Genomic DNA, 144,179 nt, shown 5'->3' with positions numbered 1-144,179 from the left:
TGCCGTTCTTTATATATTCTGATTATTAAATAATAATTCCTTTATTGAATATGTAATTTGAAAATAATGCTCCCGTTATTCAGCTTGTCTTTTTATCTTCTATACAGATTCTTTCACAGAGGAAAATTAATTAATCTTGATGAGTTCCAAGCTATCATTTTTTTCCCTTTTAAAGGCCATATTTTTGCTGTCTAATCTAAGAAGTCTTAACAAAGCTCTAGTTCCCTGAGGTATTTCTCCTATGCTTTTTACTAAAAGTATTTTTATTTCAGCCAATGGATGACCATAATCATTTTGCTAAAAAGGTCATCCTTTATTCACTTAATGCATTTTTCCTTTATTTACAAAATTGGTTGGACATATTTTTGTGGGTAAATTTCTGATTTTTATTGTTTCATTTATTTATGTTTTATTCCTCTATGATATACCACACTGTTTTAATTTCTGTAGGTATACAGTAAGCCTTAATATTGGGGAGAGTTATTCCTCTCATATAATTCTTTATCAAGATTATTTTAGTTATTCTAGCTTTCTATAAAATTTTAGATTAGTTTGTCTATATCTACAAAGGCCCTGCTAAATTTTGATAGTTGCCTAATTAAATGTACTGATTTATTTGGTGTGAATTCACATGTTCCAATCCAATAATGTGGTATGTTAGTCATATTATTTTAGTATTCTTTGGTTTCTTTATTGTGTGTTTAGTGGCTCAGTTGTGTCCAACTCTGCAGCCCCATTGGCTGTAGCCCACCAGGCTCATCTGTCCATGGGATTTCCCAGGCAACAATAATGGAGAGGGTTGCTATTTCCTGTTCCACGGGATCTCCCTAACCCAGGGACAGAAACTGTGTCTCTTGCATCCCCTGCATTGGCAGGCAGATTCTTTACCACTAGTGCCACATAGGAAGGCCAGTTTTTTATTATCAGTTTACAATTTTTAGCATGTATATTCTTTGCATGTTTTGCATTGTTTAAAGCTATTAAATTGCTTCTGGAAATTATAAATAGTATAATATTTTAATTTCTTATTTTTATATGCCCAACTGGATACATGGAAGTGCAATTGATTTTTGCTTGTTGATCTTGTATCTTGTTACATTGTTGTATTCACTTATTAGTTCTAAGAACTTTTCATAATTTATTTGAGATTTTCTACATAGATAATCATGTCAAATACAAACATAATAGTTTTGTTTCTTCGCAATCTGTGTGCCTTTCATTTATTTTTCTTACTGTATTGCTGTGGCTAGATAAAAGTGGTAAAAGGGTGTGATTGGCAGTGGTGGCACAGCTATTTCTTCCATACATACATCAAGTGCTGAGATAATAAGAACATTAAGAATTCTATTTAAACCTGTAGTTGCTGCTAAGAAAATAAAGATGCAGACTCAAAATCAGTGGTTTATACATTCTTCATGCAATAGGAATGCATTGGAGGGGAATCTCAAGGTGTGTTAATCAGTGACTTTGGTAAAGACTAAGGCTGCAACAAATTTGCAGGTGATACACAACTGCTTAGATTAGACAATGTGATGAAAATACATCATTTATAGGTTGAAAAGCCTAAAATAAATAATAGAAACATTGATAGTTAGTATGCTTCACCAGAATACCAACTAGCAACCAAAAAGTTATGTATAGAATGAAATGCCTCAAAATCATAAAGGCCCTATATGACAAGGCAACAGCTAACATCATACTCAGTGCTCCTCTGTCATGGGATTCTCCAGGCAATAATACTGGATAGGTAGCCATTCCCTTCTACAGCAGCACTTCCCAACCCAGGCATCGAACCTGAGTCTCCCACATTGCAGGCAGATTCTTTACCATCTGAGCTACTAGAGAAGCCCCAAAATATTGAAATCTTTCCCTCAAAGATCAGAAATAAGATGAGTGCCCACTCTTACTACTTCTATTTAACACAGTACTGAAATTCCTACCCAGGGTAATGAGACAAGAAAAAGAAATATAAGGCATCTAAATTGAAAAGTTAGAAGTAAAATTGCCTCTATTTGTAGATGATGTGATACTATATTGAGAAAATTCTAAAGATACCACCAAAACAATTTAAGCAAATTCAATAAAATCCCATGATACAAAATTAATATACAAAAATCAATTTCATTTCTATATGGTAATGACAGACTATCTGAAAAAGAAAAAAAAAATCCCTTCAAAGGTGAAGAAACAATTTGGAATAAAATTAACCAAGCAGGTGAAAGATTTATACACTGAGAACAAAAGACTTTTATAAAAGAAGCTGAAGACACAAATAAGTGGAAAATTATTATGTGTTCATGGATCACAAAAATTTGTATTAATAAAATATCCTTTAAACTCAAACCATGTGTATGTTCAATGAAACCTCTATCAAAATTTCTATGGTTGAATAAATACCATGTGATCATGGTATATATTTCTTTTCTCCATTGAGGAATTCAATTAACTGATTTTTTTGAACATTTTTGGAATAAAGGGTGTAAGAGATATTGATTTGTATTTTTATATTTTTGTATTGTTTGTGTCATTTTGCTATTGGAGTAATACTGGTTTCATAAAATGAGCCAGAAAGTGTCCTCTTCTATACTCTGGGATATATTATGTAAAATTGGTGCTAATTTTTCCTTCAGATGTTTAGCAGAATTCTCTATAGAAACTGTCTGAGTCTCTAGATTTCATTTATATGAGATACTTAGTTTTAACTCAAAATTATAAATGATAATCGGACTGCTCATATTATAAAATTCATCTTGGTTGTATTTTGACAGTTTGATATGTTGGGATAATTGGTTTATTTCTTCTAAGTTGCTGAATTTATGAACACATTGCTGTTCACAATATTCACTTATACTTTTAATGAATAAAATCTATCATGATATCTTTTATTTGATTCTTGATATTGATGTTTTTGGTCTTTTTGTGAATTTTTTTTCAGTTTTGCTGCAGGTTTATTCATTGTATTAATTTTTACAACTTACATTTTATTTTATTGATTTCCCCTATTATTTTCCTAATTTGAATATCATTGATTTTTACTCTAATCTTTATTTCCTCCCTTTTGATTGTATTGGGTTAATGTTCCCTTTATTCTAGTGTTTGGAGGAAAATTACTGATTTGAAGACCTTCCCCTTTTAATATAAGCATTTAATGCTAAAAAGAATTCCCTGTTACCATTGCTTTAGCTGTACCCCACATATTTTAATATTTTATATTTTCATATGCATTTAATTCTGTGTATTTATTTTAATTTCATTTGATACTTGCTCCTTGACCCATAAATAATTTTAAAATGTTAATTTCCAAGTGCTTCATAATTTTCCAGTGCTCTTCTGCTATTGATTTCCTATTGGATTTTTTATGCCAGAGAACATTTTGTATAATTTAAATACACACACACACAGAGACACAGTATGCTTTATATTTGTGAATGTTCCATGGGCACTTAAAAAGTTTATCTGTTCTTGTTGGGTAGAGTGCTCTATATTTCAATTATATCATGTTGGTTGATGCCATTTTTCATATCTTCTATAACTTTGTGTTGTAAGTTAGAGAATTTCAGAGTAGATCAGGATGGAGATACAACCATGAGCAGCAATGGCACACAGGAAGATTTATTAGGCAATACTTGGACAAGGTTCAACAAGAAACTACTTAAACAGTGGTGCAAGGCCACCATACTGAAGGTGGGTGGGACAAAGGATTTCTCAGGAGAGAACAAAAGATTGGAGAGGGGACTTTTGCTAGTTGATGTCACTCAACTGTAGATAGAACATCTCTGGGCTAGAGACCTACAAAAGGCAACAATAGTTTGGATTTTTTTTTAACAGATATAATGTTTTTCTTATCTATATATTTTCTTATCTATATATTTTCTTATCTATATATACAGATGTTAGCAGATGTTTTGTGTAATCCACAAGGATTATAAAGTAGGTAAGCTCTAAAAGGGGCTTCCTTGGTGGCTCAGTGGTAAAAAGAATCTGCCTGCCAGTGCATGAGATGAGGGCTTGATCTCAAAGGTCTGGAAGATCCCATGGAGAAGGAAATTGACAACCCACACCAATATTCTTGCCAGGGAAATCTCATGGATAGAGGAGCCTGGCGGGCTGCAGTCCATGGGGTCACAAACGAGTTGGACATGACTTGACAATTAAAACAACAACAGCAAGCTCTAAGTGACTAAAAGTATGTTTATTAGTTATATTTAAAGCAATTGGATATGTACAAATTTGAGTCTGGTATTGGTGGACTTTGTGCTATCTTATATAGAGGTAAGCAGCATAGTGGCCATTTTGAGGCAATACACAGAAGACAATTCTTGCCCATTGATTTAACACTTTGCTGATTATCTAACTAGTAGTTTTTTCACTTTCTTTGAGTGTATTTTGAAGTTCCCAACTTCAATTGTATATTTCTCTATTGCTTCTTTCAACTCTAACAGATTTTGTTTCATTTATTTTGAGGTTCTTTGGTGCATACACAGCACGATAATCGTAGCTTCCTGGTGGATCCAAACCTTCATCTTTATGTAATGTCTCTATCTCTAATAAATTCATTTGTATTGTGTTCTAGAGTTTTCAACTGTTATATTAGGGGGCTTTCTGTGGCTCAGTGGTAAAGAATCTGCCTGAAATTCAGGAGCCACAGGAGATACAGGTTCAATCCCTGGATCAGGAAGATCCCCTGGAGCAGTTCCTGGAAACCAACTCCAGCATTCTTACTTCAAGAATCCCATGGACAGAGGAGCCTGATAGGCTATATTCCATAGGGTTGCAAAGAGTCAGACACGATTGAAGCAACTTAGCACACATGCACTGGGTCATATTTGAATCTTTGTTTTAGCAAGCAGTTTAGGTTTAGAACATGGGTTATTATTTATTTGGTGGGCTGTGGTTCTAGTGAAAATTAATCTTTTTGTTGTTAGTCACTAAGTGGTGTCTGACTCTTCTGTGACCCCAATGGATTGTAGCCTGCCAGGCTCCTCTGTCCATGGGATTTCCCAGGCAAGAATACTGGAATGGGTTGCCATTTCCCTCTCCAGGGGATCTTCCTTGCCCAGAAATTGAACTCACATCTCCTGTATTGGCAGGTGGATTCTTAACCACTGAGCCACCAGGGAAGCCTACTACTCATTGTTACAGGGATTCAATTATTTGCAATCTCTATTTGCTTATTATAGTTACATCACTTTCTTTCTACTCCAGTTCCTTAAGTGTGATTATATAATTTATAAATAATCATTTATTTTAATTTGTGGGTGTTTAAACTCTATTTGAATACCTCCTCATAATCCTGGTTGGTTTTAATATTTTTCATATGTTTAGCATAGGAAGTGTATTTGAAGCATTAATATTGTTGCAAGATTCAGACTTTCTAAAAAGTGCCATTTCTCCTAATATCTGCTACACAATTTCAATCCCTTCTTGCCACTTATTTCCCATCTTCCATGTGTAGGTAACCAATTTATTTAGTTTCTAGTATCTTTCTTAAACAAATGAGCAGATATGTTCATTTTTATATCCCCTATTATTTTACACAGAGGAAGATCCTTTTTGAGCTTGGATATTTTCATGTTATGTTCTGGAAATCACTCCATATTAGTTTACAGGTTTTTTTCATAGTTAGAAAAACTTTACTGCATATAACTTAAAGGATAGCTCACTCGTGTTTTTTAGCAGCATTTTTTTTTACACTTAGATTTCTACTACACTTGGAATTTATACTTGTACATATTGTAAGATATGATGTCACTTGTCTCTGCACTATTTATTTAAAAGCCTGTCTGCAGTAATTTGAGATATGGTAGCTCATTTTGAAGAGCCGTTAAGTAGCTTGTGACTTGAAAACCAATGAACCATATTATCCCAAAATGATGCAGAGTGCACACACACACACACACACACACACACACACACACACACAGAACTCTAACCTATGTGACCACAGGAGGGAGTAGGAAGTCAGAGTTATAAGTTGTGATCTGGTTAAGTCTAAAATTTGAAGTCTGAGACATGGACCTAAGACGATTTGGTTTGAGGAAGTGACATAGGCAACAGATTGAAGGAAATGGCTCTAGGAATGATTTCATTAATAGCAATATTTTAAAGCCTCCATGAAATTAAAAAGATATATATAGTTGTATGAACATTTTTGTGCATTTGGACATCATTGTTGTAAGTTTTCTGAAGTAGAGAACATGAAGAAGAGAGGAAGATATATGATGTAATTTTGCTTTATAAGCTCTGAATTTGTGATTTTATTTCATGAACTTCCATTACATGACACTTTATGATCATAATAATCATGTAGCTAATGTTCTATAATTCAATTATTGCACTGTTGTGAACATTAACAATCATGTAGTAGACCTGAAGAGCAGTGGTACAGGCAATATTCATATTTCAGTTAGTTACAGCCTATTGCATAATTACTTAAGTTGCCATTTGCACAACATATAACATTGGCGTTGAAATGCAACAATTAATTATTTGACTAGTGCATAGTCTTGGAGATTGTAGGAGGCACTAATGGGAATTTATGGAACATACGAAGATATATATCTTGCAAGCAATCATCAGAAAACAAAAAAAATAGTGTTTGCAAAATTTTAAGGTAAAATTATTTTTGTTTCTTGACTATATTTACAATTCTGCTGCAATGTGTATATTAACTCTGTATTTCAGGGATGGTTTGTTGTAATCTAGAGTAAAATATCATCCACTCTGACATATAGTTATCATGATAGACCTAGAGGATACTCTTCTTACTTATTTCATATATTTAGCTGGAGAAAGCTATGTTTACTTTAAATGAGCTTTTGAAGTAAGCATTAGTTGTTAAAGAAATCTGTTTTTTCCACTAAAATCTTTTAAAAATGTAAATTAAGATCTTTTAGAAAACATTAAGATTTAATTGTATTGTGTTGAGAAATGATGTATAGTAAATTTCTGAAATAAACATGAATATATTAACTATATAATCTACAAAGTTTGTATTTCATTAATGCACCTTTTGCTGTACTGTTAGGTGTGTATATTTCATTTCAGAAAAAGATAACTTTATTGTCTAGATATTTATTCAGTCCAGTTCAGTTCAGTCGCTCAGTCATGTCCGACTCTTTGTGACTCCGTGAACCGCAGCACGCCAGGCCTCCCTGTCCACCACCAACTCCCGGAGTCCACCCAAACCCATGTCCATTGAGTTGGTGATGCCATCCAACCATCTCATCCTCTGTCGTCCCCTTCTCCTCCTGCCCTCAATCTTTTCCAGCATCAGGGTCTTTTCAAATGAGTCAGCTCTTCTCACTAGGTGGTCAAAGTATTGGAGTTTCAGCTTCAACATCAGTCCTTCCAATGAACACCCAGGACTGATCTCGTTTAGGATGGACTGGTTGGATCTCCTTGCAGTCCAAGGGACTCTCAAGAGTCTTTTCCAATGCCACAGGTCAAAAGCATCAATTATTCTGTGCTCAGCTTTCTTTATAGTCCAACTCTCACATCCACACATGACCACTGGAAAAATCATAGCCTTGACTAGACGGACCTTAGGAAAATATAATAAGTTGCATTGAACCATTATAACCTCTTATTTTTATATTATATATTTCCAGATACTAAATGTAGGTATATTTGTATAAATGTGTTGAATTATTCTGAAAGTGTAATTATAGTTTTATCCTGAAAAGTGTATAGATAATAAACTTTCATGAAAGATGGTTTTCCTCTTGTTAGTCCAGAATAAAAGTAGTCCTGATTGAGTCATAGTTAAAACAAGTTATAATAGAAAATGGTCTATTGGTCACACAATACCACTTGAATGACTGTCTCCTATTAGTATGGATTTTAGTATTATATTCATATTTTTTCATAACACCCAGAGCACCTAACACAATGCAGGGTACACAGCAGATTCTCATTAAATTCTTATTGATTGATTATGGGATAAATCTGCATTAGATGACTTGAGGTTTTTATAAGGAAGATGAGAAAAGATAAAAGCACTTTGTAAAAGGTCTAAGTGCACCTCAATAAAAAGTATCATTACAATAATAATACTCCTGATAGAATGCTAAAGAAAAGTAAAGGTTATTCTTTATATTTTGTCTTCATGTAATTTGGTGCCTTAATGTTTTTTTAATATTGGTCCAATGATAATTGGAAAGAACCTATGTATCATATTAAAAAATTAAAGCTGCCATAATAATGGCTCCATTAGTGATCTTATCTGACCTCTTCTATTTTAGTTAACCATAAGGTATTGTGAACATTGCTTACAATGTATTTGGAAGAGATCTTATCACACCACTTCAGAGAAAGTTATTTAAATTCATATGTAACCATGGTTCATTACTCATTGAGACATACACCTTCTCACCCATTTGGAATACTCTGGAAATAAGGATAATTGAAAGATTAACATAGCAGGCTGTTTATAAATAAATGTTCATTTAAATTGATATTCATATTTTAAAATAAACCTGGAGAATGTATAGGGGCTTAGGAAGAAACTGCTAAGATAATAAAATTAAAGTTAGATTTATTAGACTAAAATCTGAATATAGATGCTACAGTATGCTAAAGTGTAAACTGAGTAAAATTTGTTTCAGTACTTGCTCTATATTGCTTGTTTTTGTAGGATGAAACGCATAAAAATTTTACAACTAAGGTGGTTGTTCCAAGACAACCTGATTGCTAGTCTTCCTGGAATCATTGGTTAACAGAGCTCACTACTTAATACCTAACTATAAATATTAATTATATCATTAAACTATGCTTTCCATTTTATATTAAGAAACATTTTATGTTTTGAATATCCTAACTCCTAGCCAAAGAGTCAATTCCTGTGACTGAAATCTTAAATAAAGAGAAAGAAAATCACAAAGCTTACCCCCTTTTATTGGGGCTTTAGTATAGAATTAAAAAACATTTATTCAGCAATTGTTTCATAAAAACTTCATATAGTTTGACCCTGAGCTTGTCGCTGAATATACAGAAATAAAAACCACATGCATTTGCCAGGGAAGAGAGATGCTAAAACAGTAAGCAAGGTATGCAATGGAATAAGACAGAGGACCTTGTAATCATTTTGAACTCTCAAATGTCTGCAAAATGTCTTTCTACGAAAAAATTGTTATATTCTGTCAAATTTAGTAATACCTTTCCAAGCACTTGATGTGGTCCTCTTGTTTGGGTACCTACCTTCTCACTAAATCATGCCACTGTTGACTTTGCTGAACTAATGTTTAAATTTATAGATGAGTGTTTTGTTTGACTCCACCTTATCCACCTGTTATGCCCACCATTAAAATCAATAAAGTAACACTTATTGAAGTGAAAGAATGCATAATAGCCTGTAGGAAGTCAGCCCTGATCATATTTACCCAGAAGCTAAGGGAGAAAAAAATCACTAATTAAATGCAAGGTTTTATTAGAAATGAATACCAGCATTTCAATCCCTATTGGAATGTATCCACAGGGTCTAGGCTTGATTAGAGATATAGCACAGGGGGCAGACATATGGGAAAATATTATAGGACACCATACTCAAAGAGACATGTGTACCCCAATGTTCATCACAGCACTGTTTATAATAGCCAGGACATGGAAACAACCTAGATGTCCATCAGCAGATGAATGGATAAGAAAGCTGTGGTACATATACACAAGGGAGTATCACTCAGCCATTAAAATAATACATTTGATTCAGTTCTAATGAGGTGGATGAAACTGGAGCCTATTATACAGAGTGAAGTAAGCCAGAAAGAAAAACACCAATACAGTATACTAACACATATATATGGAATTTAGAAAGATGGTAATGATAACCTTGTGTGTGAGACAGCAAAAGAGACACAGATGTATACAACGGACTTTTGGACTCTGAGGAAGAGGGAGAGGGTGGGATGATTTGGGAGAATGGCATTGAAACATGTATACTATCATGTAAGAAATCAATCGCCAGTCTATGTTCGATACAGGATACAGGATGCTTGGGACTGGTGCATGGGGATGATCCAGAGAGATGATATGGGGTGGGAGGTGGGAGGGGGGTTCAGGATTGGGAACTCATGTACACCCATGGCAGATTCGTGTCAATGCATGGCAAAAATCAATACAGTATTGTAAAGCAAAATAAAGTAAAAATAAAAATAAATAAATAAATAAATAAATAATTTTAAAAAGAAGGAGAAATTTAAACTTGCTACTATCTCTGTGTTAAACACCACACAGGGTATAAGATAAGTTTGGAGACTGTAGGCTTGGAGCAAATATTGCAGTATGAAGCAAAGGAACACCACAATGCTCCGAAACGTAGATAAAGCACTCAAGAGAATAATTCTGTGTCAAATGCCAATTCCTGCCCATATCAAACCCTAAAATCTAGACAACAAGCCTGAGTGGCATTTTAATTAAGAATATGACTGCAACCTTTCAGAGCAGACACCTCAGGGGTGGTTGTTTTCAGTTAATAAGTCATGTCTGACTCTTGGTAACCCCATGGGCTACAGCATGCCAGACTTCCCTGTCCTTTCCCATCTCTTGGAGTTCACTCAAACTCATATCCATTGAGTTGATGATGCCATCCAAACATCTCAGACTCTGTTGCCCCCTTTACCTCCTGCCCTCGATCTTTTCCAGCATTAGAGTCCTTGTTGCTTCTTCTTTCTGATTTACTTTGCTCTGTATAATAGGCTCCAGTTTCATCTACCTCATTAGATTCAAATGCATGCTTTTTAATATCTGAGTAATATTCCATTTTGTATATGTACCACTGCTTTATTATCCATTCATCTCCTGATGGACATCTAGGTTGCTTCCATGTCCTGGCTATTGTAAACAGTGCTGCGATGAACATTGGGCTACATGTGTCTCTTTCAATTCTGGTTTCCTTGGTGTGTATGCCCAGCAGTGGGATTGCTGGGTCATATGGCACTTCTATTTCCAGTTTTTTAAGGAATCTCCACACTGTTCTCCATAATGGCTGTTCTAGCTTCCATTCCCACCAACAATGTAATAGCATTCCTTTTTTTCCTCACCCTCTTCAGCATTTATTGTTTGTAGACTTTTTGATATCTGCCATTCTGACTAGCATGAGATAGTACCTCATTGGGGTTTTGATTTGCATTTCTCTGATAATGAGTGATGTTGACCATCTTTTCATATGTTTGTTAGCCATCTGTATGTCTTCTTTGGAGAAATGTCCGTTTAGTTCTTTGGCCCATTTTTTGATTGGGTCATTTATTTTTCTGGAATTGAGCTGCAGGAGCTGCTTGTATATTTTTGAGATGAATTCTTTGTCAGTTGCTTTGTTTGCTATTATTTCCTCCCATTCTGAAGGCTGTCTTTTCACCTTGTTTATAGTTTCCTTCATTGTGCAAAATCTTTTAAGTTTGATTAGGTCCCATTTGTTTATTTTTGCATTTATTTCCATTACTCTTAGAGGTGAGTCATAGAGGATCCTGCTGTGATTTACAGTAGAGAGTGTTTTGCCTATGCTATCCTCTAGGAGTTTTATAGTTTCTGGTCTTACGTTTACATCTTTAATCCATTTTGAGTTTATGTTTGTTTATGGTGTTAGAAAGTGTTCTAGTTTCTTTCCTTTACAAGTGATTGACCAGTTTTCCCAGCACCACCTGTTAAAGAGAATGTCTTTTTTCCATTGTATATTCTTGGCTCCTTTGTCAAAGATAAGGTGTCCAGAGGTGTGTGGATTTATCTCTGAGCTTTCTATTTTGTTCCATTGATCTATATTTCTGTCTTTGTGCCAGTATCAAACTGTCTTGATGACTGTAGCATTGTAGTAGAGCCTGAAGTCAGGCAGGTTGATTCCTCCAGTTCCATTCTTCTTTCTCAAGATTGCCTTGGCTATTTGAGGATTTTCGTGTTTCCATACAAACTGTGAAATTATTTGCTCTAGTTTTCTGAAAAATACCATTGGTAGCTTGATAGGGATTGCATTGAATCTATAGATTGCTTAAGGTAGTGTACTCATTTTCACTATATTGATTCTTCTGATCCATGAACATGGTATATTTCTCCATCTATTTGTGTCATCTTTGATTTCTTTCACCAGTGTTTTATAGTTTTCTATATATAGGTCTTTTGTTTCTTTAGGTAGATTTATTCCTAAGTATTTTATTTTTTTCAATCACAATTTTGAATGGAATTTTTTTCTTAATTTCTCTGTTTTCTCATTTTTAGTGTATAGGAATGCAAGGGATTTTTGTGTGCTAATTTTATATCTTGCAACTTTGCTTTATTCATTGATTAGCTCTAGTAATTTCCTGGTGGAGTCTTCAGGGTTTTCTATGTAGAGGATAATGTCACCTGCAAACAGTGAGTTTTACTTCTTCTTTTCCAATTTGGATTCCTTTTGTTTCTTTTCCTTCTCTGATTGCTGTGGCTAAAACTTCCAAAACCATGTTGAATAGTAGTGGTGAGAGTGGACACCCTTGTCTTGTTCCTGACTTTAGGGGAAATGCTTTTGATTTTTCACCATTGAGGATAATGTTTGCTGTTGGTTTATCTTATATGGCTTTTGTAATGTTGAATGTGAAAGTGAAGTCGCTCAGTCATGTCTGACTCTTTGCAACCCCTTAGACTTAGCCTACCAGGCTTCTTCATCCATGGGATTTTCCAGGCAAGAATACTGCAATGGGTTGCCATTTCCTTCTCCAGGAGATCTTCCCAACCCAGGGATTGATACCAAGTTTCCCACATTGTAGGTAGATACTTTACCATCTGAGCCACCAGGGAAGTCCAACATTATTATGTTGAGGTATGTTCATTCTATTCCTGCTTTCTGGAGGGTTTTTAAATGTAAATGGATATTGAATTTTGTCAAAGGATTTCTCTGCATCTATGGAGATAATCATTTGATTTTTATCTTTCAATTTGTTAATGTGGTATATCACATTGACTGATTTGCTAATATTGAAGAATCCTTGCATCCCTGGGATAAAGCCCACTTGGTCATGATGTATGATCTTTTTAATATGTTTTTGGATTCTGTTTGCTAGAATTTTGTTAAGAATTTTTGCATCCATGTTCATCAGTGATATTGGCCTGTAGTTTTCTTTTTTTGTGGCATCTGTGTCTGGTTTTGGTATTAGGGTGATGGTGGCCTCATAGAATGAGTTTGGAAGTTTACCTTCCTCTGCAATTTTTTGGAAGAGTTTAAGTAGGATAGGTGTTAGCTCTTCTCTAAATTTTTGGTAGAATTCAGCTGTGAAGCCGTCTGGTTCTGGGCTTTTGTTTGCTGGAAGATTTCTGATTACAGTTTTGATTTCCATGCTTACGATGTGTCTGTTAAGATTTTTTATTTCTTCCTGGTTCAGCATTAGAAAGTTGTACTTTTAAAGAATTTGTCCATTTCTTGCAAGTTGTCCATTTTATTGTCATATAGTTGCTGATAGTAGTCTTTTATGATCCTTTGCATTTCTGTGTTATCTGTTGTGATTTCTCCACTTTCATTTCTAATTTTGTTGATTTGATTCTTCTTCCTTTCTTTCTTGATGAGTCTGGCTAATGTTTTGTCTATTTAATTTATCTTCTCAAAGAACCAGCTTTTATCTTTGTTGATTTTTGCTATGGTCTTCTTTGTTTCTTTTGCATTTATTTCTGCCCTAATTTTTATGATTTTGTTCCTTCTACTAAGCCTGAGATTCTTAATTTCTTCTTTTTATAGTTGCTTGGTGTAGAGTTAGGTTATTTATTTCATTTTTCTCCTGTTTCTTGAGTTAGTCTTGTATTATTATGAATCTTCCCCCTTAACACTGCTTTTACTGAGTCCCATAGGTTTGGGGTTGTTGTGTTTTATTTTCATTCATTTCTATGCATATTTTTATTTCTTATAGGATTTGTTGGTTATTCAGAAGTGTGTTGTTTAGCCTCCATATGTTTGTATTTTCAATAGATTTAGATTTCTTATCCTATAGTTGACATCTAATTTTACTGCATTGTGATCAGAAAAGATGCTTGAGATGATATCATTTTTTTTTTAATTTACCAAGGCTAGATTTATGGCCCAGGATGTGATCTATCCTGGAGAAGGTTCCATGTGAACTTGAGAAAAAGGTGAAATTTATTGTTTTAGGGTAAAATGTCCTATAGATATCAATCAAGTCTAACTGGTCCATTGTATCATTTAAAGTTTGTGTTTCCTTGCTAAAGAGCAAGAATCTTCTAATTTCATAGCTGCAGTCATTCTCCACAGTGATTTTGGAGGTCAAGCAAAGAAAATCTGCCACTATTTCCATTTTTTCCCCATTTGCAATGAATTGATGGGACTAGATTCCATGATCTTAGTTTTTTGAATATTGAATTTTAAGCACCTTTTCCCACTCTCCTCTTTCACCTTCAAGAGACTCTTTAGTTTCTCTTTGTTTTCTACCATTAGGGTTGTATCATCTGTATAACTGAGTTTGTTGATATTCCTCCCAGAAATTTTGATTCCAGCTTGTGCTTCATCCAGCCTGGCATTTTGCATCATGTACTCTGCATATAAGTTAAATAAGCAGGGTGACAATGTACAGCCTTGACGTACTCCTTTCCCAATTTGGAACCAGTCCATTTTTCCATGTCCAGTTCTAACTTTTGCTCCTTGGCTTACATACAAGTACCTCAGGAGACAGGTAAGGTGGTCTAGTATTCCCATCTCTTTGAGAATTTTCCACAGTTTGTTGTGATCCACACAGTCCTTCGCTTTAGTGTAATCAATGAGGCAGAAGTAGATATTTTTCTGGAGCTCTCTTGCTTTTTCTGTGATCCAACACATGTTGGTAGTTGAACCTCTTGTTCCTCTGCCTTTTCTAAGTCCAACTTGTGCATATGAACATTCTCAATTCACGTACTTCTAAAGCTTAGCTTGAAGGATTTTGAGCATTATCTTGCTAGCATGTTAAATGAGTGCAATTGTGAGGTAGTTTCAACCTTCTTTGGGATTGTCTTTCATTGTGATTGAAATGAAAACTTATCTTTTCCAGCCCCGTGGCCATGTCAGTGTTTTCCAATTTTGCTGACATATTGAGTGCAACATTTAACAGCATCATCTTTTAGGTTTTGAAATAGCTCAGCTGGATTTCCATCATCATCACTTGCTTTGTTAGTAGTACTGCTTCCTAAGCCCCATTTGTCTTCACACTCCATGATGTCTGGCTCTAGTTGAGTGATCATACCTTTGTGGATATGAAGATCATTAAAACCTTTTTTGTACAATTATTCTGTGTACTCTCGCCATCTTTTAATAACCTCTTCTGCTTCTCTTAGGTCCTTACCATTTCTGTCCTTTATTGTGCCCATTTTCACATGAAAATTTCCCTCAATTTCTCGGATTTTCTTGAAGAGACCTCTAATCTTTCCCATTCTATTGTTTTCCTCTATTTCTTTGCATTGTTCAAGTAAGAAAGCATTCTTATCCCTCCTTGCTATTCTTTGGAACTCTCCATTTAGTTGGGTACAACTTTCCCTTTCTTCTTTTCTTTTAACTTCTCTTTTTTCTCAGCTATTTTTAAGGCCTCCTTAGACAACCATTTTGCCTTCTTACATTTCCTTTTCTTTGGAATGGTTTTAGTCATCACCTCCTGTACAATGTTGCAAACCTTCGTCCATAGTTCTTCAGGTACCGTGTCTCTATCAGATCTAATCTCTTGAATCTATTTGTCAATTTAACTGAACAATCATTATGGATTTAAGTCATACCAGAATGCATCATGGTTTTCCTTTCTTCAATTTAAGTCTGAATTTTGCCATAAAGAGCTCCTCATCTGAGCCACTGTCTGCTCCAGGTCTTGGTTTTGCTGACTGTATAGAGCTTCTCCTTCTTCAGCTGCAAAGAATATAATCAAAATGATTTTGGTATTGACCATATGGTGATGTCTACATGTAGAGTCATCTCTTGTGTTGTTGGAAGAGAGTGTTTGCTATGACCAGCATGTTTTCTTGACAAAATTGCTAGCCTTTGCCCTGCTTCGTTTTGTACTCCAAAGCCAAACTTGCTTGCTATTCTGGGTATCTCTTGACTTCTTACTTTTACATTCCAATCCCCTATGATGAAAATGGCATCCTTTTTGATGTTAGTTCCAGAAGATCTTGTAGATCTTCATAGAATCATTATTCATAGAAATATTTGTATATATTATCATGTGTGAAAACTATGACTACTTTGCCTCTTCTATTCCAACTCTCTTGCTTTTTCAATATTTTTTTTCTATTGGATATGCTTTCTGGTACAATGTTGAAAAGAAAGTAAAATAATTGGAGACATTTTCTTTTTCTTAAGATTAAGCATTTTAAAATTCTATTCAGTTGGTAGATGTTTTTGGATATCTTTTGCATATATTAATTATAGGAATAAAAAGGCTCTCATTATTTTTCCTTTAAATTAGTTGAGAATTATTCTATTTTCTTGTACATCAGAATATTTTGTGGAAGATTAGAATTGCTGTGTAAATAATTATTATTTAAATGGATGCTTAGAAAGTTGTTCCTTAAGTGTTTACTAGTTTTTTGTTGTTCAGTTGCAAAGTCGTTTCCAACTCTTTGTGAAACCATGGACTGCTGCTCACCAGGTTTCCCTGTCCTTCACTGTCTCCTCAAGTTTGTCCAAATAAATGTCCACTAAGTCAGAGATGCCATCCAACCGTCTCATCCTCTGTTGTCCCCTTCTTCTGCCTTCTATTTTTCCCTGCATCAAGGTCTTTTCCAGTGAGTCAGTACTTCACATCAGGTGGCTGAAGTATTGGAGCTTCAGCTTCAGCATCATTCCTTCCAATGAATATTCAGGACTGATTTCTGTTAGGATTGACTGGTTGGATCTCCTTGCAGTCCATGGGACTCTCAAGTGTCTTCTCCAACACCACAGTTCAAAAGCATCAATTCTTCAGTGCTCAGCTTTCTTTAAGGTCCAACTCTCACAGTCATACATGACTACTGGAAAAACCATAGCTTTGGCTAGACAGATCTTTGTTGATAAAGTAATGTCTCTGCTTTTTAATATGCTGTCTAGGTTGGTCATAGCTTTTCTTCCAAGGAGCAAGTATCTTTTAATTTCATGGCTACAGTTACATTTTCTAATTCACCTTACTGAATTAGTCACCTTTTCTAAAATCACCTTACTACTAATTTTTCTTGCATGTGGTACCTGGTTTATTTAAGATTTTAAACCAGTGATTTAGACTATTTAAAAAGTTTCAAAATTGTGAGATATATTTTATATTAAATGGAGTATGCAAAATATCTATGTATATTTTAAGAATAATTATAAAAGACATGCATACAATCCCCCTCCTAGCTTAATAAATGGAAATTGGTAACAGTACATAAGTATATGAGCTTCTTATATTTTAGCAGATAAGGCATATACTTTTCTCAATGATCATGCTAATTTACTTTTGTACAGCAATATATATGAAATTTTTCATTGTTCTGCATTTCTATCAACTGATGGTAGTGTTAAGTTTTAAAATGTAATCATGATTGGCCTTTTACATTTATATTTTTAATCTACTTTATGTAGATATTTGTATATAGTGTTATATATATATCCAATTTCACTCTTTTGCATCGTACATGAATACATAACTACCATGTGCCATTAATTGAAAAATTCCTCCTTTCACCATTGACTTCAAATACCAGCTCTAATGTTCATCCTGTATGTCTTTGTGTGTGTTCACACATGTGCAAGCATAGGGATTTCCAAATACAATTATTTGGTTAAATGGCTTGCCTGTGATAAAACACCTTTTTCCTAATAATTATCACTTTTAAATTAGTTTGCTATATTTTGGCAATATTAGAACTGTATTAATGGAGAATGTTTTAAATGCTTACTGATGGTATGTTAATATTAATTTCTTTCTTTATTTCTTATTTTTCTTTTTTAAATTTCTTGTATATCTTCTTTTATTTCTCCCTATTTTTAATATTAATTTACTTTTTACTTTACAGTATTGTATTGGTTTTGCCATACATTGACATGAATCCACCATGGGTGTACATGTGTTCCCCATCCTGAACCACCCTCCTACTTCCCTCCCCATCCCATCCGTCTGGGTCATCCCAGTGCACCAGCCCCAAGCACCCTGTATCATGTGTCGAACCTGGACTGGTGATTCATTTCACATATGATAATTTACATGTTTCAATGCCATTCTCCCAAATCATCTCACCCTCGCCCTCTCCCACAGAATCCAAAAGACTGTTCCATACATCTGTGTCTCTTTTGCTGTCTTACAGACAGGGTTATCATTACCATCTTTCTAAACTCATATATATGTGTTGGTATACTGTATTGGTGTTTTACTTTCTGGCTTTCCTCACTCTGTATAATAGGCTCCAGTTTCATCCACCTCATTAGAACTGATTCAAACGTATTCATTTTAATGGCTGAGTAATACTCCCTTGTGTATATGTACCACAGCTTTCTTATCCATTCATCTGCTGATGGACATCTAGGTTGTTTCCATGTCCTGGCTATTATAAACAGTGCTGCGATGAACATTGGGGTATATGTGGCTCTTTCAATTCTGGTTTCTTTGGTGTGTATGCCCAGCAGTGGGATTACTAGGTCATAAGGCAGTTCTATTTCGAGTTTTTTAAGGAATTTCCACACTGTTCTCCATAGTGGCTGTACTATTTTGCATTCCCACCAACAGTGTAAGAGGGCTCACTTTTCTCCACACCCTCTCCAGCATTTATTGCTTGTAGACTTTTGGATAGAAGCCATTCTGACTGGCGTGAAGTGGTACCTCATTGTGGCTTTGATTTGCATTTCTCTGATAATGAGTGATGTTGACCATCTTTTCATGTGTTTGTTAGTGGTGTTTTTCCAGCACCACTTGTTAAAGAGGTTGTGTTTTATCCATTGTGTATTCTTGCCTCCTTTGTCAAAGATAAGGTGTCCAGAGGTACGCAGATTTATCTCTGGGCTTTTTATTTTGTTCCATTGATCTATATTTCTGTCTTTGTGCCAGTACCATACTCTCTTGATGGCTGTGGTTTTGGAGTAGAACCTGAAGTCAGGCAGGTTGATTCCTCCAGTTCCATTCTTCTTTCTCAAGATTGCTTTGGCAATTCGAGTTTTTTTGTATTTCCATAAAAACTGTGAAATTATTTCTTCTAGCTCTGTGAAAAATACCGTTGGTAGCCTCATAGGGATTGCATTGAATCTATAGATTGCTTTGGATATTATACTCATTTGCACTATATTGATTCTTCTGATCCATGAACACGATATTATTTTCCCATCTATTAGTGTCCTTTTTGATTTCTTTCACAAGTGTTTTATAGTTTTCTATACATAGGTCTTTTGCTTCCTTGAAAGTGAAAGTGAAGTCACTCAGTCGTGTCCGACTCTTTGCGACCACAGGCAAGAGTGCTGGAGTGGATTGCCATTTCCTTCTCCAGGGGATCTTCCCAACCCAGGCATCGAACCAGGGTCTCCCGCATTGCAGGCAGACACTTTACCATCTGAGCCACCTTTTTGTTGCAATGGTGAATGGAATTGTTTCCTTAATTTCTCTTTCTGTTTTCTCCTTGTTAGTGTATAGGAATGCAAGGGATTTCTGTGTGCTGATTTTATATCCTGCAACTTTCCTATATTCATGGGTTATCTCTAGTAATTTCCTGGTGGAGTCTTTCGGGTTTTCTATGTAGAGGATCATGTCATCTGCAAACAGTGAGAGTTTTACTTCATCTTTTCCAATTTGGATTCCTTTTATTTCTTTTTCTGCTCTGATTTCTGTGGCAAAAACTTCCAAAACTATGTTGAATAATAGTGAGAAGAGTGGGCACCCTTGTCTTGTTCCTGACTTTAGGGGAAATGCTTTCAATTTTTCACCATTGATGATAATGTTTTTTTGTATCTATTGAGATAATCATATGGCTTTTATTTTTCAATTTGTTAATGTGGTGTATTACATTGATGGATTTGCAGATATTGAAGAATCCTTGCATCCCTGGGATAAAGCCCACTTGGTGATGATTTATGATTTTTTAATGTGTTGTTGGATTCTGATTGCTAGAATTTTGTTAAGGATTTTTGCATCTATGTTCATCAGTGATAATGGCCTCTAGTTTTCTTTTTTTGTGGTATCTTTATCAGGTTTGATATTAGGGTGATGGTGGCCTCATAGAATGGGTTTGAAAGTTTACCTTCCTCTGCAATTTTCTGGACGAGTTTGAGTAGGATAGGTGTTAGCTCTTCTCTAAATTTTTGGTAGAATTCAGCTGTGAAGCTATCCTGGGGTTTTGTTTGCTTGAAGATTTCTGATTACAGTTTCAATTTCCATGCTTGTGATAGGTCTGCTAAGATGTTCTATTTCTTCCTGGTTCAGTTTTGAAAAGTTTTACTTTTTAAGAATTTGTCCATTTCTAACTTGTCCATTTTATTTGCATATAGTTGCTGATAATATTCTCTTATGATCCTTTGTATTTCTGTGTTATCTGTTGTGAACTCTCCATTTTCACTTGTAATTTTGTTGATTTAATTCTTCTCCCTTTCTTTCTTGATGAGTTTGGCTAATGGTTGGTCAATTTTATTTGTCTTTTCAAAGAACCAGGTTTTGGTTTTGTTGATTTTTTCTATGGTCCCTTTTATTTCTTTTGCATTAATCTCTGTGCTACTTTTTAAGATTCCTTTCCTTCTACTAACCTTGGGTTTCTCATTTCTTCCTTTTCTAGTTGCTTTAGGTGTAGAGTTAGGTTATTTATTTGACTTTTTTCTTGTTCCTTGAGGTATGCCTGTATTGCTATGAACCTTCCATTAGCACTGCTTTTACAGTGTCCCACAGATTTTGGGTTGTTGTGTTTTCATTTTCATTCATTTCTATGCATATTTTGATTTCTTTTTTTATTTCTTCTGTGATTTGTTGGTTATTCAGAAGCGTGTTTTTCAGCCTCCATATGTTGGAATTTTTGATAATTTTTCTCCTGTAATTGAGATCTAATCTTACTGCATTGTGTTCAGAAAAGATGCTTGGAAAGATTTCCACTTCTTTGAATTTAGCAATGCTAGATTTATGGCCCAGGATGTGATCTATCCTGGAGAAAGTTCCTTGTGCACTTGAGAAAAAGGTGAAATTCATTGTTTTGGGGTGAAATGTCCTATAGATATCAATTAGGTCTAACTGGTTTAATGTATCATTTAAAGTTTGTGCTTCCTTATTAATTTTCTGTTTAGTTCATCTATCCATAGGTGTGAGTGGGGTATTAAAGTCTTCCACTATTATTGCGTTATTGTTAATTTCCTCTTTCATACTTGTTAGAATTTGTCTTACTTATTGTGGTGCTCCTATGTTGGGTGCATATATAATTCTTATATCTTCTTCTTGGATTGATCCCTTGATCATTATGTAGTGTTCTTCTTTGTCTCTTTTCACAGCCTTTGTTTTAAAGTCTATTTTATCTGATGTGAGTATTGTCCCTCCTGATTTCTTTTGTTCTCTATTTGCATGGAATATATTTTTTCCAGCCTTTCACTTTTAGTCTGTGTGTCCCTTGTTTCAAGGTGGGTCTCTTGTAGACAACATATATAGGGGTCTTATTTTTGTATCCATTCAGCCAATCTTTGTCTCTTGGTTGAGGCATTCAGCCCATTTACGTTTAAGGTAATTATTGATAATATTACCCCATTGCCATTTACTTTGTTGTTTTGGGTTCCAGTTTACACACACTTTTTGTGTTTCCTGTCTAGAGAAGATCCTTTAGCATTTGTTGGAGAGCTGGTTTGGTGGTGCTGAATTCTCTCAGCTTTTGCTTGTCTGTAAAGCTTTTGATTTCTCCTTCATATTTGAATGAGATCCTTGCTGGGTACAGCAATCTGGGCTGTAGGTTATTTTCTTTCATCATCACTATGTCCTGCCATTCCCTCCTGGCCTGAAGAGTTTCTATTAAAAGATCAGCTGTTATCCTTATGGGAATCCTCTTGTGTGTTATTTGTTGGTATTCCCTTGCTGCTTTTAATATTTGTTCTTTGTGTTTGATCTTTGTTAATTTGATTAATATGTATTTTGGGGTATTTTGCCTTGGGTTTATCCTGTTTGGGACTCTTTGGTTTTCTTGGACTTGGGTGATTAGTTCCTTCCCCATTTTAGGGAAGTTTTCAGCTATTATCTCCTTAAGTATTTTCTCATGGTCTTTCTTTATGTCTTCTTCTTCTGGGGCTCCTATGATTCAAATGTTGGGGAGTTTAACATTGTTCCATAGTTCTCTGAGGTTGTTCTCATTTCTTTTAATTCTTTTTTTCATTTTTCCTCTCTGTTTCATTTATTTCTACCATTCTATCTTCTACCTCACTTATCCTATCTTCTGCCTCCATTATTCACTGTTGGTTCCCTCCAGAGTGTTTTTGATCTCATTTATTGGATTATTCATCATTTATTGACTCTTTTTAAATTTCTTCTAGGTCCTTGTTAAACCTTTATTGCATCTTCTTGATCCTTGTCTCCAGGCTATTATCTGTAACTCCATTTTTTTTTCAAGATTTTGGATCATTTTCACTATGATTATTAGGAATTCTTTATCAGGTAGATTTCCTATCGCTTCCTCTTTCGTTTGGTTTGGTGGACATTTATCCTGCTCCTTTACCTGCTGGGTATTCTCTGCCTTTTCATCTTGTTTATACTGCTGTGTTTGGGGTGGCCTTTCTGTATTCTGGCAGTTTGTGGTTCCTCTTTATTATGGAGTTTCCTCGCTGTTGGTAGGGTTGGACTGGTGTCTTGTCAATGTTTCCTGGTTAGGGAAGCCTGTGTCGGTGTTCAGGTAGGTGGAGCTGGATTTCTTCCCTCTGGAGTGCAATGAAGTGTCCAGTAATGTGTTATGAGATGTCAGTGGGTTTGGTGTGACTTTGGGCAGCCTATATATTGAAGCTCAGGGCTATGTTCCTGTGTTGCTGAAGAATTTGCGTGGTATGTCTTGCTCTGGAACTTGTCAGCCCTTGGGTGGTGCTTGGTTTCAGTGTAGGTATGGAGGCGTTTGATGAGCTCCTGTCAATTAATGTTCCCTGGATTCAGGAGTTCTCTGGTGTTCCCAGGATTTGGACTTAAGCCTCCTGTTTCTGGTTTTCAGTCTTATTTTTACAGTAGCCTCAAGTCTTCACCATTTATACAGCACTGATGATTAAACATCTAGGTTAATGATGAAAAGTTTCTCCACAGTGAGGGACACCCAGAGAGGTACACAGAGTTACATGGAGACAAGAAGAGGGAGGAGGGAGATTGGGGTGACCAGGAGGAGAAGAGGGAAAATCAAAAGGGGAGAGAGCAAGCTAGCCAGTAATCATTTCCCTATGTGATCTCCACAGTTTGGATTCCTCACAGATGTTCATGGAGTTACACAGAGATGAGAAGACAGAGGAAGGAGACAGAGGTGGCCAGGAGGACAAAAGGGGGAATCGAAAGGAGAGAGACAGATCCAGCCATTAATCAGTTCCCTAAGTGTTCTCCACAGCCTGGAACACACAAAGAGATTCACAGAGTTGGGTAGAGAAGAACAGGGGGAAGGGGGAGATAGAGGTGACCTGGTAGAGAAAAAGGAAAGTCAAAAGGTGGAGAGAGCAATCCAGTCAGTTATCTTGGTCCCAAGTAAAAATGGGTACTGAAGATTGGGTTCTTAAAGTACAAAGTTGATAACAAATGCCAAAAAGCAAAGATTAAGAATCTAGAGAAGAGGTTAGAGTCTCAAAAATACAAAAAAAAAAAAACCCTCACAAAAATTATAAAATATATATATATATATATATATATATATATATATATATATATAAACTTTGCTTTAAAAATAGGATATTTTATTTGGCAAGGTAATAGTAGGTTATCAAATGAAAATTAAAGGATTAATTGGGGACTTAAAAATTTAAAAAGTAATTTAAAAATTGATAATAATAAAACAATATATATGACTTTCTCTGGAGTGGTTGCGGACAGTTTGGGGCAGTTCATTTTCAGATAGTTCCTTGGTCTAGCTTGTACTTCTCAAGATCATAGGTCCCTTCCTATGTAGTCGGTGCTAACTACAGGGTTTTAATATATTGCACCTGTCACTTCCAAAGAGGCTCCCTCTGTTTATTTAGCTTCTTCTGTTTGCTAATCTCTTCAGTGTCTAATTTCTGCCCTGACACAAGGAGGGGGGCGGTGGTGGTCACTTTTTTAGGCTCACTTGTTAAGTAGTGCTGTGGGGAGGGAGGAACACTGCAAACAAATATCACTGGCATGTGCTCACAATGTTTGAGCTGCACTGGGTTTGCCCTCCCTAATGGCGTGTGTGCTTTCCCAGTCTACACTGCTCAGGATCTAGCTTGTTCTGCCAGAAACTGTCTGATGCGGGCCCTGGTTTGCATGCACTTCCCAGATCTAAGCCACTCAGGTTCTTGGGTACTCCACAAAGGTGCAGACTTTGTTGGGCCTGCATTTTGTGCCCGTCCCAGGTCTGGGCAGCTCAGGTGCCCAGGTGCTTGGTGAGTGCAGTCACCCCCAATTGAAGGCTGTGACTTATCACCTCCCCCATCCCAGCCGCTTGGTTTTCTGGGTATACAATGGGCGCACCTTCTCACGTGTGCTGTGTGTTTCTTCTGGGGAGCTGATCTCTGGCTCTGACCCTCCCAGCGGATGTTGACCATCAGAATCCCAAGAAGTCTTGGTTAGCAACAAAGTCTGCTTGCAGTTTGTTATAGGATGCCTCTCTGGAGCTGCAATTGCCCCCTTCTGGCTCTGGCTGCCCTCGCCTGCCTGTCTCCAACAGGGGATGGGCCAGTCCACAGCCGGCCAGTTCTGCTCAGTCCTTTGTTCCGTGCGCAGGTCTGGCTGTGTCTTAGGTTCAGGCTTTTCACAGGATAGCTGTCACAAAGTCTGGGTTGTTATCTCAAGCTAGTTCCCACAGATTGCCCTTGGGGCATTCAGGCCCAGTCCTTACCCTAAGCAATGCAGCCCAGGCCTCCCTGTCCAGCACCCACTTGCTAGTGGGGGATGTGAGCATCTGGGCTGCTGCTCCACTGGAAGCTGCTGTTAGGTACATAATCTGTCAGTTTTAATTATTTATTTATTTTTCCTCCCGGTTATTTTCCCCTCTGAGATTCCAAAACTCCCCACAGACCCACTGGTAAGAGTGTTTCCTGGTGTTTGGAAACTTCTTTTTAAAGATTCCCTTCCTGGGGCGGATCTCCATCCCTACCTCTTTTGTCTCTCTTTATCTTTTATATTTTGTCCTACCTCCTTTTGAAGACAATGGGCTGCCTTTCTGGGTGCCTGATGTCCTCTGCCAGCATTCAGAAGTTGTTTTATGGAATTTGCTTAGTGTTCAAATGTTCTTTCGATGAATTTGTGGGGGAGAAAGTGATCTCCCTGTCCTATTCCTCTGCCATCTTAGGACCACTTCTTCCTTTCTAATGCTTATACAATTTCTGCTTTAATTGCGTTTGTGCAGTCTCACTATTCAGGACCTCATGTACAGTGTTAAAGACAGTTGGTCACAGCAGATATCCTTGACTTGTTATCCAACTCTAAGTTTGTTTTATAGACATTACTCTTACCATGAAAATTTCAAATATATTCTCATCATTATTCATAATACCCTCATGTGTTTTTTAATGTAATTTATTTTATTATTTTTTTGGCTGTGCTGGGTCTTCATTGCTATACACAGGCTTTCTCTAGTTGCACAGAGTTGGGACTACTCTCTAGTTGAAATGTTTCTCATTGTAGTGGCTTCTCTTGTCGAGCATGGGCTCTAGGGCACTTGGCCTTCAGTAGTTGCAGTGCATGGGCTCAGTAGTTGTGGTGCAAGGGCTCAGTAGTTGTAGCTCATGGGATCTCAAGCATGGGCTCAGTAGTTGTGGCATATGGGCTTCATTGCCCCAAGGCATGTGGTATCTTCCTGGACCAGACATTGAACCGGTGTACCCTGCAGTTCAAGGCAGATTCCACTGGACTACCAGAGAAGTTCTGGGATGTTGTTTTTAAAAATTAAAAATAAAGAATACCAAACTAACACCTATGTTTAAAACAATATGATGGATCCCATACTGCCATTACCCTGTTCTAAGGTTATTAAGATTTTGCCAACTCACTGACCTTATTTTTTTTTCTTTCTTTTCTTTCTTTTCTTTTCATTGATGAAAAATTTAGAAAAAAATTCTGACATCATTTTATCCCTATGTATTTTGCAAACCATCTATAAAAATGTAGAATTTTATTTACATAGCCTTTGTGTGCATTATAACACCTAACAATTTAAACATTTTCCTTGGTTTTATCTAACACCCTCATCATAATCAAATTTCCATAATATTCTCAAATAGTACTTTTGAATTGGTTGTGTTTGAATTCAGATTCAAATTAGCCCCATAATGATATCTTTTATGTCTCACTTAAACTAGAGCAGCCTCCTCTTATTTTTGCTTTAACACTACTGACTAAAGAACAGTAATTCTATAGATTGCTCAGCCATTTTGGATATCTGTTTACATTTTTATTATATTATTTAACTTATGAAACTGTGCCTCATGTTTTCAATAAATTATATATATGTGGTAAGGCTAGATTATATTCAAATAATGTTTGGTATTATCCTGTTTGGTATGACAATACCTTCCATACTTATATTGAATATTACTTGCTCTAAAAGTGAACATAACCATTTTCTAAGAGTCCTTGGTTCTTGTTTATTTGATATGTTTAAAATACATATTTAAATATGTATTTTAAAATTAAAATTATTTGTGAGCCAAGGATGCTCATATTGTATGTATGTATAAGTGTATGTATGTACATGTGTGTGTATATACATACATAATACATTACTATATATGTTATATGTGCACTATAAACATTATAGATATAGTAGTATAGTAATAGAGTAATGGTTAAAATTATAGAGTTATTGTGATAATTTTATGATTATATTTATGTGGTTATCATATTGAGTTGCATTGTTCCAAATATAGCTGGATCATGGAGTTACATTTACAGTAGTATAGTAATACTGATATAGATACAGTATTGGAGTAATAGATATACTATTGTTATAGTGTTTTATTTTAGTTACAGTGTTGCCATTATAGTCATAGTTTTATAGCCGTATGGTTCAAGTTTATTATTTGTAGTTACAGCTTTTAATTATATTGATAATAATTTTAATTTTATAGTTAAAATGTTATAGCACAATTACATCACTAAGATTATTGCACTAAAATTATATTTACAGTGATAAAAATGATTGTAATGTTTTATAGTAATTATCAATTATAATGATAGTGTTATAGATATGCAGCTATAGGTATTAATGATATAGACCTTGTGTCTAGGTTATAGATATAGTATTAGTAAGATGGTTATAGTGTTAGTGTTATAGTTTTCATGGACTTTTTATACTGGTAATGTTACACTTATAAGTATAGTGTTATTTTACTATAGCTATGATCTTATGATCAGAATTAAATTGTTTTAATTATTATTGTATTTATAAGTTTTGTGATGTGGTTATGGAATCTGGTTACATTTATAGTCAAAGTTGGAGTTATAGAGTCACAGATATTGGTAAAAGTTTATAGTTTTAGCATAGTAGTCATTATTTAAGATTTATTATTATAGTTACAAAGTATAATATTCCAGTTAAAAGAATATGCTTATAATCATAGTTATCATTATATAGTTATAAGTATAGTACTAGTGTGGAGAAGGCAATGGCACCCCACTCCAGTACTCTTGCCTGGAAAATCCCTTTGGATGGAGGAGCCTGGTAGGCTGCAGTCCATGGGGTCACGAAGAGTCGGACACGACTAAGCGACTTCCCTTTCACTTTTCACTTGCATGCATTGGAGAAGGAAATGGCAACCCACTCCAGTGTTCTTGCCTGGAGAGCCTCAGGGACGGGGGAGCCTGGTGGGCTGCTGTCTATGGGGTTGCACAGAGTCGGACACGACTGAAGTGACTTAGCTTAGCACATAGTACTAGTGTTATAATGCTATAGATGTAGTTATAGTGTTATTAATATAGTCATAGTGTTAGCAATATAGTAATAGTATTATAGGTAAAGCATTATAGTTGTCATTATAATGGTATAGTTGTGCTGCTATAGTCATAATTATAGTTTTATGGTTATTGTGATATTCAGACTGTTGTAATGATAGTTTGATTATAGTTATAATGTTATGGCTATAGTTATATAGTAATAGTCATTTTGTTTGTTTTGTATACTTTTGCATTGTAGCCATAGGGCTATAGTTATAGTGTCATAATTATAAAATTTAATTATAAAACCATGATTTTATTTGTAATATTTTAGATATAATGGAGCATGATTATAATTATAATGATATGGTTATACTGTTACAGTTATAATTATATGTATGCAGTTATAGTGCTAGTCTTAACATTGTAGTGATTATCTTTTTGTTATATCAATAGTTATGATGTTATGGTTATATTTATATTGTTATGGTTATACAGTAGTGTTATGTTTTAGTATTATAGTATTGGATTGTAGTAAGAATGTTACAAAATTTAGTTATAATTATGACACTGATGTTATTGTGTTATAAAGAATTATAGGGCTATAGTTACATTTAGAGTACTAAATCATAGTTATAGTGATGTTATATAGTTACCATGCTATACTTATTAATATAATGCTGGTATAATTATAATACTGTAACTTTATAATGCTATACATATTATAATAATGATATCATAGTGTTTATAGTACTCTGGTTATTTTTACTATGTTAAATGTATAATTGTTCATGTTATAGGGCCATTCTATATTAATTGATGCAGAGTTGCTATTATGGTTATACTATAGTTACAGTGGTAGTGGTATAGATATGTTAGGTTTAACTAGAGCACTATACTATAAACTTAACACTAAATGTAGAGAACTATGACTCTAGCAATAACCCTGAAATCATGTGTTAATGTTAAAGTCATAGAGTATTGCTGAAATAATGATAGTGTTAGACTTATAGTTTTATATTTTTGCTTAAAGTTATAGTTAAAGGTATAAAGTTTTAGGTGTACTGGTCAGGAAGATCCTGTGGAGAAGGGAATGGCTACTCACTCAAGTATTCTTGCTTGGAGAATTCCATGGACAGAGGAGCCGGTTGGACTACAGTCCATGGGGTTACCAGGAGTTGGACACAACTGAGTGACTAACACTATATTTTATACTGCTGCTACTGATAAGTCAGGTCAGTCATGTCCGACGCTGTGCGACCCCATAGACGGAAGCCCACCAGGCTGCTCTGTCCCTGGGATTCTCCAGGCAAGAACACTGGAGTGGGTTGCCATTTCCTTCTCCAAAGCACGAAAGTGAAAAGTGAAAGTGAAGTTGCTCAGTCGTGTCCGACTCTTAGCGACCCCATGGACTGTAGCCTACGAGGCTCCTCTGTCCATGGGATTTCCCAGGCAATAGTCCTGGAGTGGGGTGCAATTGCCTTCTCCGATACTTTATAGTAGCAGTAATAATTTTATTATGATAGTCATAGTGATAAAGTAGTAATCATAATGCTATAAAAGTGAATATGGTGCTAGTGATATACAATGTTTATGTAATAAATTTCAGTATTATAGTTGTAATTATGGTGTTATAGTCATAAAAATTGTATTATAGTGTATATTATAGTTGTAGTTATAATGGAGCCATACTAGTGAAACAGTTCTTGTCTTATCATTAACAATGTAGTGAGAGTGAGAGGGTTATTACATCAGTGGTACAAATAGAATTATGCTCTACTGATAGAAGTAACAGCATAGCTTTCAAGTTTTGGATATAATACACTTATGACTATCAGTTCAGTTCAGTTCAGTTCAGTCACTCAGTCATGTCTGATTCTTTGTCACCCCATGAACCACAGCACTCCAGGCCTCCCTGTCAATAACCAACTCCCGGAGTTCACCCAAACCCATGTCCATCAAGTCGGTGATGCCCTCCAAACATCTCATCCTATCCCATCTGCTTCTCCTCCTGCTGTCAATCGTTCCCAGCATCAGGGTCTTTTCAAATGAGTCAGCTGTTCATATAAGGTGGCCAAAGTATTGGAGGTTCAGCTTCAATATCAGTCCTTCCAATGAACACCCAAGACTAATCTCCTTTAGGATGGACTGGTTGGATCTCCTTGCAGGCCAAGGGATTCTCTAGCATCTTCTCCAACACCACAGTTCAAAAGCATCAATTGCTTGGCACTCGGCTTTCTTCACAGTCCAACTCTCACGTCCATACATGACCACTGGAAAAACCATAGCCTTGACTAGATGGACCTTTGTCGCTAAACTAATATCTCTGCTTTTTAATATGCTATCTAGGTTGGTCATAACTTTCCTTCCAAGGAGTAAGCGTTCTTTTAACTTCATGGCTGCAATCACCATCTGCAGTGATTTTGGAGCCCCCAAAAATAAAGTCTGACATTGTTTCCTCTGTTTCTTCATCTATTTCCCATGAAGTAATGGAACCGGATGCCATGATCTTCATTTTCTGAATGTTGAGCTTTAAGCCAACTTCTTCACTCTCCTCTTTCACTTTCATCAAGAGGCTTTTTAGTTCCTCTTCACTTTCTGCCATGAGGGTGGTGTCATCTGCATACCTGAGGTTATTGATATTTCTCCCGGAAATCTTGATTCCAGCTTGTGTTTCTTCCAGTCCACCGTTTCTCATGATGTACTGTGCATATAAGTTAAATAAGCAGGGTGACAATATACAGCCTTGATGTATTCCTTTTCCTGTTTGAAATCAGTCTGTTGTTCCATGTCCAGTTCTAACTGTTGCTTCCTGACCTGCATACAGATTTCTCAAGAGGCAGGTCAGGTGGTCTGGTATTCCCATCTCTTTCAGAATTTTCCACAGTTTACTGTGATCCACACAGTCAAAGGCTGTGGCATAGTGAATAAAGCAGAAATAGATGTTTTTCTGGAACTCTCTTGCTTTTTTGATGATCCAGCAGATGTTGGCAATTTGATCTCTGGTTCCTCTGCCTTTTCTAAAACCAATTTGAACATCTGAGAGTTCACAGTTCACATAATGCTGAAGCCTGGCTTGGAGAATTTTGAGCATTACTTTACTAGTGTGTGAGATAAGTGCAATTGTGTGGTAATTTGAACATTCTTTGACATTGCCTTTCTTTGGGATTGGAATGAAAACTGACCTTTTCCAGTCCTGTGGAAACTGCTGAGTTTTCGAAATTTGCTGGCATATTGTAATGCAGTACTTGGATACAATCTCAAAAAGGACAAAATGATCTCTGTTCGTTTCCAAGGCAAAACATTCAATATCACAGTAATCCAAGTCTATGCCCCAGCCAGTGATGCTGAGAACCTGAAGTCGAACGGTTCTATGAAGATCTACAAGACCTTTTAGAACTAACACCCATAAAAGATGTCCTTTTCATTACAGGGGACTGGAATGCAAAAGTAGGAAGTCAAGAAACACCTAGAGTAACATGCAAATTTGGAATGAAGCAGGGCAAAGGCTAATAAAATTTTGCCAAGAGAACACACTGGTCATAGCAAACACCCTCTTCCAACAACACAAGAGAAGACTCTACACATGGACATCACCAGATGGTCGACATCGAAATCAGATTGTTTATATTCTTTGCAGCCAAAGATGGAGAAGCTCTATACAATGAGCAAAAACAAGACTGGGATCTGACTGTGGCTCATATCATGAGCTCCTTATTGCCAAATTCAGACTGAAATTGAAGAAAGTATAGAATTCCATTATACCATTCAGGAATGATGTAAGTCAAATCCCTTATGATTATACAGTGGAAGTGAGAAATAGATTTAAGGGACTAGATCTGATAGACAGAGTGCCTGATGAACTATGGATGGAGGTACATGACATTGTACAGGAGACAGGGATCAAGACCGTCCCCATGGAAAAGAAATGCAAAAAAGCAAAATGGCTTTCTGGGGAGGCCTTACAAATAGCTGTGGAAAGAAGAGAAGCAAAGAGCAAAGGAGAAAAGGAAAGATATACCCAACTGAGTGCAGAGTTCCAAAGAATAGCAATAAGAGATATGAAAGCCTTCCTCACTGATCAGTGCAAAGAAAGAGAGGAAAACAACAGAATGGGAAAGAGTAGAGATCTCTTCAAGAAAATTAGAGATACCAAGGGAACATTTCATGCAAAGATGGGCTCAATAAAGGACAGAAATGGTATAGACCTAACAGAAGCAGAAGATATTAAGAAGAGATGGCAAGAATACACAGAAGAACTGTACAAAAAGGTTTTCATGACCAAGATAATCACGATGGTATGATCACTCACCTAGAGCCAGACATCCTGGAATGTGAAGTCAAGTGACCATAGAAATCATCACTATGCACAAAGCTAGTGGAGGTGATAGAATTCCAGTTGAGTTATTTCAAATCTTGCAAGATGATGCTGTGAAAGTTCTGCACTCAATATGCCAGCAAATTTTGAAAACTCAGCAGTTTCCACAGGACTGGAGAAGGTCAATTTTCATTCCAATCCCAAAGAAAGGTAATGCCAAGGAATGCTCAAACTACCACACAACTGCACTTATCTCACATGCTAGTAAACTAATGCTCAAAATTCTCCAAGCCAGGCTTCAGCAATACATGAACCATGAACTTCCAGATGTTCAAGCTGGTTTGAAAAAAGGCAGAAGAACCAGAGATCAAATTGCCAACATCTGCTGGATCATCAAAAAAAGCAAGAGAGTTCCAGAAAATTATCTATTTCTGCTTTGTTGACTATGCCAAAGCCTTGGACTATGGATCACAATAAACTGTGGAAAATTCTGAAAGAGATGGGAATGCCAGACCACCTGACCTGCCTCTTGAGAAACCTATATGCAGGTCAGGAAGCAACAGTTAGAACTGGGCATGGAACAACAGACTCGTTCCCAATAGGAAAAGGAGTACGTCAAGGCTGTATATTGTCACCCTGCTTATTTAACTTATATGCAGAGTACATCATGAGAAACGCTGGACTGGAAGAAGCACAAGCTGGAATCAAGATTGCTGGGAGAAATACCAGTAACTTCAGATGTGTGCAGATGAAATCACCTTTATGGCAGAAAGTGAGGAGGAACTAAAAAGCTCTTGATGTAAGTGAAAGAGGAGAGTGAAAAAGTTGGCTTAAAGCTCAACATTCAGAAAATGAAGATCATGGCATCTGGTCCCATCACCTCATGGGAAATAGATGGGGAAACAGTGGAAACAGTGTCAGACTTTATTTTGGGGGGCTCCAAAATCACTGCAGATGGTGATTACAGCCAAGACACTTGCTCCTTGGAAGGAAAGTTATGACCAACCTAGATAGCATATTCAAAAGCAGAGACACTACTTTACCAATAAAAGTCCATCTAGTCAAGGCTATGGTATTTCCAGTAGTCATGTATGGATGTGAGAGTTGGACTGTGAAGAAAGCTGAGTGCTGAAGAATTGATGCTTTTGAACTGTGAGGTTGGGGAAGACTCTTAAGAGTCCCTTGGACTGCAAGGAGATCCAACCAGCCCATTCTGAAGGAGATCAGCCCTGGGATTTCTTTAGAAGGAATGATGCTAAAGCTGAAACTCCAGTACTTTGGCCACCTCATGTGAAGAGTTAACTCATTGGAAAGACTCTGACCCTGGGAGGGATTGAGGGCAGGAAGAGAAGGGGACGACAGAGAATGAGACGGCTGGATGGCATCACTGACTCGGTGGATGTGAATCTGAGTGAAACATGTGACTTGGTGGTGGACAGGGAGGCTTGGCATGCTGCGATTCATTGGGTCGCAAAGAGTCAGACACAACTGAGGGACTGAACTGAATGACGGTGAAATAGTCACTTTTTATAGTTTTGGTTGTTGACACTTGAGCAATATGTGTTTAAACCCCATGAGTCCACTTATACATGTTTTTTTTCAATGCATACATACTACATCATACATGATTTCATGATCTGTGGTTGGTTTAATCTGTAGATATGTAACTGTGGACACTGAGGAACAACTGTAAAGTAAAAGGTGAATTTTAGACTGCATGGGTTCAGTAGCCCTAACCTACACATTTGTATATCTATCCCATGTTAACAGTAGTTCTCAAGAGATTATGCATAACCATTAATATAATATTAAAAATATTTTCAATATTATATGTATATATATATGCACAGATATATATACTCTCCACTCTCCACCCACCACACCTGTTGTATTTATATCTATACTAACTGCACATATATTCATTACGTAACAGTGTATCTCTTATAACTCTCATTTAGTCTTAGTGCTATAAGTAATTTATATGATTATTGCTCACCATTTTATCCTATGTATCTCTCAATATTTTGATTATCTAAAGCTTATTCTTAAATTTTTCTTAATGAATTAATATTGCCTTTATTTGGTCCTGTTGAATGTTATTTGTTTCCTTTACACTTGAAAAATAATTTCACCAGGTTTTAAAGCCTTGATTTTCTTCCTTTGATTAGCTTAAACATATCACTCAATTTACAACTGTCATAAAAATTATTCTTGAAATTTCTGAGGACAATCGAATTTTCTTTCATTGTATGTAAGTTTTTCCCCCCTAGGAACTCAGTTTATCTTTCTTTATTTAAAGTCCAGTAATTTCAAGAAAATATGTCATGGTGTTGATCATTATTGATAGGTGTTTTCTCAAGTGCATGTTTTCTAAGATGTTCTATTTCAATATGAATTCCAAATCTGATTTTTTTTAATTAAGGTCTTAGAAATTTTTTCTATTTCCTAATTTTGGTTCATTCTTCATAGAATATTATTATATATGTTGAAACTTCTGTACTTTCATTATTTGTCACTTTCTTTATCTTTTGCTATTTAAAATTTTTTGTTAAAATTCCTCTATTGTCTTTCCATTAAAACATTTAAAATATTTATTCATACTTTTGATTCTTCTTATACAGATTTCACTTCTGAAACAGAGTTTTTCATTTATGTATAATTGTTTTTTTTTTTAGTTTTATAAATCTAGAACTCATGTTTTATAATTCTGTTACATTTTTCTTTCATCTTATAGCATTACCTTAATGACTTTTAGATAATTTTTAAATTGATTGTTAAAATTATTACCTATTCTATGGACATGCCTTTTTAATATGCTGTTACTGCTTGTAAGAATTTTATTCTGTTCCATTTTTTGTTTCTCTGAGCACCCTTTTCTAGTTATTTGATTTTGATAGTTTTAAGACCTCAGGTATTTGTGAAATTTAATGTTTTGAACTTATAGAAGAAGAAAGATCAAAGTTTTGATTTTTGACTTAAGACAGACTTTCCTCCTTTGTTCTTGATAATGCTCAAATAAACTGAAACTGTCTAATTTTATTCATCCAAATCACGTTTATTTGAACTTTCTTCCATTCATCTTATCCCTAGTGTCTTCAATTTTGAATTCATCCCCAGGGATTTTCCCTCAATGTGGAGATCTTTCTAAAAACAGAAACCTAATGATTCCGTTTCAAAAGTTTTATCAACTTGATTATTCAGGCTAAGAAAACTTACCACAAATCCTTTCCCTCATGGCTATCAATATTAGTAGTTACAGTGCCATTCCCTTATTCAAAAACACAATTTTCCCAGCACAGTTTTAATTTCATTACATGTGATTGATTTATTCATATTTTCTATTTCTTCCAGGTTAAGTCTTAGGAGATTGTACCTTTCTAAGAATTTTTCCATTTTTTCCATGTTGTCAAGTTTATTGTCATAGAGTTGTTTGTAGTAATATTTTATGATCCTTTGTTTCTCTGCAGTTTCAGTTGTATCTTCTACATTTTCATTTTTATTTTATTTATTTTGTTTCTCTCCCTTTTTTGTTAATGAGTCTGGCTAATTAGGTCTACATTTAATTTTGCTTACCTTCTCAAAAAAATCAGCTTTTAGTTTCATTGATATTTGGTATTGTTTTATTTGCTTCTACTTCATTTATTTCTGCCACGATCTTTATGATTTCTTTCTTTTTATTAATTTTGGATTTTGGTTGTTCTTCTCTCTCCAGTTGCTTTTGGTGTAAGGTTAGTTTATTTGAGATTTTTCTTGTTTCTTGATATGGGATTGTTTTGCTATAACCTCTTAGGACAGCTTTTGCTGCATCCCATAGATTTTGAGTTGTTATGTTTTCATTGTCATTTGTTTCTAGGTATTTTTTAAAATTTCTACTTTGATTTCTTCAGTAGTCCATTTGTTATTTAGTAGCATATTGTTTAGTGCCCATGTCTTTGTGGTTTTTTACAGCTTTTTTCCTTATAATTGATTTCTAATCTCATAGCATTTTGGTCAGAAAAGATTCTTGATAAGATTTCAATTTTCTTAAATTTACTGATGCTTGATTTGTGACCCCATTGATCCTGGAATATGTTCCATGCACACCTGAGAAGCAAATCCTGCTTTTAGATGAAATGTTCTATAAATATCAAGTATATCTGGTCTAATGTTTCATTTAAAGCTTGTGTTTCCTTATTAATTTTCTGTCTGGAGGATCTGTCCATTGGTGTAGGTGGAGTGTTAAAGTCCTCCACTATCACTGTGTTGTTGTCAATTTCCCTTTTATGGTTATTGGCATTTGCCTTATGTGCTAAGGTACTCGAGTGTTGGGTGCATTAATATTTACAGTTGATTTATATTCTTCTTGCATTGTTCCCTTGATCATTATGTAGTGTCTTTCCTTGTCTCTTTTAAAAGTCTTTAAAGTCTATTTTGTCTGATATGAATATTGATATGCAAGCATTCTTTTGATATCCATTTACATGAAATATATTTTTCCATCTCCTCATTTTCAGTATGTATGTATCCCTAGGTTTGAAGTGGGTCTCATGTAGACAGCATACATATAGGATTTGTTTTTGTATCCATTCAGCCAGTCTGTGTCTTTTGGTTGGGACATTTAATCCATCCATCCAATTTAAGGGTCTGGTTTTGAACATGTTTATTTTCCTTCCTTTCCTCTTTTATTCTCTTCTCATTTTTTTTCCCCTACAGAAGCTCCTTTTCCAATTGTAAAAGTGGATTGGTGGTACTGAATTCTCTCAGTTTTTCTTATCTGTAAGTCTTTTGATTTCTCCATCAAATCTGAATGAGAGCCTAGCTGTATAGAAAATTCTTGGTTGTAGATTTTCCCCTTTAATCACTTTAAATATATCCCATTCTGGCTTGCAGAATTTCTGCTGAAAAATCAGCTGATAACCTTATGAGGATTTCCTTGTATGCTCTCTGTTGTTTTTCCCTTATCTCTTTTTAATATTTTTCTTTGTGTTTAGTATTTGTTAGTTTGATTAATATATGTCTTGGTGTGTTCCTCCTTGGGTTTTTCCTGTATGGGACTCAGTGAGCTTCCTAGACTTGTTTGACTATTTCCTTTTATATGTTAGGAAAGTTTTCAACTATGATTTCTTCAAATATTTTCTCAGGCCCTTTCTCTTTTTCTTCTTTTTCTGGGACCCCTATAATTTGAAAGTTTGTGTATTTACTGTTGTCCCAGAAGTCTCTGAGACTGCTCATTTCTTTTATTTCTTTTATTTTCTTTTTTTCTTTATTCTGTCCCATAACAGAGATTTCCACCATTTTGTGTTCCAGGTCACTTATCTGTTCTTCTGTCTCAGTTATTCTGCTATTTATTCCTTCAAGTGTATTTTTCATTTCAGTTATTGTCTTGTTCATCTCTGTTCTTTACTTCTAGGTCTTTGCTAAACTTTTCTTGTATCTTCTTAATCCATGCTTCTATACTGTTTCTAACATCTTGGATCATCTTTACTATAATTACTCTGAATTCTTTTTCAAATAGATTGCTTATCTCCTTTTCATTTAGTTGTTCTTGTAGGCTTTTGTCATGCTCCTTCATCTGCAGTACATTACTTAGTCATCTCATTTTTTAAAATCAAACTTACTATGTTTGTGGTCTCCTTTCTGCAGGCTGCAGGATCATAGTTCCTCTTGCTTCTGGTGTCTCCCCCCTTGGTGGATGAGTTTAGTCCAGAGGCCTGTGCTTTTACCCCTTTAGGGATTTGATTGGTGTTGCTCAGACCCTGCCCTAAGTATTAAGTGAAGACTCCCCTTTGCTCTGTGGTTGTCATTACCCTCTCAGGGGCAGGGTATGCTCCATAGTTGTTAGAGTAAAGGCCCCCAGATCTGCTTACTAGCTGTTTTTCTGATCTGTGATGTGAGGTAGGCAGATTTGGAGCACTCCTGCTGGGAGAGAAGTTGCTGGGTTTTCCTCCTCTGTATGTATTCAACTGTAAATGTGGTTTGTTATGACACATTTCACCCATTGTGCAAGCTTTCAGATTATGATGTTGGCATTGCTCTCAGCCCTGACTTAACTGTGGATACACTGGTAATTGACCCTGGTGTCTCTCAGACATTGCTTTCACCAGGCTACCAGAGAAGAGTCACTGAAGTCAAGTCTCAGGATTGCAATTATCATGGATCTGGACCTATTGTGGATGTTATAGAGGCAGCTCAGACATCAATCTGGCCCAACCCCCATAGGTATGAGACCACAAAGTCTACAGCTGCTAAAGCGAGGTCTGTCTTGGCTGCAGGAGTACTCATCCATTCAGATGTTTTGTAGGTGCTAAGTCTGCCAAAACTCGTGTTTACCCCAGTGAGGACAGGGCACAGAGGTGGCATAGTTCCTGGGGTCACAGAAGCTCTAGTGGCAACAAGTGTGTGGAGGAGTCAGTTGCCACAAGAGACCCAGCCCTGTTGGTGATGAGGCACACAGGGATGCCAATGGCCATGGGCATGAGAGATTCAGCCCTGATGAGAGCCTTTCCTAGCTCCTGGCCACTGGCACAAGATGCCCAGTCCCAGCAAGGGCCTTTTCTACTGCCTGGCATCAGGTGTATGTGGGCCAGCCCTGGCAAGGGCCTTTCATATCCCCAGTAGCAGGCAAGTACATGAGAATTAGCCTTGCTAAAGGCCTTTCCATGTGTTCGATCACAGGCACATGAGTGCCAGCCCTGGTGGGGGCTTTTTCTGGCCTTTGGCAGTAGGGACGAGAGATCTGGCCCTGGTTGGAGTCTTTACTAGCTCCTGGCCTGTGGTGTGAGATGGCCAGCCCCTTCAGGGACCTTTTCTAGTTCCCAGTGGCAAGGCCAGCCCCGGTTGAGTTTTTTTGTTTTGCATTTGGCTGCAGGAGGGAGTGGGCTAGCCCTGGCAAGCGTCTTTCCTAATGTTCAGCTGTAGATTCAAGAGGGCCAGCCATAGCAGGGGCCTTTTATAATGCTTGGTAGAAGGTAAAAGAGGATCAGCCCTGTCAGGGGCCTTTTCTAGTTCCTAGTGGTCAGTGGCCAGCACATGGGGAGAGAGGGTGCAACGGCAGCTCCCTGCACTGTGCATCACTCAATAATGGCAACTTGCTTCTATGTGTGTGCTTGATCACTCAGTCTTGCCAAACTCTTTGTGACTCCATAGACTATAGCCTGCTAGGCTCCTCTGTTCATGAGAATTCTCCAGACAAGGATGCTGGAGTGGGTTGCCATGCCCTCCTCCAGGGGATCTTCCCAACCTGGGATCGAACCTAGGTCTCCCACATTGCAGGTGAAATCTTTACCATCTGAGCCACGAGAGAATTCCAAGAATACTAGAGTGGGTACCCTATCTGTTCTCCAGGGGATCTTGTTGACCCAGGAATCAAACCAGGGTCTCCTGCAGAAGTGTAGTGAAGTCGCTTAGTCGTATCCAACTCTTTGCGATCCCATGAACTGTAGCCCACCAAGTTCCTCTGTCCATAGGATTAGGCAGATTCTTTACCAGCTGAGCTACCAGGGAATATGGCAGTCCAGATTTCCTCCATAAGTGTGCCCTGTTGTGAATTTCCTCCCTCTCATCCCTTCAGGCTACCCCCTCACATCCAGCAGCAGTCCTCTCCCTGTGTTTACTCTTGAATTTCCACATTCTAGCACCCATCCCTCTGTGTGAATGGGTAGATACACATCCCAGTATGGGGCACACAGAGCTAGGGCAAGGACCATCTGTGTAGGTCTCACTTTGTCCTGTCAGCCACATACAACTGATTTCACTCTCCTCCAACAGCCCCAGATGTTCTCCTGTCCCAAGTGATCTTCCCATTGGTGAGAGGATTTCCCAAGATGTGGGATATATCCTCAATAGCTGGTACATGGTAATAAATGTTATCCAGTAGTGTTGCCCCTTATAACACAGAGTATTGTCATGCTCTTAGTGTACTTTTTCAAATCCTTCCCTAACAACAAGAACAATAAAGCATTTTTAGAAATAGGACAAATATATTCCTAGGTATCTTGTTAAAAACTTTTCCTTTGTATTTATGTTCTTATTTAGTAAATGTAGGTAATTCATGTTGATTAATGCAATAATAATTTATCTTTGTTATTGCAAAATTTCAAGAGTTCCTGAATTCCTAAACCTTTGTAGAAGAAAACACATTCCCAGGGGTGGTCCTAAGATGGTGGAGGAAAAGGATGGGGAGATCACTTTCTCCCCCACAAATTCATCAAAAGAACATTTGAACGTTGAGCTAATTCCACAGAACAACTTCTGAATGCTGGCAGAAAACATCAGGCACCCAGAAAGGCAGCCCATTGTCTTTGATAGGAGTTATGATAAAATATAAAAGATAAAAAGAGAGACAAAAGAGGTAGGGATGGAGATCCATCCCAGAAAGGGAGTCTTAAAAGAGGAGAAGTTTCCAAACACCAGGGAACACTCTTACCAGCGGGTCTGTGGGGAGTTTTGGAATCTCAGAGGGCAACATAACTAGGAGGAAAAATAAATAAATAAAACCCACAGATTATGTGCCTAATGGCAACTCCCAGCACTCACAGCCACCACCAGCAAGTGGGGGCTGAACAGGGAGTCGAGGGCTGCATTACTTAAGGTAAGAACTGGGCCCAAATGCCCTGAGGACAATCTGAAGGAATTAACATGAGATAGCAACCCAAAATGTGAGTTAGCCAGAGACAGAGGAAAATAAAAAAGAGAGATCAAGAGAACTATCCCGCAAAAAGCCCTAAACTAAGGCACTGCCTGGCCCACTCACAGAACAAAGGACTGAGTGAATACCAGAGGAGAGCTAGCCGGCTGCAGACCAGCCCATCCCCCACTGGAGACAGGCAGGACTGGAACAGTCAAAGCCAGAAAGGGGCAAACTCGGCCCCAGAGAGACATCCTCTACCAAACTGCAAGCAGGCTCTGTTGCTAACATAGACTTCTTGGGATTCTGGACTGTTGATATCTGCCTAGGGGCCCAGCCAGAGATCAGCTCCCAGGAAGAGACACATGGCACACTTGAGAGGGGCGTGCCTGCAGACCCCAGAAAAGAGAACGGCTGGGATGGAGGAGGAAATAAGGCACACCCCCTACCTGGGGGAGACTGTGCTCGCCAAGCACCTGGTCGCCTGAGCTGCTTGGACCTGGGAAGGGCACAAAACGCAGGCTCAACCGAGTCTGTGCCTTTGTGGAGTACCTGAGAACCTGAACCTGAGCGGCTTAGACCTGGGAAGTGCACGCAACCCAGGGCCTGCCTCAGACAGTAACCCAGCAGAGCAACCTAGAGCCTGAGAAGTGTAGACCATGAAATCACACACACCGTGAGCGGGGTCAATCTCAATGCGGCCAAGACACTGCAAGCACTCCCCACACATGCCTGTGATATTTGCAGAATGGCAACCCACTCCAGTACTCTTGCCTAGGGAATCCCATGGACAGAGGATCCTGGTAGGCTACAGTCCATGGGGTCGCAAAGAGCCGGACACGACTGAGCAACTTCACTTCCACTTTCCCTTTCCACAACAGGACTGAAAAAGTGAGCCTAAATAAGTAACCACCTTTGTCTCCTTGTGTCAGGGCAGAAATTAGACACTGAAGAGACCAGCAAACAGAAGCTAAAATAAACAGAGGGAACCAATTTGGAAGTGAGAGGTGCAACAGATTAAAACCCTGTAGTTAGCACCAACTACATTGGAAGGGGCCTATAGATCTTGAGAAGTATAAGTTGGATCAAGGAACTAACTGAAACTGAACTGACCCCATACTGTCCACAACAACACCAGAGAAATTCCTAGATATATTTTTACTATTATCATTTTTAATTTTTTTTATTTTTAAGTTCTCTCTTATAACTTTAATTTTGATTTTTATAACCTACCATTACCTTGCAAAAAAAGACCCTATTTTAAAGCAGACTTCATATATATATATTTTATAATATTTGTGACTTTTTTTAAATATTGTATTTTTGAGAGTCTAACCTCTACTCTGAGCTACCAGGGCTTCCCTGGTGGCTCAGAGGTTAAAGCGTCTGCCTCTAATGCGGGAGACCTGGGTTTGATCCTGGGTCAGGAAGATCCCCTGGAGAAGGAAATGGCAACCCACTCCAGTATTCTTGCCTGGAGAATCCCATGGACGGAGGAGCCTGGTGGGCTACAGTCCATGGGGTTGCAAAGAGTCAGACACGACTGAGAGACTTAACCTCTACTCTAGATTTTCAATCTTTGCTTTTTAGTATTTGTTGTCAAACATTGTACTTTTAAGAACCCATCTTCACTACCCATTTTTTTCTTGGGAGTGTCATTGCTGGCTTGATTGCTCTCTACCCCTTTTGACTTCCTTTTTCTCCACCAGGTCGCCTCTATCTCCTCTCTCCCCCTTCTCTTCTCTACCCAACTCTGTGAATCTCTTTGTGTGTTCCGGGCTGTGGAGAACACTTAGGAAACTGATTACTGGCTGGATCTATCTCTCTCCTTTTGATTCCCCCTTTTCTCCACCTGGTCACCTCTGTCTCCTTCCTACCTCTCTCTTCTCTGTGTAATTCCATGAACATCTCTGAGGGGTCCAGACTGTGGAAGGCGCATAGGGAAGTGATTACTGGCTAGCTTGCTCTCTCCCATTTTGATTTCCCCACTTCTCCTCCTGCTGCTGCTACTGCTGCTGCTAAGTCACTTCAGTCGTGTCTGACTGTGTGTGACCCCATAGACGGCAGCCCACCAGGGTCCTCCGTCCCTGAGATTCTCCAGGCAAGAACACTGGAGTGGGTTGTCATTTCCTTCTCCAATGCATGAAAGTGAAAAGTGAAAGTGAAGTTGCTCAGTCGTGTCCGACTCTGTGCGACCCCATAGACAGCAGTCCCCCAGGCTCCTCTGTCCATGGGATTTTCCAGGCAAATGGGGTGCCATTGCCTTCTCTGAAAGACTGGCTGAATGGATAGAAAAACAAGACCCTTATATATACTGTCTACAAGAGACCCATCTCAAAACAAAGGACATATACAGAATGAAAGTGAAGGGCTGGAAAAAGATGTTCCATGCAAATAGAGACCAAAAGAAAGCAAGAGGAGTAATACTCATATCAGATAAAATAGACTGTAAAATAAACGCTGTGAATAGAGACAAAGAAGGACACTACATAATGATCAAACCAAGAAATATAACAATTATAAATATATATGCACCCAACATAGGAGCACCACAATATGTAAGACAAATGCTAACAAATATGAAAGGGGAAATTAACAATAACAGAATAATAGTGGGAGACTTTAATACCCCACTCACACCTATGGATAGATACTAAATAGAAAATTAACAAGGAAACACAAACTGTAAATTATACTATGGACCAGTAAGACCTAATTTATATCTATGGGATATTTCACCCCCAAAAAATGAATTTCACCTTTTTCTCAGGGCACATGGAATGTTCTCCAGGATAGATCACATCCTGGGCCATAAATCTAGCCTTGGTAATTACAAAAACATTGAAATCATTCCAAGCATCTTTTCTGATGATAAGACAATAAGATTAGATGTCAATTACAGGAGAAAAACTATTAAAAATTCCAACATATGTAGGCTGAACAACATGCTGCTGAAAAACCAACAAATCACAGAAGAAATAAAAAAGAACCCAAAATATGCATAGAAATGAATGAAAATGAAAACACCACAAACCTAAAACAATGGGACACTGTAAAATCAGTGCTAAGGGGAAGGTTCATAGCAATACAAGCTTTCATCGAGAAACAAGAAAAAAATCAAGTAAATAAACGAACTCTACACCTAAAGCAAAAGGAAAAGGAAAAAATGAAAAATCCCAGCATTAGTAGAAAGAAAGAAATCTTTAAAATTAGGGCAGAAATAAATGCAAAAGAAACAAAAGACACCATAGCAAAAATCAACAAAGCTGGTTCTTTGAGAAGATAAATAAAATTGACAAACCATTAGCCAGACTCATGAAGAAACAAAGGGAGAAGAATCAAATCAATAAAATTAGAAATGAAAATGGGGAAATCACATTAGACAACACAGAATACAAAGGATCATGAGACTACTATCAGCAATTATATGCCATTAAAATGGACAACTTGCAAGAAATGGACAAATTCTTAGAAAAGTACAACTTCCCAAAACTGAACCAGGAAGAAATAGAAAATCTTAACACCCATCACAAGCATGGCAATTGAAACTGTAATCAGATATCTTCCAGAAAACAAAAGCCCAGAACCAGACGGCTTCACAGCTGAACTCCACCAAAAAATTTAGAGAGGAGCTAACACCTATATTACTCAAACTCTTCCAGAAAGTTGCAGAGGAAAGTAAACTTCCAAACTCATTATATGAGGCCACCATCACCCTAATACCAAAACCAGATAAAGATGCCACACACAAAAAAGAAAATTATAGGCCAATATCACTGATGAACATAAAGGCAAAAATCCTTAACAAAATTCTAGCAAACAAAATTCAACAAAAATTAAAAAGATCATACATCATGACCAAGTGGGCTTTTTCCCAGGGATGCAAGGATTCTTCAATGTTTGCAAATCAATCAATGTGATATACCTTATTAACAAACTGAAAGATAAAATCCATAAGATTATCTCAATGGATGCAGAGAAAGCCTTTGAAAAATTCAACGTCCATTCATGATAAAAAAAAAAAAAACCTCCCAAAAGCAGGAATTAGAAGGAACATACCTCAACATAATAAAAGCTATATATGACAAACACACAGCAAACATCCTCAATGGTAAAAAACTGAAAACATTTCCCTTAAAGTCAGGATCAAGACAAGGGTGCCCACTCTCACCAATACTATTCAACATAGTTTTGGAAGTTTTGGCCACAGTAATCAGAGCAGAAAAAGAAATAAAAGGAATTCAGATTGGTAAAGAAGAAGTAAAACTCTCACTGTTTGCAGATGACATGATCCTCTACATAGAAAACCCTAAAGACTCCACCAGGAAATTACTATAGCTAATCCATGAATATAGGAAAGTTGCAGGAAATAAAATTAACACACAGAAATCCCTTGCATTCCTATACACTAACAATAAGAAAACAGAAAGAGAAATTAAGTAAACAATTGCATTCACCCTTGCAAAGAAAATAATAAAATACTGAGGAATATATCTACCTAAAGAAACAAAAGACCTATATATATATAAAACTATAAAGCAGTGATGAAATAAATCAAAGAGGACCCCAAAAAGATGGCAAAATATACCATGTTCATGGATTGGAAGAAATCAATATAGTGAAAATGCATATACTACCCAAAGCAATCTATAGATTGAATGCAATCCCTATCAAGCTACCAATGGTATTTTTCAGAGAACTAAAACAAGTAATTTCACAATTTTTATGGAAATACAAAAACCCTCGAATCACCAAAGAAATCTTGAGAAAGTAGAATGGAGCTGGAGGAATCAACCTGCCTGACTTCAGGTTCTACTACAAAGCCACAGTCATTAAGACACTATGGTACTGGCACAAAGACAGAAACATAGATCAAGGGAATAAAATAGAAAGCCCAGAGATAAATCCATGCACCTATGGACACCTTATATTTGACAAGGGAGGCAAGAATATACAATGGATAAAAGACAATCTCTTTAACAAGTGGTGCTGGGAAAACTGGTCAACCGCTTGTACAAGAATGAAACTAGAACACTTTCTAACACCATACACAAAAATAAATTCAAAATGTATTAAAGATCTAAACATAAGACCAGAAACTATAAACCTAGAGGAAAACATAGGGAAAACACTCTCTGACATAAATCACAGCAGGATCGTCTATGACCCACTTCCCAGAATATTGGAAATAAAAGCAAAAATAAACAAATGGGATCTATTAAACTTAAAAGCTTTTGCACAATGAACAAACTATAAGCAAGGTGAAAAGACTGCCCCTCAGAGTGGGATAAAATAATAGCAAATGAAGCAATTGACAAAGAATTAATCTCAAAAATATACAAGCAGCTCCTGCAGCTCAATTCCAGAAAAATAAACGACCCAATCAAAAAATGGGCCAAAGAACTAAACAGATATTTCTCCAAAGAAGACATACAGATGGCTAACAAACACAAGGAAAGATGCTCAACATCACTCATTATCAGAGAAATGCAAATAAAAACAACAATGAGGTACCATTTCACACCAGTCAGAATGGCCACTATCCAAAAGTCGACAAACAATAAATACTGGAGAGGGTGCGGAGAAAAGGGGACCCTCTTACACTGTTGGTGGGAATGCAAACTAGTACAGCCACTATGGAGAACAGTGTGGAGATTCCTTAAAAAATGAAGTAGAAGTGCCATATGATCCAGCAATCCCACTTCTGGGCATACACACTGAGGAAACCAGAATTGAAAGAGACATGTGTACCCCAATGTTCATTGCAGTACTGTTTATAATAGCAAGGACATGGAAGCAACCTAGATGTCCATCAGGAGATGAATGGATAAGAAAATTGTGGTATATGTACACAATGGAGTATTACTCAGCCATTAAAAAGAATACATTTGAATCAGTTCTAATGAAGTGGATGAAACTGGAGTCTATTATACAAAGTTAAGTAAATCAGAAAGAAAAACACCAATACAGTATACTAATGCATATATATGGAATTTAGAAAGAGGGTAACAATAACCCTGTATGTGAGACAGGAAAAGAGACACATGTATAGAACAGTCTTTTGGATTCTGTGGGAGAGGGCGAGAGTGGGATGATTTGGGAGAATACCATTGAAAAATGTATATTATATGTGAAACCGATCTCCAGTCCAGGTTTGATGCATGAGACAGGGTGCTCAGGGCTATTGCAGTGGGATGATCCAGATGGATGGGATGGGGAGGGAGGTAGGAGGGGTGCTCAGGATGGGGAATAACTCCAATTAAAAGAAATAATTTTTTTTAAAAGTTATATCTGTTTCAGACCAAAAAAAGAAAGAAAGAAAACACTCCCATTAGATATCCTTATTAGTGATAACTGTCAGTTTATATGGTTTTTTATATCCATTTACCTCTTCAGCCATCAGATTTAATAGATGCCTATGTAGTAACACACACGTGGACACCAACTTTGACACTTGGAGAAGTCTTAGTCTTAGATGCCTCCATGTAATTCTGTTCATGTGGAAGAGAGGACAAAAAATAATTCAGAGTTGGAAACATTACCATTGCCATTTTTTTCCTGGAAGGAGTACTCAGGTGTTTTTCACTTTGGAAATCACTGACTGTTCTCAGTTCCCACTCGATTTTTGACCTGTTGTCTATAGGTCTAATTTATGTGAATTCTTAAAAAATGCTATTTATGGAAATCTTTGTTTACTCATTTTAAACAAAATAAAAAACACTTTATTTATTTACTTAAAAAAAACAATATTTTTATTCTTTTGTACTAAATGACAGAACTATGGAGCAGGCTTTGACTAACTAATTCATTCTGAGCAGAAATGAAACCACAAACTGATAGCACATATACTTGCTATATGCCATTCATTTTTCCCAAAAATATTCCTAATTACTTTTAAATTATTTTTAAGATCTTAATTATTTTTAAGCTATTTTTAGCAAATAGCTCCCTATCAGGCTGTATTTTTTAGAAAATACTGTGTCTAACCAAATCTACAATCATAAATCATACACTTTAAATGGACAAGATAGTTTATGTGTAAGTTCACAGTGGGAGAAAAGACAAGATAAAAGAGAATGAGATTTTGTGATCATAAAGTGATAGAGATGAAAAGATTTATGAAAAATAAGCAAAAATTACACACTACACAAGCTAAACCAAGCTCTAACTACAATTTTTGTCTTTTTTTGCGTGTGTGAAACAATGCCACTTACACCCTTCTTTCCATGCCTGACTTTATCACACATTCTTTGATTTGTTAGGAAATGCATTAGTCTGTCTTGCTGTTTGCTGGTGAAAGTTAGACAACCTGATAACTAATTTTCAGAATCAATAAACTATACATCCTTGGTACAGTTACTATTAGCAGATACTTTCTGGAGGTAGTAGCCAAGTCTGAAAAAAAAATGTAATTCTAATGTTGATATTAGAAATGAAATGAAATGAAATTCTAATTTCATCTTGCAAACTAAACCAGAGAGCATACTTTGGAGCTATTCATTTAGGTGGCTACGTTCTGAATTTAAGCAGAGACCTATGTTGTTCAGTTGCTTGAAAGGTATTTTAAAGACACTTGTTATCTTCAATTATCCATTCTGACTCTAAAAATATGTTCAGTTCAGTTGCTCAGTCATGTCCGACTTTGCAATCCCATGAATCGCAGCACGCCAGGCCTCCCTGTCCATCACCAACTCCCATAATTCACTCAGACTCACGTACATCGAATCAGTGATGCCATCAAGCCATCTCGTCCTCTGTCATCCCCGTCTCCTCCTGTCCCCAACCCCTCCCAGCATCACAATCTTTCCCAATGAGTCAACTCTTCACATGAGGTGGCCAAAGTACTGGAGTTTCAGCTTTAGCATCATTCCTTCCGAAGAAATCCCAGGGCTGATCTCCTTCAGAATGGACTGGTTGGATCTCCTTGCAGTCCAAGGGACTCTCAAGAGTCTTCTCCAACACCACACTTCAAAAGCATCAATTCTTCAGCCCTTCAGCCTTCTTCACAGTCCAACTCTCACATCCGTACATGACCACAGGAAAAACCATAGCCTTGACTAGGCGGACCTTAGTCGGCAAAGTAATGTCTCTGCTTTTGAACATGCTATTAGGTTGGTCATAACTTTTCTTCCAAGGAGTAAGTGTCTTTTAATTTCATGGCTGCAATCACCATCTGCAGTGATTTTGGAGCCCCCCCAAAATAAAGTCTGACACTGTTTCCACTGTTTCCCCATCTATTTCCCATGAAGTGATGGGACCAGATGTCTAGATCTTCATTTTCTGAATGTTGAGCTTTAAGCCTACTTTTTCACTCTCCTCTTTCATTTTCATCAAGAGGCTTTTAGTTCCTCCTCACTTTCTGCCATAATGGTGGTGTCATTTGCATATCAGAGGTTATTGATATTTCTCCCAGCAATCTTGATTCCAGCTTCTGTTTCTTCCAGTCCAGAGTTTCTCATGATGTACTCTGCATATAAATTAAAAAAGCAGGGTGACAATATACAGCCTTGATGTATTCCTTTTCCTATTTGAAACCAGTCTGTTGTTCCATGTCCAGTTCTAACTGTTGCTTCCTGGCCTGCATAGAAGTTTCTCAAGAGGCAGGTCAGGTGGTCTGGTATTCCCATCTCTTTCAGAATTTTCCAGTGTATTGTGATCCACACAGTCAAAGGCTTTGGCATAGTGGATAAAGGAGAAATAGATGTTTTCTGGAACTCTCTTGCTTTTTCCATGATCCAGCGGATGTTGGCAATTTGGTCTCTGGTTCCTCTGCCTTTTCTCAAACCAGCTTGAACCTCTGGAAGTTCACGGTTCACATATTGCTGAAGCCTGGCTTGGAGAATTTTGAGCATTACTTTTCTAGCATGTGAGGTAAGTGCAATTGTGCGGTAGTTTGAGCATTCTTTGGCATTGCCTTTCTTTGGGATTGGAATGAAAACTGACCTTTTCCAGTTCTGTTGCCACTGGTGAGTTTTCCAAATTTGTTGGCATATTGAATGCAGCACTTTCACAGCATCATCTTTCAGGATTTGAAATAGCTCAATTGGAATTCTGTCACTTTCACCAGCTTTGTTTGTAGTGATGCTTTCTTTTTCTTTTTTTTAAAATTGTTATTCTTTTTTTTTAATTTTATTTTTTTACTTCACAATACTGTTTTGATTTTGCCATACATTGACATGAATCCACCACAGGTGTACATGAGTTCGTAATGATGCTTTCTAAGGCCCGCTTGACTTCACATTCCAGGATGTCTGGCTCTAGATGAATGATCACACCATCGTGATTATCTTGGTACTGAAGATATTTTTGTACAGTTCTTCTGTGTATTCTTGCCACCCCTTCTTAATATCTTCTGCTTCTGTTAGGTCCATACCATTTCTGTCCTTTATTGAGCCCATCTTTGTATGAAATGTTCCCTTGGTATCTCTAATTTTCTTGAAGAGATCTCTAATCTTCCCCATTCTGTTCTTTTCCTCTATTTCCTTTGTATCCAGTGGGATGGTGATCCGTGTGTATAGAGAAAAGTGCAGACTTTTTTGTTTAAAAGACACTTTAGCAGCAAGTAAGTAATGGCATTATACTCGTTTAACTTTTTGTGGCAGTAGTCTTCAAATTTATCTTTGGTTTAAACAAATAGTTTTATTAAGATTTTTTGGGTTAGAAACTGCATTGAGCAATATAATATTCTCACCTTCTAGACAGTATTTCTGGATAAATTACAGGTACACATAACTTCAGGAAAAACTAATTGGGTTAATATCCATCAATATTTTGGAAAAATTTTTTATCTATACTAACAAAAACTTGCAAACAGGCAAGCCTATTTGGAGTAAATTCAGAGAACATGGAAGAAATGGATAGAGATTCTAAATATATATTTTGAAAGTTTTGCTGGAAAAAAGAGAATAAAAGGTCTTGCCATAGTGGAAAGGGGAATGAAGAGTCGGTGGTTTTTTTTTTTTTAATATAAATGTATTTATTTTAATTGGAGGCTAATTACTTTACAATATTGTATTGGTTTTGCCATACATCAACATGCATCTGCCATGTGTGTATGCGTGTTCCACATCCTGAACCCACCTCACCCTCCCTTCCCATACCATTCCTCTCGGTCATCACAGTGTACCATCCCCGAGCATCCCGTATCATGCATTGAAACTGGACTGGCCATTCATTTCACATATGATATTACACATGTTTCAATGCCATTCTCCCATATCATCCCACCCTTGCCCTCTCCCACAGAGTCCAAAAGACTGTTCTATACATCTGTGTCTCTTTTGCAGTCCCACATACACGGTTATCTTTTCCCTCTTCCTAAATTCCTTATATATGCATTTGTATACTGTATTGGTGTTTTTCTTTCTGGCTTACTTCACTCTGTATAATAGACTCCAGTTTCATCCACCTCATTAGAACTGATTCAAATGTATTCTTTTTAATGGCTGAGTAATATTCCATTCTGTATATGTAACAGTTTTTTTATCCATTCATCTGCTGATGGACATCTAGGTTGTTTCCATGTCCTGGCTATTATAAACAGTGCTGTGATGAACATTGGGGCACACCTGTCTCTTTCAATTCTGGTTTCCTCAGTGTGTATGCCCAGAAGTGGGATTGCTGGGTCATAAGGCAGTTCTATTTCCATTTTTTAAAGGAATCTCCACACTGTTCTCCATAGTGGCTGTACTAGTTTGTATTCCCACCAACAGTGTAAGAGGGTTCCCTTTTCTCCACACCCTACCCAGCATTTATTGGTTGTAGACATTTGGATAGTGACCATTCTGACTGGCATGCAATTGTACTTCATTGTTGTTTTGATTTGCATTTCTCTGATAATGAGTGATGTTGAGCATATTTTCATGTGTTTGTTAGCCATCTGATGTCTTCTTTGGAGAAATGTCTGTTTAGTTCTTTGGCCCACTTTTTGATTGGGTCGTTAATTTTTCTGGAATTGAGCTATAGGAGTTGATTATGTATTTCGAGATTAATTCTTTGTCAATTTCTTCCTTTGCTATTATTTTGTCCCATTCTGAAGGCTGTCTTTTCACCTTGCTTATAGTTTCCTTTGTTGGGCAGAAGCTTTTAATTTTAATTAGGTCCCATTTGTTTATTTTCGCTTTTTTTCCCAATATTCTGGGAGGTGGGTCATAGAGGATCTTGCCGTGATTTATGTCAGAGGGTGTTTTGCTTATGTTCTCCTCTAGGAGTTGTATAGTTTCTGGTCTTACATTTAGATCTTTAATCCATTTTGAGTTTATTTTTGTGTATGGTGTTAGAAAGTGTTCCAGTTTCATTCATTTACAAGTGGTTGACCAGTTTTCCCAGCACCACTTGTTAAAGAGATCGTCTTTTATCCCTTGTATATTCTTGCCTCCCTTGTCAAAGATAAGGTGTCCATAGGTGTGTGGGTTTATCTCTGGGCTTTCTATTTTGGTCCATTGATCTTTATTTCTGTCTTTGTGCCAGTACCGTACTGTCCTGATGAGTGTGGCTTTGTAGTAGAGCCTGAAGTCAGGCAGGTTGATTCCTCCAGTTCCATTCTTCTTTCTCAAGATTTCTTTGGTGATTCAAGGTTTTTTTGTATTTCCATACAAATTGTGAAATTTTTTGTTCTATCTCTGAAAAATACCTTTGATAGCTTCATAGGGATTGCATTGAATTTGTAGATTGCTTTGGGTAGTATATTCATTTTCACTATATTGATTATTCTGATCCATGAACATAGTATATTTCTCCATCTGTTAGTGTCTTCTTTGATTTCTTTCACCAGTGCTTTATAGTTTTCTATATATAGGTCTTTTGTTTCTTTAGGTAGATACATTCCTAAGTATTTTATTCTTTTTCGTTGCAATGAGGAATGGAATTATTTCCTTAATTTCTCTATCTTCTCATTATTAGTGAATAGGAATGCAAGGGATTTCACTGTGTTGATTTTATATCCTGCAACTTTGCTATATTCATTGATTAGCTTTAGTAATTTCCCTGTGGTGTTTATAGGGTTTTCTATGTAGAGGATCATGTCATCTGCAAACAGTGAGAGTTTTACTTCTTTTCCCATCTGGATTCCTTTTATTTCTTTTTCTGCTCTGATTATGGTGGCCAAAACTTCCAAAACTATGTTGAATAGTAGTGGTGAGAGTGGGCACCCTTGTCTTGTTCCTGACTTTAGGGGATTTGCTTTCAATTTTTCACCCTTGAGAATATTTGCTGTATGTTTGTCATATATAGCTTTTATTACGTTGAAGTATGTTCCTTCTATTCCTGCTTTCCAGAGATTTTTTTTTATCATAAATGGATGTTGAATTTTGTCAATGGCTTTCTCTGCATCTATTGGAATAATTATATGGCTTTTTTATTTTAAATTTGTTAATGTGGTGTATTACATTGATTGATTTGCAGATACTGAAGAATACTTGCATCCCAGGGATAAAGCCCACTTGGTCATGATGTATGATCTTTTTAATGTGTTGTTGGATTCTGACTGCTAGAATTTTGTTAAGGTTTTTTGCATCTTTGTTTGTCAGTGATAATGGCCTGTAGTTTTCTTTTTTTGTGGCATCTCTGTCTGGTTTTGGTATTAGGGTGATGGTGGCCTCATAGAATAAGTTTGGAAGTTTACCTCCCTCTGCAATTTTCTGGAAGAGTTTGAGGAGGATAGATGTTAGCTCTTCTCTAAATTTTTGGTAGAATGCAGCTGTGAAGCTGTCTGGTCCTGGGATTTTGTTTGCTGGAAGATATCTGATTACAGTTTCAATTTCCGTGCTTGTGATGGGTCTGTTAAGATTTTCTATTTCTTCCTGGTTCAGTTTTGGAAAGTTGTACTTTTCTAAGAATTTGTCCATTTCTTCCACCTTGTCCATTTTATTGGCATATAGTTGCTGATAGTAGTCTCTTATGATCCTTTGTATGTCTGCGTTGTCTGTTGTGATCTCTCCATTTTCATTTCTAATTTTATTAATTTGATTTTTCTCTCTTTGTTTCTTGATGAGTCTGGCTAATGGTTTGTAAATTTTATTTATCCTCTCAAAGAACTAGCTTTTTGCTTTGTTGATTTTTGCTATGGTGTATTTTGTTTCTTTTGCATTTATTTCTGCCCTAATTTCTAAGATTTCTTTCCTTTTACTAACCTTGGGATTCTTCATTTCTTCCTTTTCTAGTTGCTTTAGGTGTTCAGTTCCGTTCAGTCACTCAGTCATGTCCGACTCTTTGCAACCCCATGAATCAAATCACACCAGGCCTCCCTGTCCATCACCAACTCCGGGAGTTCACTCAGACTCATGTCCATCGAGTCCGTGATGCCATCCAGCCATCTCATCCTCTATCGTCCCCTTCTCTTCCTGCCCCTAATCCCTCCCAGCATCAGAGTCTTTTCCAATGAGTCAACACTTCGCATGAGGTGGCCAAAGCACTGGAGTTTCAGCTTTAGCATCATTCCTTCCAAAGAAATCCCAGGGTTGATCTCCTTCAGAATGGACTGGTTGGATCTCCTTGCAGTCCAAGGGACTCTCAAGAGTCTTCTCCAACACCACACTTCAAAAGCATCAATTCTTCGGTGCTCAGTCTTCTTCACAGTCCAACTCTCATATCCATACATGACTACTGGAAAACCATAGCCTTGACTAGATGGACCTAAGTTGGCAAAGTAATGTCTCTGCTTCTCAATATGCTGTCTAGGTTGGTCATAACTTTTCTTCCAAGGAGTAAGTGTGTTTTAATTTCATGGCTGCAGTCACCATCTGCAGTGATTTTGGAGGCCCCCAAAATAAAGTCTGACACTGTTTCCACTGTTTCCACATCTATTTCCCATGAAGTGATGGGACTGGATGCCATGATCTTCATTTTCTGAATGTTGAGCTTTAAGCCAGCTTTTTCACTCTCCTCTTTCCCTTTCATCAAGAGGCTTTTTAGTTCCTCTTCACTTTCTGCCATAAGGGTGGTGTCATCTGCATATCTGAGGTTATTGACATGAGTTAGATTATTTATTTGACTTTTTTCTTATTTTATCAGATATACCTGTATTGCTATGAATTTTCCCCTTTGCACTGTTTTTTCAGTGTCCCACAGGTTTTGGGTTGTGTATTCATTTTCATTTGTTTCTATGCATATTTTGATATCTTTTTTGATTTCTTCTGTGATTTGTTGGTTATTCAGAAATGTGTTGTTCAACCTCCATATGTTGGAATTTTAAGCAGTATTTATCCTGTAATTGAAATCTTATATTACTGCATTGTGGTCAGAAAACATGCTTGGAATGATTTCAATTTTTTTGAATTTACCAAGGCTAGATTCATGGCCCAGGATGTGATCTGTCCTGGAGAAAGTTCCATGTGCACTTGAGAAAAAAGGTGAAATTCATTTTTTTAGGGTGAAATGTCCTATAAATATCAATTAGGTCTAACTGATCTATTGTATCATTTAAAGTTTGCACTTCCTTGTTAATTTTCTGTTTTGTTGCTCTATCAGTAGGTGTGAGTGGGGTATTAAAGTCTCCCACTATTATTGTGTTATTATTAATTTCCCCTTTCATACTTGTTAGCATTTATCTTCCATATTGTGGTGCTCCTATGTTGGGTGCATATATATTTATAATTGTTATATCTTCTTGGATTGATCCTTTGATCATTATGTAGTGTCCTTCTTTATCTCTTTTCACAGCCTTTGTTTTAAAGTCTATTTTATCTGATGTGAGTAATGTTCTTCCTGCTTTCCTTTGGTCTCTATTTTCATGGAATATCTTTTTCCAGCTCTTCACTTTCAGTCAGTATGTGTCCCCTGTTTTGAGGTGAGTCTCTTGTAGAGAACATATATAGGGGTCTTGTTTTTGTATCCATTCAGCCAATATTTGTCTCTTGGTTGGGGCATTCAACCCATTTACGTTTAAGGTAATTATTGATAAGTATGATCCCATCTCCATTTACCTTATTGTTTTGGTTTCGAATTTATACTTCCTGTTTGTATTTCCTGTCTAGAGAAGATCCTTTAGCATTTGTTGGAGAGCTGGTTTGGTTTTGCTGAATTCTCTCAGCTTTTGCTTATTTGTAAAGCTTTTGATTTCTCCTTCATATTTGAATGAGATCTTTGCTGGGTACAATAATCTGGGCTGTAGGTTATTTTCTTTCATCACTTTAAGTATGTCCTGCCATTCCCTTCTGGCCTGAAATATTTCTATGAAAAGATAAGCTCTTACCCTTATGGGAATCCCCTTGTGTGTTATTTGCTGTTTTTCCTTTGCTGCTTTTAATATTTGTTCTTTGTGTTTGATCTTTGTTAATTTGATTAATATGTGTCTTGGCATGTTTCAACTTGGGTTTATCCCATTTGGGACTCTCTGGGTTTTTTGGACTTGTGTGATTATTTTCCTTCCCCTTTTTAGGGAGTTTTCAACTATTATCTCCTCAAGTATTTTCTCTCGGTCTTTCTCTTTGTCTTCTTCTTCTGGGACTCTATGATTCAAATGTTGGGGCATTTACCATTGTCCCAGAGGTCTCTGAGATTATCCTCATTTCTTTTAATTCTTTTTTTTCTTTTTCCCTCTCTAATTCATTTTTTTCTACCATTCCATCTTCTACTTCACTAACCCTATCTTCTGCCTCTGTTATTCTACTATTTGTTCCCTCCAGAGTGTTTTTTATTTCATTTATTTCATTATTCGGTATATACTGACTCTTTTTTTATTTCTTCTAGGTCCTTGTTAAACCTTTCTTGCATCTCCTTAATCCTTATTGCCAGGCTATTTATCTGTGATTCCATTTTGTTTTCAAGATTTTGGATCATTTTCACTATCATTATTCGGAATTCTTTATCAGGTAGATTCCCTATCTCTTCCTCATTTGTTTGGTTTGGTGGGCATTTATCCTGTTCCTTTACCTGCTGGGTATTCCTCTGTGTCTTCATCCTGTTTATATTGCTGTGTTTGGAGTGGCCTTTCTGTATTCTGGCAGTTTGTGGAGTTTTCTTTATTGTGGAATTTCTTTGCTGTGGGTGGGTTTGTACAGATGGCTTGTCAAGGTTTCATGGTTAGGGAATCCTGTGTTGGTGTCCTGGTGCGTGGAGCTGGATTTCTTCTCTCTAGAGTGTGATGAAGTGTCCAGTAATGAGTTATGAGATGTCAGTGGGTTTGGAGTGACTTTAGGCAGCCTCTATATTGAAGCTCAGGGCTATATTCCTTGTTGCTGGAGAATTTGTGGGGTATGTCTTGTTCTGGAACTTATTGACTCTTGGTGTTGCTTTGTTTCAGTGTAAGTATGGAAGTGTTTGATGACCTCCTATCGATTAATGTTCCCTGGAGTCAGGAGTTCTCTGGTGTTCTCAGGATTTGGATTTATGCCTCCTGCTTCTGGTTTTCAGTCTTATTTTTACAGTAGTCTCAAGAGTTCTCCATCTATACAGCAGCATTGATAAAACATCTAGGTTAAAGACTAAAAGTTTCTCCACAATGAGGGACACCCAGAGAGGTTCACAGAGTTACATGGAGATGAGAAGAGGGAAAAGGGAGATAGAGGTGACAAGGATGAGATGAGGCAGAATCAAAAGAGGAGAGAGCAAGCTAGCCAGTAATCAGTTCCTTATGTGTGCTCCACAGTCTGGACCGCTCAGAGATGTTCAAAGAGTTATACAGAGAAGAGAAAAGGGAGGAAGGAGACAGAGGATAAAAGAGGGGAATCAAAAGGAGAGACAGATCCAGCCAGTAATCAGTTCCCTAAGTGTTCTCCACAGCCCTGAACACACAAAGAGATTCACAGAGCTGGGTAGAGAAGAGAAGGGAGAGGGAGGAAATAGAGGCGACCTGGTAGAGAAAAAGAATAGTCCTAAGGGGGAGAGCAGTCAAGCCAGTAATCTTGCTCCCAAGTAAAAATGGGTACTGAAGATTGGTTTCTTAAGGCTACAAAATTGATAACAAATACCAAAAAGCATAGATTAAAAATCTAGAGTAGAGGTTGGATTTTCAAAAATGCAATATTAAAGAAAAACATGTCACAAAAATTATAATATATATATATGAAGTTTGCTTTAGAAAATTTGGTCTCTTTTTTTTTTTCTAAGTAATAGTAGGTTAAAAATGAAAATTAAAGAAATAATAAAGGACTTTAAAATAATTAAAAAAAATTAAAGAATGATAGGAAAAATAGTAAAAGTATATCTAGGACTATCTCTGGTGTTGTTGTGGGCTGTGTGGGGTAGTTCATTTTCAGATAGTTCCTTGATCCAGCTTATATTTCCCAAGATCTATAGGCCGCTTCCTATGTAGTCGGTACTAACTACAGGGTTTTAATCTATTGCACCTGTCACTTCCAAGGAGGTTCCCTCTATTTTAGCTTCTTCTGTTTACTGGTCTCTTCAGTGTCCAATTTCTGCCCTGATGCAAGGGGGCAGTGGTGGGCACATTTTTAGGCTCCCTTGTTCAGTCGTGCTGTGGGGAGGGAGGGATGCTGCAAACAAATAACACTGGCATGTGTTCGCCGTGTCTCAGCCACACCGGGTTTGCCCTTGCTCACAGCGTGTGTGCTTTCCCTGTCTATACTGCTTAGGCTCTAGATTGCTCTGCCGGGAACTGTCTGAAGTTGGCCCTGGGTTGCATGCACTTCCCAGGTCTAAGTTTCTCAGGTTCAGGTACTCGGGTACTCCTCAGAGGCACAGAGTCGGTTGGGCCAGCATTTTGTGCCCTTCCCAGGTCGAAGCAACTCAGGTGCCCAGGTGTTTGGTGAGCACGGTCACTGCGACTTATCGCCTCCCCCATCCCTGTTGCTCGGTTTTCTGGGTGTACAACCAGCACACCTTGTCAGGTGGATGTTGACCATCCAGAATCCCATGAAGTCTTGGTTAGCAATGAAGCCTGCTTGCAGTTTGGTCGATAATGCCTCTCTGGGGCCACGATTGCCTCCTTCCAGCTCTGGCTGCCCTCGCCTGCCTGTCACCGGAGGGGGATGGGCTGGCCTGCAGCCGGCTAGCTCTGCTCAGTCCTTTGTTCTGTGAGAGGGCCTGGTGCTGTCTTAGGTTAGGGCTTTCTGCGTGGTAGCTATCCCACAGTCTGGTTGGCTATCCCAAGTTAGTTCCCTCATATTGCCCTCAGGGCATTCAGGCCGGTTCCTTACTCTAAGCAATGCAGCACATGTCTCCCTGCCCAGCCCCCGCTTGCTAGTGGCGGATGCAGGTGTCTGCACTGCTTCTCCGCTGGGGGAGTTACCATTGGGCATGTAATTTGTGGGTTTCAATTATTTATTTATTTTTCCTCCCGGTTATGTTGCCTTCTGTGGTTCCAAGGCTCGCCACAGACTCGGAAGTGAGAGTGTTTCCTGGTGTTTGGAAACTTCTCTCTTTTTTAAGACTCCCTTCCTGGGATGGAGCTCTGTCCCTACCTCTTTTATCTCTTTTTTTTATCCTTTATATTTTTCCTACCTCCTCTCGAAGACACTGGGCTGCTTTTCTTGGTGCCTGATGTCCTCTGCTGGTATTCAGAAGTCATTTTGTGAAATTTACTCGGTGTTCAAATGTTCTTTTGATGAATTTGTGGGGGAGAAAGTGGTCTCCCTGTCCTATTCCTCTGCCATCTTAGGACTGCTCCTCCCAAGAGTCTGTTTCTTATCCAAAGATAAAAGATATTATAGCAAGATGCATTAAGTTTTAAGTCAGCTTGATATATATATAACATATTGGTACATTTGATAAGAAAGCTTATTTATGTAATCTATAATTTCTAGGTTTTTGTAAATAATGCAATTTGGTGTGGTTATATTACTGAATAATCTATCCAATTTTCCTAATTCTAATTATACTCTTTATGATATATCATCTCTATAAAAAATGTAACTCACAGTTGCTGAACATAGGCACTAATGTAATTCAATCAATATGATATTGGTATTTGAAAACTGACATGAATATTGAAAATACTTGATTTTCTCTTTTATCTGCATTGTATAAGCTCCAGCCATATAGAAATGATTGCCATTACTTAATATTTACCATGTTCTCTCCTCTCTTTGGTGTTTTATAAGTGCTGTTTACCATTGTTTTCATTCACTCTTTATTCAGGATTAAAATGCTTCACTAAATGATGTATCTCCTAAAAATCAAGACTCTGCTTACTCATTACCTTTACCTTTGTATCTCTAGTACCCAATATAGCACCTGGCACATTTTAGGCACTCAATACATACCTGTAACTGACTACCTGAATGTCAACAATTTAATATAATCTTCAGTTAACTTTTTCTATAAACATATTGTGATGATGAGTAGGAGAAACATTATTAATCACATTTTACAGACTAGAAAGGAAGGTGGAAATTATTTCACTTGATTAGGATTTCAGCATGGGTGTATAGTAGAGATAAATCCAAATACAATCTTCTAACTCTTTATTGCAGTTTTAATCTAACTTGTACCATATATTCACTCTCTTATGCTACCTTCTACTGTCATCCTGTCTCTGACTTCTGTAGGAATGTCTAACTTTCCTCCCCTTGCCAAATATTCTTCTTCATTGATGATAATACAAGGGTCTATAAACCATAAATCTTGGTAAATCTTGTCCTCTAGGATTTTAGAAACAAATATATATATATATATATATATTTTATAATGCCAGTACCTAAAGGCATTATGCAATTAAATGAATGTTCTTTCCATTTGTGGACATTGCAAGTTCCTTAATAAGTCACCAGAAGGTTTATTTCATGCCAACATTTGCCAATTATATCATGAATGTTTATGCATTAGGATAGCACTTTGATTTTTTTTATATGGTATTTGTTTTCTGCTTACAAATCAGCTATTTCGAAAGCTTTGGAAAACTGAGAAAGTTCATCTAGCATTTTTCCTCTCAGAAAAAAGAAATATAGTATTGCTGTGGGAGATAAAAAGAAAAAAAGTATACTATTTTTAATATTATTGTACCTATTAGGATTAAGGAGTTTTATACTTCACTTAGCATTATCACATGGATCTACAACTTTGTCCATGTATAAAATTCAATTAGAAGGTAGTTTACAAATAAATAACACACATACTTGAAAATATAGTGAAAATAATATTTTTAAAACTGTAAAAAAATCACAAATATATTTGAATAATGTTTATTCTTTTGTCATATTTTTGTTAAAGTCAGTCAACTCCCTCAAGAGTCTTTATTGATCAAAGCAATACAAAAAGTGTAAACTGTCAGAAAATTCTGTTGAAATAGCAATTTTATTAAACATAATTATGAGTAGCACATATTAAATTAATTAAATACATAACTAATAGGTGCCAATAAAATTTTTAAATAAATTTGTTTATTTTATTTTTTGAGGTCCTTACACATATTCTATTGGACTGCCTGAAAAGTTCATTTTGGGTTTTCTGTGGCATCTTATGGAACACTCATATAAAACTTAATATCTAAATTGTTGTCATTGTTTAGATACAAAGTTGTGTTCAACTCTTCTGTGACCCCATAGACTATAACCCACCTGGCTCCTTCGCCCATGGGATTTTTCCAGGCAAGAATACTAGACTGGGTTGACATTTCTTTCTCCAGGGGATCTTCATGATCAAGAATAGAACCTGTGTCTCCTGCATTGGCAGGCAGATTCTTCACCACTGAGCCACCAGGGAAGCCCACTAACATTAAAATAATTCTCACACTATTTCAAAAGCATTATATCTGGTCATTTTCTTATCAGCAGGAGATTTCTTGATAGTATTACAATTCCATTGAACTAATTCAGGAGCTTACATTAATTCAGTATAAACAAAATAGTTTGGCTGTTTATTATTAGCTTCCATTGTTTCAGTAGCTCTTCTTCTAAAAAATTCTTATATCTATATTCACTTAAAGGATTGTGTATCTATTACTTAATATAATCTTTACAGTAACAATTAGATTATGATGTTATAGTCTATTCTGACTTAAAATATTTTATATTGGCTGAATGTTGCAAGTATTGTTCAGAAATTGTTTTCCATAATGCCTTAAATCCTCCACTATATTCCTGCCTTTTTTTTTTCAAAGACCTGAATATTACCTGACCAACAAGTGTGGTAGGGTATCTAGCAAATTGACATCATGTAACTTAATGATTACCAGAGAAGGCAATGGCACCCCACTCCAGTACTCTTGCCTGCAAAATCCCATGGACGAAGGAGCCTGGAAGGCTGTAGTCCATGGGGTCGCTAAGAGTCGGACACGACTGAGCGACTTCACTTGCACTTTTCACTTTCATGCATTTGAGAAGGAAATGGCAACCCACTCCAGTGTTCTTGCCTTGAGAATCCCAGGGACAGGGGAGCCTGGTGGGCTGCCATCTATGGGGTCGCACAGAGTCAGACACGACTGAAATGACTTAGCAGCAGCAGCAGCAGCAGCAGCAGCAACTTAATGATTACAGGCTTTTATACCATAATAGCTAGTGACCATATTATACAGTATCTTAAAATTTTTGTAAGCTCAGCCACCAAATCTTCATAAAATGTATGATAATACATTTGAGTAATTCCTTCAAGGTAGTTGGATTTGAATTGGACTCCTTGAAGTTGGTTTATTGTTATTGTTGTTTTATTGATCCTCAAAAGAATAAACTTAATACTTATGAACATTAACCATGAATGCCAGGCAGAAGTTCCATATCTGTGTTATGTTTCTAGACTTTTCTACTTCGATTACTTTGGTGACTATAGCATCAAACATCTTTTAATGTGACTCCCTGGTGTTCTTAATTTGCAGAATATTTTTACAATAGAAGTGCTTTGTCTTTTATGTTCAGATAAACACAAAAGCTTTATTAGTCTTTGCTTATGACTTATTGGCAGGATTTATTTAACAGTTTCATTCATTAAAGATATAGGGTTAAATGAAGATTTAGGTCTGGTTTTGTATCTGTAGATATCTCCAGGTAGTAAATATAAGATGCTAATAGATAAAAATCTTCATAATAGATAAATCAAGAGAACATCAATGTGATATTGATTAAAAAGATTTTTCTTAGAGTTATAATTCTAAAAGTCATTTATAAATGCCTTTTAATTGTATTTTCTTGTCCTTTTGAAAACTAAACTGAAAGAAATCTACTTGTTATGAGTATACTACAGATCTATAATCATGATGGTGTGATCACTCACCTAGAGCCAGATATCCTGGAATGTGAAGTCAAGTGGGCCTTAGAAAGCATCACTATGAACAAAGTTAGTGCAGGTGGTGGAATTCCAGTTGAGCTATTTCGTATCCTGAAAGATGATGCTGTGAAAGTGCTGCACTCAATATGCCAGCAAATTTGGAAAACTCAGCAGTGGCCACAGGACTGGAAAAGGTCAGTTTTCATTCCAATCCCAAAGAAAGGCAATGCCAAAGAATGCTCAAACTACTGCACAATTGCACTCATCTCACACACTATTTGAGTAATTTGAGTAATGCTCAAAATTCTCCAAGCCAGGCTTCAACAATACATAAACTATGAACTTCCAGATGTTCAAGCTGGTTTTAGAAAAGGTAGACGAACCAAAATCAAGTTGCCAACACCCGCTGGATCATGGAAAAAGCAAGAGAGTTCCAGAAAAACATCTATTTCTGCTTTATTGACTATGCCAAAGCCTTTGACTGTGTGGATCACAATAAACACTGGAAAATTCTGAAAGAGATGGGAATACCAGACCACCTGACCAGCCTCTTGAGAAACCTATATGCAGGTCAGGAAGCAACAGTTAGAACTGGACATGGAACAACAGACTAGTTCCAAATAGGAAAAGGAGTATGTCAAGGCTGTATACTGTCACCCTACTTATTTAACTTATATGCAGAGTACATCATGAGAAATGCTGGGCTGGAAGAAGCACAAGTTGGAATCAGGATTGCTGATAACCATCGTGATTATAGATCTGTAGTATACTCATAACAAGTAGGTTCCTTTCAGTTTAGTTTTCAAAAGGAAAAGAAAATATCAATAACCTCAGATATGCAGATGACACCACCCTTATGGCAGAAAGTGAAGAGGAATTAAAAAGCCTCTTGATGAAAGTGAAAGAGGAGAGTGAAAAAGTTGGCTTAAAGCTCAACATTCAGAAAACGAAGATCATGGCATCTGGACCCATTACTTGATGGGAAATAGATGGGGAAACAGTGAAAACAGTGTCACACTTTATTTTTTTGGGCTCCCAAATCACTGCAGATGGTGACTGCAGCCATGAAATGAAAAGACGCTTACTCCTTGGAAGGAAAGTTATGACCAACCTAGATAGCATATTGAAAAGCAGAGACATTACTTTGCCAACAGAGTTCCATATAGTCAAGGCTATGGTTCTTCCAGTGTTTATGTATGGGTGTGAGTGTTGGACTGTGAAGAAAGCTGAGTGCCGAAGAATTGATGCTTTTGAACTGTGGTGTTGGAGAAGACTCTTGAGAGTCCCATGGACTGCAAGAAGACCCAACCAGTCCATTCTAAAGGAGATCAGTCCTGGGTGTTCATTGGAAGGAATGATGCTAAAGCTGAAACTCCAATACTTTGGCCACCTCATGCGAAGGGTTGACTCATTAGAAAAGACCCTGATGCTGGGAGGGATTGGGGGCAGGAGGAGAAGGGGACAACAGAGGATAAGATGGCTAGATGGCATCACCAACTTGATGCACATGAGTTTGAGTGAACTCTGCGAGCTGGTAATGGACAGGGAGGCCTGGCGTGCTACAATTCATGGGGTCACAAAGAGTCTGACACGACTGAGCGCCTGAACTGAACTGAACTGAACGGAACAGAACAGATCTATAACAAATGTAAGAATTCTAGTTTTAAGGTCCTTCACCTGGAGGAGGAAATGGCAACCCATTCCAGTATTCTTGCCTGGAAAACCTCATGGACAGAGAAACCTGGCAGTCTACAGTCCATGGTGTCACGAAGAGTCAGACACGACTAAAGTGACTTAGCACAGCACAACACAGCACACAGGTATATCTAAGTATAATCACCTAAAAAATTGTCACCTACAATTTGCTTTAAAAATAGTAAAGTGTGCTGAGATTTTTGCATATTCTAATTTATAAGGAATCTTGTGTGTTACTTCAGAATGAATTCAGAATTCATAACTATTGCAGAGATTATTAAAATGTAACAAAAAATTATGCCTCAGAAACAACTACGTTTTTTTCAGGAGAGACAATATGATGGCTAGATTGAGAAAGGGAAAGGGACACACAGCCAAAACACATATGATTAAGTTTTGAAAATATAGAAGTTAAGTTAAATTCTTTTTCAAAGACCAAAAAATTAAGGCCAAGAAACATAAGGAGCTTGAAGTAGGAGAATGACTTGGCTGCAGGCTTCACAAAAAGATAGCATTGTGTTTCACTCCAGTGAAGTTAATGTGAATACCCATATTACTGAGAAAGCTGTCAAATCTTGATTTATTTATTCTCTATTCTCATTCACTACAATCAATTTGGTTCCTCCCCAATGATTTGTAGTAGAGAAGGAAAGAAGAACTCTTAGGATAATAAGTTGATGACAAGAACTATAAAATATTTTTGAAGGACCTGCCTGTGTGCTATGTTGCTTCAGTTGTGTTGAACTCTTATGGACCATGCCCTGTCAGGCTCCTCTGCCCAGGGATTCCCCAGGAAAGAATACTGGAGTAGGTTGCCATGTCCCCCTCCAAGCAATCTTCCTGATCCAGGGATTGAACCCACGTCTCTGATGTCTCCTGAATTGGCAGGTGAATCCTTTACCACTAGCACCGCCTGTGAAGCCCTTTTAGAGGACAGATTTAAAACACACACATACACACAGACAACCATTGAGAGACTTCCCTGGTCATCCAGTGGCTGGGACTCTGAGCTCCCAGTGCAGGGGTCCCAGGTTCAATCCTTGGTCAAGGAACTGGATCCCACATTCCCCAAGTAAGATACCACATGCCTTAACTGATACCTAGCACAGGCAAATAAATAAATAAAATTTTAAAAAACAACAACCATTGAGATATAGTTCATATACCATAAAATTCATCCAAGTATGCAATTTGATGGATTTTAGTATATTCACGGAGTTGAGTAACCATCAGCCATCACCAAAATAGATTTTAGAACATTGTTATCACCCCAAGAAGAAGTCCCACAACCTTTACTCATCAACCCCAATACCTCATTCTCCCAAACTCTAGGAAAATGCTTATATACTCTCTCTATAAAGTTGCATGCTTTGGATATTTCATATAAATAGAATTATACACTATGTGATTTTTTTGTGACAGGTATTTTACTTAGCTTATTTTGAGGTTCATCCATGTTGTAGCATATATCAGCCATTCATTATTTTGAATATATATATAATACTTCAAATATATAATATATATTCACTTTGTGTGTATACACACACACACACACACACACACACACACACACACACACACACATATATATATATATATATATATATATATATATATATATATAATACTCCGTCATATGGATATACCACTTTTATCCATTTATCATGTAACAGACATTTGGGTTGTTTCCACCTTTTGGCTATTATGAGTAATGCTGCACTAGACATTAAATGAATAAGTTTTTGTGTGAATTTCTATTCTCATTTCTCTTGGGCATATACTTTGAAATTGAATGACTGAGTCATATGGAATTTATGTGTAATTTTTAAAGAAACTTTCATGTATATTTCAAAAGTGGATGCATTAATTATATTCCTGCTAGCAATTTCTCCATATCTTTGCTAATATTATCATTCTTTTCATTATTACCATTCTTATAGTATCTGGCAGTATCATATTTTTTTTAGATGAGGTAAAACTGGTGTATAACATTATGTTAGTTTCAGGTATACAACATCATAATCGGATAGTTATATATACTAGAAAGTGACCACCACAATAAATCTAGCTACCATTTGCCATCCTACAATTGACTCTCCTCATCCATTTTGGCAGTCCCCAACTCTCTTCTCCACTAGCAATCACCAGTGTGTTCTCTATATGTATGAGTTATGTTTTGTTAGTTAATTTGTTTTGTTGTTCAGATTTCACATATAAGTGAAATTATAAGGTATTTGTATTTATTTATCTGACTTATTCATTCAGCATAATACCCTCAAAGTCCATCCATATTGTTGCAAATATTAACATTTCCTTCTTTCTTTAGGAAAACATGTATTTTTGGCTGTGCTGAGTCTTTGTTGATGTACAATGGCTTTCTTTAGTCGTGGCAAATGGGACTCCTCTCTAGTTGCAGTGCATGTTCTTCTCCTTGTGATGGCTCCTCTTTTTTATTTCTTGTTAACTGGCTCTAAGGTGTGCATACATCAGAAGTTGTGGCATATGGGCTTAGTAGATGTGGCACACGGGCTCCAGAGTGCATGGGCTTTAATAGTTGTGGTGCATGGGTTTTGTTGCCCCATAGCATGTGGATTCTTCCCAGAACAAGGATTATGTCCTCTGCATTGACAGATGGATTCCCAGTCACTGGATCACCAGGGAAATCCAAGATTTCTTTTATATAGCTATGTAGCATTCCAATGTATATGTGAATTTGTATATGTATATATACATTTGTATCCACTCATCTTTTGATGGACAGTTAGATTTCTTCCATATGATTCCATATGTTGGCTATTGTAAGTAATGCTGTGGTGAACATTGAGGTGCATATATTTTTTTGAAGTAGTGGTTTTGTATTTTAAATAAATATGCAGAAGTGAAATAGATCATATTGTAGATCTATTTTAATTTTTTGAGGAATTTCTGTTCTGTTTCCATAATGGCTGCACCAATTTACATTCCCACCAAGAGTTGTATGAAAGTTTCCTTTTCACATATTTTTATCAAGAGCGGTTACTTCTTGACTTTGATAATAGCTATTCTAACAGGTCTGAGGTGATATCTCATTGTGATTTTGATTTTCAGTACCTTAATAATTAGCTTTGTTGAAAATATTTTCATGTATATGTTGGCCATCTGTATGTCTTGTTTGGAAAATATCTTAAGAACTGCTGTCCATTTTTTTTTCCTTTTTCCTATTGAGTTTTTTGGGTTCTTTATATTTTTCAGATATTGAACTCTAAATGCATATATACTTTGTAAATATTTTCTCCAATTAAGTAGGTTACCTTTTTATTTTATTGGTGACTTCCTTGGTTATGCAGAAGCATTCTAGTTAGATGTACCTTCACTTGTTTACCTTTTCTTTTGTTGCCTTTACTTTGGGAGCCAAACTGCAAAATTAAATGCTAAATCAATGTTAAGAAACTCACCACCTATATTTTCTTCAAAGAGTTTTTCTTTTGTGTGTGTGTGTGTATTTTATTTTATTTTTTGGTAATATCTTTTTATAACATGACATAGTGCTTTAAACTTCAAAGCATTTATTTATTTATTTAGCTGTGTTAAGTCTTAGCTGCAGCACGTGAGATCTTCTTTTTTTATTTTTTAAATTTATTTATTTTAATTGGAGGTTAATTACTTTACAATATTGTATTGGTTTTGCCATACATCGACATGAATCTGCCACAGGTATACACTTGTTTCCCATCCTGAACCCCCCTCTTCCCCCCTCCCCATACCATCCTTCTGGGTCGTCTAAGTGCACCAGCCCCAAACATCCAATACCATGGATTGAACCTGGACTGGTGATTCATTTCATATATGACATTATACATGTTTCAATGCCATTCTCAGATTACATTAAAGTCTATAACCTACTTTAGTTAATTTTTGTATGGTGTAAGATAGTGGTCTAGTTTTGTTCTTTTGTGTATGGCTAACCAGTATTCTTAACATAATTTGTTGAAGGAAATATCCATTCCCAGTGGTACAGTTCTTCATCTTTTGTTGGAAATCGTTGTTGTTTTTCAGTCACTAAGTTATTCTTCACTCTTTCCAACCCATGGGTTGCAGCACGCCTGTTTTTACACCATTACCATACTGTTTTGACTACTATAACTTTGTACTTTAGTTTAAAATCAGGGATTGTGATACCTATAGCTTAATTCTTCTTTCTCAAGATTGTTTTGACTATTTGAGACCTTTGTTTTAATCCCATACAAATTTCAGATTATTTGTTCTTCTGTGAAATATGCCATTGGAATTTTGTCATGGATTGCATTAAATCTATAGATTGCTTTGAACAGTATGGACATTCCAACAATATTAATTCTTCCGATCCATGAGCATGAGATATATTTTCATTTGTGTCTTCTTTTATTTCTTTCATCATTTTCTTAATAGTTTTCAGTGTAGATATTTTTCACCTTTTTTGTTAAATTTATTCCTAGTTGTTATATTATTCATTTTGATTTAATTATACATTAATTTTTCCTTAATTTTCCTTTCTGATAGTTTATTATCAGTGTATAGAAATGCAGGATATTCTGTACATTAATCTTGTGTTCAGCAACTCTACTGAATTCATTTATTGATTCTAAAAGATTTTTGGTGGAGATTTTAAGTTTTTTTTAATATATTGTGTCATCTGCAAATAGAGACAGTTTTACTTCTGCTTTTCCAATTTGAATGCCTTTTGTTTCTTTTTCTTATCTAATTTCTATTGCTGGGACTTTGAATATCATATTGTGTGTAATTGGTATGAGTGGGTATCTTTGTTTTGTTCCTGATCTTAGGGGGATAGCTTTAAGCTTTTCTTCTTTATTAAATTGTTGATGTATTATGTATTGATTATAGCAAAGATGTATCCTCTAAAAAGCCCTTTTTAAATAAAGCATGAGATATCTGAGGTTATACCTATGATATTTTATTTTTTTTATTCTACAACATTGCTGATACTTTTTGGTGGAGTCCTTTGTATTTTCTATGTGCCAGACCACGTTATCTGCAAATACTTAAAATTTAACTTCTTTGCTAATCTGGATATTTTTTTGTTTATTTATTTTAAAAAAATTTGGTTTATATGCTTGACTAGTAGCCCTAGTTCAGTGTACAATATAATGTTGAGTAAGAAGGGTGAGAATGAATGTCTCATTCTATTCCCAATATGTGGCAAAGAATCAGTCTGTCACTATTAAGTATAATTGTAGCTGTGAATTTTTTCATAGATGCCCTTTATGAGGTTGAGGAGTTCATTTCTATTACTTGTTTTTGAATGTTTCTATCATGAAGAACGTTGGGTTTTGAGAAATGCTTTTTTTTTTTTTTGCTGTCTATTGAGATGATTACGTGATTTTTGTCCTTTATTCTATTAATATAATTTACTGTACTGATTAATGTCCTCACTTTGAACCAACTGTGCATCACTTTAATAAATTCCACTTGGTCACAATATATAATTCTATTTATATGTGATTTAATTCAGGATAGCAACATGCAAAACAATGAAGTCATATTTTACCTCACACAATATACAAAAAATAAATAAGTATAAATTAGGACTTAACTGTGTGATTTAAAATTGTAAAACATAAGAAACTCCTACTGCTAAGTCGCTTCAGTCGTGTCTGACTCTGTGCAACCCCAGAGATGGCAGCCTACCAGGCTCTTCTGTCCCTGGGATTCTCCAGGCAAGAACACCGGAGTGGGTTGCCAGTCTCTTCTCCAATGCATGAGAGTGAAAAGTAAAAGTGAAGTTGCTCAGTTGTGTCCAACTTTGTGATCCCACGGACTGCAGCCCACCAGGCTCCTCCATCCATGGGATTTTCCAAGCAAGAATACTGGAGTGGGGTGCCATTGCCTTCTCCAAAAACATAAGAAAACATATGGGTAAATCTTCATGAAATTATATTTGTCAATATATTCTTAGATATGACTCAAAAAGCACTAAAAACAAAAGGCAAGATAGATAAATTCTAGTTCATCAAACATACAAATGCTTGTGATTTAAAAGTTACTATCAAAAAAGTGAAAAGATAGTGCACAGAATAGGGAAATATTTGAAAATCATGTATCTAATAAAATATTTCTATCTAGCATTTATAAAGGACTGTCACTACCCAATAATTAAAATGTAAAATTATCTTAAAATGAATTCAGCAACTGAATATATACTTCTCCAAAGAAAATATACTAGTGGCCAATAAGCAAACAAAATGTTTCATGTCATTAGTTATCAAGGAAATAGAAATCCCAACAACAGAGATACCACATCATACCTGCTATGATGCCTAGAATTTTAAATGTCAGATACTAATTAGTGTTGGCAAGTATATGAAAAATTAGTGACTCTCCTACACTTCTCTTTGTAATGTAAAATGCCTGATATTTTGTAAAACAGACTCAGAGTTCCTAAAATGATTAAAGACAGTTTTACCACGTGACTCAACTTTTTCATTTCTAGTTATATAACCAAGGGAAATGAAAACATAAGTCTTTATAGAAACATGGGCAAAATTGTTTCTAGTAGAATATTAATTAATTACAAGGTGAGAAAAATCCAAATGTCTATCAACTAACAAATGGATAAACAAAATGTGCTATATCCAAACAATGGGTGAACCTTGAAAACAATATATAAAATAAATAACACCAAGCACAAAAGGCCGCAAGTTTATGTTTCCATTTATAAGAAATGTGCAAAAGTGGTAAATCCATAAAGACAGAAAATGTATTAGTAGTTGCTTATGGTTTAGAGGGAATGGTTTGAATACAGGGTGTTGGCCAAGGGTATAACATTCTTTCTGAGGTGATGAGAAAAGTCTAAATTTTTATCTGTGATGTTTGTACATATCAGCAAATATACTAAACCCTGTGGCATATATTTTCTTCTATTTTATTTTTGATTTATTATATTGGAGTATAGTTGCTTTAAATTGTTGTGTTAGTTTCTGCTGTACAGCAAAATGAATCATCTATTTGTATGCATATATCCCTTCATTTTTGGATTTCCTTTCTATTTATATCATCACAGAGCATTGGTAGAGTTCTCTATGCTATGTAGTAGGTTCTCATTAGTTATCTGTTTCATACATGGTGGTGTGTATACGTCAGTCCCAATCTCCTGATTCATCCCATCACTCCTTCCCCCTCTGGTATCCAAGTTTTCAGTGGGTGAATTATATGGGATGTGAAATTTATTTCAATAAATAAGTTTTAAAAATAATTGTGAGGATGGAGAAAAAGAAGGCAATAGCAACCCACTCCAGTGTTCTTGCCTAGAGAATCCTAGGGATGGGGAAGCCTGGTGGGCTGCCGTCTATGAGGTAGCATAGAGTCAGACACGACTGAAGCAACTTAGCAGCAGCAGCAGCACTCAATACCTATTGGAACTGAGTTGCAGGTATCTCCACTGAGATATATACCTATATCTGGTGCTTAGTTTCTCCCCTGCCCAAGGGAAAGGCATTTTAATAATTTCAGAAACAGTGACTAAATGGAGCAGAGAAATCAGTTCTCTTGACCAAATCCATGGCTTGGTAGTTTCACTTGGTACTAAAGTCAGGTCTCTGTTTCATGTTCACAGATTTATCAAAGCTGTTCATAGGTACAATTTTCCCTCTTCTGCTTCATGTTTTACCAAGCAGGGAAGGTTTGTGGCTCAGAGACCTCAGGCTTAAATACCCTGTGATGTTATCTGAGGACAATTGATTCCTTTGCTAGATTATTACACAGTGGGTAATTATCACTGAGATAGCCTCAGCAAGCCCTGGGATGCCTGAAAGGGGACAAGATTCATGGGTTGAGGACTCTATGCACTGGCAACAGTCTTCTAGCTCCACCTGAGTGATAACTTGAGAACGTGGGAATCCTGTGGTTGTTTAAATTCCAAGCAGTGCCTATTGTCTCACAATATGGCTAAGTGTTCTTTATTTTGTTGAGGTTTGAAAAAGCATGCTGTTGACATGTTCAAACCATATATATTAGATACTCCAGCCTATAATTTTTGACAATGGATCTAGACTCTCCAAAGTAGGCCGGTATAGAGAGACTGGATGCCATTATCTCCTCATCTCTCTGATAGGGCATCTTAAATTTAAAATCACTTTGACAAGAGACAATCAGAAGAAGTACTTTGTAGGGGAAGAAGGCTTGTGGAAGTATGAAACCTTGCATTTGTGCTACCCTAGAAAGTTATGACCAACCTAGATAGCATATTAGACACAGATGTGTATAACGGACTTTTGGACTCAGAGGGAGAGGGAGAGGGTGGGATGATTTGGGAGAATGGGAATTCTAACATGTATACTATCATGTAAGAATTGAATTGCCAGTCTATGTGTGATGCAGGATACAGCATGCTTGGGGCTGGTGCATGGGGATGACCCAGAGGGATGTTGTGGGGAGGGAGGTGGGAGGGGGTTCATGTTTGGGAACGCATGTAAGAATTAAAGATTTGAAAAAAAAAAAAAGCAGTGACATTACTTCTCCAACAAAGGTCCATCTAGTCAAAGCTTTGGTTTTTCCAGTAATTGTGTATGGATGTGAGAGTTGGACTGTGAAGAAAGCTGAGCAACGAAGAATTGATGCTTTTGAACTGTGGTGTTGAAGACTCTTGAGAGTCCCTTGGACTGCAAGGAGATCCAACCAGTCCATCCTAAAGGAGATCAGTCCTGGGTGTTCATTGGAGGGACTGATGTTGAAGCTGAAACTCCAATACTTTGGCCACCTCATGCGAAGAGTTGACTCATTGGAAAAGACCCTGATGCTGGGAGGGATTGGGGACAGGAGGAGAAGGGGATGACAGAGGATGAGATGGCTGGATGGCATCACTGACTTAATGGACATGAGTTTGAGTGAACTCTGGGAGTTGGTGCTGGACAGGGAGGCCTGGCATGCTGGGATTCATGGGGTTGCAGAGTTGGACACGACTGAGCGACTGAACTGAACTGATTGAACTTGAAATGGTAAGGGGATGAAATGACATGGAGAAACCCTGGAAGTAATGTTTTGAGTGGGAACTAGGAGTAAAACCCTTTCAATGACCGTGCTCATGACTGAGCCCTCCTTGAATCCAAGGGAGACTCAGGAGAAGACAACAGAAGTGAAGTTTGAGATCTTCAATGTGCCTGCCTTCTGCCTGTCCAACCACACTGTTGTAGCACTCTATGTCTCTGCCTCAGTCACAGGCCTAGGGGTGGACAGTGGGGATGGGATCATTTGCACTGTCCCCATCTTTGAGGGTTACTCCCTGCAATATGCTGTCACAAATCTCTACATAGTGGGGAAGGACATCACAGAGCACCTCACCAGACTCCTTACTTGCTCATTGTTGTTGTTGTTGTTCAGTCACTAAGTGTTGTTCAGTCACTAAGTCATGTTTGTGACTCCATGAACTGCAGCACGCTAGGCTTCCCTGTCCTTCACTATCTCCTAGAGTTTTCTCAAACTTATATCCAGTGAGTCAGCAATGCCATCTGACTATCTTATCCTCTGTTGTCCCCTTCTCCTCTTGCCCTCAAACCTTACCAGAATCAGAATCTTTTCCAATGACTTGGTGCTTTGCATCAAGTGTCCAAATTATTGGAGCTTCAGCTTTAGCATCAGTCCTTTTAGTGAATAGTCAAGGTTGATTTCCTTTAGAATTGACTGGTTTGATCTCCTTGCTGCCCAAGGGATTCTCAAGAGTCTTCTCCAGGCACCAGTTTGAAAGCATCAATTCTTCATACTAGCCTTCTTTATAGTCCAACTCTCGCATCCACTCATGACTACTGGAAAAATCATAGCTTTGGCTATATGGATCTTTGTTGACAAAGTGATGTCTGTGCTTTCTAGTACACTGTCTAGTCTTGTCATAGCTATCATTTCAAGGAGCAAGTGTCTTTTAATTTCATGGATACAATCACAGTTCATATTGATTTTGGAATCCAAGAAAAGGAAATCTGACACTGTTTTCACATTTTCCCCATCTGTTTGCCATGAAATGATGGGATTGGCTGCCATGATCTTCCTTTTTGGAATGTCTAGTTTTTTGTTTTTAATATTCAGATGAATACACATTTATTTTACCTCGGGCATTCTAGGGAGTATATTGCACAGTCACTCTGTAACTGACTTCATAGTATATATCGTTTTTTCTCTCTTTTTATTTTAAATTTATTTATTTTAATTGGAGGCTAATTACTTTACAATATTGTACTGGTTCTGCCACACATCAACATGAATCCGCCATGGGCATACACATGTTCCTCATCTTGAACCCCCCTCCCACCTCCCTCCTTGTACCATCCATCCGGGTCATCCCAATGCCCCAGCCCCAAGGATCCTGTATCAAACCTGGACTGGTGATTTATTTCTTATATGATATTATACATTTTTCCATGACATTCCCCCAAATCATCCCACCCTCTCCCTCTCGCACAGAGTCCAAAAGACTGTTCTATAGATCTGAGTCTCTTTTGCAGTCTCGCATACAGGGTTATTGTTACCATCTTTCTAAATTCGATATATATACGTTAGTATGCTTTATTGGTCTTTTTCTTTTTTTGTGTGTGCTTATTTATTTATTTATTTTAAATTTTTATTTTTACTTTATTTTACTTTACAACACTGTATTGGTTTTGCCATACATTGACATGAATCTGCCATTAATGTACATGAGTTCCCAAACATGAACCCCCCTCCCACCTGCCACCCCACATTATCTCTCTGGATCATCCCCATGCACCAGCCCCAAGCATCCAGTATCCTGAATTGAACATAGACTGGCGATTCATTTCTTACATGATAGTATACAGGTTTCAATGCCATTCTCCCAAATCATCCCACCCTCTCCCTCTCCCTCTGAGTCCAAAATTCGCTCTACACATTGTGTCTCTTTTATTGTCTCGCATACAGGGTCATCATTACCATCTTTCTAAATTTCATATATATGTGTTAGTATACTGTATTGGTGTTTTTCTTTCTGGCTTACTTCACTCTGTATAATAGGCTCCAGTTTCATCCATCTCATTAGAGCTTATTCAAATGTATTCTTTTTAATGGCTGAGTAATACTCCATTGCATATATGTACCACAGCTTTCTTATCCACTCATCTGCTGATGGACATCTAGGTTGTTTCCATCTCCTGGCTATTATAAACAGTGCTGTGATGAACATTGGGGTGCAGGTGTCTCTTTCAATTCTGGTTTCCTCAGAGTATATGCCCAGCAGTGGGATTGCTGGGTTATAAGGCAGTTCCATTTGCAATTTTTAAAGGAATTTCCATACTGTTCTCCATAGTGGCTGTACTAGTTTGCATTCACACCAACAGTGTAAGAGGGTTCCCTTTTCTCCACACCCTCTCCAGCATTTATTGCTTACAGATTTTTGGATCGCAGGCATTCTGACTGGTGTGAAGTGGTACCTCACTGTGGTCTTGATTTGCATTTCTCTAATAATGAGTGATGTTGAGCATCTTTTCATGTGTTTGTTAGCCATCCGTATGTCTTCTTTGGAGAAATGTCTATTTAGTTCTTTGGCCCAATTTTTGAATGGGTCATTTATTTTTCTGGAATTGAGCTGCATAAGTTGTTTCTGGTTTACTTTACTCTGTATGATAGGCTCCAATTTCATCCACCTCATTAGAACTGATTGAAATGCATTTTTTTTTAACGGCTGATGGTTCCAAATAGGAAAAGGAGTACGTCAAGGCTGTATATTGTCACCCTGCTTATTTAACTTATATGCAGAATACATCATGAGAAACACTGGACTGGAAGAAACACAAGCTGGAATCAAGATTGCCGGGAGAAATATCAATAACCTCAGATATGCAGATGACACCACCCTTATGGCAGAAAGTAAAGAGGAACTCAAAAGCCTCTTGATGAAAGTGAAAGAGGAGAGTGAAAAAGTTGGCTTAAAGCTCAACATTCAGAAAACAAAGATCATGGCATCCGGTCCCATCACTCTATGGGAAATAGAAGGAGAAACAGTGAAAACAGTGTCAGACTTTATTTTTTTGGGCTCCAAGATCATTGCAGATGGTGACTGCAGCCATGAAATTAAAAGACGCTTACTCCTTGGAAGAAAAGTTATGACCAACCTAGATAGCATATTCAAAAGCAGAGATGTTACTTTGCTGACTAAGGTCCATATAGTCAAGTCTATGGTTTTTCCAATAGTCATGTATGGATGTGAGAGTTGGACTGTGAAGAAGGCTGAGTGCCAAAAAATTCATGCTTTTGAACTGTGTTGTTAGAGAAGACTCTTGAGAGCCCCTGGGACTTCAAGGAGATCCAACCAGCCCATTCTGAAGGAGATCAGCCGTGGGATTTCTTTGGAAGGAATGATGCTAAAGCTGAAACTCCAGTACTTTGGCCACCTGATGCGAAGAGTTGACTTATTGGAGAAGACTCTGATGCTGGGAGGGAATGAGGGCAGGAGGAGAAGGGGATGACCGAGGATGAGATGGCTGGATGGCATCACAGACTCGATGGACGTGAGTCTGAGTGAATTCTGGGAGTTGGTGATGGACAGGGAGGCCTGGCATGCTGCTATTCATTGGGTTGCAAAGATTCGGACACGACTGAGTGACTGAACTGAACTGAACTTAATATTCCATTCTGTATATGTACCATAGTTTTCTTATCCATTCGTCTGCTGGTGGACATCTAGGTTGCTTCCATGTCCTGGCGTTATAAACAGTGCTGTGATGAACATTGGGGTACACGTGTCTCTTTCAATTCTGGTTTCCTCAGTGTGTATGCCTAGCAGTGGGATAGCTGGGTCATAAGGCAGTTCTATTTCCAGTTTTTTTACGGAATGTTCACACTGTTCTCCATAGTGGCTGTACTAGTTTGCATTCCCACTCCACACCCTCTCCAGCATTTATTGCTTGTAGATTTTTGTATAGAAGCCATTCTGACTGGCGTGAAATGGTACCTCATCGTGGTTTTGATTTGCATTTCTCTAATAATGAATGATGTTGAGCAACTTTTCATGTGTTTGTTAGCCATCTGTATGTCTTCTTTGGAGAAATGTCCGTCTAGTTTTTTGGCCCATTTTTTGATTGGGTTGTTTATTTTTCTGGAATTGAGCTGCAGGAGTTGCTTGTATATTTTTGAGATTAGTTCTTTGCAGTTGCAGTTGCTTCATTTCATATTCTCCCTTCCTGAACGCTGTCTTTTCACCTTGCTGATAGTTTCCTTTGTTGTGCAAAAGCTTCTAATTTTAATTAGGTCCCATTTGTTTAATTTTGCTTTTATTTCCAATATTCTGGGAGGTGGGTCATAGAGGATCATGCTGTGATTATGTCAGAGAGTGTTTTGCCAATGTTCTCCTCTAAGAGTTTTATAGTTTCTGTTCTTATGTTTAGATCTTTAACCATTTTGAGTATATTTTTGTGTATGGTATGAGAAACTGTTCTAGTTTCATTATTTTACAAGTGGTTGACCAGTTTTCCCAGCAACACTTGTTAAAGAGATTATCTTTTCTCCATTATATATTGTTGCCTCCTTTGTCAAATATAAGGTGTCCATAGGTGTTGGGTTTATCTCTGGGCTTTCTATTTTGGTCCATTGATCTATATTTTTATCCTTGTGCTAGTATCATACTGTCTTGACGACTGTGGCTTTGTAGTAGAGCCTGAATTCAGGCAGGTTGATTCCTCCAGTTACATTCTTCTTTCTCAAGATTGCTTTGGCTATTCGAGGATTTTTGTATTTCCATACAAATTGTGGAATTATTTGGTTTAGCTCTGTGAAAAATACCGTTGGTAGCTTGATAGGAATTGCATTGAATCTATAGATTGCTTTGGGTAATATACTCATTTTCACTATATTGATTCTTCCAATCCATGAACATGGTATATTTCTCCATCTATTAGTGTCCTCTTTGATTTCTTTCACCAGTGTTTTGTAGTTTTCTATATATAGGTCTTTAGTTTCCTTAGGTAGATATATTCCTAAGTATTTTATTCTTTTCATTGCAATGGTGAATGCAATTGTTTCCTTAATTTCTGTTTTTATTTTCTCATTGTTAGTGTATAAGAATGCAAGGGATTTCTGTGTGTTGATTTTATATCGTGCAACTTTACTATATTCATTGATTAGCTCTAGTAATTTTCTGATGAGGTCTTTAGGGTTTTCTATCTAGAGGATGATGTCATATGCAAATAGAGTTTTCTTCTTTTCCAATTTGGATTCCTTTTATTTCTTTTTCTGCTCTGATTGCTGTGGCCAAAACTTCCAAAACTATGTTGAATAGTAGCAGTGAAAGTGGGCACCCTTGTCTTCTTCCCAACTTTAGGGGAAATGCTTTCAATTTTTCACCATTGAGGATGTTTGCTGTAGGTTTGTTATATATAGTTTTTATTATGTTGAGGTATGTTCCTTCTATTCCTGCTTTCTGGAGAGTTTTTATCATAAATGGATGTTGAATTTTGTCAAAGGCTTTCTCTACATCTGTTGATATAATCATATGGCTTTTATTTTTCAATTTGTTAATGTGGTGTATTACATTGATCAATTTGCAGATATTGAAGAATCTTTGCATCCCTGGGATAAAGCCCACTTGGTCATGGTGTATAATCTTTTTAATGTGTTTTTGGATTCTGATTGCTAGAATTTTGTTAAGGATTTTTGCATCTATGTTCATCAGTGATATTGGCCTGCATTTTTCTTTTTTTGTGGCATCTTTGTCTGGTTTTGGTATTAGGGTGATGGTGGCCTCATAGAATGTGTTTGGAAGTTTACCTTCCTCTGCAATTTTCTGGAAAATTTGAGTAGGATAGGTATTAGCTCTTCTCAAATTTTTGGTAGAATTCAGCTGTGAAGCCATCTGGTCTTGGGCTTTTGTTTGCTGGAAGATTTCTGATTACAGTTTCAATTTCCGTGCTTGTAATGGGTCTGTTAAGATTTTCTATTTCTTCTTGGTTCAGTTTTGGAAAGTTGTACTTTTCTAAGAATTTGTCCATTTCTTCCACCTTGTCCATTTTATTGGCATATAGTTGCTGATAGTAGTCTCTTATGATCCTTGGTACTTCTGTGTTGTCTGTTGTGATCTCTCCATTTTCATTTCATTTCTAATTTTATTGATTTGATTTTTCTCCCTTTGTTTCTTGATGAGTCTGGCTAATGGTTTGTCAATTTTATTTATCCTCTCAAAGAACGAGCTTTTTGCTTTGTTGATTTTTGCTATGGTCTCTTTTGTTTCTTTTGCATTTATTTCTGCCTAATTTTTAAGATTTCTTTTCTTTTACTAACCCTGGGGTTCTTCATTTCTTCCTTTTCTAGTTGCTTTAGGTGTAGAGTTAGGTTATTTATTTGACTTTTTCTTATTTCTTGAGGTATGCCTGTATTTCTATGAACTTTCCCCTTAGCACTGCTTTTACAGTATCCCACAGGTTTTGGGTTGTTGTGTTTTCTTTTCATTCATTTTTATGAATATTTTGATTCCTTTTTCATTTCTTCTGTGATTTGTTTGTTAATCAGCAGTGCGTTTTTCAGCCTCCATATGTTGGAATTTTTAATAGTTTTTCTCCTGTAATTGAGATCTAATCCTACTGCATTGTGGTCAGAAAAGATGCTTGGAATGATTTCAATTTTTTTGAATTTACCAAGGCTAGATTTATGGCCCAGGATGTGATCTATCCTGGAGAAAGTTCCATGTGTGCTTGAGTAAAAGGTGAAATTCATTGTTTTGGGGTGAAATGTCCTATAGATATCCATTAGGTCTAGCTGGTCTATTTATCATTTAAAGTTTATGTTTCCTTGTTAATTTTGTGTTTAGTTGATCTGTCCATAGGTGTGAGTGTGGTATTAAAGTCTCCCACTATATTGTGTTATTGTTAATTTCCCCTTTCATACTTGTTAGCATTTATCTTCCATATTGTGGTGCTCCTATGTTGGGTGCATATATATTTATAATTGTTATATCTTCTTCTTGGATTGATCCTTTGATCATTATGTGGTGTCCTTCTTTGTCTCTTTTCACAGCCTTTGTTTTAAAGTCTATTTTATCTGATATGAATATTGCTTCTCCTGCCTTCTTTTAGTCTCTATTTGATGGAATATCTTTTCCCAGCCCTTCACATTCAGTCTGTATGTGTCCCCTGTTTTGAGGTGGGTCTCTTGTAGGCAACATATATAGAGGTCTTGTTTTTGTATCCTTTCAGCCTGACTTTGTCTTTTCGTTGGGGCATTCCACCCATTTACGTTTAAGGCAATTATTGATAAGTATAATCCCATTATCATTTACCTTATTGTTTTGGGTTCCAGTTTATACACACTTTTTGTGTTTCCTGTCTAGAGAAGATCCTTTAGCATTTATTGGAGAGCTGGTTTGGTGGTGCTGAATTCTCTCAGCTTTTGTTGTCTATAAAGCTTTTGATTCTCCTTCATATTTGAATGAGATCCTTGCTGGGTACCGCAATCTGGTCTGTAGGTTATTTTCTTTCAGCACTTCAAATATGTCCTGCATTTCACTCCTGGCCTGAAGTGTTTCTATTGAAAGATCAGCTGTTATCCTTATGGGAATCCACTTGTGTGTTATTTGTTGTTTTTCCCTTGCTGCTTTAAATATTTGTTCTTTGTGTTTGACCTTTGTTAATTTGATTAATATGTGTCTTGGGGTGTTTTGCCTTGGGTTTATCCTCTTTGGAACTCTCTGGGTTTCTTGGACTTGGGTGATTATTTCCTTCCCAATTTTAGGGAAGTTTTAACTATTATCTCCTCAAGTATTTTCTCATGGTCTTTCTTTTTATCTTCTTCTTCTGGGACTCCTATGATTCGAATGTTGGGGTATTTAATATTGTCCTGGAGGTCTCTGAGATTGTCCTCATTTCTTTTAATTCATTTTTATTTTTTCCTCTCTGATTCATTTAATTCTACCATTCTATCTCCTACTTCACTAATCCTATCTTCTGCCTCTGTTATTCTACTATTTGTTCCCTCTAGAGTGTTTTTTTTTTTTAAATCTCATTTGTTGCATTATTCATTATGTATTGACTCTTTTTTATTTCTTCTAGGTCCTTGTTAAACCTTTCTTGCATCTCCTCAATCCTTGTCTCCAGGCTATTTATCTGTGATTCTGTTTTTATTTCAAGATTCTGGATCATTTTCACTATCATTATTCGGAATTTTTTATCAGGTAGATTCCCTATCTCTTTCTCATTTGTTTGGTTTGGTGGGCATTTATCCTGTTCCTTTATCTGCTGGGTATTCCTCTTTCTCTTCATGTTGTTTATATTGTTGTGTTTGGGGTGGCCTTTCTGTATTCTGGCAGTTTGTGGAGTTCTCTTTATTGTGGTGTTTCCTCACTGTGGGTGGGGTTGTACCCATGGCTTGTCAAAGTTTCCTGGTTAGGGAAGCTTGTGTCGGTGTTCTGGTCGGTGGAGCTTGATTTCTTCTCTCTGAAGTGTAATGAAATGTCCAGTAATGAGTTACGAGATGTGAATAGGTTTGGAGTAACTTTGGGCAGCCTGTATATTGAAGCTCAGGGCTGTGTTCCAATGTTGCTGGAGAATTTGCTTGGTATGTCTTGCTCTGGAACTTGTTGGCCATTGGGTGGTGCTTGGTTTCAGTGTAGGTATGGAGGTGTTTGATGAGCTCCTGTCGATTAATATTCCCTGGAATCAGGAGTTCTCTGAACTTAAGCCTCCTGCTTCTGGTTTTCAGTTTTATTTTTACAGTAGTCTCAAGACTTCTCCATCTATACAGTACTGTTGATAAAACGTCTAGGTTAAAGATGAAATGTTTTTCCACATTGAGTGACACCCAAAGAGTTTCACAGTTTTACATGGAGAAAAGAAGCAGGAGGAGTGTGTTAGAGGTGACCCGAGAGATGAGGTGGAATCAAAAGAGGATAGAGCAAGCTAGCCAGTAAACACTTCCTTATGTTTGCTCCCCAGTCTGGACCACTCAGAGATGTTCACGGAGTTATACAGAGAAGAGAAGAGGGAGGAAAGGGACAGAGGTTGTCAGGAGGATAAAAGGGGGGAATCAAAAAGAGAGAGACAGATCCAGCCAGTAATCAGTTCCCTAAGTATTCTCCAGACCAGGAGCTAACTGTGGCTCAGATCATGAACTCTTTATTACCAAATTCAGATTCAAATTGAAGAAAGTAGGGAAAACCACTAGACCATTCAGGAATGACCTAAATCAAATCCCTTATGATTATACAGTGGAAGTGAGAAATAGATTTAAGCACCTAGATCTGATAGATGGAGTGCCTGATGAACTATGGAATGAGATTTGTGACATTGTACAGGAGACAGGGATCAAGAACGTCCCCATAGAAAAGAAATGCAAAAAAGCAAAATGGCTGTCTGGGGAGGCCTTACAAATAGCTATGAAAAGAAGAGAGGTGAAAAGCAAAGAAAAAAAGGAAAGATGTAAGCATCTGAATGCAGAGTTCAAAAGAATAGCAAGAAGAGATAAGAAAGACTTCTTCAGCGATCAATGCAAAGAAATAGAGGAAAACAACAGAATGGGAAAGATTAGAGATCTCTTCAAGAGAATTAGAGATACCAAGGGAACATTTCATGCAAAGATAGGCTCGATAAAGGAGAGAAATGGTCTGGGCCTAACAGAAGCAGAAGATATTAAGAAAAGGTGGCAAGAATACACAGAAGAACTGTACAAAAAAGATCTTCATGACCCAGATAATCATGATGATGTGATCACTCATCTAGAGCCAGACATCCTGGAATGTGAAGTCAAGTGGGCCTTAGAAAGCATCACTATGAACAAAGCTAGTGGAGGTGATGGATTTCCAGTGGAGCTGTTTCAAATCCTGAAAGATGATGCTGTGAATGGGCTGCACTCTATATGCAAGCAAATTTGGAAAACTCAGCAGTGGCCACAGCACTGGAGGTCAGTTTTCATTCCAATCTCAAAGAAAGCCAATGCAAAAGAATGCTAAAACTACCGCACAATTGCACTCATCTCATGCTAGTAAAGTAATGCTCAAAATTCTCCAAGCCAGGCTTCGCCAATACGTGAACCGTGAACATCCTGATGTTCAAGCTGGTTTTAGAAAAGGCAGAGGAACCAGAGAGATCAAATTGCCAACATCCGCTGGATCATGGAAAAAGCCAGAGAGTTCCAGAAAACATCTATTTCTGCTTTATTGACTATGCCAAAGCCTTTGACTGTGTGGATCAGAATAAACAGTGGAAAATTCTGAAAGAGCTGGGAATACCAGACCACCTGACCTGCCTCTTGAGAAATCTGTATGCAGGTCAGGAAGCAACAGTTAGAACTAGACATGGAACAACAGACTGGTCCAAATAGGGAAAGGAGTATGTCAAGGCTGTACATTGTCACCCTGCTTATTTAACTTCTATGCAGAGTACATCGTGAGAAACGCTGAACTGGAAGAAACACAAGCTGGAATCAAGATTGCTGGAAGAAATATCAATAACCTCAGATATGCAGATGACACCACCCTTATGGAGGAAAGTGAAGAGGAACTAAAAACCCTCTTGATGAAAGTGAAAGAGGAGAGTGAAAAAGCTGGCTTAAAGCTCAACATTCAGAAAACGAAGATCATGGCATCCGGTCCCATCACTTCATGGGAAATAGATGGGGAAACAGTGGAAACATTGTCAGACTTTATTTTTCTGGGCTCCAAAATCACTGCAGATGGTTACTGCAGTCACGAAATTAAAAGACACTTACTCCTTGGAAGAAAAGTTATGACCAACCTAGATAGCATATTCAAAAGCAGAGACATTGCTTTGCCGAGTAAGGTCCGTCTAGTCAAGGCTATGGTTTTTCCTGTGGTCATGTATGGATGTGAGAGTTGGACTGTGAAGAAGACTGAGCACCGAAGATTTGATGCTTTTGAACTGTGGTGTTGGAGAAGACTCTTGAGAGTCCCTCGGACTGCAAGGAGATCCAACCAGTCCGTTTTGAAGGAGATCAACCCTGGGATTTCTTTTGGAAGGAATGATGCTAAAGCTGAAACTCCAGTACTTTGGCCACCCCATATGAACAGTTGACTCATTGGAAAAGAGTCTGATGCTGGGAGGGATTGGGGGCAGGAGGAGAAGGGACAACCGAGGATGAGATGGCTGGATGGCATCACGGACTCGATGTTCATGAGTCTGAGTGAACTCCGGGAGATGGTTATGGACAGGGAGTCCTGGCGTGCTGCGATTCATGGGGTCACAAAGAGTCGGACATGACTGAGCGACTGAACTGAACTGAACTGAAGTATTCTCCACTCTTTGGAACACACAAAGTGATTCACAGAGTTGGGTAGAGAAGAGAATGGGGAGGGAGGAGATAGAGGTGACCTGGTGGAGAAAAAAGGAGAGTCCAAAGCGGGAGAGAGCAATCAGGCCAGTGATATCACTCACAAGTAAAAATGGGTAGTAAAGATTAGGTTCTTAAAGGTACAAAATTGATAACAAATACCAAAAAGCATGGATTAAAAATCTAGAGTTTGGATTTCCAAAAATATAATATTCAAGAAAAGAAAGTAAGCAAAGTCACAAAATTATTATATATATATATATATATATATATATATATACATATATGAAGTTTGCTTTAAAAAATAGTCTTTTTTTTTACAAAGTAATAATAGGTTATAAAAATTAAAATTAAAGGAGTAATAGAGGACTTAAAATTTTTTTAAAAAAGAATGATAGTAAAAATAGTAAAAATATATCTAGGATTTTTCTCTGGTATTGTTGTGTGCAGTGTGGTGTTAGTTGATTTTCGGATAGTTCCTTGGTCCGGGTTATCTTTCTCAAGAACTATAGGCCCCTTCCTATGTAGTTAGTACTAACTACAGGGTTTTAATCTATTGTATCTGTCACTTCCAAGGCAGTTCCCTCTGTTTTAGCTTCTTCTGTTTGCTGGTCTCTTCAGTGTCCAATTTCTGCCCTGACACAAGGGGACGGTGGTGGACACCGTCTCAACCACACTGGGCCTACCCCCGCTCATGGTGCATGTGCCCTCCCTGCCCACACTGCTCAGGCTCTAGGTTGCTCCACTGGGAACCGTCTGAGGCCAGCCCTGGGCTGCATGTATCTCCCAGGTCTAAGCCGCTCAGGTTCGGTCACTCGGGTAGCCCTCAGAGGCACAGACTCGGCTGGGCCTGCGTTTTGTGCCCTTCCCAGGTCTGAGCAGCTCAGGTGATGAGGTGTTTGGTGAGCGTGGTCACTGCAACTCATTGCCTCACCCATCCCTGCCACTCGGTTTTCTGAGTGTACAACCAGCGCACCTTCTCAGGTGGATGTTGACCGTCCAGAACCCAAAGAAGTCTTAGTTAGGAAAGAAGCCTGCTTGCAATTTTGTAGATAATGCCTCTCTGGGGCTGCAATTGTCCCCTTCTGGCTCTGGCTGCCTGTCATAGGAGGGGGATGGGCTGTAGCAGACTAGCTTTGTTCAGTTCTTTGTTCTGTGAGCGCGCCTGGTGGTGTCTTAGGTTAGGGCTTTTCACATGGTAACTATCCCACAGTGCGGTTTGCTAGCCCAATTTAATTCCCTCGGATTGTCCTTGGAGCATTCAGGCCTGATCCGTACTCTAAGCAATGCAGCACACGCCTCCCTGCCCAGTCCCCGCTTGCTAGTGGCAGATGCAGGCGTCCACTCTGCTTCTCCGCTGGGGTAGTTACCGTTGGGCACGTAATCTGTGGGTTTTAATTATTTATTTATTTTTCCTCCCAGTTATGTTGCCCTCTTTGATTCCAAGGCTTGCCACAGACTCAGCAGTGAGAGTGTTTTCTGGTGTTTGGAAACCTCACTCTTTTTAAAACTCCCTTCCTGGGAAGGAGCTCCATCCTTACCTCTTTTGTCTCTTTTTTTGTCTTTTATATTTTTTCCTACCTGCTTTCAAAGACACTGGGCTACTTTTCTAGATGCCTGATGTCCTCTGCTGGCATTCAGAAGTCGGTTTGTGGAATTTACTCAGTGTTTAAATGTTCTTTTGATGAATTTGTGGGGGAGAAATGATCTCCCTGTCCTATTCCTCCATCATCTTAGGACCCCCCCTCCCTGAATGTTAAGTTTTAAGCCAGCTTTTTCAATCTCCTCTTTCACTTTCATCAAGAGGCTCTTTAGTTCCTCTCCACTTTCCACCATTAAAGTGGTATCATCTGCATATCTGAGGTCATTGATATTTCTCTTGGAAATCTTGATTCTAGCTTGTGATTCATCCAGTGTTTTCCAAAATGTACTCTGCCTATAAGTTAAATAAGCAGGGTGACAATATACAGCCTTTATGTACTCCTTTTTCAATATGGAACCAGTTCACTGCTCTATGGCTGGTTCTAAATATTTTTTTCTTGAATTGTGTGCAGGTTTCTGGGATGAAAGGTAAGATGGTCTGGTATTTCCATCTCTTTAAGAATTTTCCAGTTTATTGTGATCCACACAGTCAAAGGTTGTAGCATAGTCAATGAAGCAGAGGTAGATGTTTTTTTGGAATTCCTGTGCTTTCCCTACAATCCAACCAATATTGGCAATTTGATCTCTGGTTCCTCTGACTTTTCTAAATCCAGCTTGTATATCTGGAAGTTCTTGGTTCACATACATTTAAAGTCTAGATTGAAGAATTTTGAGAGTTACTTTGCTAGTGAGATAAGCACAATTTTACAGTACTTTACACATTATTTGGCATGGTACTTTTGGGGGATTAGAATAAAAACTGACTCCTGTGGCCACAGCTGAGTTTTCTAAATTTACTGATGTATTGAGTGTAGCACTTTAACAGCCTTATCTCAGGATTTGAAAGCTCTGCTGAAATTCCATCACCTCCACTGGCTTTGTTCATAGCAATGCTTCCTTAGGTCCACTTAACTTCATATTCCAGGATATCTGGCTCTAGACGAGTGACCACACCATCGTTTTTACCAGGATAATTATCATATTTTCTGTATAGTTTTTCTGTTTATTCTTGAAACCTCTTCTTCATATCTTCTGCTTCTGTTAGGTCCATACCATTTCTGTCCTTTACTGTGCTGATCTTTGCATGAAATGTTCTCTTGATATCTCCAGTTTTCTCAAAGAGATCTCTAATCTTTCCCATTCTATTATTTTCCTCTATTTCTTTGCATTGTTCACTTAAGAAAGCTTTATTATCCCTCCTTGCTATTTTCTGGAACTCTGCTTTTAGTTGGTATATCTTTCCCTTTTTCCCTTATCTTTCACTTCTCTTCTTTTCTCAGCTATTTGTAAGGCCTCCTCAGACAACCGTTTTGCTTTCTTTCTTTTTCTTTGTGATGGTTTTGGTCACCACTTCCTGTACAATGTTCTGAACCTCCATCCATCACTCTTTGGACACTCTTCCTACCAGATCTAATCCCTTGAATATATTCATCACCTCTACTGTACAATCATAAGAAATTTGATTTAGGTCATACCTGAATGGCCTAGTGGTTTTCCCTACTTTCTTCAATTTAAACCTGAATTTTGCAATAAGGGATCATGATCTGAGGCACAGTCAGTTCCCAGTTATGTTTCTGCTGACTGTGTAGAGCTTCTCCATCTTCAGCTGCAAAGAATATACTCAATCTATTTCATTATTAACCATCTGGTGATGTCCATATATAGAATTATCTCCTGTGTTGTTGGAAGAGGGTGTTTGCTATGACCAGTGAATTCTCCTGACAAAACTCTGTGTTTGTGCTTTGCTTCATTTTGTATTCCAAGGCAAAACTTTCCTGTTTTTCCAGGTATCTCTTGACTTCTTACTTTCACATTCCAGTCCTCTATGATGAAAAGGACTTTTTTTTGGTATTAGTTCTAGAAGGTCTTAGGTCTTCATAGAATTGGTCAGCTTCAGCTTCTTCAGCAATAGTGTTTGGAGGATAGACTTGGCTTACTGTGATGTTGAATGGTTTGTCTTGGAAATGAAATGAGATCATTCTGTCATTTTTAAGATTGCACCCAAGTACTGAATTTGCCAACAAAGGTCTGTCTAGTCAAGGGTATGGTTTTTCCAGTGGTCATGTATGGATGTGAGAGTTGGACTATAAAGTGAGCTGAGCACCAAAGAATTTATTCTTTTGAAGTGTGGTGTTGGAGAAGACTCTTGAGAGTCCCATGGACTGCAAGGAGATCCAACCAGTCCATCCTAAAGGAGATCAGTTTTGGGTATTCATTGGAAGGACTGATGTTGAAGCTGAAACTCCAATAATTTGGCCACCTCATGCAAAGAGTTGACTAGTTGGAAAAGGCCCTGATGCTGGGAGGGATTTGGGGGCAGGAGGAGAAGGGGACGACAGAGGATGAGATGGCTGAATAGCATCACCGACTCAATGGACATGGGTTTGGGTGAACTCTGGGAGTTGGTGCTGCGATTCATGGGGTTGCAAAGAGTCGGACACGACTGAGCGACTGAACTGAACTGCCCTGCCTTTCAGACTCTTCTGTTGACTACTAAGCTTACTCCATCTCTTCTAAGGGATTCTTGCCCACAGTGGTAAATATGGTCATCTGAATTAAACTCACCCATTCCAATCAATTTTAGTTCACTGATTCCTAAGATGTTGATATTCACTTTTGCCATCTCCTGCTTGATCATGTCCAATTTACCTTGATTCATAGACCTAACATTCCAGGTTCCTATGCAATTGTTATTTATAGCATCAAAATTCAGTTTCACCACCAGACACATCCATGACTAAGGAATGTTTCCTCTTTGGCCCAGCTGGTTCTAGAGCCATTTCTCTGCTCTTCCCCAACGGCATGTTGGACAACTACTGACCTGGGGAGCTCCTCTTCCACTGTCATATCTTCTTGCCTTTTCATGCTATTCATGGAGTTCTTAAGACAAGAATACTAGAGTGGTTTGCCATTCCCTTTTTCAGTGAACCACATTTTGACAGAAATTTTCACCCGTCCAACTGTGTGACCCTACTCAGCATGGCTGATAGCCTTATTGAGTTATACAAACCCCTTTGCCATAACAAGGCTGTGATCCATGAACGTGTATACTATACAGTATACTTATATAATCTATAGTAATAATAAGGTGATATGAAATACTTAGTAGCCAAGATGGTGGTATAGGAAGACCCTGATTTCACGTCCTACCTAGTCTTCCTAATACTACAACTATTTAGAGAGCAGCCATCAATGAGAATAACAAGAAGACTAGCAGAAAATACTTCCCACCCCTAAAGATATAAGGAATGAACCCCAACAAGTCAGGTAGGAGGAATAGAGACACAGTATAATCTTGACCCATACCCCAGGGTTGGTGCTACACAAAGGGGAGGATGATTACAATTGCGAAGTATCTCCCTAAGAAGTGAGGATTCCAAGCCCCACACTGGGCTCTCCAGCCCAGGCATTTTACACTGCAAAGGTGAACCCCTACATTGCCTGGCTTTAGAAGGCCAGAAGGACTTATTCTGGGGAGAGTGAGAGGGCTGTCAGATACAGAGTCCTGCCTTAAATGGAATGGACAAAATCTCAATCTCCAAGTCCCAGCTCAGAGACTATAATTTGAATGAAGCTTGAGTCAAACCCTCAGGCTGACCTTGGACAGCCTCCTGGAGATATGGGAGCAAACTGGAACTCCCCGTGTGGTACAAACACTGGTACTTGCCATTTATCAAAGTTTAGTTAGTGTTAGTTACTAAGCTGCAGCTGACTCTGTGACCCCATGGACTGTAGCCCACCAGGCTCCTCTGTCCATGGGATTTCCTGAGCAAAAATACTGGAGTGAGTTGTCATTCTCTTCTCCAGGGGATCTTCCCAACCCAGGGATCAAACCTGGTTCTCCCCCATTGCAGGCAGATTCTTTACCCCCTGAGCTACCAGGGAAGCCATTATGAAAGTTTATTCTTTCACAGTGTCAAAGACGTTGGTGCTGTAAAATACCATTTTGGAGTCTTCCCTCTAGCCTATTACTGCCAGTAGTCTGACAATAATCCTAGGATACTTTGGACTTGCAGGGATTTGACCCTGCCAATCAACAAATTGGCATGAGACTCAGTGTCCCTGGACTCTGTAGCCACCCACCCTAAAATATGTTTCACAAGACAAGCAGGTTGGGGCCAGTTCTACAGATAGAATATTCTAAAGTATAGTTGAAGTTCAGTGTTTCCTTACTAATTTTATGTTTGAATGATCTATTCATCATTGAAAGGGGTATTTCAGTCTCCTAAAATTACTGTATTATTTTTCTATTACTCCATTTCCATTAGTATTTTTAGCATATTTAATATATTTATTAACACTGAGTACACACATATTTACAACTATTATATCCTCTTTGTAAATCTATCCCTTTACCATAATATAATGATCTTCTTTGTCTCTGTTTTAATTTTTGACTTGAGGTCTATTTTGACTGACATAAATATAGCTACCCTTGCTGTCTTTTGTTTCCATTTACTTTGATTATTTTTTGCATCCCTTTACTTTGAGCCACTGTGTGTCATAAAAACACATCCTCAGTATTAATATTCTACCACTTCATATAAAATTTAAAATCCTTATAGAAGTATAGTCCCATTTACTCCATTGGTTGTTTTCCTAGGCGATGGCACCCCACTCCAGTACTCTTGCCTGGAAAATCCCATAGATGGAGGAGCCTGGTGGGCTGCAGTCCATGAGGTCATGAAGAGTCGGACACGACTGAGCGACTTCACTTTGACTTTTCACTTGCATGCATTGGAGAAGGAAATGGCAACCCACTCCAGTGTTCTTGCCTGGAGAAACCCAGGGAAGGGGGAGCCTGGTGGGCTGCCCTCTATGGGGTCGCACAGAGTCGGACATGACTGAAGCGACACAGCAGCAGCAACAGCAGTTTCAAACATTTCTGGTGTTTTTAATTCCTTCATGTAGCTCTAACGTTTCAAATGATGTAATTATCCGCCAGCCTGAGAAACTCCCTGTCACAATTACTACTGAGGATGCTGTGTTAAACTAAGGATACACATTTTAATCCCAGGATAAACTAACAAAAATGCTGAAAATTAGAGGCAATAAGACAACATAAAAAGTAAAATTGAGTACTAAAAAGAGTTTAAATCACCTAGACCAAGGTGGTAAAAAGGTAGACAAAACTGGGGAAAACAAATATATGTAATATAAAAATATATTACATTTTAAGTTATAAATAAGTATAAATTTAATTATATCAACTATATATTATAGTTTATAAGGTAGTGTGACTAAGTTCTTATGTATCAATAATTTCTTTAAATGTAAATTTTTGAATTCTCCAATCAAAGGCATAGGGTGGCTGAAATTAAAAAAATAAGACCTAACTATATGCTATCTATAAGAGACTCACTGTCCAAATCTTTGTGAGTCTACAGCATGCCAGGCTTCTCTGTCCTTCAAAAACATTTTCCCCACCTTCTATATTTAGATTGTTTCATACGTTTGTAAGAGATTGCTTTGTTACATTCTGAAGTCCCATAGTCTCCTAAGTATTTTTTTAATGTATATCAATATTTAAAGTCATTAAGTATATTGAAATATAAAATTCTATGGACTTTGAACCATTATTGGAAATCAATTAACCTGAGAGTTCCTTGAACTGCAAGGAGATCCAACCAGTCCATTCTAAAGGAGATCAGCCCTGGGTGTTCTTTTGGAAGGAATGATGCTAAAGCTGAAACTTCAGTACTTTGGCCACCCCATGCAAAGAGTTGAATCATTGGAAAAGACTCTGATGCTGGGAGGGTTTGGGGGAAGGAGGAAAAGGGGATGACAAAGGATGAGATGGCTGGATGGCATCACCGACTCAATGGACGTGAGTCTGAGTGAACTCTGGGAGTTGGTTATGGACAGGGAGGCCTGGTGTGCTGCGATTTATGGGGTCGCAAAGAGTCAAACACGACTGAGTGACTGAACTGAACTGAACTGAACTGATATGGCTTTATTTCTAGATTTCCTCTTGCATTCCATTGTTCTGTATGTCTATTTCTATGGTAGTACCATACAGTTTTGATTACTGTAACTTCATGAAAGACTATAAAATGTAAGTTCTTCAACTTCTATGAAAATATTGGACTCTAAATTAAATTAGCAAGTGTTCCTTACTCATCTGTTTTTGGAAGAGTATGAGTAAAATTGGTGTTAATTTCTTTTTAAATGTCTGATAGAAATTCAACAATGAAACCATATGTTTCATGTATATTTTGTTGGATTTTTTTGAATTAATAAAGTATTTTAGAGCAATTTTATGTTCATAGCAAAAATAAGTGGAAATTAGAGCATTTTCATATATTCCCTGTTTCCCAAACTTCACCCACACACAGCCTCTCCAACTATTGATATTCTGCACAACAATGGTATACTTGCTATATCAGTGAATCTACATTGAAACATGATTGTCTGCCAAAGTCCATAATTTACATAAAGTTTCACTTTGTGTAAATTCTATGAATTTTGACAAATACAAATATATAGATAATTATCAACTGTTTTAATATCACACAGATTATTTTTGGTGCCCTAAAAACTTCTATGCTCTGTCTATTCATTCCTCCATCTCCACTAACTCCTGGGAACTACTAGTCTTTACTTCCTTCATAGTTTGCCTTTTTTAGAATGTTGTATATTTAGAATTATATATGATGAAATCTTTCCCAAATGACTTCTTCCAGTTAGTAACATGCATTTGTTTTCTTCATGTCTTTTCATTGGTTGAGAACTCATTTCTTTTTAGCACTAAATACTACTTCATTTTCTGAGTATAGCACAGTTTATACATTCACCTGCTGAAAGATACCTTGGTTGCTCATATGTTTAGGCAGTTATGAATTAAGCTTTTATAAACATTCATATGCAGGTTTTTGTGTGGTCATAAGTTATCAACTCCTTTAGGTAAATACCAGGGAGTGAGATTGCTGGATATTATGCTAAGAATATGTTAATTTTGTAAAAACCTAATATTTTGTATTTGTACAAGTAACAAATGAGAGTTCTGTTGGTCCATATTCTTGCCAGATTTGATCTTGTCAGTATTTTTATTTTGGCCCTTCTGATAAGCATGCACGATTATCTCATTGTTGCTTTAATGTGTACTTTCTGGATGACTTATATAGGGAGCATCATTTCGTATGGTCACTTGGCATCTATATATCTTTGATCAGGTGTGTCTCTCAGGTCTTTGCCCATTTTTAAATTTGGTTGTTTGTTTTCTTGTTGCTAAGTTATTTGCACATCTTGGATAATAGTCATTATCAGATATGTGTTTTGCAAATATTTTCTACCTGTCTGTGCCTTCTCATTCTCTTGACATTGTCTTTCACAGAATAGAAGCTTTAACATTAATGAAGTCTAGCTTTAATTATTTCTTTTGTGAATCTTGTCTTTGGTGTCATTTCTAATAGTCATTGCTAAAACATGGATTTGTGAGTTTTCAAGCTTTCATTCTATTATTGATATTTCTGTTTCATTCTATTGTTTCTGGAAGGAACACTTTATATGATTTCAAAATGCAAAATTTAATCAGAGTCATTATTTTTTGCCTAATATGTAGTCCAGTAGAATATCCCAGGTGAATTTGAGAACAATGTTTGTTCTGCTTTTTGACTGTCAACAGTTTAATCATAATGTATCTTGTTGTGAACCTCTGTGTTTATCTTACATGGAGTTCACAAAACTTCTCAAATGCATGTTTGTCATTGTTTAGTTGCTAAGTCTTGTCTGACTCTTTTGCAACCCCATGGACTGTGGCCTGCCAGGCTCCTCTGACCATGGGATTTTTCAGGCAAGAATACTGGAGTGGGTTGCCATTTCCTTCTCCACGGGATCTACCTGACCCAGGGATCAAACCTATTTCTCCTGGATTGGTAGGTAGATTCTTTATCACTGAGCCACCAGGCAATTTTATCATATTTGGAAGATTTTGGTCATTATTTCCTCAAAAAGCTTTTCTGACCCTCTTTCCTGTCATATACTCCCGTTCTTTTTTATTGTCTAACTGGACAATTTTAATTAACCTAACTTTCAGCTCAATGATTCTTTTTTACCCTTCATTATCAAATATGCTGTTGAGCCATTTATTGATTTTTAAAAAAAAAATCAATTATTTTAACTTACATTGACAGAATTTCTTCTAAGTTTGATTTTTACCTTTGTTTACATTCTCCTTTTGCTGACACATTATTTTGCTAATTTCTTTTACTTCATCCATGATTTTCTTTTGTTCTAGCATAAAAATGTTTATTAAAGGTTTTGTCTAATAATTCCAATATCTGTTCTTCATCGTGCACAGTTACTCTTAATTTCTTCTATAAATGAGACATACATTCTCATTTCTTTTCATGCCTCATAATTTTTTGTTCACAAGCAGGAAATTTGAAAACTGTAATGTAGTAATCCCGAAAATCAGATACTCCCTCCTCCTCTGGACTATTGTATTTCCTTGTTGTAAGTGGTGGTTGTTGTTCAGTTGCTCAGTCGTGTCTGACTTTGCAAGCCCATGGACTGCAGCACATCAGGTTTCCCTTTCCTTCACTGACGCCTGGAGTTTGCTCAAATTCTTGTTCATTGAATTGGTGATGCCATCCTACTATCTCATCCTCTGCTACCCCCTTCTTCTCCTTCCTTTCCCAGCATGAGGGTCTTTTCCAATACTTAATTTTATAGTGGCTTTTCTCGATTACTTAAAAAAAAAAAAAAACACCTGTATTCTTTGTTGTATATGTACTCTGAAGTCTCTGTTCCTTTAACTATAGTCAGTTAGTGGTATGGAAAAGAATTCTTTAAATATATGAAGTCAACAAAAATAAAGTATCTTGAAAATGCTTTTCAATCTCTGAAGGTTGGCTCTCTATTGGAGCAAAGCCTCAATACATTGCCAAGTCCATTACAATTCTGCCTTAGTATTCCCTTCTGGCTCGTGGTGATCCTCAAAAAAAGCTAGAGGTTAAAGTTTAGGGTATTCTGCGTTCTTTTTGATGTGTGTCTTGCTATGAGTATGTGTGTGACTTTCTAGATACTTTGCTATATCAGGAAATTTCAAGCCCTTATTCCCCAAAGTGACATTCTCCTCAGTTTTTCTACAAAGAGTTTTGGTATATCTGTTGTCTGTCTCAACTCTAATATCATGCTCCAGGCATCACTAGCTTTTTTAAAATCTCCTTTTCACTATTTTTGATTAACATACTCTGCTTAGCTAATTTTCTGCCATGAGAAAGTTCTGACTTAGGTGAAACAAAAGCAAGCATCTTGTATTACTCCTTGAGGAAAACCACAAATAGGTGAAGCAGAAAACATAATTACTTGAAAACAAGGTACACTCTGGTACCTCATGAAACAAATAACCTTTCCTGGGAATATAAACTGCCACCTTCAAGACAAGTTCCACACCAGGAATAGGATTGGGCAAGGCTAAATTAACACAAAGCTTTACTGCTCACTTCAAGACACCTTTAACTTGATTCAGTGTCTATTTGGAAGATGTAATCTTTTGACTGTTTTTCAGTATTTCAACAAAATTCATTATTTTTACTCATTTCTTTTCAGTGTTTCTGCGGTGATATAGGTCCTTGGAATCTGTTACCTGCCATTTTTGCTTACATTACTGTTACAGTATTTTCAATTTTAACATTGATTTTTATTATTTCTAAGAGCTTCCTTCTTTTCGCTTTCATCTTTCATCTGTTCTTGCCTGTTGCCTATTTTTCATGAGCATTTTTAACATAGTAATCATAATTCTTTTAAGTCTTCTTTCTAATAATTACCGGGTCTGTGTTATATCTGAGTTAGTTCTCCTGTTTGCTTTGTCTCTTCAGATATGTTTTGCTTTTTCTTCCTTTTGTTATGGCTTGTAATGTTCTTGTTGAAAGCCATACATATCAATAGTAGGAGCTGAGGTGAATAGGCTTGTAGTGCAAAGATTTATGTTAATATGGCTAGGAGCTGAATTATGTTTGATACTTGGTGTATCTGTAGATGACAGAGGATTTAAATTCCTCTTGGGCTCCTGTTTTTGTCTCCTCTCATGATTTTTAGCTACCCTGAGGACTTTACTTATTAGAGCATTTGCATCTAGTAGCTCTTTAATCTCTAACTCCACCATAATATACTCCAGCTTATTGGTGTGGTAGGAAGATGTGGAAGAGGGAAGCTTTCCATTATCTTATGCTAAATCTCAGGTTTTACTGGGTGTGTCTCTGGACTGTAAACCTCACAAGTGTGTCTTCAGAGGTATGACTCTCCTCACTTTGATGAGACAAGAAACTAGAGAGAAATGAGGTGGGAATAATGCTCTTCCCTCCTTTGGAATAAGGTTTTTCCCTGTAGAGTTCTTCTTGGCTTTAAAAAAAAGTTTTTTGAAATATTTTACAAGGATTGTTCTTTCCATCCCTCTACCAGATACAAGAGAGGGAAATCTTTCTTAGATCTTCACTGTGAGAACCTGGTGGTATTCCTTGAGGTAAAACCCACCAAAACTTGAAAGTCCCATAAGGCCCTAACAAACACAATTTAAACATTTTTTTTCATGATAGCTTATATTGAGCCTTTAACAATCTGTAAAAATGACCACTTAGGTGTTCCAAAGAGTGTATACCTCCTGTAGCTTCTGCCTCAGGTAAGCAGATGTCAGTTGCAACCCTGGATATTTTTGTTTCTCCAGATTTGTTGTGATGGTTTGTCCTGCAAACTCAGTTCTTTGATAGGGTCAAGAACACTTATTTCAGTTTATTTTTTTCTTGTTTCAAGGACTGGAGCGATTATTTCAAGGCTCTCTACATAGTAGAGGTGAGACTGAAAAGTATGTATATATATGTATATATATATATGTATATATATGTACACACACATATATACACATACTGTCTTTCTTTTCTGTTCACATTTGTTAAACCACTTGAGATTTTACTGCAAGTCAGTGTGGTTATGTTAATTATTTAATCTCAGGGATGTCAGTTCAGTGATACATGTTTCCAATTCCTGAAAATAGTTGTCTCATATTTTGTCCACTTGCATAGTTATTCAAAATGAATGGGGAAAGGGGGTCAAGTTTGGACCTATTATCTCATCATGAGCAGAACATATTTTCTTTGTTGAAATAACATCTTAATTGCTTTTATTACATTATTTTTTCCTACTTCTCTCTCTATTCTAAAAAAAATCCAAGTATAGGAGTGCTCAACACCCTCTTACTATCTGTACTTGATTGATCTTATCCATTCATCTGGCTTTAAATGCAATTTATATGCTATAGACTATGAAAATTTGGGCTTCCCTAGTGGCTCAGATAGTGAAGATTCTGCCTGAAATGCGGGAGATCCGTGTTCAGTTCCCAGGTCAGGAAGAAACCCTGGAGAAAGGAACCCACTCCAGTATTATAGCCTGGGAAATCCCATGGACAGAGGATCCTGGTGGGCTCCAACTCATGGGGTCACAAAAAGTTGGACATGACCGAGTGACTAACACTTTCACTTTACTTCATGACATTTTACCTCAAGTCAAGGTATCTTCAGAGTTCCAGATGTGCATACACAAATATTTCATATTATTATATGGAAGTCTCAAAATAGCAAATATCATGTACCCAGATTCTCAAGCTCTAGCTTAGTTTTAATAATCCCCTAATATTTCCTACATCAGTAAATGGTTTATCCATCTCTCCAGTTGCTTAAGCATCCAATTAGCAAGTTATTCTCATTACCTCCACCTTTACCTCACCTTTTACATCCAAATTATCATCAAGTCCTAGAAGTTCTGATAGTGTTATATACTAATCTTCTTTAACTTATCCTCCTTATTTCTAGACTGGATTGTGTTAGATATCTATCAAATTTCTCTGGTGTCTTTACCCTCTATTAATGCCTTTACTCACATAGTACAAACTGAAACTAAGTTGGATTATATATTTCCACCTTTCTAAAATGCTCTAGCAATTTCCTATTACACTTAGGATAAAATCTATAATCCTTATCATGTTCCACAAGACCATGTGAGAGCTGTCCTTTTATAGCTCTTTTTTTTTAACCTCATCTACTTTCACTTTTTCCCTTCATTTACTTCATTTGCTTTGAGCTGGGAAATTAACAACTAAGCAGATATGGGAAGACCACTAAAAGTATCTATTGTCATTACTCTGAGAAAGTCTTCCATGTGAATCTTTGTCCTATTAGATTATAAGATGATCATTGTACTCACTATATCTAGACAAATGTCTGGCACCTAGTTAGAACACAAGGCATATTTTTGGAAGAATAAAGAGAAAATTCTCATTTCAGTATATGATGAAGAGCTAATAAAATTTGATCTACAGGTGTATATAATCATGCTACTACTTCTATAATTTATCAATGATCACAGCTAGTGGAAATCAATATATATGGCAAGATAGCATTGCTGGAGAGGAAGAGTTAATATATTGATTTGATGTATATTATTTTATTATCTTAAAAATCAAGTTCAAATAAAACAAAAATAAGATTTGAATATGATATGACTTAGATAAGTATATAAAAATAAGACAATTTCAAGGAATGAATACAAATTAATAATGTGAAAATATTTTGAAGTATGGGATATAGATGTTAAGAAAACAGATCAAGTCCCTATTCTCTTAGAGGTTATGTTATAGAGGAAAGAAAGGCAAACAAAATTGTAGGTTTTACAGTGATCAATTGTCCTGGATTTCCTGGGGCTGAGAGGATTCCCTGTACATGAGGCTTTTCAGCAAAGCTCAGAAAGTTTCAGGCAAATTATAGAGTTGGCCACCCTATGTGGTGATAAGTGCCATGGAAGATTAATCATAGAGCTTACATACTGGGTGATCAAGATATACCTTATTAAAAAGAAGTAGACTCTTGAGAGTCCCTTGGACTGCAAGGAGATCCAACCAGTCCATCCTGAAGATCAGCCCTGGGATTTCTTTGGAAGGAATGATGCTAAAGCTGAAATTCCAGTACTTTGGCCACCTCATGCGAAGAGTGGACTCATTGGAAAAGACTCTGATGGTGGGAGGGATTGGGGGCAGGAGGAGAAGGGGATGACAAAGGATGAGATAGCTGGATGGCATCACTGACTCGATGGACGTGAGTCTGAGTGAACTCTGGGAGTTGGTGATGGACAGAGAGGCCTGGTGTGCTATGATTCATGGGGTCGCAAAGAGTCGGACATGACTGAGCGAATGAACTGAACTGAAGTCATTAAATGAAAAAAATAATGAAGTGTGTCATAAAGATATATTTTATATATGTGCATATTTGAGAATATGTAAATACATATGTGCGTATTTGTGTATCATGAAGCAGAAGTTAGACTATACAGTAAAGAATTATATCTGTTAAATATTATCAGACTAAGAAAGATCACCAGGAAAAAAGGACCCAGTTTTGATAATACACTTCTTTTCTTTTTAACTATAGTTATATAATTGTGCATCCATCACCACTAATTCCAGATTATTTCATCATTTTACAAATAAATAAATCTTATAGCAATTAGTGGGGCTTCCCTGGTGGCTCAGCAGTAAAGAAACCATCTATGAATCCAGGATACATGGGTTCAAGCCCTGGGTCGGGAAGATCCCCTGGAGAAGGAAATGGCAACCCACTCCAGTATTCTTGCCTGGGAAATCCCATGGACAGAGGAGCCTGGCAGGATTTAGCTCATGGGTTTCCAAAGAGTCAGACATGACTTGGCAACAACATAGAAACAACATAGCAACATCCCCTTCTTCATTTAACTAAAATGATATTAATTGAATCATAATATGTGGCCTTTGGTTTCTCCTACTTTTAATATCATGATCAATAGTTCATTAATTATTGTGCATGAATATCCAGAATTGATTTGTCCATTTTTTTCAGTTGACCAACATTTGGGTTATTTTCACGTTTCAGATACTGCAAATAATGAATAATGTTGCTGGGAACATTTATGCTCAACATTCATGTAGATATATATCTTCATTTCTCCTAGTTCTATACTTAATAGTTGAAATGCTGGGTCATCTGATAACTGTGTTTAACCTTGCAAGGAATTGTGAGACTATTTTACAAAGTGGTTGTAACATTTTACATTATAAATAGCAATGCACGATAGCTCTGATTTCTCCACATTCTTGCCAACATTTGTTATTTCCTGTCTTTTGAACTATAGATATTGTAGTGGGCATGAAATGGTACATCACTGTGGCTTTGATTTGCATTTCCTTAATGATTAGTGATGTTAAGCATCTTATATGCTTATTGGTGATTCATATATAGTCTTTGGACAAATGCCTATTTAAATCATTTTCCATACTAATTACACCTGTTTTATTCATCTAATAATATATTGTAATTTCAGCTCTTTTACTTGAATGTTTGATGTGTTTTGAGTTAATTTTTGTGTGATTGGGGGTAGGGGGTTGAATGTCATTCATTTGCATGTGTCTGTGCAGTTATCCCAGCTTTATCTTTTGAAAATACCACTCTTTTTTTCAATTAAATTTTTATTTGAAGGCAAATATATGTTCACATGCAGTTGTAAAAAATAATACAAAGAGATTCCATGTAGTTTTTACCTAGTCTTAACTTTGCCGACTAAGGTCCGTCTAGTCAAGGCTATGGTTTTTCCTGTGGTCATGTATGGATGTGAGAGTTGGACTGTGAAGAAGGCTGAGTGCCGAAGAATTGATGCTTTTAAACTGTAGTGTTGGAGAAGACTCTTGAGAGTCCCTTGGACTGCAAGGAGATCCAACCAGTCCATTCTGAAGGAGATCAGCCCTGGAATTTCTTTGGAAGGAATGATGCTAAAGCTGAAACTCCAGTACTTTGGCCACCCTATGTGAAGAGTTGACTCATTGGAAAAGACCCTGATGCTGGGAGGGATTGGGGGCAGGAGAAGGGGACGACAGAGGATGAGATGGCTGGATGGCATCACTGACTCGATGGACGTGAGTCTGAGTGAACTCTGGGAGTTGGTGATGGACAGGGAGGCCTGGCATGCTGCGATTCTTAGGGTCGCGAAGAGTCAGACACGACTGAGCAACTGAACTGAACTGAACTGAACCCAATGGTAACATCTTGCAACACTGCAGTACAATATTAAAACCAGGGTATTAACAACAATACAGTCAAGACAAAGAATGTTTCCACCACTGTAAAGATCCCTTATATTGCCATTTTATTACCCACACAGTTCACTATTCCAATTATCCCCTCTTGACTTCCTGGTAACCATCAATCTGTTCTCTACTTCTATAATTTTGTCATTAAAATATCTTTTATTCATGTAATCATATTGTATGTAAAATTCTAGTATATGTATATTTTAACTTACTATGATTCCCTGAAGATTAACAGATTACATCAGTAGTTCATTCCTTTTTATTGTGAAATAATTTTTAATGATATGGATGTAACAGCATTCATCCATTGAAGGACATCCGAGTTCTTTCTAGTTTTGACTATTAGGAATCAAGCTCCTCTAAACATTTATATACAGACATTTTGTGTCAAAGTTAGTTTTTATTTCTCTGGGATAAATGCTGAGGAGTGCAATGGTTGCATGGTAAAGTCATTTTTAGGTTTTTAAGTAATGGCTTTTTCCCAGAGTGGCTGTACCATATTACATTTCCAACAGAAATTTTTGAGTTATCTAGTTGTTTTGCATCTATGTTAACATTTGGCATTGCCAGTATTTTTTATATAAGTCATTTGATAGGTGTATATCATTGTGGTTTAATTAACCTTTCCCTAATGAATAATAATGTTAAATATTTTATTTTCTCACCTGCTATCTATATATGGAATTACAATGGAGGTAACATTATATTAATTTTAGATTTATAACAAGATTCAATATTTGTGTATATTGCAAAATGATAACCTCAGTAAATCCAGTTAACCTATACATAGTTATACAATTTTTTCCTGTGATAAGAACCTTTAAGATCTGCCTTACTGTCAACTCTCAAGTATGCAATACACTATTATTGCAGTCACCACAGTGCACATTACACTCTCATGACGTATTCATTTTATAACTTGAAGTGTATGCCTTTTAACCTTCTTCACCCATTTGACCCACTCCCCATCTGCAATTTCTGGAAACTACCAACTTGTTTCTGTATCTACAATCTCTCTTTTGTTTAGATCTACATATCAATAAGATCATGCAGTATTTGTCTTTCTCTGTCCAACTTATTTCACTTAGCATAGTGTCCTGAAAGTTTATACATGATGTAGCAGATGGCAAGATTTCCTTCTTTTTATGACTTAATAATATTCCGTTGTGTGTGTGTGTGCATGCGTACCACATTTTCTTTATCTTTTATTTAATGATAGACATGGTTTTTTACATATCTTGGCTCTTGTAAACAATGTTTCATGGAAGAAGGGGGTGCATATATCTTTCCAAGGTAATATTTTTGTTTTCTTTTGATAAATACTCAGAAGTGAATTCGGAGAAGGCAATGGCACACCCACTTCAGTACTCTTGCCTGGAAAATCCCATAGATGGAGGAGTCTGGTGGGCTGCAGTCCATGGGATCACTGAGGGTCAGACACGACTGAGCGACTTCACTTTCACTTTTCACTTTTATGCATTGGAGAAGGAAATGGCAACCCACTCCAGTGTTCTTTCCTGGAGAATCCCAGGAATGGTGGAGCCTGGTGGGCTGCCATCTATGGGGTCACACAGAGTCAGACACGACTAAAGCGACTTAGCAGCAGCAGCAGCAGAATTGAATTTGACAGGTCATAGCCAGTACTTTGGCCACCTCATGTGAAGAGTTGACTCATTGGAAAAGACTTTGATGCTGGGAGGGATTGGGGGCAGGAGAAGAAGGGGACAACAGAGGATGAGATGGCTGGATAGCATCACTGACTTGATGGACGAGTCTGAGTGAACTCCGGGAGTTGGTGATGGACAGGGAGGCCTGGCGTGCTGTGATTCATGGGGTTGCAAAGAGTTGGACACGACTGAGCAACTGAACTGAACTGACTGAACTGATGGTAGTTCTCTTTTTAATTTTTTGAGGTACTTCCATGGTGTTTCCCATAGTGACTGCACTATATTCAAAACTCAATTGACTAAATATGTATATATTTAATTCTAAATTATAATTCTATTCTGCTTATGTATATAGACATAGGCAAGTGCTACACTGTCCTGATTATAGTAGCTTAGTAGTAATTTCTAAATCAGGAAGTTTTAGTCATCCAAATTTGATCTTTTTCAAGCTTGGTTTGGCTATTCTCAGTTTCTTGCATTCCAATGAGAATTTTAGAATTGATTTATCAGTTGCTGTAACAAGCTGAGATTTTGCTAATAATTGTGATGAATTTGTGAATTAATCTGGGAAGTATTACCATTTTGACAATATTAAGCCTTATAATTCATGATTTGGGAATGAATTCAATTTTGATTAGCTTTTATCCATTTTTTTTCATTTTTGTGTGTTTTTTGGTATAGAGGTCATAAATATTTTGTTACATTTAATTCTAAGTATTCTTTTTGATGCTATTATAGGTTAAATATTTTAAATGTATAGTATTCATTTCAATTGCATAGAGATACAGTAGAGAGGGTAACATCTAAAAGGCAGTTGAATAGGAAGCCTTGGACCTTTACTCCCCATGTGTATACACCAATTCAACAAAAATACATAGACAAATTCATCAGAAATTCAGAATCTACTGGTTGAAAGGATGCTGCATCTGGAGTAAGCATGAAATGAGCTACATTGAAGCTGGTAGAGAAAATGCAAGATGCCCTCTCATTGGAATTCTTGCCTCTGGCATAGTGCCATATGATTGGAAGGAAACTCTCAGCTTTTGGTTTCTTCCTGGAGGATGAAATATTTGCCCACATGTCCAACATTCAAACTTTTCTAGGGATTCCAAAAGTACTGGTTTCTGTCTTAACCTGTCTCACTGGTCTCACTGAGAACATACACAGTCATTTGGGCTAGAATACAAGTACTTATCATAGTCCCTTCTTCTAGCTCTGCACAGAATGAGTAGATAAAACATCAGATTCTGTTTTTATCTGGTGAAGTAAAGAATTGGGTCACATATCCAGTTCTAGAGGCTACCTAGGGGATTGGATTTTGTCTCACCCATCTCAGACCACTGATAGGATCAAACTACTTTACATGGCAAGGGGGTCACTAAGAACAGTGATGGTGATTTGAACCAACACAAAGTTTTGAGAGTTTTAGAATCTCTGAGCAGATTAACTGGTGAGAGTTTCCTCCTGTACAAGGTCAATCTGTGAACACTTGGGAGAACTAGGTATTTTCTTCAGTATGCAGATATCAACACAAAGGTGAAGGAAAACTAAGAAATATGGAATGTATCCCCCCCCAAAAAAAAAACCAAATGAAGTTAATCTCCAGAAACAGAACCTAATGATATGAATAATTATAGGACTTAAGAGGCAGAGAACTCAAAATAACAATAAAATACACAGTATAAAAAGATGTAAAATGTGAAATCAAATGCATAATATGTGGGGAGGGAGAAAAAGGTAGAGTTTCTGCATGTAAACAAATTTAAGTTTTTATTAGCTTAAAATAGACTATTATATCAATAAGATGTTTCAAGCAAGCCTCAGGGTAACCAAAATAAATAAATAAATAAATCCTATAGCAGATAAATTCAAAATAAAGAGAAGTGAATAAAAGTATACCAATATGGAACAAAGGAACAGAGCAAGAGAGAATAATAGAGACAAAGAAATGTTAAAACATCCAGAAACCCATTAACAATGTGGCAAGAATAAGTCCTGACCTACCAACAATTACTTTAAATGTAAACAAATTAAATTACCTGATCAAAAGACATAGAGTGGCTGAATGAATAAAATAAAATAAGACCCAACTATATGATGCCTATATGATCAATAACCTCAGATATGCAGATGACACCACCCTTATGGCAGAAAGTGAGGAAGAACTAAAGACCATCTTGATGAAAGTGAAAGAGGAGAGTGGAAAAGTTGGCTTAAAGCTCAATATTCAGAAAACTGAGATCATGGCATCCGGTCCCATCACTTCATGGCAAATAGTGGGAAACTGTGGAAACAGTAGCAGACTATTTTGGGGGGCTCCAAAATCACTGCAGATGATGACTGCAGCCATGAAATTAAAAGACACTTAGTCCTTGGCAGGAAAGTTATGACCAACCTAGACAGCATATTAAAAAGCAGAGACATTTCTTTGCTAACAAAAGGCTGTCTAGTCAAGGCTATGGTTTTCCAGAAGTCATGTATGGATGTGAGAGTTGGACTATAAAGAAAGCTTAGTGCTGAAGAACTGTGGTTTGAACACATTTTGGACTGTGGTGTTGGAGAAGACTCTTGAGAGTTCCTTGTACTACAAGGAGATCCACCCAGTCCATCCTAAAGGAGGTCAGTCCTGAGTGTTCATTGGAAGGACTGATGTTGAAGCTGAAACTCCAATACTTTGGCCACCTGATGCAAAGAGCTGACTCATTTGAAAAGACCCAAATCCTGGGAAAGATTGAAGGTGGGAGAAGAAGGAGATGACAGAGAATGATATGGTTGGATCGCATCACTGACTCAATGGACATGAGTTTGGGTAAACTCAGGGAGTTGGTGATGTACAGGGAGGCCTGGCATGCTGCAGTTCATAGTGTTGCAAAGAGTCAGACATGACTGAGCAACTGAACTGACTGATATGATGCCTACATGACTCATTTCAACTTTAAGGGCACAGATAAGCATACAGTGAAGGGATCACAAAGGCTTAGCAAATTTGAAAAGGACTCCAAATAGCCACAGAAATCTTCAGGAAGAAAAATAAAGGTGGAGGTATCACACATTTTAATTTCAAAATTTATTAAAAAGCTGCAGTAATAAAACAGCATGATATTGGCATGAAGACAGACATACAGACCAATGGAACAGATTAGAAAAACCATGAATAAATCCACGTATATATGATCAACTGATCTTTGACAAAGGTGCCAAGATCACATGATGTACAAAGGATTGCCTCTTCAATAAATGGTGCTGCAACAACTAGATATCCACATATGAAAGATTGAAACTAAACCTTTATCTTACTTGTACACAAAAAATGCCAATTCAATATGGATTGAATTCTTAAAAGACCTGAAACTGTAAAACTCCTAGAAGAAGATGCAGGAGAAAGCTTCATGTTATTGCTCTGGGCAATGATTTTTTTTGATCTGACACTAGAATCACAGGCAGAAAAAGAAACAAAATTAATAAGTATGAATATATCAAACTGAATGATTCTGAACAGCAAAGGACATATGAATAGAATGAAAAGGAAACTATGGGATAGGAAACAACATTTTCAAACCATATATCTGAAAATGTGTTAATCTCCAATTATATAAGGAATTCCCACAATGTAATACCAAAAAAAGTAAATAGCCTGATTAAAAAATGGGTAAAGGACTTAAATAGACATATCTCCAAGAAGACATAGAAATGGTCAACAGGTATATGAATACATGCTCAATGTAACTAATCATCAGGCCAATACAAATCAAAACCACAAGGAAAGATTACCTCATGATTAGGATGTCTATAATCAAAAAGAAACATACAGGTTAACAAGTGTTAATAAAAACATGGGAAAATTGGAACCTTTCTACATTTTTGATGGGAATATGAAATGGTGTGGCTGTGATGGAAACAGTATAGGGTTTCCTCAAAATATTAAAACTGTAACTACCATATGATACATTTTCCCACTTCTGAGTATTTACCCAAAATAATTTAGAATTTGGAAGAGGTATTTATGCTCTCATGTTTATTGCAGCATTATTCATAGTTTTCAAGGTTTGGAAAAAACCTAAATCTCTATCAGCAGATGAGTAGATAGAGAAAATATGGTATACAAACACAATAAATATTTTTCAGCTAAAATGAGTGAAATGTTGGCATATGTGACAGCATGGATGAATCTTTAGATGTTATGCTAAGTAAAATGAGCCAGTCACAACAGGAACATTATTACATAATTCTAATTACATGAGGTATCTAAAATGGTAAAACTCATAGGAGCAGGAAGTAGAATGGTGGTTGCCAAGGGTTGGAAGTAGGGGCAAATTGAAATTTACTCTTCAACAGATTTAAAGTTTCAGGATTTCCACTGGCCTAAAAATCCTCTGTGCTCTGCCTAATCATACCTCCTCCACCTCATGTCCACACTGCTGGAAACCACTGATTTTTTACTTTTTACTCTCTCATAATGGCACCCCACTTCAGTACTCTTGCCTGGCAAATACCATGGATGGAGGAGCCTGGTAGGCTGCAGTCCATGGGGTCGCTGGGAGTAGGACGTGACTGAACGACCTCACTTTCACTTTTCACTTTAATGCATTGGAGAAGGAAATGGCAACCCACTCCAGTATTCTTGCTTGGAGAATCCCAGGGACAGGGGAGCCTGGTGGGCTGCCGTCTATGGGGTCGCACAGAGTTGGACACGACTGAAGCGACTTAGCAGCAGCAGCAACAATCTTGCCTTTTCCAGCATGTCATATAGTAGTTGGAATCATACAATATGTAGCCTTTTCAGATTGGCTTCTTTCACACGACTTGACAGATTGTTTATTTTTAGCATTGAAAACTATTCCATTGATTGAATGTAACATAGTCCATCCAGTCACCTACTGAAGATTATCTTGGTTGTTTACACATTTTGGCAGTTATAAATAAAGCTGCTATAAACATCCATGCTGTTTGATAGCTATTTATTCCCAGAGAACTTTCATAATTTGAGTCAGTTCTCTCAAACCCTGATGCTGCTTTATCACATGTGTATGCAACATTCTAAATCTTCTATTGTCATTTCAACAATCTTCACAGCATTTCCCACAGGAATAGATTTCACATCAGGACAAAAGTTTCTTTGCTTATCCATAAGAAGCACCTTCTTACCTGTTAAAGTTTTATCATGAGGTTAGAGCAATTCAGTCATCTCTTTAGACTGCAATTCTAGCTCTAGTATGCTTCCTACTTCTACCACATCTGGAGTTACATCCTCCATTGAAGACTTGAATCCCTCAAAGTCATCCATGAGGTTTGAAATCAACTTCTTCCAAACTCCTGTTAATGTTAATATTTTGATCCTTTCCTATGAATCACAAATTTTCTTAATGGTACCTAGAGTGATGAATTTTTTTAAGAGATACACTGAGAAACACTTTTATTAAGAAAATTCACATATGCATGAAAGTTACCTCCAACTGTGACCCAGAGGATATGGATTGAGTTACCATGTACAACAGAAGCTGAGTCATCTGTCACTGTGTTAGCCTTCTCTGTTTACCCAGAGGGTTGTGTTGCTGCATCTAGACTTTAATCTCTCTGTGTTAAGAATGATATCCACTACCTTTTAACAGATAAATTAGCATTCCTTCAGAACATCTTAGGAAAACATGACTAAATGCTCTAGGATTATTATTTTTTTGCAATATTTTATTTTATTTTATTAAAATATAAATTTATTTATTTTAACTGGAGGTTAATTACTTTACAATATTGTATTGGTTTTGCCATACATCAACATGTATCCACCACAGGTATACACGTGTTCCCCATCCTGAACCCCCTTCCCCCCTCCCTCCCCATACCATCCCTCTGGGTCGTCCCAGTGCACCAGCCCCAAGCATCCAGCATCATAATCTCTTCCCAACGGTTTTCAGGGTACTTTGCCTAGATCCATCAGAGGAATCCCTATCAATGGCAGCTATAGACTTGCAAAATGTATTTCTTAAGTGGTAAAGACTTGAAAGTCAAAATAACTCCTTCATCCATGGCCTTCAGAATGGATATTATGTTAGCAGGTATGAAAACAACATTAATCCTGTTGTACATATCCATCAGAGATCTTGGGTGACCAGGTGCTGTAATATGCATGAACTGTAATATTTTTTAAGGGATTTTTTTTTTCCTGAGCAGTAGATCTCAATGGTGGGCTTAAAATATTCAGTAAACCATGTTGTAAACAGATGTGCTGTCACCCAGATTTTGTTGTTTCATAGAGCACAGGCAGAGTGGATTTAGCGTAATTCTTAAGGGCCTTGGAATTTTCTAAACAGTAAATGAGCTTTAGCTTCAACTTAAAGTCACCAGCTGCATTGCTGCTTCTGCTGCTGCTAAGTCGCTTCAGTAATGTCTGACTCTGTGTGACCCCATAGACAGCAGCCCACCAGGCCCCTCTGTGCCTGAAATTCTCCAGGCAAGGATACTGAAGTGCGTTGTCATTTCCTTCTCCAATGCATGCATGCATGCTAAGTCACTTCAGCCGTGTCCAACTCTGTGCGACCCCATGGACAGCAGCCCAGCAGGCTCCTCTGTCCACGGAATTCTCTAGGCAAGAATACTGGAGTGGGTTGCCGTTTCCTTTTCTGCACCAGCTGCATTAACCCCTAACAAAAGAATCAGCTTGTATTTTCAAACTTTAAAACTAGCACTGACCTCTCTTGCTATGAGAGTCCTAGCTGACGTCTTCTGATTGAAGGCTGTTTCACTTCCATTGAAAATCGACTAAAATGATTCTTAGTATAGCTACCTTCATCATCTTAGCTAGGTATTCTATATAACTTGCTGCAGGTTCTGTATCAGCACTTGCTGCTTCACCTATACTTTGTCGTGATGGAGATGGCCTCTTTCCTTAAATCTTATGCGCACTTTTCTATTTCCTTCAAGAATTTTTCCTTAGCATTCAAAACTTGGCTGTTTAGTGCCAGAGGCCTAACTTTCAGCCTATCCCAGCTTTTGGCATACTTTCCTCACTGAACTTAATAATTTCTAGCTTTTGATTTCAAGTGAGAGTTGTGTGACTCTTCCAATCACTTGAACACTTAGAGGTTATTGTATGGTTATTTTTTTAATAATTTTATTTATTTTAGCTGCACACGGTCTTCATTGCTACACACAGGCTTTCTCTAGTTGTGGCAAGTGGGGGCTACTATCTAATTGCAGTGTGCAGGTTTCTCATTGCAGTGGCTTCTCTTGTTATGGAGCATAGAGTCTAGGGCACATAGGCTTCAGTAATTACAGCACTTGGGCTCAGTAGTTGTTACTTCCCAGGTTCTAGAACACAGGCTCAGTAGTTGTGGTGCACAGGCTTATTTGCTCTTTGGCATGTAGGATCTTCCTGGATCAGGGATCAAACCCGAGTCTCCTACATTTGCAGGTGGATTCTTTAGCACCGAGTCATCAGGGAAGCCCCATTGTATGGTTATTAATTGACCTAGTTTCAATATTTTTGTGTTCCAGGAATTGAGAGGCTCCAGGAAAGGTCAAGAGATCAGTGAATGACTGGTCAGTGTAGTGGTCAAAATATATACATTTTGTAGTTTTTCCTTCTTATAAGGACTTGATTTGTGGTTGTGGTACATCCCCAAAATTATAAGAGTAACATCAAAGAACACTGATCACGGATCACCATAGCAAATGTATATTAAGTACACCTCAAAGAAGCTGAAAAAAAGAAGAGTTGATGTTTCTATTCTTCAGGATTTTTTTCAGAAAAACAAAACCAATAGAATAGAATAGACATATAGCTTAAAAAGATATTTATTCATGCATTTTTGTATACTAAGAAGTCCCATCAACTGCCAGCTGCAACCTGGAAGCCTAGAAATGCTGGTGATACAGTTCTAGCCCAAACCTGAATATCTGATAAATAGGGTATTCAATGGTGCAAGTTATGGGTCAAGTCTGAAGACCCATGAAACAAGAATACCCATCATGTCAGATGTCAAAAGATGGGTATCCCAGAGACACCAAGAGCAAATTTGTCTTTGCTCTGTCTTTTTGTTCTATTCAGGGCTTTCAGCAATTTGAATAATACCCACTTTCATTAATAAGGCTACACTTTACTCAATCTAACAATTCAAATGCTAATTTCTACTAGAAACACCTTTATGGACACACTCAGGAATAATGTTCTATAAGATATCCAGCCATTTCTTAGCCAAGTCAAGTAGACGCATAAATTAAACCATGATAGTATTACAGTCTTGAGTGAAATTTATAGGGCAGGATAAGAGGCTAAAAACTAAAGATTTCCTACATTACAGTATTGAGGCAGAATTCCTACTTCTCCCATAAACTTCAGTTTTTGCTCTAAATGCCTTTTGTTTGGATGGAGCTAACCCATCTTATGGATATTAATCTCCATTATTTAAGCCAACTGATTTTAAATCTTAATCACATATACAAAATACTTTCATAATAACGTACAGACTATTGTTTGACCAAACAACTGGGCACAATAGCTCAGCCAAGTTGGCAAATAAAATGATTCATCTCAGTCTGTATTTTTTTTTAAAGAAGAAGATTTTATATCAATAGCCTAACCTTCAAACTTAACATACAGGTAAAAGAAGAGCAAACTGAAGCAAGCAAAATGAATAAAACTATTTCTAAAAAACAGTACAGATATGATTGAAATAGAGACTAGAAAAAAATGGAGGAATCAATTAAACCAAATGCCAATTTTCTTAAAAATTTCAAAAAAAGAAGATATTGCTACAAACCTTTCAGAAATAAGATGGGATTACAAATAAACACTGTGGGGAAAAAATGTTATGCTATTGAATAGTATTAAAAAAGTGTTGTATTCAGATGGAAGAACTTTGAATAAAGTATGCTGAATAAATGAAGCCAGGCATGAAAGGCCATACGTACAATTCCATTTAAGTGAAAAATCAGAAGAGATAAATTTATAGAGACAAAACATATATTAGTGGACTTCAGGGCTCATGATGATGGCCTGATGAAGGTGATAGCTAAAGGGTGCAGGGAAAATATTCTAAATGACTTCTGTAATGTTTGTACATAGTGAATATATTGAAATTCATGGAAATGTACTATATAAATGGGTAAAAATATTATATATGAAATGTTTCTCAGTAAAACTGTTCTAAAACAAAATAAATATAAGGGGGGATAAAAGAAAGAGCACCTCTAGAACTGGATTATAGACATCTTTACTCCAATCTGAATGTGTGTTTGATGGTTAGTTACTTCCATTAACAAAGGAAAGAGTATGCTTGTCATCTCACAAGCAGCAGCTCAGTTGAGCATAGAAGCCACCTTTCTGGGACAACCTCACAGCTAGGCTACTTCATTTGATTCTGAGGCTAGGCCTTTGCTTCATGTTCAGACTTATAAAAGAGGTTCAGAGGTATGGTTTGCCTTCCTCTGTTTCAAGTCTCACCAAGCTAGGAGCACTGGTGGCTCAGAGACCCCGCCCCTTTAACACCCTCTGATGCTCTTTGAGAACAATTGTTGCCTTGGTTACATTATTACATAGGGAGCAGTCATCACTGAAATTGCCACAGCAGGCCTTGCACTGCCTCAAAAAGGACAAGATTCATGGGTTGAGGATGGGGATGGGGACAGACTGCTAGCTCTGCTTCAGTGACAACCTGAGAGCTTTGGAATCCTGTGGCTGATAAACTTCCAAAGGTACATGTTATCTCACAAAAGTGGCCGTGTTCTTTCTTTACTTTGGTGAAGGTCAGAAGAACATCCTGCAGACATGTTTAACCCATACACATTAGATACTCCAGCTGTAATTTTTGACAATGGATCAGGACTCTGCAAAGTAGGTATGTCTGGAGAGACTGGGCCCCGTCATGTCATCAGTTCTGTTGTGGGGCACCCTAAATTCAACATGGCTTTACCAGAAGCCAATCAGAAAAATTATGTTGTGGGAGAAAAAGCCCTGTTCAAGTATGAGGCCTTGCAGTTGCACTACCCCATTGAACGTGGACTGGTAACAAGATGGGATGACATGGAGAAACTCTGGAAGTATCTTTTTGAGTGGGAATTGGGAGTAAAACCCTGTCAACGACCTGTGCTCATGACTGAGCCCTCCTTGAACCCAAGAGAGACTCGTGAGAAGACAACAGAGGTGATGTTTGAGACCTTCAACGTGCCTGCCTTCTACCTGTCCAACCACGCGGTCGTAGCACTCTATGCCTCTGCCTCTGTCACGGGCCTAGTGGTGGACAGTGGGGATGGGATCACTTGCACTGTCCCCATCTTTGAGGGTTACTCCCTGCCTCATGCTGTCACCAAGCTCTATGTGGCAGGCAGGGACATCACAGAGCACCTCACCCGACTCCTCCTGGCTAGTGGGTGTAATTACCCTTGCATACTCAACAAGGCCTTAGTGGATGACATAAAAGAGTCGCTCTGCTATGTTGCCTTGGAACCAGAGAAAGAACTCTGTAAGAAGCCAGAGGAGATCATGAAAGAATACAAGCTACCAGATGGGAATGTCATCCACCTTGGGGACCAGCTGTACCAGGTACCTGAGATTCTTTTTGCACCTGACCACCTAGGTGTCCACAACCCAGGACTATCAAAAATGGTCTCCAGCAGCATTATGAAGTGTGACACCGATATCCAGAAGAATCTTTTTGCAGAAATTGTTCTGTCTGGGGGAACCACTCTCTTCCCTGGGCTTGAGGAAAGACTTATGAAGGAACTAGAACAGCTGGCCTTCAGAGGCACTCCCATCAAGATCACTGCTTCTCCTGATAGATGTTTCTCTGCGTGGATTGGTGCTTCCATTGTGACTTCTCTGAGCAGTTTCAAGCAAATGTGGATCACTTCTGCAGACTTCATGGAGTTTGGGGCATGTGTTGTCCAGAGAAGATGCTTTTAAAGGATTCAGAGCACAGGGGACAGCTTAAATTGTCAGATCACAGGAGTACTGGTGGAAGGTGACATCTTCCCTTAGAGCTTCAGCACGTATTCAATAAAAGTGATATGGCATTTTGGGTTTTGGTTCATTTTTGATAGCATAAGAGTAATTTTTGATCTAGGTACTGATTCTCTTTAAGTGATTCTAGTCTACCCTTCCCGTCCCAGGGACCTATTCAGTTGTTTCCTCCTGATAAAGCCTTGGGTTATGTGTTACAGCTGGGTTCACTTGCAGGTTCTATAGTGAAAGCAGGTGAGCCTCAATGCCTAGTAGCTTTATTCAGTATGATCCCTAGAATCTTCATTTTAATCAAGTGTCTTAGATATTTCTGATAGGTCCAGTGCTAAGTAAAGACAGAATTACAAGAGAACATGTGGGGAAGGAGGGGAATTAAGTAGAAGGAATGTTACTCAGCTCTTAGGGCTCAAATGACCCTTTCAGTCAACTGGTTCTTAATTAGCACAATACAAGTCTGTACTGTTAGGCAGGCTTCCTTGGTGGCTCAGACAGTAAAGAATAAGCCTTTAATGAGGGAGACCTGGGTTCAGTCCCTGGGTTGGGAAGATCCCCTGGAGAAGGGAATGGCTACCCACTTCAGTATTCTTGCCTGGAGACGTCCATAGGCAGAGGAACCTAGTGGGCTACAGTCCACGAGGTCACAAAGAGTCAGAGATGACTGAGTAACCCTTTCACTACTTTTCACTGTTAGGTAGCTAAATAAAATAGAGCTGTTGTCCTTGTCAAAGAGGAAAGATGTGCACAGAAATCACTATTTGTTTAAGGATCTCTAAGCTTAGGGATATGGCATCACTGACTCGATGGACGTGAGTCTGAGTGAACTCCGGGAGTTGGTGATGGACAGGGAGGCCTGGCGTGCTGCTGATTCATGGGGTTGCAAAGAGTTGGACACGACTGAGCGACTGAAATGAACTGAACTGAACTGAACTGAACTGAAGCTTAGGGACCATACTCCTGGTTGAAGTATTAAGAACCAACACCTCTATTTTTTTAATTGAAGTATAGTTGCTGTGTAATATAAGTTATAGGTGTGCCATGTAGCAAATCACAATCTTTAAAGGTTATATTCCATTTACAGTTGTTATAAACTATTGGTCCTGCTTGGTTTCAGTCCCCCTTTTCTTTGATACTCCTCAATCTTAAGGGGTAGGGGGGCAGATATGGACAAGAAAGGGGATAACATTTTGGATAGAGAGGTTAATCATAAACTCTGCAAGGAACTGGGTTTTAGAGCTACACAGGTTGGTGGAGAATGGAATAAAAGATATACTGGTGGAAAGAAGATGGGAGTGGGAGCAAATCAAAAAGAACCATACTAAAAAAAATCATCCTGAATGAATTGAAACCATCTAAAAAAAAAGGAATTATATTTTGCACACATCTTTCCAACTATGTTTTCAGGGTATCACATTGCTATCTTATTTTACAATACAGCCATGAAAATGAAAACTACCAAACAGAAATCACTATAAATCAGGTATTTTATTTTTACATTCATTTGAGACATGTGGTTGAATATCACACTTCTGCCTATGGACAGGTTAGCAAAACCACAATGGAATCAGAAGCATGACACGTTCAAAGAGCTAGGAAAACATTTCAAAATATAGAATTATATATCCAAGAAAACTATTCCAAGAAAGATGGTAAAAATACTTGCTGAAAACAACTCAATGTGTTTACTCCCAATAGTCCATCACTAAAGGAGATTTTGCATGATTATTTGAGGATGTATAAAAATAACCCCATAGTAAGATATATATGGTGTACTAAGAAATAATAAACATTAAACAATGTTGAACATGGAGATAAATTTAGAAATATTGACTGTACAGATTCATAGTATCAACATGATAATAAGAATGACAATTCTCTAATACAGAAAGACATAAATCATGGAAACAGGGTGGAACTAAAAATCTGAATATACCTGTATTTCTCAGAAAGAGAAATGTTAATTAAATTTAGACTATACATATATATATATATATATATATATATATATATATATATATGGAATTCCTTCTATAAATTTGTAAAAAATAACCAAAACCATAAATGACTTTAATTGGAAATATTAAAAGGCATTTCTAAAACACAAATGTGTCAAAGAAGAAATTGTAATAAAAATTGTAAGCTAACTAAAATTGAATAACAAAGTACTAGATATTGAGATGGAATGCAGCTAATGCTGGAATCAGTAAGAAATGTATAGTATTAAATGTTTATATAAGTAAAAAGAAGGTTGAATATCAGAGAGCTAAATATCCAAGTTTGAAGTTAGAAAAAAATCTTACCAAAGTATATTCCTGTGCCGGATGCACAGTGAGGCCAGATAAACTGGCTGAGCAAGAATAGGTGTCTCATGGTCAAAACCCCCAAACTCCTCAATGCTTTGGTGGGAAAAGTTTTTATAGGCAGAATTTTGGGTGAGGGCTGCAGGGAATTTTGTGCTCAGCCCTGAAGTTGCCATGCTCCACCAGGATGGGGACCTTAATTGTATAAAGGAGCTTAAAAATATTGCTATGCATATTCCTTGAGGAAGGACCAGGACAGTTACACATGGCTACACTACTGTTTCTTGACTGCTCTTCCCACGTGTCTTCACTTCCTCCCCTACCTGATTAGCAACTGTTTGAATCTGCCCTTTGGAACTCAGGGAAAGTCAAGGAGACTGAATGAAACCATTTCCTACAAACCAGAAACAGGGGACACAGAAAGGCTCTTGTGCCCAGGAGGGGCCCACAGGGTCCTGCTTGGTTTCAACACTATAAATAACTTCACACTTAATTTCACAAAAATAAGTTTATCTACTATATCTTAAAAACAGAAATTCCTACTTGGCATAAAATTTATTTAAAAATCTTAACAAAGTATTATCTAGATGTTTGTCTAGGTTACTTTCTATCATTTATTCACAATTTGAATATTTCATTTTTATTCACATTCTTTAATAGTATTGAAAAAAGAACAAATACAATATAATTTAAATCATAACCAATCATAGATGATATATAAAATAAAAATTCATATCAATCACATTCATGAACATAGATGCAAATTTCATTAGCAAAATATGAACATACCAAATTCTTCAATGTGTGAAATAGCTTCTTTTCCAAGTTTAATTTCAGTTAACTACTGAAATGCAAGGTTGCTATACCATTTGTAAACATATGGATATAATTCACTACATTTCCATAGATGCCAAAATTAGAGTATTTCAGTATAATCAACTTCTATTCATGATAAAAATTGTCTAAAACAAAAGAGATACTATTTGCCATAAATTATTAATATTATCCTCAAGCCTACCTTTATCATGTTGCAAAAGTGAAGTATAAAATGTTAAAATATTATGTTAAAACATGAAAAATCAAAGATTCCTAATGTGACCAATTTAATTTATCATTGTACCACAGGTACTAGTGAAACCAAGCAGGACCCTGTGGATCTGTCCCTGGTACAAATTATTTCCTTGTTCCCCATTTCTTTTTTTTTTTAATTTTTATTTTTACTTTATTTTAATTTACAATACTGTATTGGTTTTGCCATACATTGACATGAATCTGCCACAGGTGTACATGAGTTCCCAATCCTGAACCCCTCTCTCACCTCCCACCCAGGAAATATGAGTTGTTATCAACCATTGCTCATGGGAGGTAGGGGAGAGGTGTATTACCCAGTAATGGGACATTCTATGGGTGCCAATTTCATCCACTAAATTTCATGCCTTGTACCACTCAGAATCATTTATTTCTCAAAATAACTTTACTCCATCCAGGCACATCTCCAGGATGCTGGTTGGTCATTATTTCTGGAAAAATGTTCAAAAAGAGGACTCATAGTATTTACAAACTATAGCACTCAACACTTCAGTTGGTTGCAGGGCCTTAATTGGTATGCATCACTTCTCGCCTCCAGCCCCCATTTGGTATTACCTTTCGCTTTTTGCTGGCATTTCTGTTGGTCTACCTTACTTGCTTGATGATTTGACTCAGACTCTCAGTACTTCTCAGGTCATGGTTGCTGTTTCTTGCTCATTTAAAGAAAAAAACACCATGGTGAATTAAAGAAAGATCTGAATGTTAAACATTTTTGTAGCAGCAGCCCCACCTACTCATAATTGCAGAGTTTTTTGTTTGCTCATCTCGCACTAGAATTCCAAAACAACCTGATAGAAGCCATAGATTTAAGTTTAATGGGCTTTTTATTTCTTACCTAGAGTAAGTGACTTCATTCTGGAGACCAAAATCTCTAAATACATAGAATATGTATGTTGTGGAAAGCTCAAATTCCCCAAGTGAGTTATTGGGAATGTTTTTGAGTGGAATGACTCCTACTTTCACTTCTTGGTGCTTGACCCAAGTGGTCTAGCTCTTGAGGATATAGTACCATAAAGTAGCCACTGGATTAAGATGAATAAAGGATAGTGCCCTGTCCTAACTAGTTATTAATGTTGCATTTTCTTGGATGGGTGGAACTCAAAATAAACAATTATTAATCAAGTAGATGGTTGGGCTCCTTAAGGGATGATGTCATACTGGTGACTCAACATCCGTTCTGTTACTGGCAGGCTCTGGCTCTTACTGACTAGGAGAGTGCTTGCTGGGAGGTGCTTGAGAAAATGCCAACGGTCTTGACTCCTAATAGAGCTGCACTTTGAAGTCATATTTTATAGGCACTGCCAGTTGGAATACAGAATCATTGAAAATTTTCACTAGGCAAAGCCCTGAAGTAGGAGAGTCTCAGTCAATATAAACTATAGGCAGTAGGCTGAGAGGATCTTCCTAGAAAAGCTGTATTCATTTTTGCCTATGCTTGCTGAAAAAAATTCAGATTGAATTGATTTCTCTTTTGTAGAAATTCACTAAAAATAAGAAGCAATCAAGATCTAACAAAATTCTATATTTTTTCAAAAATTTCCTTTGAAGTAGGAGTTGAGAACTATTGTACACAGTCCAGCTGCCTCTTTTTATAAATAAAGTTGTACTGGAATGCAGCCTTACACATTATTTATACATTTTCTATGACTGATTTTGTTCTTATTTTGCCAAAACTGAGCTGTTGTAGGAAAGACTATGTCCCATAAATCTAAAATATTTGGTATGTCCCCTTCAAGAAAGATTTTGCTGACTTGTTCAAGAGCTATAGACTTTGTTGATACTCCCTGCTTTTTAATATACTATCTATGTTGGTCATAGCTTTCCTTCCAAGGAGTTAGCATCTTTTAATTTCATGGCTACAATCACCATCTGCAGTGGTGAAACCATAATCACAGAAAACTAGACAATCTGACCACATGGACCACAGCCTTGTATAACTCAATGAAACTAAGCCATGCCGTGTGGGGCCACCCGAGATGGACGGGTCATGGTGGAGAGGTCTGACAAAATGTGGTCCACTGGGGAAGGGAATGGCAAACCACTTCAGTGTTCTTGCCTTGAGAACCCCATGAACAGTATGAAAAGGCAAAATGATAGGATACTGAAAGAGGAACTCCGTAAGTCAGTAAGTGCCCAATATGCTACTGGAGATCAGTGGAGAAATAACTCCAGAAAGAATGAAAGGATGGAGCCAAAGCAAAAACAATACCCAGTTGTGGATATGACTGGTGATAGAAGCTATGTCCAATGCTGTAAAGAGCAATATTGCGTTGGAACCTGGAATGTCAGGTCCATGAATCAAGGCAAATTGGAAGTGGTCAAACAGGAGATGGCAAGAGTCAACATCGACATTCTAGAAATCAGCAAACTAAAATGGACTGGAATGGGTGAATTTAACTCAGATGACCATTATATCTACTACTGCGGGCAGGAATCCCTTAGAAGAAATGGAGTAGCCATCATGGTCAACAAGAGTCCAAAATGCAGTACTTGGATGCAATCTCAAAAATGACAGAATGATCTCTGTTCATTTCCAAGGCAAACCATTCAATATCACCATAATCCACATCTATGCCCCAACCAGTAATGCTGAAGAAGCTGAAGTTGAATGGTTCTATAAAGACCTACAAGACCTTCTAGAACTAACACCCCCAAAAGATGCCCTTTTCATTATAGGGGACTGGAAGGCAAAAGTAGGAAGTCAAGAAACACCTGGAGTAACAGGCAAATTTGGCCTTGCAATGTGGAATGAAGCAGGGCAAAAACTAATAGAGTTTTGCCAAGAGAACCCACTGGTTATAGCAAACACCCTCTTCCAATAACACAAGAGAAGACTCTACACATGGACATCACCAGATGCTCAACACTGAAATCAGATTGATTATATTCTTTGCAGCCAAAGATGGGGAAGCTCTATACAGTCAGCAAAAACAAGACTGGGGTCTGACTGTGGTTGAGATCATGAACTCCTTATTGCCAAATTCAGACTTAAATTGAAGAAAGTAGGGAAAACCACTAGACCATTCAGCTATGACCTAAATTAAATCCCTTATTATACAGTGGATTATACAGTGGAAGTGAGAAATAGATTTAAGGGACTAGATCTGATAGACAGAGTGCCTGATGAACTAAGGACGGAAGTTCGTGACATTGTGCAGGAGACAGGGATCAAGACCATCCCCATGGAAAAGAAATATGATTGCATAGATTTTATAAAATAACATTTGAACTATAACCTCAAGACTGAAGCAGAACACACATTCTGAGCATAAACATTTGACTACAGGTAAAACAGATAATCCTTTTAGTTTAAGTGCTTCAAAATTATCACTCCATTGTTGGCTGAATTTCAGCATTTCTGATGGAAATTTGTAATTATTCATATCTTTGTTCCACTATATGTAATGCATTCCTCTGTAATCCAGATTTTTTTTAAAGTTTTATTTAGGCATTGATTTTGCAAAAAAAAAAATTTTTTTTAATTATATTTTTGTTGTTTTGGCTGCACTATGCAGCATGTGAAATCTTGGTTCCCCAATCAGGGATCAAACCTGCGCAGCCTGCTGTGAAAGTGCGGAGTCTTAACCACTGGACCGTCAGGGAATTCCCTAATCATGTATTTTTTTATGATTTATGGGTATATTTTTCATTGTGTTTACTGCAATTGAGTTTTTTGGGTTACTAGTTTTCATAAAGTATGAAATAGTTTGGCCACTGGCTCTTTATTTAGTATTTTGGCACTAATATTCTCTTTTCAAAATCTAATTACATGTATATTAGAATGTTTGATATTTTCCCACAGGTCTTTGAGTTTCTGCTCACTTTTTCACAATCTTTTTTCCCTCCTCTGGTCTCAAAATTGATTGTTTTTTGTTTCTAATGGTTTTTTTTCCCGTAAAATTTACTAATAGATTTTTGTACAATGTCTAATAACCTCATAGACACTTCCAATGATTCTTTCTATGAAATATTGCATCCTTCAGTTCTAATATCTACTTGGTTATTTTTATGTCTTCCTTTTTCCTCCTTATGTTTATATTGTCCTTTAAATCCTTGCGTGTATTCATAATAAATGCTGCTGCTGCTGCTAAGTCACCTCAGTTGTGTCCGACTCTGTGTGACCCCATAGACAGCAGCCCACCAGGCTCCCCCGTCCCTGGGATTCTCCAGGCAAGAACACTGGAGTGGGTTGCCATTTCCTTCTCCAATGCATGCAAGTGAAAAGTGAAAGGGAAGTCGCTCAGTCATGTCCGACTCTTTGCGACCCCATGGACTGCAGCCTACCAGGTTCCTCTGTCCATGGGATTCTCCAGGCAAGAGTACTGGAGTGGGGTGCCATCACCTTCTCCGTCATAATAAATGCTCAAAATCTTTTTTTCTGTGAATGTCTTTATCTCTGTCATTTTTTAATATGTTTGTATTGACTGCTCTTCCTCCTTGGTATGGATTATATTTTTCTACTTGTCCTTATGTCTAGCAACTGATTGTGGTTCAGTTGCCCAGTCATGTCTGACTGTCCATGACCCCGTGAAGTGCAGCACACTAGGCCTCTCTGTTCCTCATGATCTCCCAGAGTTTGCACAAAGTTCATGCCCAAGTAACTTATTATTGGATTATAAATATTTAAAATGACATATTGTTGAATGTCTGCGATTCTAAATTTATTTAAGGAGGGTTGACATATATTTTGGCTAGTAGTTGTTGCTTACAAATAATTCAATCTTCTCATGGCTTCTTTTAAAGATTTTGTCAAATGAATATCAAATTAAAGTTATTCTAGGGATAGTTTTCTTCTGCTATTAAGCCATAACTCTTCTGATATTTCTACTGAATATACTAGATATTCAACAATATCCCTTTTCTACAGATCACCAAAACTGAACATCTAACCCTATTTGAGCTATGTTCTTTGTCGAGTTTTTAGCTCCCTGTTATCTTTTTCAAGCATCATGGAATTTTATCTTATGTTTGCACAGCTAGGTATTTGTTTACAAAAGCTCAAAGGAAATTTAATGCAGATTTTTGAGATCAAAATATGCCTGTTTCCCTCATCTCCAATAGCTTGTTACACAAATCCAAGCTGCATCAGGCTACTTGTACACCAGTAACTTTCTACTCAGTGAGACTGTCATGTTTAATTTTGGATTTCCTCTCACCACCTCAAAGTCTGGAAAATGCCTCAATGCAGAAAGCAAGGGGGAACCACCTTTTTTGTTCCCCTTCACTCACTGATCAGTCTTTAATTGCCGATTTCCAATGTTTGAGACTGTTTCTTTTCCTATATATTTTTCCTAGGTTTTATGGTGGGAACCCATAGAAAAACTGGGTACCAGTTTCTCTGATATGGTGGAAATAGGTGATGCATGCATTATTTCAAATAAAATATTAATAAATTTACATACTTCAAAATAGTAAAAGAATTAGCTTAATATGCCCACTGGCACAGGGTTTCAAAAATTCTGCATAAAGTCTATGTGTGTGTATTTGAATTGTCAAATAAATAGAGAAAATCCTTATAGAACAAATTAAAGAGAAATGGTAACATGGAGAGAAACAAGAGCATAATTATATAGAGTTTTCTTAAAGACATCTAAAGATCCTCATGTTTATTGTTTTGATGACTTCTTGAGTGGCATGGGATAATGTCTAGCACATATCTTGAGGTTAATTTTGGAGACCTTCACATAAAGCCATAATTTTTTAAATGAGATATCACAGCATTTACAAAACCTGTACATTTCAGGTAAAATTAAAATTAGTAATATGTATAGCCTTCAAATATTATATTTGAAGTGAAGAGGCTTATAATTAACTAAGTATCCATTTAAATAAATTATAAAAATACAATAAAATTGGGAAAAAATAGAAGATAAATAATAAAAACATATGAGCAAAAAACAAAGATTAGTTATAAAGGAATAGCAAAATTAAATGTTCTTTGGAAAAATTAGAAAAAACTAATAAAACTGAAAAACTTGTAAAAGATTGATTTAGGAAAAATGAAATAATGATGAAAATAATATTCTGCATAAACAGTGCCAAATGATTTAAGTTGTAATGAGATAATGAGTTTTAAAATAAGAATAATGAAATTGACAGATTCTTAGAAAATATGTCAGAAATCACTAAAAGGAAATTTAAATATTTCTTTTATTGCATTTTTATTAAGTTATACTTGACATACAACATTATATTAGTTTGGGGTATACAACATAGTGACTTAGTATTTTTATACCTAATGAAATAATCATGATAAAAAATCTACTTACCACTAGTCAAAATGCAAACTTGTTAAAATGTTACTGACTACATTCCCTATGTGTACATTATATCCCCTGACTTATCTTATAGATGGAAATTTGGACCTCTTAATCTGCTTCACCTGTTCATCCATTCCACTATCCCCCACCTCTGGCAACTACCAATTTGTTCACGGTATCTATGAGTCTCTTTCTGTTTTCTTGTTTTTTCACATGATTTATATTTTTATATTTTTAGATCCTACTTATGAGTAAAATTATATGATATTTGCTTTTTCTGCTGACTTATTTCACTTAGTATAATACCCTCCAGGTCCACTATGTTGTTGCAAATGCCAAGATTTGATTCTTTTTTTTTTTAATAACTGAGTAGTATGTGTGTGTCTGTGTATAAAATAATCTATTGATGAATACCTTCATATCTTGGCTGTTAGTAATAGTGCTGCGATGAACATAGGAATCCATATTTTTCAAGTTAGCATTTTAACTTTTATTTTGATAAATACAAAAAAGGTAAATTACTGGATCTTACAGTAGTTCTTTGTAACTTTTTAAGGAACTTCCATATTGTTTTCCATAGTGGATGAGGGTTCTCTTTTCTCCACATCCTTGCCAACCTTTTTTGTTTCCTTTCTTTTTGATAATATGCATTCTGACAAGTGTGAGATGATATCTCATGGTGGTTTTGATTTGCATTTCTGTAATGATTAGTTATGTTCAGCACTTTTTTTGTATTTCATGACCATGTCTACATCTTCTTTGGAAAAATATCTATTCAAGGTTCTCTGCCAAATTTTTTATTGAATTGATTTTTTCTTTTTTTAATATTAAGTATATGAGTTATGTATATGATTAGGATATCAAGTTCTTATCAGATATAACATTTACAAATATTTTTCTCCCATTCAGTAGGTTTTCTTTTCATTTGGTTGATGGTTTCCTTTGCTGTGCAAAAGTTTTTGACATTAATTAGTTCCCATTTTTATGTTTGCTTTTGTTTCCTTTCCAGTCATACATTTAGGTCTTTAGTGCATTTTAAGTTTATTTTTGTACATAGTATAAGAAAATTTTATAATTTAATTCTTTCATATGTAGCTCTTTGGTTTTCCCATTGTTACATATTGAAAAAACTGTCTTTTCTCCAGTGTATATTCTTTCCTCCTTTGAATGAGTTTAATTTATTTTTCATGCATATTTCTTTGGCAAGAACTTCCAAGATTATGTTAAATGAAAATGATGAAAGTAGGTATTCTTGTATTGTTTATGATCTTAGAGGAAATGCTTTTATCTTTCTACCATTGAGTGTGATGTTGGTTGTGGGTTTGTCATATAAGGCTTTTGCTATCTTGAAATATGTTTTCTCTATACATACTTTTTGAGACATTTAATCAAAAATTAATGTTGAATTTTTTCAAATATTTTACTGCATCTATCAAGATGATCACACAATGTTTATCCTTTATTTTGCTAATGTGGTGTATCATGGTGTTTTATTAATGGATGTTAACTATTTTTGTATTCCTGGAATGAATCCCACGTGCTCGTGGTGTATACTTTCAATGTATTATTGAATTATGTTTGCTAACATTTTGTTGAGTATTTTTACATTTTGTTCATCAGGAATATTTACCTATTGTTTTCTTTTTTGGTGTATGTGATGTCTTTGCCTGGATTTATTATCAGGGTAATGCTGACCTCATAAAATGAATTTGGAAGTGTTTCTTCTTCTATTTTTTGGAAAAATTTCAGAAGGATAGGTATTTCCTTTTCTTTAAATGTTTCATAGAATTCAACTGTGGAGCCACCAGGACGTGGACTTTTTTGTCGAGAAGGGTTTTTTGATTCCTGATTTAGTTTCACTACATAATTATTCTTCAGTTTTTCCAATCCTTAATAATTTAGTCTTGGAAAGTTGTATGTTTCTAGGATTTATCCATTTCTTCTAACTTTTCTACTTTGTTAGCATATAATTGTTCATAGTATTCTCTTATGATCCTTTGTATTTCTGTGGTGTCAGTTGTAATTTCTCCTCTTTCATTTCTGATTTTATTTATTTTTTATTATTTTTTTTTTACTTTATTTTACTTTTACAATACTGTATTGGTTTTGCCATACATTGACATGAATCCACCCCGGGTGTACATGCGTTCCCAAACATGAACCCCCCTCCCACCTCCCTCCCCATAACATCTCTCTGGGTCATCCCCATGCACCAGCCCCAAGCATGCTGTATCCTGCATCGGACATAGACTGGCGATTTGATTCTTACATGATAGTATACATGTTACAATGCCATTCTCCCAAATCATCCCACCCTCTCCCTCTCCCTCTGAGTCCAAAAAGTCCGCTATACACATCTGTGCCTTTTTTGCTGTCTTGCATACAGGATCATCATTGCCATCTTTCTAAATTCCATATATGTGTGTTAGTATACTGTATTGGTGTTTTTCTTTCTGGCTTACTTCACTCTGTATAATCGGCTCCAGTTTCATCCATCTCATCAGAACTGATTCAAATGTATTCTTTTTAATGGCTGAGTAATACTCCATTGTGTATATGTACCACAGCTTTCTTATCCACTCATCTGCTGATGGACATCTAGGTTGTTTCCATGTCCTGGCTATTATAAACAGTGTTGCGATGAACATTGGGGTACATGTGTCTCTTTCAATTCTGGTTTCCTCGGTGTGTATGCCCAGCAGTGGGATTGCTGGGTCTAAGGCAGTTCTATTTGCAATTTTTTAAGGAATCTCCACACTGTTCTCCATAGTGGCTGTACTCATTTGCATTCCCACCAACAGTGTAGGAGGGTTCCCTTTTCTCCACACCCTCTCCAGCATTTATTGCTTGCAGACTTTTGGATCGCAGCCATTCTGACTGGTGTGAAGTGGTACCTCATTGTGGTTTTGATTTGCATTTCTCTAATAATGAGTGATGTTGAGCATCTTTTCATGTGTTTGTTAGCCATCTGTATGTCTTTGGAGAAATGTCTATTTTGTTCTTTGGCCCATTGTTTTGATTGGGTCGTTTATTTTTCTGGAATTGAGCTGCATAAGTTGCTTGTATATTTTTGAGATTAGTTGTTAGTCACTTGCTTCAATTTCTAAGGCATTCTAAAAGCACTACATTTTTACTCCTCCCACATTTTTGTTTTTGATGTCATATTTTGCATCTTCTAATTTTGTGTACCTTTTAAATATTTACTGCATTCTTAGTTGATTGTACTACTTTTATTGCATAACCTTCATGCTAGCTTTTTAAGTGGCTGATCCACTGTTTTAACTATATATTTGTTTTTATCAGTGAGGTTTTTCCTTTAATATATTTTATTTTTAGATATGGCCTTTTCTTTTCCATTTGAAGATGATCCTTTAACATTTCTTGTAAGACCAGTTTAGTGGTGATGAATTCCTTTAGTTTTGCTTGTCTGGGAAACTATCTGTCCTTCGATTTTGAATGAAAGCCTTTCTAGGTAGAATATTCTGGGTTTTATTATTTTTTTTTCCTTTAAGTACTTTATATCCTGCCACTCCGCTCTGACCTATAAAGTCTCTGCTAAAAAATCAGCTGATAGTCTTATTGGGTATCTCTTGTACACAATTAGTTTTTTCTCTTGCTGCTTTAAGATTCTTTCTTTAACTTTTGCTATTTTAATTATAATGTGGCTTGTTGTTATCTCTTTGAGTTCATCTTATCTGGAACCTACTGTTCTTTAACTTTGATGTCTATCTCCTTCCCCAGGTTAGAGAAATTTTAAGTGATTTTTTCTTCAAATAAACTTTCCATCACTTTCTCTCTTCTCTTTTCAGGTTGCATCTAATGCAAATGTTATAACACTTGCTATTGTCCGATATGTCCCTTAAACTTTTCATATTTTACAATTCTTTTTTCTTTTCCTGTTCTGATTGAATGATTGCCATTCTTCTGTCTTCCAGGTTTCTTATCCATTCTGTGTTATAATCTGCTACTGCTTCCCTCTAGTGTATATTTTTAAAAATTTCAAATATTTCTTAAATTTTATTGTGGGCTTCCCTGGTAGCTCAAGTAGTAAAGAATCTGCCTGCAATGCAGGAGACCTGGATCTGATCGCTGGGTCAGAAAGATCCCCTGGAGAAGGGAATGGCAACCCACTCCAATATTCTTGCCTGAAAAATTCCATGGAGAGAGGAGCCTAGCAGGCTACAGTCCATGGGGTCGCAAAGAGTTGGACATGACTAAGCTTCTAACACACACACATACACACACACACACACACACACACATATCATGTTTAGTTCTGATTTACTCTTTCTTAAATTTTCTAGGTTTTGTGATGCTGTCAGTGAGTTCATTCTTATCTCAAGTTTAATGTACATCCTTATGACCCTTTCACTGAACATTTTATCATGTAAGTTAATCATATCCATTTCATTAGTTTTTTTTTTTTCCCCTGGAGTTTTATTTTGTTCTTTCATTGGGAACCTATTCCTCTGTTTTCTCATTTTGTTTGACATTCAGTTTTTTATACTATGAATTTGTCCAAACATCTCCTTTTCTTGGTCTTGAAGGAGTAGCTTTGTGTGAGAGCATCCCCTGTGTAGACTATTTTTGCCTAGTGGCTTTGGCACTCCTGCTAAAGCTGGACTGGTCTGGTATGGAGGCCATTGCTAGGGGCATACCGTGCCTGAAGTTGCTTTGGCAGACTGGCTAGGGATGGATCAGGTTCAGGTCAGGGGAAATTCCTGTGGAGAACTGTGTCCATGGCCCATTGGTGCAGTGGTTTTAACTGAATTGGGTCTGGACTGGTGGCAGTCCCTGGGTAGAGCTACACCCAAGGCTCTCTTGGAGGGGTGGCTGGTGCTAGTGCTGGAGTTGGCAAGGGATGGGGGAATCCTGGGAGACTCAAACAATGATGCTCTCCAGCACCTCCAACTTCAGAGAGGGCCCTGGGTGTGACCTGCTCATTTGGAAGAATTTATATGGTTAGTAAATGGATTTCCTTCTCATATATTCTCGCTACCCTTTAAAGTGCTTTTTTTTTTTTTTTTTCTGTCTCTTGGTGGGTAACTATATGCTTGGGCTCCTCAGCTATATTGCTCCATAATATTAATACAAATCATAGAAATGGGGATGGTGTTCCCGTGGATATCTTTTCTCCATCTTTCATACCTGTTTCTATGTGGTCCTTCTATGTACAGTGGCTCTTCAGTCAGACCTCAGGTCTTCTTCAGGTGGAATTACCCTATATGTAAATGTAGATTTGATGTGTCTGTGGGAGAAGGTGAGCACAGAGTTTTTCCTAAACTGCTATCTTGCCCTTCTTATGGAAATGTGAATATTCATTGATAATTAAACAATATATAAATTAAAATTTTTCATAAAGAAAATATTAAGACCCAATCATTCCTATACTGAATTCTAGCAGCTATTTTAAGGAATTCATGTCTTACACCATCTCTTATGAAAAACTGAGCAAATAATCCAACTCATGTAATTGGGGCTAGTATAACCTTCATATTAAAATTAGGTAAGAATTAACGACTGAACAACGAACAAAGAACAATATAAGGTTGTTGATGCTAAAACTGTGTTAAAATATTTGCAATGTAGATCTCTTGCTTTAGCAAAATAATGATACATCACCATCAGAATTGGGCTTATCTGGGAATGAAAGCCTGAATTAATGTTACAAAATTTAGTTCATAACATTAACAAATTGAGGGAAAAGTATAATCAACCTAATATATGAGAAAAAATACTAGATAAGATTCAACATTCTTTATTAGTTGAAACAAAAAAAACCTTTTAGAAAATAAGAGATGGGTGGTATATTTTTCATGTTCAATTTGTTGATAATAGAATCTACTCTAGTTCAAGGAGGAAAGGATTTATTTCAGCAACAGACATTTACTAAAATTATAATGGTTTTAAACGTTATTTTTCATTTAGACAATTTCTAATTCAGATTTGGCAGCTCTCCAGGACAGTACCCCTCAAAGTGGTAACTCAGAGATCCAAGCTGCTTCCATCATGCATCTTTGATATGTGAAATTTATGGAGTGTAGTTTCACATGGAAAGAGGGAGTGGATGGGTCCCATGAGATCTTTTTAAGATTCAGGTATTGGAGACTTTCAATTGCCTTTATCCATTGATAAGAATCCAGTTACATATCTTCAACTTAACTGCAAAAGAGGCTTGGGAATATAGTTTTCTATTTATATGGCAAAGCAGAAAAGAGGTATATTTTGATGAATATATAGCATTGCCTCGGCCACAGAAGTGTAAAATCTTGTTCCTTTAAAATCTTCAGTGAGAAAATATGATCTGACAACAGTATTACAATTCAAAATTTTAAGGATTTTTCTAGAGAGTGCAATAAGATAGGAAAAATATAAATAAATGGCATAAAGACTAATGTGAAGAATTAAATCTGATTATATGATTAGTATATAAAACTCAAAAGGTATAAACAGATGCAACCTAGATGTCCATCAGCAGCTGAATGGATAAGAAAGCTGTGGCACATATACACAATGGAGTATTACTCAGCCGTTAAAAAGAATTCATTTGAATCAGTTCTGATGAGATGGATGAAACTGGAGCCGATTATACAGAGTGAAGTAAGCCAGAAAGAAAAACACCAATACAGTATACTAACACATATATATGGAATTTAGGAAGATGGCAATGACGACCCTGTATGCAAGACAGGGAAAGAGACACAGATGTGTATAACGGACTTTTAGACTCAGAGGGAGAGGAAGAGGGTGGGATGATTTGGGAGAATGACATTCTAACATGTATACTATCATGTGAATTGAATCGCCAGTCTATGTCTGACGCAGGATACAGCATGCTTGGGGCTGGTGCATGGGGATGACCCAGAAAGATGTTATGGGGAGGGAGGTGGGAGGGGGGTTCATGTTTGGGAATGCATGTAAGAATTAAAGATTTTAAAATTTAAAAAATAAAAAAAAAAAAGTAAAGATTAAGACAGATTCCTGGATACAGACCAATGTAAATAACAATTATAACAATAACATGAACAAAAAGAAACTACATTAAAATTTTTAATATCTTTTAATAATTCGGATGGATTATTTAGAAATGAATATCTCTTATTGTAAAGAAATATTTCTTTGAAGTTTAGCAGTAACTTCAGATTTACTCCTGCAGCAGTTTTGTGTGCTAGGTTAACACAAATAAAATTAAACATAATTTAAGTAATTATATTTAAATATAGCATGTGTGGAACAATTGTTCATTACTTCTAAATACTAGTTACTCATTCAACTAACTTTATGTATGAAGAAGTATATCATAATTGATGCTCAGTAAATGATAGAAGTAGCTATTTGTGTTGAAATTAATGTTTTACTATACTTTTATTTTTCTGTTTTTCTGTTGCTGGGATTTTTAACAAATATACTTATATTATAAAATCAATAAATATAATGGCATTGAAAATTTAAAATATTTCATTAGAAAATATATGCAAAATGCTTGAAAATTAATTTTAAAATAAACTAAAATAGACATAATAACTAATTGTATTAGTTAAAGAGATAGAAAGTAAAGAGCTGAAGTGATATACTTTCCTTATCAGGTTCATAAAAATGACAAATAGTTGATATTCTAATGGAAAAGCTGCAAGAAAATGGATACAAACATTATGATACTGAAAATTATTTTTCTAGGAAATACTTTTTCACTATGCATTAAAGCTTTAAAAATGTATGTAGGTACTTATTAACAATTTCAATCCTATGAATACTCTTAAGAAAATAATAATAGAGCTTCATAAATGAAGTGCATATAAACTTTATTTCTTAAAATTTTATAATATAAAATGATTAGATATAAAAGATTAATGCCCATTCTTATATAATTAGGTGATATGTCTCCTCTATCCATGGGATTTTCCAGGCAAGAGTACTGGAGTGGGTTGCCATTTCCTTCTCCTGGGGATCTTCCCGACCCAGGGATCAAACCCAGGTTTCCTGCATTGCAGGCCGACACTTTACCCTCTGAGCCACCAGGGAAGCCCCAAGGTAATACATTAGAGTCACTAAAATTATACCCTAGAGCTACATGTACTGATACAGACAATATCTCAACCATTGTATTGAAAAAGAGGCCATGCAATACAAGCTCTATTTTTGAAAAGTAAAAGAAAGCATCTATTATATAGATGAATCTGTGGATGAATATACATGAATATGTTCAGAGTTACCAAGTTGTAAGATAATTGGTGATTTTACCATCTTTTATAGTTTCCCGAATTTTCTGTTTTTTTTTTAAACAAAGAGCATATATTGCTTTTAATATCAGATAGAATTAATTTTATTTCTATTTTCAAAGAAGCAGAACACTTCATCTTTAATTCTCACACTTATCTAATGATGGCATGCTCCATCATTAACTAATGGATTTGTTCTTTGATTTTTAAAAACTTATCTCTCACTTCTATAAACAGAAGTATAAACAATCTAGTGCAAAATGTCACAAACCTGTCATTTCTATAACTACTGTTTTAGGTTTTCATGGTTGAATTGTGTCTAGTAATTGCCCATTTGATTCAGTTAGCAATTGCAGGCTTCTTTCCCTAAAATTCAACTTTGTGTTCAAATTCATTCAGATTATAGCCACCGATATTTAAGATGTTTATTTATGTCAAATATATAAATTAAATAAACTATAACTTAATATTTAAATTAAAATTTTAAACATTAAATTTTTAAGTGATTTAAATTAAAAACATAGAAAACTCACATCTTGATTTAAGTTGGGTATACTTTATCATCCTTTGAAACCTGATATCTGATTTTAAAAGAAACATATTTTGATATCAGTTACCAACTTAATTTTATATAGCAAACAAATATATTGTACTTAGCATATGCAGTAGCTGTTGTAAATGTTTTAAAAACATTAAATCATTTAATTTAATAAATTATAACCCTTCTATGTTGGTATTATTAATATCTTCATTTTACTGAGATAGAGAGGCTGTTCCTTGCCCAATATTACATAGCTAGTCACGGGCGGGGGACAAGATTAAAAAATTAACTGCAAGAGCCTCACTCTTGATTTCAACTACTTTGGTAGTATACTCAGAAATAGAATTAAGTGTTTTCAATTTCTCCACAACCTCAACACTTGTTTTTAATTTTTAAAATAATAGCCAGTAGAAACAGTGGCTGACTTTATTTTGGGGGGCTCCAAAATCACTGCAGATGGTGATTGCAGCCATGAAATTAAAAGATGCTTACTCCTTGGAAGGAAAGTTATGACCAACCTAGATAGCATATTAAAAAGCAGAGACATTACTTTGCCAACAAAGGTCCATCTAGTCAAGGCTATGGTTTTTCCAGTAGTCATGTATGGATGTGAGTTGGACTATAAAGAAAGCTGAGCGCTGAAGAATTGATGCTTTTGAACTGTGGTGTTGGAGAAGACTCTTGAGAGTCCCTTGGACTGCAAGGAGATCCAACCAGTCTATCCTAAAGGAGATCAGTCCTGAGTGTTAATTGGAAGGACTGATATTGAAGCTGAGACTCCAATACTTTGGCCACCAGATGCAAAGAGCTGACTCATTGGGAAAGACCCTGATGCTGGGAAAGATTGAGGGCAGGAGGAGAAGGGGACGACATAGGATGAGATGGTTGGATGGCATCACGGACTCAATGGACATGGGTTTGGGTGGACTCTGAGAGTTCGTGATGGACAGGGAGTCCTGGTGTGCTGCGTTTCATGGGGTCACAAAGAGTCGGACACGACAGAGCGACTGAACTGAACTGAACTGAATAGATGTGAGTATATATCTCATGGTTTTTATTTGTCTTTCTCTGATGATTAGCAATGTTGAGCATCTTCTCATATATCTGTTGACTATATGTATGTCTCCCTTGGGGAAATGTCTATTTAAGTCTTTGTTCATTTTTTAAATTGGGATATTTGGTTCTTCACTATTGAGCTGTAATCAGCTTTTTGTCATATATATAGTTTGAAAGTATTTTCTCCCATCCCCAAGTTGCCTTTTCTTTCTGTTAATTATTTCCATGCTTTACAGACCATGGAAAGCATGATGTAAGTTTGATGTAATGCCACTACCTATTTTTGCTTTTATTACCTGTGCTTTGGTATCTATTCAATAAATAATTTCTGAGAGAAATATCAAGAAGCTTTCCTCCTATGTTTATTTCTAGGTGTTTCAGATCTTACATTGAAATTTTTAATCAGTTTCTAGCTTGTGTTCATGTGGCGAAAAATAAGGGTACAATTTCATTCATTTGCGTGTGGATATCCATTTTCCCAACACCATTTATTGGCAAGACTATTCTTTCTGTCTTTGTGTATTCTTGCACATTTGTCAAATATCAGTTGACTGTACATGCTTGAGTTTATTTATGTGCTCTCTATTCTATTACATTGGCCTATGTGTCTGCTTTTATGCTAGTACTATGCTGTTTTGATTACTGTAGCTTTGAAAAATTACTTGATATATGAATGTGTAATGCCTCCAACTTTGTTTTTCTCATTCATTATTGCTTGGGCTATATTTTTCTATTTCTGTGAAACTGTCTTTGGAATTTTGATGTGAACTGCACTGAATCTGAGATTCTACTTTGGATACTATGGACATTATAATAGTAATAATCATTCCAATTGAAGAGGTACCTTCACTCCCATGTTTATTGCAAGATTATTCAAAATAGCCAACATATACAGACAACCAACTGTTCATCAACATATGAATAAAAAAATGTGGTATATATACAAAACAAAATACTATCTAGCCTTCCTAAATATGGAAATTCTACCATTTGCAACAAAATGTATAGATCTAGAAGACAGTATTAAAAGTGAAATAAGTCAGCAGCAACAGAAGCTGTTTGGTTCAATAATATGTGAATTGATCCATTTTTATGATTTTAAGTCATATTAACTTGGTATAACTCCTATTTGATCAAGATACATGTTATAAATCAATGTTACATTTAGTCATGTATTACTTCATTTATGATATTCACATTTGTGTCTCCTATAAAGGGGGTTTTTTGGTCTTTGTTTTCCTTTCTTTTTTTGTTAAAATAAATCATTTTATATTTATAAAACCAGTTTAAGTATGCCTCATGGAATGAATTGAAAGTCTTCATAATACCTTGCTCTTTCAAAGCAGCTTGTTAACCCAACTATAAAAACATATGGGCCAAGACTTATGCTATTTTTGCTTTTATTTATCATTGGTGGGGCAGTTTTTTATTGACATGCATTAAAAAGTAGTTTGGGGACCATTAAAGTTTTATATTTACTTTTCTAACCAATTATGACAATTTATATTTTTACAAAAGTGCATTGGATTCATTTTATTTTTTTAAATTATTAGGTTTGTGTTGTTTATGATATATAGTTAAAATACTATGGTACTGTATTCATTTTCTTTTATATTCATTGGTAAGTTTTATTTTGATTTTTGATTAGCATTATCAGAGTATTAACTCTCTTCTAAAGAATAGGAAAAATCAGGTTTATAATTATTTTCTGTTCTTATTGGTGGGTCTCTTTATTTATGCCTTATCTTTAGTATTTGTTTCTTCTTTCTTTTGATATCTCTTATTCATTAAAGTATTTATCTCATTTGTTCTACTATTTCTTGTTTGTGAGTAGTGTATATACAGCTCTGAATTTCCTGTGAGCACTACTTTGTATCCAACAGATTTCATTATATAATGCTTAAATTATTATTTAATTTTAGGTATTTGACAGAATGATCTCTGTTCATTTCCAAGGCAAACCATTCAGTATCACCGTAATCCAAGTCTATGCCCCAACCAGTAATGCTGAAGAAGCTGAAGTTGAATGGTTCTATGAAGACCTACGAGATCTTTTAGAACTAACTCCCAAAACAGATGTCCTTTTCATTATAGGGGACTGGAATGCAAAAGTAGGAAGTCAAGAAACACCTGGAGTAACAGGCAAATTTGGTCTTAGAATGCGGAATGCAGCAGGGCAAAGACTAATAGAGTTTTGACAAAAAAATGCACTTGTCATAGCAAACACCCTCTTCCAACAACACAAGAGAAGACTCTACACACGGACATCACCAGATGGTCAACACTGAAATCAGACTGAATATATTCTTTGCAGGCAAAGATGGAGAAGCTCTATACAGTCAGCAAAAACAAGACCGGGAGCTGACTGTGCCTCAGATCATGAACTCCTTATTATCAAATTCAGACTCAAATTGAAGAAAGTAGGGAAAACCGCTAGACCATTCAGATATGACCTAAATCAAACCCCTTATGATTATACAGTGGAAGTAAGAAATATATTTAAGGACTAGACCTGATAGATAGAGTGCCTGATGAACTATGGATGAAGGTTCGTGACATTGTACAAGAGACAGGGATCAAGACCATCCCCATGGAAAAGAAATGCAAAAAAGCAAAATGGCTGTCTGGGGAGGCCTTACAAATAGCTGTGAAAAGAAGAGAGGTGAAAAGCAAAAGAGAAAAGGAAAGATATAAGTATCTGAATGCAGAGTTCCAGAAAATAGCAAGAAGAGGTAAGAAAGCCTTCTTCAGTGATCAATGCAAAGAAATAGAGGAAAAGAACAGAATGGGAAAGACTAGAGATCTCTTCAAGAAAATTAGAGATACCAAGGAAACATCTCATGCAAAGATGGGCTCAATAAAGGACAGAAATGGTCTGGACCTAACCGAAGCAGAAGATATTAAGAAGAGGTGGCAAGAATACACAGAACTGTACAAAAATGATCTTCATGACCCAGATAATCACAATGATGTGATCACTCATCTAGAACCAGATATCCTGGAATGTGAAGTCAAGTGGGCCTTAGAAAGCATCACTACGAACAAACCTAGTGGAGGTGATGGAATTCCAGTGGAGCTATTTCAAACCCTGAAAGATGATGCTGTGAAAGTGCTACACTCAATATGACAGCAAATTTGGAAAACTCAGCAGTGGCCACAGGATTGGAAAAGGTCAGTTTTCATTCCAATCCCAAAGAAAGGCAGTGCCAAGAATGCTCAAACTACTGAACAATTGCACTCATCTCACACACCAGTAAAGTAATGCTCAAAATTCTCCAAGCCAGGCTTCACCAATACGTGACCCGTGAACTTCCTGATGCTCAAGCTGGTTTTAGAAAAGGCAGAGGAACCAGAGATCAAATTGCCAACATCCGCTGGATCATTGAAAAAGCAAGAGAGTTCCAGAAAAACATCTATTTCTACTTTATTGACTATGCCAGAGCCTTTGACTGTGTGGATCACAATAAACTGTGGAAAATTCTGAAAGAGTTGGGAATACCAGATCACTTGATCTGCCTCTTGAGAAATCTGTATGCAGGTCAGGAAGCAACAGTTAGAACTGGGCATAGAACAACAGACTAGTTCCAAATAGGAAAATGAATATGTCAAGGCTGTATATTGTCACCCTGCTTATTTAACTTATATGCAGAAAACATCATGAGAAACGCTTAACTGGAAGAAACACAAGATGAAATCAAGATTGCCGGGAGAAATATCAATAACCTCAGATATGCAGATGACACCACCGTTATGGCAGAAAGCAAAGAGGAACTAAAAAGCCTCTTGATGAAAGTGAAAGTGGAGAGTGAAAAGGTTGGCTTAAAGCCTACACTCAGAAGACTAAGATCATGGCCTCTGGTCCCATCACTTAATGGGAAATAGATGGGAAACAGTGGAAACAGTGTCAGACTTTATTTTTGGGTGCTCCCAAATCACTGCAGATGGTGACTGCAGCCATGAAATTAAAAGACGCTTACTCCTTGGAAGAAAACTTATGACCAACCTAGATAGCATATTCAAAAGCAGAGACATTACTTTGCCGACAAATGTCCATCTAGTCAAGGCTATGGTTTTTCCAGTGGTATGTATGGATGTGAGAGTTGGACTGTGAAGAAGGCTGAGTGCCGAAGAATTAATGCTTTTGAAGTGTGGTGTTGGAGAAGACTCTTGAGAGTCCCTTGGACTGCAAGGAGATCCAACCAGTCCATTCTGAAGGAGATCAGCCCTGGGATTTCTTTGGAAGGAATGATGTTAAAGCTGAAACTCCAGTACTTTGGCCACCTCATGCAAAGAGTTGACTCATTGGAAAAGACTCTAATGCTGGGAGGGATTGGGGGCAGGAGGAGAAGGGGATGACAGAGGATGAGATGGCTGGATGGCATCAGTGACTCGATGGACGTGAGTCTGAGTGAACTCTGGGTGTTAGTGATGGTCAGGGAGGCCTGGCGTGCTGCAATTCATGGGGTCGCAAACAGTTGGACACGACTGAGTGACTGAACTGAACTGAACTGATAACTTTAAATACCATCTATATTTTAGTAAAACTATTATTGCTGATAATTATTTTTGTTTTTAGCAATAAAATATTTGAAGTGCTTTCATTTATTATTCAGGTGTAGTTCTACTATATTATGTCCAGACTTACAGTGAAAGTTGCTCAGGCGTCTCCAGCTTTTTGGAACCCCATGTACTAACAGTCCATGGAATTCTCCAGGCCATAATACTGGAGTGGGTAGCTTTTCCCTTCTCCAGGGGATCTTCCTAACCCAGGGATCAAACCCAGTCTCCCACATTGCGTGTGCATTCTTTACCAGCTGAGCCACAAAGGAAATCCAACAATACTGGAGTGGGTGGCCTATCCTTTCTCCAGTGGATCTTCCCGACCCAGGAATTGTACCAGGGTCTCCTGCATTGCAGGTGGATTCTTTACCAACTGAGTTGTCAGGGAAATCCCAAACTTAAAATGTCTTATATTGAGATATCTTGTTTAATCTAATACACATCAATTATTTGGTGAACAATTTGTGCCCATAAAAGCTATGTATTACATTTTGTTGTAGATTTATTTTTACTATATGTTGTATATTGTATATTCAATCAATCAATTCAGTCGCTCAGTCATGTCCAACTCTTTGCAATCCCATGAACCGCAGCATGCCAGGCCTTCCTGTCCATCACCAACTCCTGGAGTCCACCCAAACCCATGTCCATTGAGTCCGTGATGCCATCCAACCATCTCATCCTCTGTCGTCCCCTTCTCCCCCTGCCCTCAATCTTTCCCAGCATCAGGGTCTTTCCCAATGAGTCAGCTCTTTGCATCTGGTGGCCAAAGTATTGGAGTCTCAGCTTCAATATCAGTCCTTCCAATTAACACTCAGGACTGATCTCCTTTAGGATAGACTGGTTGGATCTCCATGCAGTCCAAGGGACCCGCAAGAGTCTTCTCCAACACCACAGTTCAAAAGCATCAATTTTTCTGTGCTCAGCTTTCTTTATAGTCCAACTCACATCCATACATGACTATTGGAAAAACCATAGCCTTGACTAGATGGACCTTTGTTGATAAAGTAATGTCTCTGCTTTTTAATATGCTATCTAGGTTGGTCATAACTTTCCTTCCAAGGAGTAAGTATCTTTTAACTTCATGGCTGCAATCACCATCTGCAGTGATTTTGGAGCCCCAAAATAAAGTCAGCCAGTTTCCACTGTTTCCCCATCTATTTGCCATGAAGTGATGGGACCAGATGCCATGAGCTTAGTTTTCTGAATGCTGAGCTTTAAGCCAACTTTTTCACTCTCCTTTTTCACTTTCATCAAGAGGCTCTTTAGTTCTTCTTCACTTTCTGCCGTAAGGGTGGTGTCGTCTGCATATCGGAGGTTATTGATTTCTCCTGGCAATCTTATTTCCAGCTTGTGCTTCGATATTACAAATTGTATATTTTATACATATTACATACATTAGTTTAAATATGTATGATTTCTAGTTGAAAATAGGTCTTCCAAAATGGAATAAAACTCCTGCAAACTTGTAGCCCATTAGGGAGCCAGAAAAATAAATAATCCAAATACTTTTTCTTCTCTCTTGCAACTTCTGTAGCCTGAACTCACCCAGAAGTCAGCAGACAAGTGTAGATGCAGTTGAAGGAGGTTAGTTTTCTAGGGCACTAAGAAGAATAGGGACAAATGGAGCATAAAAATGGAAGGATAAACAGGTCATTGAGTTGACATAGGCAATCATAAAAACTTACTATGTCCCAAATAGTACTAAAAATTGTTAAATTGTGTTTATTTTTGGCTGTGCCGGGTCGTTGTTGTGGACTTTTCTCTAGTTGAGGCAAGCAGGGTCTACTCTTTAGTTGAGGTGCTTGGACTTCTCATCGTGGTGGCTTCTCTTGTTGTGGAGGACAGGCTGTAGGGCACATCAGCTTCAATAGTTGCAGCTTGCAGGCTCTAGAGCATAGGTTCAGTAGTTGTGAAGCATAAGATTAGTTGCCTTGTGACATATGGCATCTTTCCTGACTAGGGATAAAATCCATGTCCCCTGCATTGGTAGGCACATTCTTAACCATTGGATCACCAAGGAAGTCTGAGGTAGTATTAATTTTAAAATTATACAAGTAAGCATATTGTGGTGAAATTCCTCAATTATGAGAAAAAGGAGATAAGTATATACATTTCCAAAACCCCTCTCCCCCCAAAAAAAAGGTAATTATGAATAAAACATCAAACATCCAACATCTGAAAACTGTCATCTGGAAAATATAAAATATGTATAGAATATTTATTTATTTAACAATTTTTTATTGAATACCTATACCTACCAGATTCTAGCCAGTACTTTAAATGCTGGATATATAGAAGTGAGAAATACTGACAAGATCTCTACCATTAGTAAGCATTTATTTAAAAGAAGAAGATAGAGAAATTAAACAATAAAAAGAGAAAATAGATAAATATAATATAAATGCATATACTTATGTTTGCTTTAGATAAAAAATAAACTAGGATAAGAGTAAAATGACATTGAAAAAATAAAAATTTTTTTATCACCCTCTAAAAGAAACAGCTGGGCATCAAACTGGATTTCATTCTCCTTACTATGCATACATATAATTATTCTTTTACACAGCAGAAGACAAGAGGTTTATTCTCTGGACTTAGAACCTTCAGACCAATACACCATGGTCATAGTTAACAATAATGTATTGTATATTTGAAAATTACTAAGGAAAGAAGGAAGAAAGGAATGGAGGGAGGAAAAAGAAATCACATGGAGTCACCTGTACGGGCTGCCATGCAAAAGCTAGCAGAATAACTAACTGAATATGAAACCAGAACCCAGAGATCCTACAATCAGCACCACTAACCTTAAAAACTGTGTTGATATATTACAATATACAATGAAGAATGTCCTGCCAAAGGGAAAAAACACCCTATAGTTTCTGGTAGATGTGGATTTTCTAATGAAACATTACCATTCTTTGAGTGGATTCTATCCTTTGAAAGCGTTGCCCATCTACAGAGAGCTTTCTTTCAGTTTCTTAGTGCCTCTGTCAAGAAATGTAATAGGGAGAATAGGTTAGCAGTCATTTGATAAAAACATATAACATAATAAAAACAGACTTAAAATCATAACAGAAGCCTCAATGAAAGTAAAAATAGCAGAAGTGAAGGCAAAATTTTAAAATAACTGATATTCTCACAGAGTTAAGATAATACACTTCACTGATGAAAGAATGGCATGATGCTATAAAGGACATTCAGGGGGGAAAAGTGATTGCAAAAAAAAAATAAATACAAAGTGTAGAAGATAAAGTGTAGAAAATAAATTGATATGGTGGTTAATTTTATGTGTTAACTTGACTAGTCCACAGAGGCTCAGATATTTGGTCAGACATTTTGGATGTATCTGTGAGGGTTCTTCTGGATGATATTAGCATTTCAATCAATAGATTGAATTAAGCAAATGGCCCTCATTAATATGGGTAAGTCTCATTCAGTCATTTAAAGACTGATGTAGAGAACAAACTTTTGGTTACCAAAGGGAAAATGGGATGGGGGAGGGATAAATTAGAAGTTTGGGATCAGTAGATACAAACTGCCATAAATGAAATAGATAAACAACAAGGTCCTACTCTATAGCACAGGGTGCTTAGTTACTCAGTCATGTCCGATTCTTTGCAACCCTGTGAACTGTAACCCTCCAGGCTCCTCTGTCCATGAGATTTCCTTGCAAGATTGCTGGATTGGGTTGCTATTTGCACCTCCAGGGAATCTTCCCGACCCAGGGATAGAACCCTAGTCTCCTGCTTTGTAGGCGGATTCTTTACCCCTGAGCCACCGGGGAAGTTCCCATAACACAAGGAGCAATATTCAATATCCTATAATAAACCATAATAGAAAAGAATATAAAAAAGAATATGCATGTATATGTATATTTATACACACATACATATATATATATGTATATGTATAACTGAATCACTTTGCTATACACCAGAAACTAACACAACATTGTAAATCAACTATACTTCAATTAAAAAAAAATTTTAAAAATAAATCCTTCTAGGCCTGAGGACCTTCAGACTTTGTCTCCAAGAGAATTTAATAGCAAATAAAGGATAGTGAATTTTGTGTCTTTTTTCTTCTTCCACTTCTAAATGTGATTTTTTAGTTTTAATTTATTTATAATCCACCAATTGTTTACTGAGAAAAAGATAATTTGTTTTTTAATACATAGGTTATTCCATAATGGTGAACCATATATAGGTTTCATCAAAGTACTACATACCACCAATATATCTCACATTTTGTATTGTATGTAGTAATTATATAAAACATCTGAATTCTCTCTCTTGGTATATCATTCAGAATGGGATCTATTATATTGTGGTAACAAATATTCTCCCCAAATACCAGTAGCTTAAAATACTGTCACAGGTTAGTGGAAGGCAGTGTTTTGTGTTACATATGCTCTAGGGCTTGACTAATGGAACAACTATTTGCTCATATGATTCTTATCTCTAAGGCAAAATGAAAGACAGCAGAAATTTAAAAAAAAATGCTCGGTCACACCAAAACAAATAATAATAAAGAGAAAAATCTCAGAAGCCAATAGAGGAATAAAGTCATATGCCAAAGAATAAATACAAAAATTGCAGTTAAAAGTCATATACCGACAAATAAATACAAAAATTGCAGTTAACTTGTAAGAATAAAGTGCAATCCAGTAGACACTAGAGGAATTGAGCTCAAGAATCCCTTCTTCTATGGTATTCTGTTTGCTCTTAAGACTATAAAATGATTGATTATTTCAGATATTTTATTTTTAGTTTTAAAATTTCTAACGTTCTTTTAAGAAGATTTAATTTGTCTTTAATTTTCCTATCTTTGTACTAATTCTGTCCCTATTATCCTGTAAAGTCTTAATATGTTTATAACAGCCTTTGTATCTGTTCTCGTTTCTGTCTATAATCTCTTTTTTAGTCACATCATCTTTTTTTTCCTCAAATGCTTGAAATTTTTTATTGTGAATTTTGTGTTATATGTAAAAATTATAGAAATACTTTAATATTCTAGATGATGTTATAATTATCTAAGAAGGAATTTTGTTTGTTATGCAAGGCAAAAAAATTTTTTTAATCATTTTAATAGGATTAGAATGTGAAACTATTTTAATAAGGCTTCCAGGTCTTAGAAGTTCAATTTTTGATCATTCATCTTTTCTCTAGATTTTAATTTCCCTTTCTCATTGCTCTGAATGTTTCCAAATCACTGTCCATCCTTGTGGCCATTCAGATAGGTGTACAGATGTCCTTAGGGAAACATGAATGAAATTTCAGTCTGATATTTCAGAATTTTTCCCTCAATCTTGGTGTCAAAATATTTTACTTTTTGTGTCTTTTTTCTTCTTCCACTTTCCATTTCCACGTACTTCCAGCCATGAACACACTTCCACAGGTGCACATGTGTCCAGGGGTGCACACAGTACACATGTGTACCTGTGACTGATTCATGTTGATGTATGGCAAAAACTCCACAATATTGTGAAGCAATTATCCTCCAATTAAAATAAATTTATTTTAAAAAGATTAATTGAAATATGTAATAACATTTGCAAAGGGTGTGTCATATAAGTGCTCAATAAATATTAACCATGAAAATGAAAAAAAAATTCTGCCTTGTTAGTTTACAAATGCCTTCAGATCAGTGGATACAGTGATACATAAATGTATGTGTAAGTAAATATAGATAAATATACAAACACATAGCTATATTTTATCCAGATCTTTTTCTGTTTCCAACAGGAGTGTTATTCAAATTATCTACCCTCAAATTATTGGACAATAGAATCTCTTACTCTTTTCATTGTGGTTATTACTTATTTTGGTGTGGTTTGGAGAGGTACAACAACTATGTTCTTGGGCTTCCCTGGTGGCTCTGATGGT

The 144,179-nt window shown here is 36.9% G+C and overlaps 1 protein-coding gene and 1 pseudogene across 1 annotated transcript; both read left to right on the top strand.

The window, feature by feature from the left end:
- The first annotated feature begins 72,624 nt into the window (after positions 1-72,624).
- Positions 72,625-91,538, top strand: LOC105605721 (actin-related protein T2-like; annotated as a pseudogene).
- Positions 91,539-113,078: 21,540 nt separating this feature from the next.
- LOC101119281 (actin-related protein T1) lies at positions 113,079-114,212 on the top strand. Its single transcript, XM_004022372.4, has one exon. It carries the CDS (start codon positions 113,079-113,081, stop codon positions 114,210-114,212), a length of 1,134 nt encoding a protein of 377 aa, XP_004022421.1.
- Positions 114,213-144,179: the final 29,967 nt, after the last annotated feature.

This window comes from Ovis aries, chromosome X (assembly GCF_016772045.2).
Source record: "Ovis aries strain OAR_USU_Benz2616 breed Rambouillet chromosome X, ARS-UI_Ramb_v3.0, whole genome shotgun sequence".
In the NCBI taxonomy this organism is placed as follows: domain Eukaryota; kingdom Metazoa; phylum Chordata; class Mammalia; order Artiodactyla; family Bovidae; genus Ovis; species Ovis aries.
Note: the sequence above shows the minus strand (reverse complement) of the source record. Positions and strands in the feature narration are given on the sequence as shown.

Bases quoted from the DNA above. Each gene is read 5' to 3' on its own strand.
- LOC101119281 (XM_004022372.4), top strand. From the start codon at position 113,079: ATGTTTAACCCATACACATTAGATACTCCAGCTGTAATTTTTGACAAT.